Source organism: Homarus americanus, unplaced genomic scaffold, assembly GCF_018991925.1.
Source record: "Homarus americanus isolate GMGI-L3 unplaced genomic scaffold, GMGI_Hamer_2.0 scaffold27231, whole genome shotgun sequence".
Lineage (NCBI taxonomy): Eukaryota > Metazoa > Arthropoda > Malacostraca > Decapoda > Nephropidae > Homarus > Homarus americanus.
This window is the reverse complement of record NW_024718545.1, coordinates 2,551,848-2,696,026: the sequence shown is the minus strand read 5'-3', so window position 1 is coordinate 2,696,026 and position 144,179 is coordinate 2,551,848. Positions and strand designations below refer to the sequence as shown.

The 144,179-nt window shown below is 36.6% G+C and overlaps 8 protein-coding genes and 1 long non-coding RNA gene across 25 annotated transcripts in view; 2 read left to right on the top strand and 7 right to left on the bottom strand.

The window, feature by feature from the left end:
• LOC121859734 overlaps positions 1-652 on the top strand; it is a 93,804-nt gene extending 93,152 nt beyond the window's left edge. For all 3 annotated transcript variants that reach the window (XM_042356688.1, XM_042356687.1, XM_042356685.1), the window contains one exon: positions 1-652. This exon is cut by the window's left edge and continues 716 nt beyond it. The gene's annotated coding sequence lies outside the window, so the exon portion shown is untranslated.
• Positions 1-14,310, bottom strand: part of LOC121859735 — a 59,210-nt gene extending 44,900 nt beyond the window's left edge. Inside the window, exon 1 of the long non-coding RNA XR_006087706.1 lies at positions 13,834-14,310. This is a non-coding gene — a long non-coding RNA (uncharacterized LOC121859735). The remainder of the gene's footprint in view (positions 1-13,833) is intronic.
• A 13,905-nt stretch (positions 14,311-28,215) lies between these two features.
• LOC121859733 (GDNF-inducible zinc finger protein 1-like) lies at positions 28,216-33,967 on the bottom strand. The gene is made up of 2 exons (XM_042356684.1): positions 33,493-33,967; positions 28,216-30,712 (listed from the first exon to the last, which is right to left on the bottom strand). The coding sequence occupies exons 1-2, from the start codon at positions 33,965-33,967 to the stop codon at positions 29,175-29,177; spliced, it is 2,013 nt and encodes a 670-aa protein (XP_042212618.1). The 3' UTR covers positions 28,216-29,174.
• A 48-nt stretch (positions 33,968-34,015) lies between these two features.
• Positions 34,016-72,493, bottom strand: LOC121859731 (zinc finger protein 85-like). 5 transcript variants are annotated; one of them, XM_042356683.1, is made up of 5 exons: positions 48,077-48,365; positions 46,025-46,667; positions 45,028-45,447; positions 34,408-34,532; positions 34,016-34,154 (listed from the first exon to the last, which is right to left on the bottom strand). In XM_042356683.1, the coding sequence occupies exons 2-4, from the start codon at positions 46,584-46,586 to the stop codon at positions 34,441-34,443; spliced, it is 1,074 nt and encodes a 357-aa protein (XP_042212617.1). In that variant the 5' UTR covers positions 46,587-46,667; positions 48,077-48,365; the 3' UTR covers positions 34,016-34,154; positions 34,408-34,440. The 5 variants fall into 5 exon arrangements, with proteins under 5 accessions (XP_042212617.1, XP_042212614.1, XP_042212615.1 ...); XM_042356680.1 differs by lacking the exons at positions 34,016-34,154; positions 34,408-34,532; positions 48,077-48,365 and adding exons at positions 48,373-51,802; positions 71,924-72,493 and having other exon boundaries at positions 41,975-45,447; XM_042356681.1 differs by lacking the exons at positions 34,016-34,154; positions 34,408-34,532; positions 48,077-48,365 and adding an exon at positions 53,977-54,103 and having other exon boundaries at positions 41,975-45,447.
• LOC121859729 (zinc finger protein 37-like) lies at positions 52,412-66,215 on the bottom strand. 5 transcript variants are annotated; one of them, XM_042356675.1, is made up of 9 exons: positions 65,748-66,036; positions 60,652-61,012; positions 59,790-59,962; positions 59,502-59,573; positions 59,185-59,271; positions 58,862-58,975; positions 58,231-58,374; positions 54,960-55,012; positions 54,257-54,375 (listed from the first exon to the last, which is right to left on the bottom strand). In XM_042356675.1, the coding sequence occupies exons 2-8, from the start codon at positions 60,747-60,749 to the stop codon at positions 54,999-55,001; spliced, it is 702 nt and encodes a 233-aa protein (XP_042212609.1). In that variant the 5' UTR covers positions 60,750-61,012; positions 65,748-66,036; the 3' UTR covers positions 54,257-54,375; positions 54,960-54,998. The 5 variants fall into 5 exon arrangements, with proteins under 5 accessions (XP_042212605.1, XP_042212604.1, XP_042212607.1 ...); XM_042356671.1 differs by lacking the exons at positions 54,960-55,012; positions 65,748-66,036 and adding an exon at positions 66,045-66,215 and having other exon boundaries at positions 52,412-54,375; XM_042356670.1 differs by lacking the exon at positions 54,960-55,012 and having other exon boundaries at positions 52,412-54,375; positions 65,748-66,035.
• Positions 72,494-73,752: 1,259 nt separating the features above from the next.
• On the bottom strand, positions 73,753-80,902 carry LOC121859730 (zinc finger protein 62 homolog). 3 transcript variants are annotated; one of them, XM_042356677.1, is made up of 3 exons: positions 79,681-80,902; positions 76,327-76,969; positions 73,753-75,750 (listed from the first exon to the last, which is right to left on the bottom strand). In XM_042356677.1, the coding sequence occupies exons 2-3, from the start codon at positions 76,886-76,888 to the stop codon at positions 74,054-74,056; spliced, it is 2,259 nt and encodes a 752-aa protein (XP_042212611.1). In that variant the 5' UTR covers positions 76,889-76,969; positions 79,681-80,902; the 3' UTR covers positions 73,753-74,053. The 3 variants fall into 3 exon arrangements, with proteins under 3 accessions (XP_042212611.1, XP_042212610.1, XP_042212612.1); XM_042356676.1 differs by lacking the exon at positions 79,681-80,902 and adding an exon at positions 79,384-79,674; XM_042356678.1 differs by lacking the exon at positions 79,681-80,902 and adding an exon at positions 79,429-79,674.
• Positions 80,903-85,340: 4,438 nt separating this feature from the next.
• Positions 85,341-91,965, bottom strand: LOC121859726 (zinc finger protein 62 homolog). Of its 3 annotated transcripts, none has more exons than XM_042356665.1 (3): positions 91,777-91,965; positions 87,919-88,564; positions 85,341-87,338 (listed from the first exon to the last, which is right to left on the bottom strand). In XM_042356665.1, exons 2-3 carry the CDS (start codon positions 88,481-88,483, stop codon positions 85,642-85,644), a joined length of 2,262 nt encoding a protein of 753 aa, XP_042212599.1. In that variant the 5' UTR covers positions 88,484-88,564; positions 91,777-91,965; the 3' UTR covers positions 85,341-85,641. The 3 variants fall into 3 exon arrangements, with proteins under 3 accessions (XP_042212599.1, XP_042212600.1, XP_042212598.1); XM_042356666.1 differs by lacking the exon at positions 91,777-91,965 and adding an exon at positions 91,302-91,392; XM_042356664.1 differs by lacking the exon at positions 91,777-91,965 and adding an exon at positions 91,074-91,194.
• On the top strand, positions 91,432-105,882 carry LOC121859727 (sulfotransferase family cytosolic 1B member 1-like). Of its 3 annotated transcripts, XM_042356667.1 has the most exons (10): positions 91,432-91,566; positions 93,191-93,324; positions 93,670-93,839; positions 94,849-95,043; positions 95,300-95,412; positions 97,803-98,014; positions 101,371-101,497; positions 102,356-102,492; positions 103,514-103,655; positions 105,577-105,882. In XM_042356667.1, exons 3-10 carry the CDS (start codon positions 93,688-93,690, stop codon positions 105,708-105,710), a joined length of 1,212 nt encoding a protein of 403 aa, XP_042212601.1. In that variant the 5' UTR covers positions 91,432-91,566; positions 93,191-93,324; positions 93,670-93,687; the 3' UTR covers positions 105,711-105,882. The 3 variants fall into 3 exon arrangements, with proteins under 3 accessions (XP_042212601.1, XP_042212603.1, XP_042212602.1); XM_042356669.1 differs by lacking the exon at positions 94,849-95,043; XM_042356668.1 differs by lacking the exon at positions 93,191-93,324 and having other exon boundaries at positions 91,441-91,566.
• Positions 105,883-122,449: 16,567 nt separating this feature from the next.
• LOC121859725 (MAP kinase-activated protein kinase 2-like) lies at positions 122,450-142,553 on the bottom strand. The gene is made up of 7 exons (XM_042356663.1): positions 142,202-142,553; positions 133,770-133,909; positions 131,839-132,011; positions 129,612-129,710; positions 129,021-129,096; positions 124,465-124,675; positions 122,450-123,860 (listed from the first exon to the last, which is right to left on the bottom strand). The coding sequence occupies exons 1-7, from the start codon at positions 142,394-142,396 to the stop codon at positions 123,657-123,659; spliced, it is 1,098 nt and encodes a 365-aa protein (XP_042212597.1). The 5' UTR covers positions 142,397-142,553; the 3' UTR covers positions 122,450-123,656.
• Between the last annotated feature and the right edge of the window lie 1,626 nt (positions 142,554-144,179).

The window sequence follows — 144,179 nt, the reverse complement described above, 5'->3', positions numbered from 1 at the left end:
GTTTAGATTGGATATTAGTTGTTTTTAATACCATATCGGGTGGAATGAGTGGTGGTGGGCGCCGCCCCTCGACAGACAGTACACCATCACGGCGGCGAGTCAAGAAACAAGTGATGAGGACTATGTTAAGAAATGTCTGCATCTTGTATCCCCTTAAAATCGAATCAAGTGCCTTCTTATTGGCTAAGAGACCCAAGACGTCACTCGTGGGAAGGTTTCGGTTGTCTCAAATAGTTTAATTGCCGTAATAGTAACCACCCCACAATGCCAGCACTACCGACCAGTATCACCTGGCTGACGTTCGCCCCTCCTACCCATGATGATGTTCGCCCGCCCTCAGCCTGCACTGGTAACCCACTTGTTGTAAGCTTCAGCCACAAGGAAGAAGCTGACATGTCGTATAGCCAGGCCAGACCCTGAACTAAGACACCAATCAGGAGTTTTGGTATATTGGTCACTGTAATATTCCTTGGTGTCGGTACAGTGGTGGTGTTGGTACAGTGGTGGTGTCGGTACAGTGGTGGTGTTGGTACAGTGGTGAATGGAGACTAATTGAGGCGCTTATTGTGTTCCTGTCCTGATTGACGTGCGTATGTGTACAGTATGTGTGTGTGTGTGTGTGTTTGACCAGCTCACAGGAACAAGGAGAGGAGGGGAGTTGGGGGTGGGTGGGTGCCGTGATGGGTGGGGGGGGGTTGGAGGTGGGGGCGGCAAGAGAAGGGGGGTGAGGGGTGAAGGGTGGTTAAGTGTCAACAACCCTCAACACCTGACGTCGCCACAGCCTCATTAACCTGGGCAAAGTCCTATTTTTGTATCATTAACCATCTCGGTCATTTTACTCATTAGCCTTTTTTTATTGTGTTTTTTTTTCAACGTGTGCTAAAGTTTATTTGTGAAGATATATACACCGATTTGTATTATTCATCATATATAAATATAAATATATATAAACCAAATATATACAGTATACACAAAGACACATGTTATATACAAATTGTAGTGCTAGTCATTTTTTTTCGATTGTATCATTGTTAATTACTACAGACAAACTATTCAGTATTAATTTCTCTGTTTGATCATAAGTGAAGAAGATTATTGTAAGTGAGAAAAGTCCGTCACTGTCGACCTCAAGTCCGGCTCTCACGGTTTGTTCTGTTTCAGGGCCGGGAATATCATAGCCAGTGTCAGGGGCGGGTCCATGGAGGGTCCCGGGGGGTTCGGACTCCTCTTTTCATCAGAAAGTTCCAATACTTTTACTTTAATGCATTATTATACTCAGAATATCTCTTAATTTCAAGTGCACATGGCCTCAAAGTGGATGTTGCTCGCTGTGTTCGCCATGTTCCCCCACCTACAACTTCTCGGACCCCCTACCCCCTCCCCCCCTTTTAATATTCACGGATCCGCACCTGAATGTACACGACATTGAATGATAGCTTACATGAATCACCAGACCTAACTTAACTAAACCTAACCTAACCAAATCTAACCTAACCAAACTTAACCACAGCTAACTTAAAAAAGATTAAACTTAATCCAGACCTAGCTTAACCAGACCTACAGTATCTTATCTAGACTTAACCAAACCCAACTTAACTACAGCTAATTTAACAATCTTAGGGTTAAGTTATCAGATGACGAACTTGCCTGCTGCCATGTTACATCCGGCTCGTCACATAACTCACTGTCACGACACAGATGCACTGTACTGTATATATCCGGCTCTATAACAGGAATAAATCAAGAGCCGGACCAGAGCCTGTTGGAACACCTTCTTAAAGTGAGGGAAAACCTTTATTTTTCATCATGGAAACAAGACTCACCTTTGTATATAGCTACACATACATACATACATACACACATACATACACATACAAACACACCCGCCGCATGATGTGTGTGTGTGTGTGTGTGCGTATGTGTGTTTGTGTCTGTGTATGCTTATGTATGTTTTGTGTGTGGGCGGTGATGCAACAGTTATGTGGTCATGATTTATTTTAATTGTTTTTACAAATCTTGAGAAGATTTGATTTGTTTTACCCTCTTTAGTTTTATATCTAAATGATGAAGAGCAATAATAACAACGGTATTAGTGACTCTCTCTCTCTCTCTCTCTCTCTCTCTCTCTCTCAGGACGTTGTATTCGCTGTCCTCACCTGTTATAAGTTGTTTGCTCACGTGTTCAGTGTGTTTGCAAAACCCCTAGTTGTCTGTGTTTACAAGAATCCCAGGAGGAAGTTAGAACACCAAGACATGGGTTTCTGTGCACTGTACCCATTTCACCATGTCCGCTGTCCGTGTATGTCTAAAGTCGCGGTGGATATGACCGGAAAATAACTATGCATGACCCACTCCAAAAAAATAACTTTACGATTTTGTGTGAGACAATATGACACAACGGACGAAGGATTTGGACAACCCTACCGAGACAACAGGAGTCACAGTGTTCATTATGAAATTCATCGACCCTCCGTGAAGATATTTTTTTGGGGCGAGTTAAAAACGTGAAGATAATGACTTTCACAAGGAAATTCTGTATAAACACAAACATTAGGGAACTTTTGTAAATACTGTGCATATACTCTTGTTAAAGCCGACATGCCTCACCCCTATGTTAAATTCTGGAGGGATTAATATGAGGATTAAACACTCCAGCTTATTTCACCTTTACATTAAACAGCCTAACCTAGCGACAAATTAACATAACCAAACAGAACATAACCACATTTAACCTAACCCAACCAAATCTAATCTTACATAACTAAACCTAACCTAACCATACATAACCAAACCTAACCTAACAAAATCTTACACAAACAAACCTAACTTAACCTAATCTAACCTTACATAACCAAACCTAACCATACATAACCAAACCTAACTTAACCAAACCTAACCATACATAACCAAACCTAACTTAACCTAATCTAACCTTACATAACCAAACCTAACCATACATAACCAAACCTAACTTAACCAAACCTAACCATACATAACCAAACCTAACTTAACCTAATCTAACCTTACATAACCAAACTAAACCTAACCTATTCTAACCTTACATAACCAAACCTAACTTAACCTAATCTAACCTTACATAACCAAACCTAACCTAACACAATCTTACATAAACAAACCTAACCTAACCTAACCCAACATAACATAACCTACCTCAACCAAACATGACTCATTAGGGGGTTTATTCATCAGTTAGGTAAAATAAGGAGGAGTGTCTAATCTTCACGTCAGCCCCTATGTATCCTAATATTTCACTGGGCTTTGTTGTTGATATTACTGAAGTGTGCGTCACCAGCTAAGGTCTTCAAGCACGTTACTATGTTCACTTCCACAAGAAATATTAACGAGGTATATTATATGGTGTAACTCTATTATTGATTTATAATTTCGTCTAATGCAAACCTAACCTAACTTAACTTAATCTCACACAATATAACTTAACTTAACCTAACCTAACTTAACCTAACTTAACACAACATAACCTAACTTAACACAACATAACCTTACTTTATATAACCTAAAAACATTAACCTAACCTAAAGTCATTTGAGCGGTTGATGTGATCTTGTTATAAACTTTTTATTCTTATAATACATGAACGTGTTCCAGTGTGTTAGATGTATCAGCACACAACATAAGGTTAGGTTCAACTCAAAAAAGTTTTAATAATTTATAAAGTTACAGAGTATGTAGCAAGGATGGTACAGTAAACAGTGGTGACGGTGTAACTCGCTCAAAAAAATAAATAAATAAATACATAAATAAATAAATAAATAAATATATATATATATATATTGATTTTGTGTGAGACAATATGACATATATATATATTGATTTTGTGTGAGACAATATGACAACAGACGAAGGATTTTAACAACTCGACTGTGAAGATACTTTTTTGGAGCGTGTGCACCCGACCAACATGTATTGTACTGTACACGTGCATCATGTTATATAATCCCGTCTAATACTGATGTAAACTTTGTTAATATTTACCACTGTTCTTCCTGTTCATGATATACAGGCGTGTAAAATATAATCTTTAAGTTGTTTTACTGAACAATTGTTATACTCTACTTAAAATGACTTAAATGTGATAAATACTATGCCTTGGTGGTTGTTGAGTAGCTTTATCTAGTGTTGTTATTTTTATTATTATTATTATTATTATTATTATTATTATTATTATTATTATTATTACCTATCGTGCCTCTCAGTGGTTTCTCTAGACTCTAGAGTAACTATACTCTAAAGGGAGTTAGTTCTATCTCTCACAACTTGTAATGTTGATAATAATCCCCTTGAATTATTTTATTACGCGTTTAAAGACCTTAGTTGTTGAAGCGTAGTAACGTCAACGCTCAATAGCAGCTACTGATTGTTTCACTATAATATTTTTTTTATTTATTTTTTATCGTGACCAGAGCAATAGTCAAAAGAACAATACCGGGCAGATCTAGCGACCTACGGCAACCTACCCTCTTAGGACAGCCTCATACTCCTCTTTATCCGTTGTAGATAAAATTCTTCAACATCTATCTTTCTCGTTCATGTCCCTGTTCACAAGTCGTCTAATTTTTAAGTTCAACTATTCTAAAATTAATCTTTACCTAAAATGACGACAAAGGGATTGAATATAATTCGTTGTTTGTTCTTTAGAATTTTGTTTGTTATGAGAGTTTTTGTTCGTGAATACTTTAGTCTTGCTGAGCTGACTCATGTTAAACTGATTCCCTGCAGCAGAGACAACAGGTACTGTACACACCCGCACTGGCTGGTCCTCTAGTCTCCAGCCGCTAAAAAATATCGTGCTGGTTTATATTTTATTTCAGTTAACATGGAATAAACTTAAGCCTATACGCTCAATTATGGAAGCTTTATAGGTAATATAATTTATAATGTTATACGCTATTCTTAATCATGTAATGCGGGATAATGAACTGTACTGTACTGTACGTCAACCAGTAAGTAAAGCTGATCTACGGCAACGAGCTGCCTTCTAATAAAAATATTTCGTACAGTCGACGTTTTATGATTATTGAAGCTATAATATGATGTTATCATTTGTATTCTAGTGACTATACAGTAACTGTACTGGCTAAATCATAATGATTGAATCAGCCAACCAGAGCCTTCGTTCACAATTTAGTACCTGTTGTCTATGTAAATAATGTATGACAAAGGGGAAACAAGTATAAACTCATACTAGATAATGATATAATTTATCAACTACATTTGTCTCACACGAACTCATATCCCCGCGGGTCCTTTATCCCTGTGAAATGTCAGTATTAGATCCCGTACGCCAGGTGATCAGTGAACGACCCTAATAAAGCCTTATACTCTGCTGGCAGTCTTCGTGCCAATTTTGTCCCTGACCAATAAATATTATCTTAGATATCTGTTCTGGGCTCAAATCATGACCCTGAGGTGACCTCCAGAGTTTCCAGTAAAATTGTGTCTGTGATTTTTATATAATGTCAAATATAATTAATTTAACATAACACTAACCCACAATTCGGGTTAAAAAGCTATTGTTACTTTGCACATTGAATAATAAATAAGAAATGACTAACTTACACACAAGATTATACCTCAAAAAATTGTCCAAAGCATAAATGCGTTGTTACGAAATAGGTGAGCAAACAGCGCAGATAACAATAATAATAATACCCCGCGTGGAAACTCGTATTAGAAGAAACTTACATCACCGCTCAGACGCGGCGCCCTGCCCTGGCTCTCCTCTACTAACTGTATCTCTGTTTTTCGTCCGGCGCCACCTTCTTAGAAAAGGTGAATACGTATAAGACAATGTACCATCTGCACGAGGCGTCTTAAATAACATCTGAAGCAAGTGTGATAACAAATAAGTCTGTGATTCTTTGTCCATCTGAATTAATCACAAAACTTAACGTTGAAGTCATCGTTGACAAAGTGATAGGTACAGTAGCGTGGCGTCGCACGTCCTGTAATACGCCTGCGGGGATTCAGTAGAAAGTTTCAACTTGACCCTATGAACATCCCATATAATAAGTAATGTAAACCGTACACCTAAATAAATTGCGGTTTGTGAAATGATAAATTGAGGACCTTCCTTGAACTAATGAAAATAAACTCTACTTAGGCGAGCTTCAAGTATGAGGAGATTTTGATTCTGCCATGAAATTATAAATAAATAAATATTGGCATTACACGGAAACTTGAGTCACCTCAGGGGTCACCACAGACCATGGCAGATGTAGAACGTTTATAAGGGGCTGTGTAACCCCACATATAGAAATTTATAACCAACTTTAGATAAAACGTCGCCACAGTACAATCAGAAGCACTGTGTATGTGTGTGTGTGTTGGAATGTGTGTATTTATCAATGCCTGAGTGTGTGTATGAACGGAAATGCACTTAAAACCAAACAAACATGGACACTCTCAACCATACAACAAACACATAAGCCTTTCCAACAAACACTTGAGGTAAACAACAATAGCGATCATTTGATATACAGTATAAATAAATAAATATATATATATATATATATATATATATATATATATATATATATATATATATATATATATATATATATATATATATTTCATGTAGATCCACAATGAAAACGTGGATAAGATCAATCTTGATAAAATCACACAGGAAAAAGGGAAACAATGGAGCACCTCAGCTTTCGTCACCCTGTATACTTAAGCCTCTCTCGGTCCTTGTAATTCAGTTGCCACTGAAGATGTCTTGAATCAAGACGAAAGCTAAGGTGCTCCATTGTTTCCCTTTTTCCTGTGTGATTTTATTAATATATATATATATATATATATATATATATATATATATATATATATATATATATATATATATATATATATATATATATAAGTATACTGCCATGTTTACCTACAGTAACTACACCATTTACACCATCACAACTCCACCTACACCATCACAATACCACCAACACCATCACAATACCACCAACACCATCACAATACCACCTATACCATCACAATACCACCTACACCATCACAATACCACCTACATCACAATACCACCTATACCATCACAATACCACCTACACCATCACAATACCACCTACACCATCACAATACCACATACACCATCACAATACCACCTACACCATCACAATACCACCTATACCATCACAATACCACCTACACCATCACAATACCACCTACATCACACCACACACTACACCATCACAATACACACCATACCACCTACATCACACCACCTACACCCATACACATCACAATCACACCATACCACACACCACCTATACCATCACACCATCACAACATCACCCACCACCATCACACACCTACACCATCACACAATACCACCAACACCATCACAACACCACCCATACCATCACACACCACCTACACCATCACAATACCACCCACCATCACAATACCACCCACACATCACAATACCACCCACACCATCACAATACCACCATACACCATCACAATACCACCAGCACCATCACAATACCACCTATACCATCACAATACCACCTACACCATCACAATACCACCTACACCATCACAATACCACCTACACTATCACAATACCACCTACACCATCACAATACCACCTACACCATCACAATACCACCTACACCATCACAATACCACCTACACCATCACAATACCACCTACACCATCACAATACCACCTAAACCATCACAATACCACCTGACACCCCTCTCCACCCTACGGCCCTACGCATCCTCACCTGACCCCCCTCCACCCTACCCCGCCCCACCTTCCACCACCCTACCTCTCCTTCCACCCTACACCCCTCCACCCTACCCTTCCCCACCTGACACCCCCCACCACCCTACCTCTGCCACCATCCTACCCCTCTTCACCTGACCCTCTCCCTCTCATAATACTCAGTTGTGGATGTTGTACTGTAGAGTATATCCTATTTTTACCTATTTCTTCGTGTGTATAGCTAAATCTTAATCTGAAATTCCCCCATTTATAAGATTACAAGAATTTATCATTAACAACTATTATGTAAAACACAGTATTTGAATATGAAAAATAATAAAGTCATATTTACTAGAGTCGTTTTATTCCTACTACCTAGTGTTGCATTGTTAAATCCCATAATAATAAATAAATAAAGAAATTAAGGATGATAACAGTACTAATACAGGCTTACATTGAGGCAGAAGGGGGCAACTGAACATTTCCTTTAGGTTGTAACACAGGGGTCACACTGTACAGGTCTGTGAATAAATGATTACAAAAACCTACGGGGGTTTCACTTCAAATTCACACTCATTAATACAACATCTTAAATGTAGTGTAACATGGAAACTATGAAGAATCTGACATTTTACCATAGAGACGTGTATTTTTGTGTTTTGATTGGTTCTGCCCTTGATTTCCGTTGGAAATTGCCTGTTTTTTTAGTCATCAGGGGTTTTGGATGGGGCGTTCTCCGACAAAAATTATGGCCAATCGAATACAAAATACACAAAAAACACTAGAAAAACAGACATATAAACCTGACCTGACCTAACCTAACCTAACTCTCACCATGTGATGGAATCACCTATTTCTTACCTTATTGGCCTGGTTCTGGATCGTCGTTCGATTCTGAGATTAGTCTAGGTGAAAATGGCACTTTTCAAAAAATGTTCTTTTGTAATAACTGGCGGTGTACGAACACCAACGTCTCTTTTTTGTCTTGGGAATAAGAAACGAGTTACTACAATGCCACATGTGTTGGTCTTGACGATATTTACATTCGTTCTTGCACTTAGGACACTTTACTGGGGTCGGGAGAACACCATGAGATTTAAAAAATAATATACCTTGTTCGTTGTTTTCCCCAAAACGCGCAATGAACTACACATAATTGAAGTGACGCCCATCGCAGACTTCCATGGTCGGAAATGAATTTGAATTTCGAAATAGGAGACCCAAAATAAAAATCGAATATGATTGGGCCAAAAATACCGCGAATTAAACAACAAATCATTTTAATTAGTGGAAAAAAACGCTTTTGATTGGCCGCGTCCCGTGTACGGGAACACATGCACGTAACGATTTATGAAGGAAACACGCAGAGTGGGAGGTCAGGTAGGCTATAATGGCGGAAGATTAATGGAAGAAAATAGATAATATCTGGCATGCGCTATCTCCGTTATTATATGTTTGCGACAGTAATGTAAAAGAAGACAATCATCTTAAAATTAGACGACCTATTCGGATATGATAATAGATTTGGGGTAGGAAAGTTGTGTGCACTCACGCAAAAATACCATTTTATTTATTTAGATTTTATTTTTTCCTGTAATGTGTGTTTATAGCTACGATTTTGTTTGCGTTCCCATTAATAGCTGCAGTATTACTATTTCAATAGAATAAAGTTTGTGATATCCTAAAATGACTTCCCATCATCCGTTGTAATTATTTTTGGGGGGAATCTCCACATAATGTTATATTTTTCTTATAGAATACAATAACAGGGGTGGGGAGCAAGGTGGTACAGGTGTACCTTCCATGACTGTGCCCAGGGTTCGATCCCCGGTCCAGAAAGGTAAAAGAAGGGTGTTATCCTGTGGGACCCCTATGAGTTGATTTTATTTTAATTTATTGACTAAATATGCACACAGTACATCCATACATATATAAACATTCGATAGTACAGTACATGATAACCTACGGTAGTGAAAGTGCATCTTTCCAATAGCTATGTTACTTTGTCAGTTCACAAGAATATTCTGTATTTTGTTCCAATATATTATTGTTCACTTGGGGGGGGGGGGCGGTAATGTGGGATAATTAGATATGTTGGGAGGCAGACCGTGGCAGCGTCCGCGAGTCAGCGACACTGCGAGCGTTAGCGTCTAGTCAGTGTCTGATCTGTGTCTCCCAGAACTTGTGAAAAGTTTGTACGTTTAAGGCCACTAAACTCACAGACGGAATATTGGATTTCATCGCCACCCCTTTCAAAAGACCCTACAATACACGAGAAATAATTTTGGCGTAATACAAGTTTTATGATTGATTTATGATTTCCGTCTTCGCCCTACAGTTGCCAGATACTTAAAACAGTGACATCACTTCTTAGGCCGATTGTACAGTTGCCTTCATTTATAACGGGTACAGTGACTGACGTGTTTTGTGAGATGTGACACCACTGTTTGTTTACATCGCGGTAAAACTAGCAGAACTACCCTCGCCATAGTAACTAGACCAAAGATGCTTAATAAGCAGTCCGCAGTCCCCCTCTACCTGTGAATGCGCCCCATTTCTTGGAAAGTTATAGTTTTAATATAAATTATCAAGTGGAACTTCATTGGCTTCTTATCTGTTGTCTGGTGGGCGGTGGTGCCATATCTCAAAACATACCAGTCACTGTACCCGTTGTAAATGGAGGCAACTGGACATGGAGAGATAATTAATCTAGTTGGGTTGCAGTCGAAAACAATCATAATCACAGATCCAAACAAACACAAACTATACAACCTCTTATGATCGCTGCATGGACTGTCAGGACCCTTCTGGATACTTGCACAAACGAACATCCTGAAAAAAGAACCACCCTTGTAGCAAAAGAGCTGGTTAGGTATAACATCGACATAGCAACTTTCCTTCTTCTGGAAGGGTAAGCCTGCTGTGGAGAGAAGCCGCATTTATGGAGTTGGCTTTGCCATCCGCCAACGCATCCTACACAGGCTAACTGAAATGCCTATTGGGATCAATGAGCACCTCATGACGCTCAGAGTCCCACTGAATCACTCACGTCATGCCTTTTTCATCAGTGCATATGCCCCAACACGATGCAGAGGATGACATGAAGGAGGCCTTTTACACTGACCTTGACAGAGTGCTAACCTCTATCCCCAGAGAAAATAAGGTTGTGCTCCTTGGTGAATTCAATGCCAGAGTTGGCAGAGATGCTGACATTTGACAGGGAACCATAGGCAGGCCGATAAGTTCAAGGATTCGTGGCAACAACCACGATCCAAACACTGGCATCTCACTGACTACATCATTGTCAGAGGTCGCCGAGATGTCCTCATCACCCGTGCCATGCGTGGCTCAGACAGCTGGGACACTGATCATTGGCTCGCCAGAGCCAAGTTATCACTTCACGTCGTCCCAAAACGGCGAAGGCAGTAAGCCTCCAGAAGAAGTTTTAACACCAAGCATCTGGAGGATCCAGCGGTAGCACATGCTTTCAGAGAGCAGCTCGAACATGGGCTGATAAACAACCCAACAACAAACAACCCAAATCCCAGTGTCAAATAGGATATTCTCAATGTCATGACAAAAACCTGCAGAGAGACCCTCGGCTAGCTCGAAAGAATACACCAGGACTGGTTTGATGAAAATGACCCGGCAATCAATGTACTCGTCGATGATAAACATGCTGCCTTTACTGACTGGCAGAACAACCCTTAGTCTTGGACCAAAGCTGATACCTTCCACAAGAAGAAAGCGGCGGCCCAGCGTGTGTGGACGTGAGAACAGCCGCCCGATCAGTGCAGCTGCTAATGTGTACTGAGTGTAGGCCTCGATCGAAGTGTGGCACAGGGGAGTGTTTTGAAATACGTCAATATGGCTGGCTGTTTACATCCGGGAATGAGACATCACCGCTGCATTACCGACGAGAAGACAAAGTAGTGTGTGCCTAAGCGCCTAATTATAAACCAAATGAAAAATTTGCATAAGAAATTATTATCATATCAGAATTCACTGATGAAAATATATGAAGAAAATAAACATCAAAACAAATAACGCATTGGCGGGTCAGTCGTCAATATTAACTGTATATTGCTTTTAGTTTACATAAGAACATAAGAAAATAAGGAGTCTGCAATAGGCTGGTTGGCCTGTGCTTGGCAGCTCCTGTCGAGACTTACTACCACTCTCTATCATCCATGAATCTATCCAGTCTCCTTTTGAAACTTTCCAGCACCCACTACATAGTTGCTAAGCTTGTTCCACTCGTCCACCACCCTATTTGTGAACCAGTTCCTTCCTATCTCCCTCCTAAACTGACCAGGTACATTACTGGAAGACCTGAGATGCCTGTATCAGCTCCTCATTATCTTCCAGTACTGCTAAAAAGATTACGAAAAAACTCGGTATCTGTACATGGGAGATCAATGAATTTCAGAATAAACACTGCGACGTCTGTTATCTCGGTAGGGTTGCCAAAATCATTCAGCCGTTGTCATATTTTTCAACACAATTTTGTAAAGATAGTTTTTTGTATGACTGTACGTAAATCGAAACGGGGAACAAAACTCTCTCGCTCTCTCTCTAAACCAGATCTTCACAAATTGTGGACTGCCTGTCTATTTATACTTTTTATTTCTCATCAGTGATCTAAAATAATATAAAAAATTAACCTGCAGCTATACAATATTACCTGGCATATCATATTAAGTACCATTTGTAAATTTCAATTTCCCAGTATGTGGTCAATAGGGAACCAGGCTTGATCTTTATCCAATTGAATCTGTTAGGCATGGCGTAATGCACAGTGGTGCTGTAGTGGATTTCTCCCCTACAAACGCTGTTTGTCGCTGCATAGCCGACCACACGAATTCCAGTGTGTGCCTCGTGGTCTAGGTCAACCAGCGCCGCCATACATCACGGAGCGGGGGTCAACTACTAAGCCACGCCTACCCCCCGCTATTTAAGACCTGACCTCGTGGTGACCTGTCTCTTTCTACCTACACCAACCAGCCAGCAACGCCTCCTCCTCCGCCGCTGCCTGGCGGTCCTCGCTCCCGCCGGCGAGCATGGCGACCCACAAGCTGTCCTCTGAGCACCCTCACCAACCAGCTCTCTCTACATCACGCTTGTAACCATGCTCCTGAGTATGAACCAAACAACCCGTACCCCACAGTATCACCACTATTAACCAGCGTTTCAATCAGAAGAGCCAGATCGTCCAATAACTTTGTGGGATCACAGTCATTAGCTTCAAATATCTTGTTCACTCTTTGAACGTCACTGAAAACAGACTTCAAAAAGAGCATGTAGGCAAGGTTGAATTCATCACTGTACATGGCATGTAAAATTTCTGATGTATAGCACTTTCAGACGATTTTGCGATACCAAAATGTGTTTTCATCTCTAACCATTGGTTAGAATATTCGATAACTTTAGAGTTAGAGTATTCAATAGCTTTAAAACTGAAATGTAGAGAAATAAACAAATTCATATTAATATTTAATTTTAAAAGATGGCCAAACCTTGTGGGTTTTCGGCTATCGGCTAGATGTAATATTTTCTGGCTAGATATAGCAAAAATGGGCTAAATCTAGCCGAAAATGGCTAATCTGGCAACACTGCGAAGAGGACATAAGTAAAAAGTAAAATACAATAATGGAGGAAACTGCTGCAGGCCTATTTGCCCACACTAGGCAGTCCCGTTTACACCCAACCCCCTATCGCTCATATATCAGTCCAACCTATATTTGAAGTAACCCACTATGTCCGAGTTAATGATGAAGTTCGCTATCTTGTTCCACTCATCCACCTACCTCGCACCAAATTTGTCTGATTTAAAACCATTGCTACGAGTTCGCACCTGATTGGATAGTTTGGATGGTTAGGTCAGGTTCTGTGCATTATCGTATCGTTTTTATTACCAATATCATCCAGAGAACATCTATGGAAAAATTTAACGAGATAGTGGTAGTGCTGTTCTCGGACGTTACCATAAATTTAAATGCATGTTAAGGGGGAAATTTAATAATTAATATAACATGATATATATACACAAAAAAATTATTAAATTTTACTCACTAAAATTATGTTGATTAGTGTTGACCTTGATGGTGGCACAATTAAGCCACTTTCTTTTACCCTTCAACCAACCTTTGTCGTCCTGAAAAGGTTTGTCTTCATAAGTGATACCTTGCTTAGCCTGTAAATCACAATAAAAAAAAATGCCTTCTCTTTAATGTTCATCATATTTTTCTGCGCATTACGTTGATTTTGGTCTTCAATCCACACACTTAACAGTCGTTACATGCAATTCCTTTAAGGTCACTTATAGAACTAGTACTGCTTCCACGTAAACTTGATAGCCGTTCACAAGAACGGGTGACACACGGAACAATCCTGGCAAACCCGAGTGTAAAAAGTGCACGTTCCCGAGCACCGACCCTCACACTTGTCAACAAAACAGTCACTGGCAGTCTGGTAGCAAGAGTATACCGATTGCCGCGTGAAGTTGTGATCACAGTCGTGTACCCAACTGGAAAACAAAAGTATTACGAAATCCGCTTAATCCCGCCCCAGAAGTGAGTAATCTGTACAGTACAAAAAGGCACACCCAAATCTAAATTCCATTTCGCTTATTTTGCTTTTAACTATCTATGATAATACACATATTTTGGTTAATGGCAATTTTATTCACATATATATATATATATATATATATATATATATATATATATATATATATATATATATATATATATATATATATATATATATATATATGCTGATAACCACAAGGAAAGAAGAAAACACCAAGTTCCCGTGTGTGTTTAATAGAATCTAGTCTTATTAAGCATACCGAAGCAGTCAACATGAATTTGAGTAATGGCATGTTCAAACTGGACAATTTTGTAATTAAGAATATTTGTAACCAGGTGAGAAGGTTGGGTCACCTTGTAGTGGATTTCTCCCTACAAACGCTGTTTGTCGCTGAGCAGCCGACCCCGCGAATTCCCTAGTGTATGCCTCGTGGTCTAGGTCAACCAGCGCCGCCTTACATGACGGAGGTCAACTACTAAGCCACGCCTACCTCCGCTATTTAAGACCTGACCTCGTGGTGACCGCGCTCTTTTCTACCTACACCAACCAGCAAGCAACACTTCCTCCTCCTCCTGCCTGGCGGCCCTCGCTCCTGCCGGCGAGCTTGGCGACCCACAAGCTGGTCCTCCTTTGAGCACCCTCTCTACATCATGCTTGTAACCACGCTGCCACTTCCCAGCACCAAACTGCATTGTACATCCAATACAACATGTATACAGAGAGCACATTGCGAGTTTCCTTTCTCCATCCCATCCTGAGTGTTCACCAGTGGCGTAGCTAGTGTGTGTGCCGCCCGGGGCGGCCCTTGAGTTTGCCGCCCCCCCCCGTGACCCTACAAAAAATACATATTGCACAGTGACTCACTCTTTTATATATATATATATATATATATATATATATATATATATATATATATATATATATATATATATATATATATATATATATTAAATAGTTTGCCTTACTGTTGTCAGACAAAAGCCACCCCGATCAAAGTAGGGGGCTTTTGTCTGGGTGGCTTTCGTCTGGGGGGCTTTTGTCTGGGTGGCTTTTGTCGGGGGGGCTTTTGTCTGTACCCCAGTGAGGATAGTGTCTTAGTATAAAATCGCAATGCTGTGAAACAAAATCTTAATATTTAATCTCAGTACCGCAGCAAAAGTCACATCAATATTTTTTAACCAATACTTTAATATTTCTTACCTTATAGTATTATGTCTTCCAACGAAGTAAATAACTGGATCGAAAACACAAGAGAACTTAAAAGTCGTCTAGCCTCCCCTCGTCTTGTCACGATGGAGACTTGTGGAGAACTGAAGTGAATTGCTTGTAACTGGTGGATTGGTCGGCTGTACATGAACTGATATGACCCGAGACTGCATGGTTTTGCAGCTACTGGAGACGTTAATCCTTCCCTTTGTATCGGCGGCAAGTTAATCCTCGTCGTGTCTGACCTAACACCTGACCCACACCACATGAGCTCACTGGCGTACTTGTTTGAAGTTGTTTCCTTAATCCTCAACAGGTTACAGGTTGTGTGTGTGGGGGGGGCGCATAGCAAGGGGTACGTAGCTCATGACGTGGCCGTGATGATGTGGGTCAGGTGTTAGGTCAGACACGACAAGGATTAACTTGCCGCCGATACAAAGGGATGGATTAACGTCTCCAGTAGCTGCAGATATGGGTGATGAGCAGACCCAAAAGTGCCGCCCGGGGGATCTCTAGCTACGCTAGTGGTGTTAACCCAACAACCGTACCCCACAACCTTACCCTCTGACCTGACTACCAACCGTTGCGGTGCTTTTTAAAGATTAGTAGAGTCATTACCTAATACCTAACCATTGTGGACCTGATCTCACCCACCTCTGTATATATACACCTTGTTTTGTACTTCTCCTTAGTCTGTACTCACCCCTGAAGATGTGAATTACACAAAAGCGCTTGGGAACTTCGTGTTTTCTTCTTTCCTTGTGGTTATCAGCACACACATATATATATATATTTATATATACACTATATATATATAACAAAGAAGCATGTGTGTTTGTATCCGCATGAGAATCTCGGAACCTACTTTACCGATCTGTAGTGATGATGGATGGTGTTATATGTAGTGATGATGGATGATGGATGATGTTATGTGTAGTGATGATGGATGATGTTATGTGTAGTGATGATGGATGATGTTATATGTAGTGATGATGGATGATGTTATATGTAGTGATGATGGATGATGTTATATGTGGTGATGATGGATGATGTTATATGTGGTGATGATGGATGATGTTATATGTAGTGATGATGGATGATGTTATATGTGGTGATGATGGATGATGTTATGTGTAGTGATGATGGATGATGTTATATGTAGTGATGATGGATGTTGTTGTATGTAGTGATGATGGATGATGTTATATGCAGTGGCGGCTCGTGAAAAATAAAATGGAGGGACTGCAAGCCTCACACCGAGTCCCCACCAAACAATAAGCATGGAATTTCAGAACAGTACAAGCAGGAACAAAGAATATACACGCCAGTTTAACATCAGTGTTTATCAGAAATGTGAATGGCTCTGTGGTTGTGACGAGGCAAATACTTTATTCTGCTTTCATATACTGTACAGTAGTACAGTACAGGTACCTGTAAATATTTTCTTTAACACATCCTTGTAAGGTGGGCACATATCTTAAATCAAACCAGACACCGATAGATCAATTTTTGTTTGTTTTTAATTTCTAAAGATCTGGACACAACATGTAATCTGCATGCTAACATGAGTATTTTCGATGACTTGTTCCAGAATGTTTCCCATAGCTTTGAGTTTTTTCATACCTAAAGTATGCTAAGTGGGCATACTGTATTCATGAACTAGTTCTCTTGAAACCAGTCAGATATGCTAACTATCAGTAATGTACACTAGCTTCTTGTGAAAGTCTTAAAAAAAAGGGAAAATAATCTATCAATCCTTATACTGTACTGTATACGCAAAACATATTTTATTTTAAAATAATTATCTTAGTTTAAGTTTAGTTAATTTCATTAGAACTTCGCAGCAGTATAGTTCAGTATGTCTTTAACTTATCTCCGAGTCACAAAAATTTCCACCGTTAAACTTAATTCCCTAATTTTGTGTTTCAGCCGTAACTGGAAACAAGAGAATGCATCAAGTTCATGGTAGAGTCTGGATGCAACTTTGCTACCATTTTTTAGCTCTTACTCTGCTATAGAACAAGAATATCAATTACTCTAAAATGCACTCAGTTACAGGGCAGTATCAGAGTAAGGAGGAAAACTTATGAATCTCTGACAACATTTATAGTTAATTATGGAGCCATTTATAAGTAAATCACCTGCAGTACAAGTAGTTACTGCATGTTACTAAATTGGATACCCAGTAATCATGGTTATCGGACCAATTTTTCACTTTCACAGTTTATAAGTGCTACCAGTAATAATGGAGTTACAGCCAGTTACTTTTCCAGTTATAGTCATGAGTAGATACACTGTAATGCATGTTAAAAACATTTATTGATTATACAATTATTGCTGTCCAATACATACAAGTACTGGACCTAGTGTTTGAAAATATTACAAAATAACTATTTGTCATTTATAAGCAGTTTTAAAACTACAGTACTGTACTGTATCGTACTGTAATCACAGTACCATTACATATGATCACTGCACACTGGTTCATTTCTTCACTACCAATTAACCTTAAGTTAAAATTTGTGCTGTATTTATTTTGGGATCTTCTATGCTACTCAGCTCAATTTTGCATTATAACTTTACCCATGTTATGTATCATATTTGCCAAAACATTGATATCCTATCAGTTCTCCAGATTGTTAGGTGTAGAAGCACCCTACCCCTCCATCTTTTTATTTTAATTATATAAAATTTAGATTTTCAGTTTTAGTGCCTTTTGTTTAAGTTTTACTGTAGTTCAGATTTTAGTTTATTGAAGCAGTAGCACTTACTGTATCAGAAATAAAAAAAATGGATATCGACTGTCCACAATAGATTCAATTTCAACCAAATTTTCAGTTATAGCTTGTAAACTCATACTCATTAACTTTACTGAACTTAGTAATATGAAATTTAGAGCATTGCACTTTTTTGATAATGATTTATCAGTACGTAGTCTAAAAATAATTGGAGAATTGTTTCATCAGTTCAGTTGGGGATCCCCGGGTTACGAATGGATTCCATTCCTGAGGACGTACTTTTGTCAAAACTGTACGTAAGATGAAGCACATACTATGTGCATACTGTACTTACAGAACAGTGTCTAAAATCTGAATATATGCATCTAAAATCACTTAATTTAAGAGAAAAGAGTAAATAGAATGTCGAAATACAGTACAGTAAATGAAAGTAAAAAATAAGACGTCATGTAAATAAAATACTATAAATTTGAAAATTAACCTTGTTTGTATCGGCGGGCATTTTTAAGTCGGACGTTCGTAAGTTGGGGACCCCCTGTACAGTATTGTACCTAGCTCTTCTAAAGCATCAGCCTGCTGTTGACCTAGTATTCATGCAAAGTAAACAAAAATTATCATAGGTTCTGAAGTTGCAAGTACAGTACTGTGCTAACCATAGTTACCGGTGAAGCTGTACTGTTATTTCCCACATCTTCATACATACCAGAAATTAAAATAATTTCACCAACACTATGTCAGTTTTTTCTGGATTCTAACCACTCTCTCATTTGACAAAGGAAAAGAAGCTTTAAAAGTTCATTTTGTATAACAGTAGATTATACTTGAAAAAGGTAAAGATATTTTCTCCATAAAATCATCCTACAAATTCACACCAGTTCAATATGAACAGTCAACAGCATTAATTCATCCCAAGCCAACCTCCATTCTTAGATCCATACAGTATTCCAAAATATGACTCGCTTGTACCTTTATTAGACAATGTAATGCTTATCAGTAATCAAATTCAGTTTTCTTAAATATCAATCAATGCATCAGAATTTAAAACCTGCTGTTTTTTAACTTTACAAAAACATATACACCTACAGTATAATTAATATAACTAAATAATATGTTTTTCCAAACATTTTTTGTTGTTGTTACCTGCAGAACCAATAGGTAAAATTGAGCTTAACCAATAAAACTCTTTACTCAGTAGATAAATGGCACATGATTATTACTATTATTAAGTGTAATGTACATACTGTAAAATTTAAGGCACTAAAACCTAGCACAGCAACCAAGAAAACTTCAGAATCAGTACTATGCATGTGATGTAACCATACAGTATTTGGAGTGAGATGACCAGTATCACATCACTTATTGAGATAGAAGATAACCCCTTTAGCAAAACTTGCATAAAACTACAAAGCAATGATTGTGGTTCATCCATTATTGCATTGCAGAATTTTGAGTGTCTTGCAGATGCTTTATACATTGTTGCTTTACATAATCAGTCAAAAAGGCAATACTTACATCTTTTTAATAATACCTGTACTATACAGTATTTCAGTACCACCTCCAAGGGTTGGTTACAGAATGCAGCCTTCTAATGATGTTTAATGAAAAATAAATTATTAAAAATTGGTCATACAGTTGTACCTGCAAAGGCTGGTCAAAAAGCTTTGTCATTAAGTCCTTCAGCCAAGATTACTATAAATAGAACTGTCTGCACTTTGCTATAAAGTTACTGTACTAAATTTATATCTTCAACATCAACCTCGTTAGCCTTATTGTTGATTACATTGTTATACTTTGGTATTGATTCACAGTTATACCTTGGTGCTATAATACATACAATATACAGTACAGTAATATTTATCTTGTACACCTATTGGGTTCACTTAAATTTTTACAGAGTAGTTAAACAACTTTATCTATTTTATGCTGTGTAAGTTATGCATTCTAAGAACTCTGCTGTTCCTTTGATCAGATGTAAAATACATGTTCGCAATATTGTACACATGTGGAAACAGTTACAAATTTGCTTGGAGGCAAAAAAATGCCTCCATAACTTTTAGAATTTATTGATGCATTATTAATGTTTTTAACTATTATAGCAAGAACACAGTAAACCCTCGATAACTCAGAATTTGGTAACTCTGAAAGGCAATAAAATATTCAACTGCAAATTATTATTTTTTACATGATTTTTTTTTTTTTATAATTCACAATATTCCTAGATATGATGATGCAATTTCATAATGGTGTAACACAGGATGCATGGGAGGCTATGCCCGGTCAGCCGCTCGGTTACACAGTGGTAGCCTTAGCGAGTGAATACTCATCCGCAGTCACTCTCCTTTAATTATTTTCATGTACTGTATGCAAAGTGCTATTCCATCCACATTAAAAATTTAACCAATATACATGTACAGTAGTGTTTAAGTGAAAAATAACATTTAAAGTTGGTGCTGTAAGTGATTACAATAGAGAAGTGTATTGTGTACTGTAGTGCAGTGAGCCCTCCCTATTACCTCTGACATCCACCACATGGCAACCTTCGCCTGCAGTGCTGGTAAACGTTAATTTTTGTAAAAGTTTTCTGATTACGTGGTAAATTATTTTAGCCAAAAAGTTGGGTACTGGGGTGGGATGAAAGACCAGGAAGAAAGTACATAGACAACTTGGAATGGTTACAACCCCATATATTCCAAGCTATCAAGGGTTTACTACTCAAAGTTGTATTCGTCCAGATATATGAATAAAAGTTATTATTTAAAAGATATGTTTTAATGGTATCTGTTCATTGTGTGTTAATACTGAATTTTTGAAAAAGTAGCTGTTGAATTAAAGGATTTGGCAAAGAATGATGCACAGGTCAGAGGGACATCTGAACTGAGGAAGATAACAGTTGAAAAAAAAGAAAAAAAGTTCTTCTACAAAAACTATTCCACTCAGACTTACTCTCTTATTACACAAGATATCCATTGGCAGAATATTTAAAAAAAAAATTATGAAAATTGGAGAAAATGTCTATAACTATGATGACATAACAGGCAGTTGGTGACAGCAAAATATTTAGAACGGAATTTCCTTACAAAGACTTGGTGCTATCCTTACACAGCAGACACCCTAATTTCTGCACCTAACCATCAGGCCCCAGGTGATGTTCCAGAACGTCTGCCAATTTTTTTTTTAATTTAATGTTTTTTTTTTATTATTATTTTGGGAAAAGTTGATTTTTTCACGATTTAACCCGGCAGTGGGGGGGGGGGGTACTACCAGCAGCACCCTAACCCGGGGCTTAAGGGTTAAGCAACTGGATGATTCCACTACAGTACATTCATTTTTCTCGGATAAAGTAACCATAAAAGTTTCAACAAACAACAAGCAAAAGAACTGTACATCCAAAAGTTGCAATAAATAGTGCAAGAACAATTTTGGAAACACATATTTTCTTGACTACTCACCATATGTCCTGAGGTTTAGCAGCTATCCCCTCATATAGATTAAGATAGAACAATCCAGTGTAGTCATATACACACCATGTTATGTAACCAAGTCTTTCACATGGTAAGTACAGGGGTCCCTGTTATAAGTGTCGTTCATTTTTCTGGTTTCGCACTTAAGTGGTCAAATAATTGTGGAACTACATGTAAAAAGTCCCCAAAGTTAAGAGGATTCTAAAGCTGAAATCCGTCGATCATTGGGAGCACAAGCGTTTGAGCGATTGAGATTCCTGCCCACCTCCCATTCTCTTAAAGTTCATCCTTCTCACCTGTGCTATGAATGCTCAGAACCACCCACCAGCATTGTTTTGAAGTGCTCCAAGGACTATAATTTTCAACTTTGTTGTACCTTTGGTGATGCTGGTAGGCTATTTTTGTAACCATCTGTTCCAGACTGAAGCAAGGTGGTATAGTGGCTAAATGGAAGCATAGTAGCTAGGGGATGGACGTGAAATTAGAAGTTACATGTCGTAAGAAAAGTAGTGAGTGCGTCTCAATGAACCACTTTCACTGAAATGAGCATGTCAAACTCTGAAATTGTGCGTAGGTTACCTTAGTATAAAAAAGAGGTTATATGTATAATTATATAAAGGGAGAACCCGAATATATGCGAATTCACACCTTCAGGGGAATCACAAGGACATAACCCTAACGTACTCTGAGACCCTACTGTATTCTTTATAAATAGTAATATCCCACTTACCACAACATACTGTACATTGTTAGCCCCTTCACTAAGGGGATGCATCTTTTAATATTTTATTTGGTATTGCCAGACGATTTTATTTAGCTTAGAGACGACCCCCTTACACATGTTGTTCAATTAACGGGACCCATTTTCCCAAATGATATTAAAACCCGAGAAGTGTTACAGCCCAAAGAATTTTGAACCTAAAACATAACCTAACTACTATAAAACAAGTCCTTTAATCCGAACTCATTGGGACCAATGATGGTTAATACCTGGACATACCAACAAGAACACAATAATTTAACCTACGGTACCATACAAACACCTTGAATATACAAACAAACACAAATATTAAACTTACGGTACCATATGAACACTTTAAATATACAAACACAAATACTTTATTGAAGATAGTATGTACACTATTGTACTTAAACATGTACAGAAGTTCTGCTAAGGCTCTAGAAATACTATGTTCAAATGTTGTGGGTAGCTTAAGTCCTTATATACATCTAAAATCACTTAATTTAAGACAAAAGAAGAAATAAAATGACCAAATATAGTAAATGAAAGTAAAAAATGAGAAATCAGGTTAATAAAATAATAAAAAATTCAAGTTTAACCCCATTTATATGGGCGAGCGTTTGTAAGTCAGGGACCCTCTGTACTGCACTTAGAAGATTCGGAGTGCTGGAATTCAGATAAAAGGGCTTTTTGTACAGTATATTTTACTTAAATACTGATTTAAAAATGTAAACTGTAGTCTGTCACCTGAACTGAAGACTTTTTTCTAAATCATTCAAGTTTGAACCATCCAAGGTATTTGAAAACTTTTGGTGTTAATAAGTACAGTACAGGTATCCCAAAAATATGAAATAAGTTCACAAACAAGAAAAAACCCTTCCTAACTAATGATAAACAGTACACAACTACAACTGACCTTCACTTTATGCTATGGTTGCGTTCTGTGACAACACAGCATATTAGGAATCCACATAAAGTGAATACTTCATCTTATGGGGAAAATGAGGATAATGTTCCACAACTACTAAAAGTCAACAGTAATGCTATAAAAGTTGTGGAAAAATCATTACAATACTCTAATGTGGGTAAGAAACAAAGATAATATAATATAAAACTATAAAAATATAATATAAAACTACAGTGTAAGCTAAGACATATGATGAGCATGGGTGTTTGGGTAGAAAGCGAAAGTTGTAGAGTAGCTGACTCACCACTCCAGCTGCGTCCCGTGACGTCACATACAGCGCACGCATGCACACACACTACACTGTGCCACACTTCACAACCATTTTTAGAACATTAATGCTCTAAAAGTTGTAGAAAATCATTATAATACTCTAATGTAGAGTGCCATATCTTCTACAGAATGCATAATAGGGAATCTTTTCCACATAAAATGAATTGTGGGGAAAAAAAAAAGGTCGCCGCATAAATGCGAATTCTCATAAAGTAAATGCGTATAAAGCGAGGGTCCAGTATACAGTACAGTAGAACATCCATGTAACGCGAATAAATTTAAAATTAATGATTTAATGCGACACCCACAATTAAGGACAACGTATAAATTTAAAGCAAATATTTCCTATTTTACGCGAATCAAATCTGGCTCATCATATGGAAATACAGGTACCTAGCGCGTGCGACACACTCAAGGGTGACGCCGAACATTGTCCCACGTGGCCAAAGATTGACCCACGCAGGTGTGAGGTAACAGTTGTGTCTCAGCAGAATATAACTTGCACTGCTGGAATCCTTGCAAGACAGCGAATAATTTGATTAGAGACATCATATATTTTGCACAAGAGATAAAAATTTTAGTCCTATAGTGTGGAAGAATTAAGTATACGTTTTTCAACTCATATTTTTGGGTAGATATACATAACTTTCTTCATTTATTTTTACTCATTTACAGGCATACACCATCCTGAATACATACTGTGAAAAAAGTAAAAGAAATAAATGTTCTAAGGGCAAACCTGTACTGTACTAAAGAATTACTAAAATTTTTATGTCTAGTGCAAACTATGCAATATGCATGTTTCTATTCAAATTAATCACTAACTTACAAGGATTCCAGCAATGTAAGTTACATTCTGTCAAGTCAATTCAGTGACATTTTATAAGCTAAAAAATTAAACTCCCTCTATATGACTGATAACGAGGCACTGGGTTCAGTAATCTCCCCGCCGGCTGATCAATACCTCACCTCACCCCCTCTCCTCTCCCTTGCCCTCAACCACCGACACACTATTTTAAGTTTCGTGCTTAATGTTTCCCGCCAAACGCCACTCTGGGCACCCCCTCCCCCCACACCCTCCTGCATCCTCAGTTCTCGCGCCGATGCTCTAGTTACTCTAGTAAAAGTACCATCCAGCTCTCAACTCAACTGCAGGGAGTGCTTGCTGCAATATATCATTATGCCATTTATTTTTCTCATATTTATTAGTTAATAAAAATCTTTTTTAGTATTTTGTGTTTCCCTCAAGTACCAAACTAAATTATTACATTGAAACAACACTTCGACTTAGTGCGAATTCAATTTAAAGCGACCTCTCTTGGAACGTATCTCGCGTTAATCCACGTTCCACTACTATTATTTACTACCTAACATGTGAAATTTCTACCCAACACGTGATTTTTTTTTTTAAATACTGTTTTAAAGATACCACCATGTGGGAACACCTCCGAGGTACTGCGCTACGCCAAGCACCGAAAAGAGTGGATCTCCTGTTAGGTCTGGATGTACCACAAGCACTAGCACCATTTGAAGTAAGGACTGAGAAGGACGGAGTGCCGTTTACAACACGCACCCTTCTAGGCTGGACTATAAATGGGCCGCTTGGAACGGTGAGCCGTGATTGTGCTGTGATCAACCACTTCGTCAGAATGGCAACACTGAACTCTGAGACAAGTCTGGAAAAACAAGTCAGGCATTTCTGAGAATGCGACTCCATCTACAGTAACGATGATCCCGTCTCTGTCGAAGATAAGAGAGTCCTAATGCAGTAAGTAGTAGGCAGCTACCAAACAGGGAGGTACTACCACCTGGGAAGATATTGGAAGCATAATGTATTGTCTAATGGTATACCTTGCTGCCATATGGCATCACGAAAATTGTGACCCAGTCCCAGGTTGCTGATCTGACTTTCTGCCTCATTTACACACAATTACAGGGTCTCAATTGTTTCTCTTACTTTGACAACACAACATACATATATTGTTTCTCACTCTTGATTTTTATTTTCATTTTTGTATTTCTTTCATTATTATTATTATTATTATTATTATTATTATTATTATTATTAGACAATGAACGATTCAACACTTTGTTCTGCCTAACAGAGGAGATCGTCAATGGAAGGCCCAACACCCCAGTGTCTGACGACCCAAAAGATCTAGAAGCACTAAAGTCGCTTCACATACTATGGATGAACCCGAAGACACTGCCCACTGGAGGCGATTGGTCCATGGCAGAAGCGTACCGACGAAGATGGAAGCATGCCCAATTCATCGTGGACCAATTTTGGAAGAGGTGGGTATAGGAATATCTCCCGACAATACGTCAGCAAAAAAAATTCTTCAAAACTCGCCACAATCTCCGCACTGGGGATATTGCGATCATCTCTGGACAACCCCTCCCCAGGAATCAGTGGATGCTAGGGAGAGTACTGGAGGCACTACCGAACGAAGATGGCCTGGTGCAAAGTGTTAAAGTGAAGACAAAGGAATCGGTGTTATTACGCCCAGTGACGAGAGACTACCTGTTGGAAGGGGTTGGAGAGAGTGAATCTAATGGTATGCCGTGATTTCGAGCAAAGCCCAACAGGGGGTAGTGTTATCGCCACGCACAATTGTGCGTGCCGGCCACATGTTAAATGAAGAGACTATTGACAACTCGGATAGCTTACTAAGCGAGATGAAGCTGGTAGCAGCTGTGTGACTGTCTGAGGGGCAGACCATCGCCTTCTACTGTAGAGGCAACATCTTGATTCTCGTCAGCCAACATCTTCCTGCAGGACATTATATTTGTTCTCGTTGGTCTAACCCTAGACCCCAAAACCTGAGTGTGATTGTGAACTGTTGAATCCTCTGAGAACTCTAAATAACTTTAATAAGTGTATTTATTTATTGTATATTGATCATATTATTCAAATTGTGTGTCCTGATGTATCAGCAGTTATTATATGTGAAATGTATTCAACGAGGGTTTTATTGTCCTGCACAGCCACAATTGCTCCTATGGGCGATTACATAATTAATACCTCAATACATACACGAAAATTTCATTAAATCTACCAAAAATAACTGCTGTATGGGACAGAAAACACTCAAAACACCTAGTTTACAAGATTATAATACAAAATTATGCCTCGGCATAACAATATTTTTTTTTTACATTCTGTTTGAAGTATTGTGTGTGCATGTAATTGAATAAAAAAGATATGAAGAAAGTTATGTTCATATACACAAAATTATGAGTTGAGAAATAAACATAACATAACTCCTACCCCAGCCTGGTAGAGAGAGTGCTTGGGGAATGTGGTTGCCCCAGCCAACTCCCGGGGGCTCGCAATTTGAATTTTAGCCCAGACCCAAATTCGTATAAGTGGGGGGAGCTTTCATATCTTGAAATAATGGCGTCAATCTAGGAAATTCATATGAGCAAATTTTCATATCTCAAACATTTGTATCTCGAGGGATACCGGGTACCTGTAAATCATTCAGCTGTAAATTCAACATTGCAGAGACTGCATTTAAGAGGGATGATAGTATAAAAATATCAACTTTTTACAAATATAATATTTCTGTTAGCCGAAATCCCTCAAACACGGAACTCTCCAATACTCTGAATTTAAATTTCTCAGAAAATTGTTCCCAAAGCTGGAATTTTCCCAATACCTGAAAAAATTCTGGGGATGGGGGAGTTTATCCCGGGTTTGAGAAATGACAATCAAGCGCATTTTCCGTAAATTCTGAGAAAATTTTTTGTGTGTTTTGTATCATCACACTCATGAAGTAAGATACTGCGGTCATATTTAATGAGCCATGAATGAAAAATAATGTGTAATTTCCATGTGATGGTTTATTCTTAAATATTCTAAAATTGATATAAACATCATGAAACAATATACAGGTATATCTTGCATATAAAACAAGAGCAACAGTTTGTAAACATGCAAAAGAAGAAAATCGCAATATTAATTCTAATTACGAAAAATTTATTAATTTTCAGAAGATATGTTATTTCTGGTGTATTAAGTTGACGCTTTTTCAGTGAAAATTAATTACTAAAGATTGCAACTCTTGAAACTGTGTGACCAATACACACAACTATCAACAACACCTAATACTGTATACAGTGGTCCCTCCATTAACGAGGACAATTGGTTCCACAGAGTCACGCGTCAACTGAATCTTTTATTTCAGTGGGATATTGGGTAACTGGTTCCAACTCACAGAATTCCCTTTAAATTAATTAAAAAGTACATACAAAGTACTGTATATGAGTCATAGAATTAGCAAACCATTAAATACTGTATAAACAAAATTCAGTACAGTACTGTACTGTCCAGTATACTGTACAATAATAAATAAAAAACAATAAAATATTTTAACACTTACTTTGAGGTGAGTATGTAGAATGTTGCTGGTTGAGTTGAAATGAGGAGGAAGATGAAGGGAATTGGAAGTGGGGGTTCACAACAATTTATTTAACTAATTCTTGATTTTTTTATTTAAGCCAACACTGCAGTGTTTATTGTCAATATGTTTACTAAATTTCAGAGTGACCATTAATTTTAATGTAAAAATGCAAAAATATTCAAGAGCACAACTTTCTCGGTGTTTACTCCACTGGAAACAAAGCTAAAGAGAGAACAGATTATTGGTGGGCGAGTCGATCAGCAGATGCGCACACCAAAACGTGTTTCTCGTAAGGATGTCATTAATAGAATTTGTACTCATTAATAAAACTGAAAGACCTTACAGGAGGTAACTCGTTAACTGAAATCTCGTAAATTGAACCGCTCGTTAATGGAGGCTCCACTGTACTTGTACTGTACTGTATTTACTGTACTGTATATCAGAAATAATCTACATGAATAATAAACAGTAAAATACAGTACTACACTCCATATCTCATCACTACCTATATTAACATGTTTAATAAAAAAAAAATGTGTGCGTGTATGCTGCACAGGTAAAAAAAATATACAACAAATCAACATTTGCTTATTTCTCTACATACAAAAAATATTTGTGGCACTTATAAAAAGAAAAAGTCAACATAAGCATTTTAAATTTGTAAAGTAAAAGTGAGCAGAAAATTACAAACTTAATTCAAAAGCATTAAATTTATATTCAAAATGTCCATCATGTAGTATGTACTGTAGTGCACATTTGTTTAATTGCAACCTGTGCTTATAAAATAAAGCATTTCATATCCAGTAACTGGAAGACAGATACCATCCCAATGAGGTATATTTATATTGAGCAAATTGAGAAGATTGATAATGGTTACTTCTCAATGATGTACTGCACAAAAGGAATTCATAAATAAATATTTCATTAGCTTATTCTAATGGTTGCTTAGGATATGACACTGCACACCAGTAAGTCACAAGTACAATTTCTTTAATGTACACCATCAGTTCTTACACATTAAATTACTTTATTCTACTGGTTGCCTCTGATGACATGATACTGCACACCATCAATGTCCACTATATTAACATCTGGGGGAACAACATTGGCTGGCATTAACAAGGCTGATCTAGTTCCCTGATAACTGATACTTTCAGCAAAACTGAAAATGGTCTGTTCCTCTTTAGGTTCTTCTGACTGAAAGTCTTCATTATTTACATCAATCTGCATAACAGCGACTGCAGTTTCATCCATTTCTGCCAACTGGATAGATTCCTCTACAACTTCCTTTGGCTCTTGGGGTACATCAATCTCAATAGCATGAGTTTTCAAAAGGTGACGGTTGAGTTTTTTTCGGGTAGGAAACATTATATTACACATTTCACAAGGGTTAGACATCATAATTTTGCTATGTAACTGGTCAGTCAATGCCTGCTGCTCAACAATTATGCTGTCACTGGAGGACCCACCATGAGCAGTTCTCTTGTGTGTATACAGATCATTCTTTGATATAAAAGTTTGCATGCATATCTGACAAGTAAAACCATTTTCAGTATTATGAACATCCATATGCTTATCAAAAGAAATTTTAGTCCAAAATGGAGCAAGACATTTACTACATTTGTACATTTTAGGTACTTTATTGTGTATCCTTCTTTGGTGAATATTAAGAGCACCTTCTGTCCTTGCACTAAAATCACATTCACTACACTCATGTTGAGGTGGCGTTTCTGAATTGTGTGCCTTGTCAACATGCTTATTCATGAGAAATTTGAATGGGAACATTCTAGGGCACAATGGACAGGGAACTGTCTTTTCTGAGTGTTTAAGTTTCATATGCATATCTAGAGAACTTCTTGTTTGAAATACTTTGTCACAAACGTCACACTGTGAATCATGATTTCTTCTGTGGATCCAGAAAAGACCACTGCACCTCAGCATCACACCACAGATCTCACAAGGGCCCCTATGCTGCTGTTGGTGATATATTAGCTGTCGTTCACCACTGTACAGTCTCTTGCAGTGCTGGCAGCAGTATGGGTATTTCTTGGCCTGTTCATGTTCACTATGGTCTCTAACAATGTGTTCCCTCAAGTAATGATGCTTTGAGTATAATTTACCACATACCTCACATACAAAATTTTTCTCCTTACTGTTATAAGGATGACGTTTTTTCTTCCATTCTAACTTAAAAGCTAAATCTATATCCATTTCTTCTTCGGCATCCATTTCATCATCTGTTATCCAATCATCCATATTAACCTCAACTTCTTCCTTAATACTGATCATTTCTTTCACTGCCTCCTTACCTTCCTCAGTTTGCTCTGGCTGTTGCTCCACACACTGTTGTGGGAAGGATGACATCTTGCTAACAGAGGAATGGTTATCTTCATGTGGTATCTTGACACCATAATTACTAAAGTCTGCAGGATATTTCAGATACTTTTTTTTTTCAGAATAACCTGATTTTGTCTTGTATTTCCTCCTTTTTTTCGATTTTAGCTTCATTTTCTGCCAGAAGGCAACATCATTATCTGAGCTAAATTCACTGTCTTCAGGGTTTTTTTCATCTGGAAAAGATAAGGAAATTACCGTATTGTTTGTGTAACATGCATGTCCCTTCTGATGTAAAAAACAAATAAATGTTGACAATCTAATCAGATTGTTCAAGGAAACCATACCGAAGTCTACAAACTTTCCCAGCTCTATCCTGGATTCTTTTTTGTTTAATCCTCTCAAAAATCTGTTGGTAGGTTAGACATACAGACATATACTATACACTATATATAGTGAGGGCATCGAAACACTGTACAGTATAATGTAGTCAAGAAAGATAGAAATATTCCTCAACATGTTGATGAACCCAGGGTCAAAAACTTGTAGTAATGTCATCAGTTTTCACCTGTTCATTAGCTCCTAACTTTCTCTTCATTTTTCTATACCATTTTTTAGCATTCTACAATTAGAATCGAACTCACACATAAATTCCAACTTAAAGACAAACAATTCTTATAATTTACCTGACTTAATGTCTTAGCATTTCAACAATATTTTCCTGACAATTGACTTTTGGTTTTATAGATGTGACCAGTGCTATAACTTGGAAATGATTAGATTAAGTAGTTTTATGTACATTTCCCTCTACATCTAGGTTAAGGCACAAGTTTTTATTATACAGCTCCTCCCCGACTTACGGCCTACTCGACTTATGACCACCCGGACGTACGACATCCTCAGTCTTACCAGAATTTTGTCAAATTACGTATTTTCGAGTCCTGACGTCAGTGACTGCGCTGTGTACTCAAGAAAATTTTTGTTTGTAATTCACTTTAAAATGGCTGGCAAGCTTAAAAGTGAGAGTTTTGTGGTGCTGAGAAGAAAATGAGACACCCATTTTAGATTTTATATGTATTATTTAAGCATTTTCGACTTACGACCATTTCAACTTAACGACCTGGATTTGGGTCCCTAACCCAGGCGTAACTCGGGGAGGAGCTGTACTTTCACATTGGGAAATTACTATCTGGGTACTTTATGTTTAAATTCTTTACATAAACAACTGATTCTTAACACTCTTGAGTTTAGAGAGATACTCTCCAGCAAGACATTCAAGGTCTGGCTAGTCACTTACCTCACCACACTTGACTGCACCACACGAGAGATAATTGTACGTAATGAGTCATAACAAGCTTGCTATTTGAGATAAAAAGGTGGGGTTTGCTGCATTAGCCTTGTAAATAAATTATCTACTAACAGGTTTATACGATTATTCACGATAAAATAATTATTTCCTTATGTCAGAGCAAGTAGAACACAAAATTTTTTTTATGCTTAATGAAAATGTTTTTATCACTTTATACCTTCGTTTTTTCATGTGACTGCAGCATGAACTTTATTCCATTATAAAGTGTTACAAAGTGAACATGTTTAGCAAAAAATAGTTATAGAAGAAAAGTTGTAAAAAAATTAATATTTTGAGAAGTAACAGTGGTGTAAATTGTGTGTTCTGATTAGCACGCCCAGGCCGAGTACAGATTATAATTTTTTTTCCCTCTGAATTCAAAAGATAATTGTACTTATTGAGTCATAGCAAGCTTACTATTGGAGATAAAAAAGGTCGGGTTTGCTGCATTAGCACATTAAATACATTATCTACAAATAGTTTGATATAGGTCATCACAATAAAATTATTAAATCTATACGTAAGCACAAGTATAACACAAATTGTCGTGCATGACTGCCATTCTCGCTCCCAAATGTGAATGTTCCTCACTCAAAGATTCTATATTTCTTACATAAAAGATACATAATGTGTTTATCAATGCTTACTATTTTCGAAATTCATATGAAATAATAATTGTAAATTAATGGTAATATGTAATGCATAAAAGTCTTACCTTTTTTTTTAAGAAAATAAAATTAATTTCTTAACTTATATGTTGTTAGATGTTGGAGCACTTGGTGTTGTTCCTCCTCCCTCCCGCCCTTTCCCCTACTCTTTCGTGCCCCACAGTGCCATACTTAGCCTGAACAAGGCGACATAATCTAGTTTTAGTGGGATTACGGGTAGTGCTCACTTTGAGGGAGATGAGCGGCTACGAGGTAAGCCACGCTGCGATGACTGAGGAATCACATGTACAACACTTTTTATTTTTCCTTCTAGCTACAGTGACATGCTGGGCAGTTGTTTTTACACTAGGACTGCTTGTTGAATGGTCAGATAAACTATCACTTGCACTAGAAGGGCCAGGGACACTGGGAGAGACCTCAGGAGGCACCACACTATCACCATGTGGTACAATCTCTTTTTACGTTTTCCCACCCCTCCGCCCTCGCCAGCAACACGAAGCATGGTTCAAAACTATCACAAAACTGTTATCAATAAATAAAGTCACTGTGATGTACAAGAAATCAGCACAAGCCATGAGAAAATGGTGGGAAATGTAGGTCAAAGTTACGTCCTCTGCCGTTGAACCACAAAGGGCGACTGGTGTGGTCACGTAACCTTGGAGGTAGTCTACATAGATGCCACATCACACTGACATTACCAAATGTGTGTCTTGTGTATCTAGCATTCATAAGCAAACATGAAATTATTTTATTGTAATTCTTTAGTTAATATGCAAATTTGCATATGAAAACTCTAAAGCGATAATTTAGATCATACGCAAATTTGCGTATGAAAATCCCAAGAATGTGAATAGTTTATGTATCTGAAATGCATATGAGTAATACCTCTAGTGTGAGTAACAATGGTTTCTGTATACCATAACATATGAGGATGGTTGGATATAATTATATAACTACAGTATTGGAAATATATCCTTAACTGAAAGAAATAGGTACTGACCATCTTTCGAGTATAAAGAGAGGGCAGCTTCATCAGCAAGTCCATCACTGTCCATGTGGTCGCCAGGCAGGTCAACACGTTGGTTCTCTTTATTAGCAGAAAAACCAAGAATCACATCTTCAATTGTCTGTTCCAGGTGGACATCTTTATTGGTAATCGTAGCTGGATTTTCTGGTTGCTCTGTTTTTACTTTTATCTCACTGTTTGTGTATAAAGATGGGGTGGTATCCCTGCAATCTGTAGATATCCCAATACTAACTTTAACAGGAATGTCAGCCTGAGTGGAGGCTTCACCAATGGCAGGTAACAGGCTACAAAATATTAATGGGATGGAAGTCTTACTGGTGTATTCAAGGTCCGTCTGACATGAAACATTTTTAAATATAATTGTTCCAGTTTCAGTCGCCTCCAATATGGTCTCAGAATCTGACTCCAGCTCCCCAATGACTACTATCATCATGTCATTCTTATCCATGATTCAATTATCTTGACAAAAGGGCTATAGTACCAATAAACACCCACAAAGTTTTAATTACTTTGAGTAAATCCACCCAAAATGGTCATTCAAGTAATATTGTTCAAGATAAATCCAAAAGTACTGGTGGTTGTGGACCTCCATGCATCTTGAGCAATCCTCCTCCATCTTCAAGCCATTCCAAAATCTTTAAAACAAAAGATTCATAAAATAGAATAAACAAATACTTCTACAGTAATATTTATATATCGTGGTTGGGGAATAAAGATCCAGGAGTTGTTTTCCAAGGGACAAAATAAACCTATTTACTGCCATTTCACAAACATTTACAGTACTCTACAGTATCAATGTCAAACCTGTCAAATAAATAAATTAACATAACAAACACCAGAAAATATATATATTTTTAAAACTAATGTAATATACTGTACAGTATTTACACTGAGGCTGGGATGTACAGAGTGAAGAGGTGGCTACTCAGAGTGGCTGAAGAAGTTTTGAGGCAAATTAGATGGTACTACAGTACCAATCCACATCCTGGTCAGAATCCAGCAGAATTGATGCCCTGTGGGTAAAGAAAGAGGCTTCACTGGAGGCTAGTGTTATGGACCTGAGCATGAAACATAGGGACAAAAGAGGCTTGAAAAAGCTGTCTGCCTTGGACAACTGCAGCCCCTTATATTGTTGCCTCACCTAAGTAAATTTTATGTACAGTACAACAAAACCTCGTACAGTCATACCCCACAAAGAGGGTAAAATTATTCTTGGAAAGTTGTCCTTAGTGTGAAATTAAATAAAGAGAACCCAATTTTCCTATCTGGCTCTACTGTTACTACAGAGATGTATCCCGTGAAAAATTAGTCACCCTAAGATGTAATAAAATCACACTTAAATGTAACAATTTTAAACACAAGTTTAATGGAAAGTAATTACAGTATTTTATGGTGATACTTTATAAAAAATGCTGTACACAAAAATCTTAAATTCAACTGACTAAAAAGGATGATGACCAATGTGTGAGGTGGGAATGTATTATATTTGTCAGTAGATGGAATAGGAGTTACTGGGAGGAATAAGAAGCAGCAGTAAAGGCATCAGCCTCACCCCATGATCCTTTCAAACCAACATTCACAAACTTGAAAAGGTTTTGTTCCATAACTCCCATCTTGCTCATTCTGCAAATCATAACACAGTACTGTACAAGCTTCTTACCTTCTGAATTACTACAGTGGTCCCGCGGTTAACGAGCACAATTTGTTCTAGAAGGTTGCTCGTTAACCGAAAAATTTGTTAACCGAAACCATTGTTTAAATGGGTTTTGGGGTAATTGGTTCCAGCTCACCGAAAATTGCCTAAAGTCAACAAAAAAGGTAGTAAAGTACACTTACTTTGAGGTGTGTATATAGAAGGCTCCTGGATGATGATGATGTAAAATAAATTTCAAAATGACCAATAATTTGCTTGGAAACACAGAAAAAAATGCGTTTAGTTGAAGAGAGTCTCAAGCAAGATGTTACCAGAGACTGACGCCTGTTTGGTGTGTTGACAGGCTGTTTGGCGCGCATAAAACTAGTTTCCTGTACATGTACTTCAATTATGTTCAATAATTGTTAAAATGACTAAAAATTTTAATATAAAACTTTTAAAATAATTGAATAGTACAAACTTCTTGATATTTACTAAAATAGTAAGGAATTTAAGCCCTAGAACCGATTACTGTATTGGCGGACTAATACTACAGCTGGTGGGCAGCCAAATGCAAGCAAAAACATGTTGAGGTCGGCTCGTAAGAAATTCGTTAATCCAGGGATTGCTCGTTAACCGAAGTTAAGAATCCTATGGAAGGTAATTCGTTAACCGAAATCTCGTTAACCGAGGCGCTCGTTAACCGAGGGATCACTGTGTATGTACTGTACTGTATTACTGTACTTTACAGTAATTAAATTTATTGGCTCATTACACTGTTTCTGATCTTCAATCCACACACTTAGAAGTCATATTATACAGTACTGTACTGTACTCACATTACTTTTATAAAAGAAGAACATATAAGCACTTGAAGTTGTAGTTGCTCAAGCGCTTGCCATAATTTTGCCTCTATTACCATACAAATTGTACCCATTGCTGACATTACCAACCCTAATGATGACATACTTACAGCAAATCTGATTTTCTTTAATCCTACTCTGTACCCTGTATTGATGAAGCCCTCGCAGTGATTGGTGTTTACATAAAGTCTGAGAGTTACAGATACATTAAATATATAAACAACATGTGCCTGTTAAGGTGCACACAGGACAACCATAAGCTTACATAACATTTAATGATAATATTCATTTCCACAGCCACCTTAATTCATTGTTAAGGGGTTGGTTTTTAAGGAAACACCCCCCCTCCCCCCAAAAAAAAAATATATATACTGTATATATTTCACATGAGATTTTATTAGCAGTGGTTCTAATAGCCTATCCTTTAATCATAAATTACTTGTTAGTGGGCAGGGCATGAAAGAAGAGGGAAAAAATGAAGTAAAAACACTGCAAACACAGATCATCTGATAGTAATTCCATGTCTCTACATCCTTTATAGGCAAAGAAATAAAATATTTATTGTAATTAAGGCGCCATCGGATCTCCCGTGGCGACCATCTTTTGGTTCACATTGTCCGCTATATGGGAGCAACCGCAGTCTATGTTTACATGTCAATCAACCAACAACAATCACATCGGGCACGTTTATTATGATTTATATTAAATTGAATTTGTTAATTTTTTCTATGGATGCTGTTTGGATGAAAGTAAGTAAATTGAAATGACAATGCGCATGTTGAAGGTAGGTGAAGTTAGATAAGATTAAGTAAGTTTAGGTAAGGTTAGGTAGGATAGGTATGGTTAGGTCAGGTTCTAATAGGTTCTGTGCATGCTCACTTCCATTTTGTGTTCAGTATCAAGCAATAGTATCTCCGGAAATTTTGATCCAACATCATGAGTCATTTCCTGTGCTGTCTCCTGCACCATTAATAAAACTTAATTCTGAATCCATTTTCTTCTACGCTATTCCTTCTAAAAATTGCTATTAATGGAGATATAAGCAATATTTGAATCAATTAAAATGAGTGTTGACAAAATCAGCGTGTCAAATAGGATGCAAGGTTCAAACAAGGAACACAGCATTCAATAAGGTTAGGCTTTAAGGTTAGGTAGTGCTCCCCTGGCCTGTTCTCCCCCACAATTTCCCTCTAACTCACAGCCCTGCCCACTTTTGTAAACTTTAAAATTATTGTATGGAGGGGGCATATCTTCATAACAGCTCACCCGCACAAGAAATACCAGTAATTTATGAGGAACCCACTACCAGCAGAAGGAGCTGTTCAATTTCATTCATTTTTTCCAAAGATGTTCTTATCATTCTAGTAAGTATTTTAAAAAAGACTACTACTTTTTATTTTAATTATAGGTATGAATATTTGTTTAAGTTACTCTTAATCTACGATCATAAATCACCTGTAGTGTGCAGTGTCATTCCACTTGGAAGATTCCCATGTGGATGATCATCTGTTTTATGTGAATTTTAGCCTTTTTAGTTACATGATCAGGTTAGGTTAGGTCAGGTTAGGAAGTGGTTAGGGGCAAATATTTAGAGGTTACTACTACCTACAGTACTTAGATATTGAATCTTATATAGGGACAAAGAAAAATTAAATCAATACTTACTAGAATGATAAGAACATTGGTATACCAGAACAGGTGAAAAAAAAAATAAGATATGGTCAACGTGTAGATTAATGTTGCCAACGATTCTAGCAAGAACACATGGTTTTTCCACCATAATTTTCGTTGTTAATTGCTAGTGACAGTGTTCTCTTTTGGGGAAGTATTTCTTTTTTTATAATTTATACTATAATACCGTCGGCGAGCCATAGGAGGGGAAGTGCGTAGTGCGCTGGTCGTCTGAATTGCATTACCATGCTATATAATACAGGACCCAATTCTGAAAAAAAAATTGCGTTTCCTCAATAGGGGAATACGTTACGTTAGGTTAAATAAGGATATGTTAAATACAGTACTGACAACAATATATAACCACCGGGGTGGAGGGGGGGAAGACCCTCATCAGAAGGTGAGAAGCCCCCACTATGGGGTTAGGTCAGGTTAGGTTAGGTTAAATAGGGAAAGCATTGTTTTTTTGGTATTATTTTACTTTAGGACATAGCACGCCCAAAAGCTATAAACTACTGAAACATTTACAACTTCTTATTCTGAGCATTTTGAACCCCATTTATATCATTCTGAAATGGAAAATAGTGACACAATTGAATTTAATTGATTTTACGTACTTTTCAGTCTTTGTCTGTGAGATGTTATCGTCGTGAAAGCGAGCTAATTATTTGAGTGTTTACATAATGTATCGGTGACGTCTTCCAGTCGCGACCAATGATATAGCAATCTCATCACGCAATTTTCTTTCGACCATATCAAAATTTAAATTTTTCAACGGGAGGAGCCAAGGTATGGATTTGAAGAGACAATGACTGTGGGAGAGGCTGGGTGTGAATCGTGTTCCTACAATTATTTTAAGTTTATTGCCGAGTTTTACGAGAAAGACGGTGAAGCTATCCGATTCCTACGTAATCACGGTGTTCTCCCTACGTCTGATGAGTGCCCGTACAGTAAATTGTCTTGTAAATTTAGAAAGAACAAGCATCAGAGGTTGACCCTGAACCTGTCCCTGATCCTTCCATTTCTAACTAAGGTATTGTACATTCGGACATGGAGCGTCCCAAAGTTTAAAACTACTAAAACATTTAGATCTCATTATTGTGAATCTTTTGAACCCAATTTATATTAGTTGGAAATGAATAGGATAGGTCAGCTTAGGTTAGGTTAGTTTAAGCTAAGCCTACCGGGGTCCGAGAGCGGAGCCTCCTGCTAGGAGTTAGGTTAGGTTTAGTTTGGGTTGGGTTGGGTTAGACGACTCGTTTTCGTGTTTTTCTTCATCCAAAACCCTGATTACCCAAGCTGTTCCCCCATCATAGATGGGGGGGGAGTAGGGGGCAAAAACTAGCAATTTCCGCCAAAAATAAAGGTCAAATTCGTTTAAAACACACCAAAATACACTGGAAAAACATATTGGTCAACCCCTAGGGATTCATGTCCTAAGTAAAAATTTACCCTCAACTGTGCTATATGTTCTGTAGTGAACACCCGTGTCTCCAGGTCCTGTACTTCGGTTTGTTCCTGTTCTAACACTGGACCCATGGTTGAGAGGTAAACCCACTCACCGAATGTTACCTTAAATATGAACATAGCTTCACTTACTTGCATTTTAATTAATAATTGATCTTAATGTAGCCGTCATTGTACCTTAAATCACCTCCACGGGACTTATTTTAGTGACAAAATTAATAAAACTCGATGTTTTTCAGTGGAAGATTCACCGCTGTCACTCACATTGTTTACTAATACAAACGATATATTGAGCCACAGATGGAGCTGGTGTACCACCTTAAGCCAGCCACACATGACTACTACTACCATTAATGTACTTATTACATGACGGCTCTATAAACTACTACCATTAATAACATTATCTTTTTATTATTACAAGCACTTTACCGTTAATGATAACGCTGCATGGCTGTACAGTACAGAGTATAAGCAATGCACACTCCAAACTTCACGGTTTAGGGAAGGAGGAATTGTCTGTGAATGAGGAAAGTTCAAATGGGTGAAGTTTGAAGAAGTGCAAATGGCTGAAATAGGGAAGTAATAATGATGAGCCCTTTATACTTAGGGTCCATGGAGAACTCCTGGGCTCTTTACATTTGGGGCCCATTTTGCCCTCCTGGAACCTTTAACCTTTATATGTGGGGTCCATGGTGCCCGTCTGGGCCCTTAATATGAGCTCCAAGGTGCCCTCCTGGGCCCTTTATATGTGGGGTCCATGGTGTCTTCCTGGGCCCTTTATATGTGGGGTCCATGGTACCCTCCTGGGCCCTTCATACGGGGTTAAAGGTGCCATCTTGGGCCCTTTACATGTGGGGTCCATGGTGCCCTCATGGGCCGCTTATATCTGGGGTCCATGGTGCCCTTCTGGGCCCTTTGTGGGGTCCATGGTACCTGCCCTCCTGGGCCCTTTATATTTGGGGTACATATTGCCCTCCTTAGCCCTTTATATTTAAGGTACATGATGCCCTTGTGGGCCCTCTATGTTTGGGTCCATGGCGCCTTCTTGGGCCTTTCATATTTGGCGTCCATAGCATCCTCATGGGCCTTACGACGGGGTTAGGGACCCAAATCCAGGTCATAAGTCGAAAATTTTTAAATAATACATATAAAATCTAAAATGGGTGTCTCTTTTACTTCTCAGCACCACAAAACTCTCACTTTTAAGGTTGCCAGCCATTTTAAAGTGAATTACAAACGAAAATTGTCTGTGTACTGAAGTTAGGACTCGCAAATACGTAATTTGACAAAATTTTGGTACGACTGAGGCAGGTCGTAGGTGTGGGTGATCGTAAATCAGGGAGGAGCTTACATGTATATTATGGGAGTACTCTTATCTTTTATATACCACTATGTATTATGTTTGTAGTATGGTCAAAGGAATGGTTGCCAAGATTCAGTGTTATAAATGCAAGAGGATACACCTAGGTGGTACGTACAGTACCAATATTAAGGAGGCTTATTACATAACCCAATGTGATGAAGAAACTGAATTGAAACCATATGAAAAAAAAAGAAAAAAAAAGACCTGGATGTTTATATTGACAACTGGCTTTGGCGAAGATCATACTCATGCCTAGATGGTCCGTCCCTCATACAGCTCTTCATTGCCTTGGTGTTTCTCAACTAGCAGTACAGGTAGTTCTGCTATAACGCGATAATTGTGTTCTTGTAAAATATCGTGTTATAGAAAATAGCGTAATAGAAATAACAGGGCTTATGGAGAAAATAGGGTTAGGTGCAGATTACTCGAAATCGAAAAAATTTAGTAGTTAGCCATACACAAAGGATAGCACAGTCTAAATAAATGTTACATTCATATCTAATAATGAAATCATACAGTAAATGTAACACTTTACTTGATGGGGGAGAAGGGTGATTTTGAGGTTGATAAAATCGAGCTTCTCTTCAAGTGTTATATCCTTTCTTTTACGATCATCACCGGGAATTCTATCACCAGAACGCTTCTTGTTGATATTCTTCTTTACTATATTCACAGTTAATACCACAAAATTGGAGAAATAGTAAGAGAAAATCGCGTTATAGCAAACAAGCGTTCGCGTTATACAAATATCGCTCCTAATTCATAAATCGCGTTAGAGCAAATTCGCGTTATCAAAACACGCGTTATAGCAGAACTCACTGTACTGTACAGTGCTGTAATTTTGGTTTGGTCCCCGAGATAATCTAATCACCACAAAGAGTTCCACCAAACTAGTGCATGCAATTGAGCAGCTCATAAATTAAGAGAGTTTAGTATGCCTTCAAGGGGTGATTAATAAACACCTCAAAGGACATCTGGAGTTAGCATATGCCCATCTCACTTAAGGTCACAGTTTCACATTAAAGACACCACAGGAACAGAAAACTGTCAGGGCTAAATTATTTGAAGTATGAGTTGTGAACTCTTAAGAGTAACCTGCCAGGTAATGTTGTGCCAGCACCAAGTGTGAGCTTATATTAAACAAGACTTGACCAACACTGGTGTATGTACTGTACATGTAATACATTCAAGAACCTGTGTATGCCCAGTAAATACCAATAGTGCATAATGGATAAATGACTGAACACCCAAACAGCTAGCAAGCATACCAGTGGTGAAGAGGGAAAGAGATGTTTGATGTGTGCACTAATACATTGTCAATCTACAACAAATGAAGGTTGACATATGCTTTGTCTTGATTATTTGAGGTGGAAAATTTGACAGCAAAATCAGTGATGATTAGCACTTTCAAAATTAGGTTTGCTTAGATTAAGTATTTGTATTACATTGAAAATAGGATTCATAAGATAAAATAATTTTTTAATGTATTTCTCAACAGGTATTGTAGTCCTTCATAATCATAGGATAAGTTGCATATACAGTACCGTACTCTTTATCTTAACCAAACATAGAAAAAAAATATAGTAGAGTAATTACTATTCCTTTCTTACCCATGGCATTCTACAAAAAATCTATCACCTCTGAATGGGACTACATACTGTACATTACAGTACATGACAAACTTCAGTTATGAACTCAGTCCTAACACCAGATACTGTACAGTACTGGACGTGACAATAATAAGTTACTGATAACAAGTATTGAAGACATTTTGTGTTGGTATAAGGTGGGATTCCACTATGAAAGAATAGTTAACTAATTGTAGGAAATAAACAGTAGTCAGAGTCTGTGCACCCTAAATCCCAGTATAAACACAGATGTCAACTATTACTGATTTAAAAGCTGACCTCTTTACTCCGAGGCCTCAAAATTAATGGAGCCATATACGTATTTTTTAATTTCCGAAATAAAAAAATTAACAATTTGGATTATAAAGTTATAACTTAGTTTTGTACTGTACCAACTATGTATCAGAAATTATGACTTGGGTCCTCCTGAAATATGAACAATAATTAAATGAAATCTGCCAAAGGGAAGACACTAAAGTAACCAACCCTTAAACTGTGACATCCTTCATATGAGGCCACTTGACATCCCTCACATGAATAGCCATTTCTTTAAATTGCATGCCATTCATAAGGACTGTCACATGTCCCAATAGACCTGCTTACACTACTCACACCTTAATAAGCTTCTCAATTTTCTGTCAACAAGAGTTCTTCAGTTAGTGGCAGTCCCCCCACACCAACACTCAGCTCCTCCCTCCCCTCTAGTAGCTTGGCCCCAAACACTCACTTGAGCAATGCTGGAAAGCACCTCACTAAACCCAAGAGTGTTAATAGGAAATCAAATGCTTAACTTCGAAACAGTTTATATCAAACTAGTTTATTAATATTATTAGGGAGTACAGTACTCTACCGTACTCAATATCTACCACCCTGCTCTTTGATCCTGTTGTTCGCCGTACGTACTTTGCTGTAATCCCTCAATTGGAGATAATGTTGCTTAGCATTAGGTTTCCTGAACACAACAACAAACGTCAAATGAGGGATACCTGTACCTGTATAGGACACAGTACTGTCATCATATTTTGGCAATTACTGTAGTGTACCTGTACTTCATACTGCAATTACAGTATATCTATACTGATACAGTATTTAAGGTATGTATACTATACATTATTTCTTGATACATGATGTAGACAGAGTATGAAAACCTGAAGATCAAAATTATTTACAAAAATAATTTTCACCAATTCTACTCTTTAAATAAAATTAATATTTACATCATGGCAAAATCATTCACAACATTAAATTCTAATGAGTTCACTGAAGATGCCGACAACTTTAAATAAATTCCCTGGTAAATATAATGCTGAAATCTTACACAACCAGTAAGAGAATAAAGGAATAAATTGGAAAAACACTTACCTGTATAGGTACTGTAATTAATAAAATCAATACTGTACTGTATACATAGTCAGACTGATACTATGGGTGATGATTGAAAAGAACCTTAAAGGACAATACATGAGATATCAACAGCAGAAGGTGGATTTCCTTTTTAAAAAGGGCAAAACTGTCATTAAGTCTCTCTCATAATGCAGTATAGCCACAGGTATTATTTAAAAAAGAATAGCTACTTCTAAAACATATTTCTTGAATCAGTTAAAAAGAAGAGTAGCTAAATCAATATTCACAGTAATGGTAAAAAAGTACCTATAACATTTCACTGATTACTTCTTACAACATGGTACTCAACACCATCAATCTTTACAAAGTTAACATTTGGAGGTACAACATAAGCTGGCATGGGTAAGGTTACCCTACTCACAACTCCCTCATCACTTGGAGGAATGGCATTTATTGTGTCATTTTCCTTTACGGTTGGTTCAAAGTCTTCAGGCAAGAGATCTTTGGCATTTGCTTCCATTTGTACCGGCACCATCCCAGCTTCACTCATTTCTTCCACTCGTTCCTGTTCGACATTGTCCCCCTTTTTTGCATCATTATCTATTTTGTGATCTCTAAATAAATGATACTTGAGTTTCCTGAGTGTTGGAAATGTTGAATCGCAAAGATGACATTCGTAACAACTTGAAATCTTACGACGCATCATGGCTGCGTCTTGTCGACTTTCTGTATCTCTTGAACCATAATTTGTTAGTCTGTTATGAACAGACCTTTCATGAGCATAGAGGTTACCCTGAGTATAAAATGTTTTGCAGCATACAGGACATGAAAAAGGTCTCTCACCTGTGTGAATACGTGTATGTTCTACTAGACGAGAATTGCTCCTAAAATCTTTTTTACAGAAGCCACAAGAGTATAATTTCAGTGGAGGTTTATGCATTCTACTCTTATGAGATGTTAGGTAAGGCTTTGATCTAGTACAAAAACTACAATCAGGACATTTATATTGCAGGGAACCCTCTTTATGGGTATTTGCAAGGTGAGTATTCAAATAAGATTGAAAGGCAAATTTCTTTGGGCAGATTGGACACTTAATGGTTTTTTTTTTATGTGTTGGACTCTGAGAAAAATGGTCCCTCTTATGATGCCACAAAAGACCACTGCAATTTAACAAAACTCCACAAACTTCACAGGGGCCACTTTCTTGTTTTTGATGTCTGATCAAGTTTGCCTCACTGTGATAAAGTCTTTTGCAATGCTGACAGTTAAATGGGTATCTGTTTCCATGGTCATAATCACTATGTGCACGAGAAATATGATCCCTTAAATATTGCTTCTGCGAGTACTGTTTACCACAAATATCACACACAAATGCTCTTTCCTTTGAATGTTTCACCATATGCTTTTTTAATCCATGCTTAAATGGAGTTGTAAATCCACATATATTACAAACCTGGGCTGCATGATTACCTTCTAAATGTTCTAGAAGTAACAAGGGCGAGTTAAATGTCAACGTACAATGTGAACACGTGCGGTTACCTTGATTAAAAGCAGGTTTTCCAGAATCACTTTCATCGTCATCAACTTCATCATCAGTAATCCAATCACTATAACATTCTTCTGTCTGGTCCTCCTCCTTACTAACTATTACATCTCGTGTTCCCAGCTCACTGTTCTTACCCGTCTTCTCTCTACACTTAAAAGGTACGAAAGCCCGGTCAGAATTTTCAGTGGGGTAATTTTTATCACATGTTTCACGAATGTCCTTTTTTTTACTGCTGCCTTTTCTGGGGTCAAATACTACACCAGTAAATTTTTCCTCAGCCTTTGGCTTCTTTGTTCTCTTTCTTGGCTTCTTTTTTGCTTCATCACAAGAGCCAGTATCAATTCCCCAATTAAAATCATCATCTTTGTGAGGCTTCTTCTGTTTTCTTTGTTTCAGATGTGAATGTTGTGTATCTGAAATTGAAAAAAAAAACAAATATATATATGCTCTATATATATATAATATATATACTGGTATACTATATAATAACTGTACAGTATATGTAGTTCAACTTAACAATGAGAAATAATTCTATAAAATAACACAAAATAATGACCCTAATAATGAGATCAACATTCCTGAAATAAGGGCCAGCTGTATCTGCACTATCTTTCTATAGCCTTTACTCCAACATGTGTGCAATGGTTAAAAGGATATGGAAACCACATGACAAGGAAGGTATTGTAAGAGTGGCACAACACGAGTGCAGAAGTTGACAGGCAAGGGTTGGAAAAACAAGTACCGGTAGTAATATTTTACATACACTGTCTTACACATTCCAAATGGTACAAAGTGACAACAAAATATATTTTACAGTAATAACAAACAGAATTATGAAAATTAACTAAAATTGCCATGAAAACCAAAAAGTATTCCTAGATTCAGAAAGTTTATTAAAAAAATATTTGTTCCTGTACAAACACAGATTTAGGAAATCAATACAATACAGTGTTGTATAGGCACAATCTTTCAAACAATGACAACACTCACATTGTGTAGAAACTGCAGCAGCACATTCAGCCATCTCCTTTATATCAGTGTCACTGTTAAACAATATACACGTATCAGTGTCACTGTTAAACAATGAAATGTCGCTATCATTACCATCAACGGCTGGCACCTTACGTATCACTTCCTCAATAGTTTGTTGCTGAAGATCAGTTTTTTCCTTGACAGACTCTTTGGGTTCAACAGGACTAGCAAGGGGATATTTTCTTATTTTCTCAGTTGCACATCTTATTGCTGAATTAACCTTTTTACTACCATATGTACAAACAGAAACATTCACTTTCAGAGGAGGAATGTCACATTGTGTTTCAGCATCACAAGATGGAGAAAACAATCCACAGAAGAGAACAGGGATACTCGCTCCAATATGTGTTGTAAAATCTGTTTGACAAGAGAAATTTCTGTAAACGGTAGTTCCAGTTTCTGTGTGAACCATAACAGCTTCATCTTCAATTTCCATCCCCTCCACAACAACAACCACCTCACCATTAACACCATTATTGTCTATCATATCTAAGAGTCCATTCACTCCAGTATCCCCCATTATAGCAGATACTATATCATGCTTGCATGATAAGTGTAAAATTATTCCTTTCTTCTCTCCATTTGTGAAGAACTACATGATCTGGAAGAACAGAGAGCATTAGTCATTAGGTGAACTTCATATATAAGTAAAACTGCTTATAAATGATGTGTTAAGTCAATGGTTTCTCTTCTCACATTGTGATGGACTAAGGAAGGTTGGAGAATAAATATAATTCCTTTCACTATAAACTATTTCTAGATAATATTTATTTACATAGGAAAACAAATTTACATCCAATTATTATACAGTATATAGAAACTTAACACATCAAACACCAGTTACAGTATATAGCTACAGTAAAACCTCTTAATCTCCTTGAATGTTTCTTCACAAACTGGTTTAGTTACCATATGTCAACTTCACTTACAAACTGACTTGCATTAAGATCACCAAAAGAACTCCAATGGTTTGCATTAAAAAATTAAAGGAAAAAAGATGAACCAAACAAAACATGCCTAACCTACCAATCCTAATATGATGGAAGACGGTATTATTTTAGGTTAGGTTTAGTAGGTTAATTTAATTTGTTAGATTGTGTTTAATAGGTTATTCAACATTAGGTTTTTAAATATGGTTAAGGAAGGTATGGAAAGGTTTCGTTGGTTGCTGAGATGCATCTGTCAACAGGTGAAACACACATATGGTTTCCTCGGGTGGATGGAGGGGAAAACAAAAATACAAAAATTGCATTTCTTCCATCTGTTTTGGGATATATTTGAGGAAAGAAGTTAACTTCTATAGAATTTTTGTAATTGGCCAAGAAGGGTTGTAAAGAAGATAAAAACGAAAATTTGTAAATACGTGATCTCAGACTTCTAACTAAGGTATTGTACTTTAGGACATGGCGCGGCCCAAGGGTTAGGTTAGGTTAGATGACTCGTTTTCGTGTTCTTCCCCACCCAAAACCCCAATTTCCAGGTTTTCCCCCATTATTGTTGGGTGGGGTGGGGTGTTGGGGGGGTGGGGTGGGGACGGATATAAATTTCCGACAAAAATGATGGTCATGTTCGCTTAAAACACACAAAAATACGGTACATTATTAGTATCATACCGGTCTTTATCTCCGTATTAAAAATATGTATCTCGTAATGTCTACACAATTCTAAGACATTTTTCTTCAATGATATTTCCACCAGAAATTAAAGATAACAGAGATATTAATTTTTCAAGATTATTACTTTTGCTCAGTCAAAAGTGTGACCAAGATACGTTTGGTTGTGGCGGTGATGGTCTGACCCCCTGCTCACGCATCGCTCCAGGCCTCCGACAGGGGGCTGGTTAGGTTAAGTTTTTAATATCGAAATAAAGACCAGTGTGATACTATAACCTGACACATTCTAATACCCATAGACAGAACGGTGCCTAATATAAACTGACAACTTCGGTTTGTTCCTGTTCTAACACTGGACCCTGAGTGTTACCTTAAATATGAACAAAGCTTCACTTACTTGCATTTTAATTAATAATTGATCTTAATGTAGCCGTCATTCTACCTTAAATCACCTCCACGGGACTTATTTTAGTGACAAAATTAATAAAACTCGATGTTTTTCAGTGGAAGATCAACGCTGTCACTCACATTGTTTACTAATACAAACGATATATTGAGCCACAGATGGAGCTGGTGTACCACCTTAAGCCAGCCACACATGACTACTACTACCATTAATGTACTTATTACATGACGGCTCTATAAACTACTACCATTAATAACATTATCTTTTTATTATTACAAGCACTTTACCGTTAATGATAACGCTGCATGGCTGTACAGTACAGAGTATAAGCAATGCTAACTCCAAACTTCACGGTTTAGGGAAGGAGGAATTCTGTGAATGAGGAAAGTTCAAATGGGTGAAGTTTGAAGAAGTGCAAATGGCCTGAATAGGGAAGTAATAAGGATGAGGCTAGTGCCCTCCTAGGCCCTTTATACTTAGGGTCCATGGAGAACTCCTGGGCTCTTTATATTTGGGGCCCATTTTGCCCTCCTGGAACCTTTAACCTTTATATGTGGGGTCCATGGTGCCCGTCTGGGCCCTTTATATGAGCTCCAAGGTGCCCTCCTGGGCCCTTTATATGTGGGGTCCATGGTGTCTTCCTGGGCCCTTTATATGTGGGCTCCATGGTACCCTCCTGGGCCCTTCATGCGGGGTTAAAGGTGCCATCTTGGGCCCTTTACATGTGGGGTCCATGGTGTCCTCATGGGCCGCTTATATCTGGGGTCCATGGTGCCCTTCTGGGCCCTTTGTGGGGTCCATGGTACCTGCCCTCCTGGGCCCTTTATATTTGGGGTTTATGGTGGCCTCAAGGGCCCTTCTGAGCCCTACATGCCCCTTTCATCCTCCTGGCCTTTTATATTTAGAGCATAACCGTCTGTTATTCCTGTTCCCCAACACTCACTCTTTTCCTCCTTGGGGACCAGCAAGGCTTCTCATTCTCTCAGTGAATCATCACTTATGTAAACTCTGGTAGGCCTTCAGTCCTATAATCCTTCACTATCATAACTAGTATCCTCTTTACACCACATTTTATTCTCAAGCACACAATTTCCACTGTTTTCTACTCACTCATTCATCTTGCATCCAGAATCCCAAATGCTTCACATCCATCCAATATTGTTAACTTAAATAAGTAATCCATGTATATTCCCATCTTTGCCTCCTTTATTTTATAGTTTCACCAATTATTAACTTACTATCCATTTGGGCAGCTGGTCTGCCTTTTGTTATGACCTTCATTGTCCAGTGTTATTGCAGGAGAAAACCTGTGATTTTTGGTCGGGTCACACTGGATAACACCCTTCCCACACCTTCTTCAAGCCATTCTTTTACTGTAGTTCAACCCAGGACACAATAGTGAGAGTTATTCACATTACACAGCATTGTTACACCAATGTTTCAGGAATTAAAAGATGACTGCTCCACTGGAGGTCTCAATCTCAAGCAAAAGAAGCTACCAGCACTCAATACTATCAGAACAAACTTATTTTGGCTGAGAGTTTTGAAGTCATTGTATAAAGGTGGTGGTACAGTAGTAACGAGCAAATATATCACCACTGTATCCCGAGTTCAAATTTAAGGTCCTGACCCAGGACACAGACGGAAAAGATGTTATCCCCTGCAACCCCACCAAACATCTCAGGTTTCCTCGTGATATTCTGGTGCCCTCCTGTACTAAAACTGAACAATAAACTTCAAAACAAAGTACAGTACTGTACAATACATATAATAAAGAATACACCAACCACCTGAATGCCTAGTGAACTCATAACTGGTGAAATAATAAATCATAAACAATGAATGTTGACAGAAAACAATTTACAATCTCTTTAAAACCCAGGCTAGACCGGCATTGATTTAGATAAGTTCAAGGGCCTGTGCATACAAAGAAGTTGCTAGCTGCACAAAACAAAGATGTTTCCAACAAGCAACTTGTAAAAAGCCAACAAATGAAGAAAAGTTTAAGTCAGTGGTGGGGAAACTTTGATGAAGAAATTGAATTGAAACTATACGAAAAAAAAAAGTCCTGGGTGTTTATACGGATAACTGGCTTTGGCAAAGATCATACTCATCCCTTGATGGTCCGTCCCTCATACAGCTCTTCATTGCCTTGGTGTTTCTCAACTTGCAGTACTGTACAGTACTGTAATTTTGTTTGGTCCCCGAGATAATCTAAACATCAAAAAGAGTTCCACCAAACTAGTGCATGCAATTGAGCAGCTCATAAATTAAGAGAGTTTAGTATGCCTTCAAGGGGTGATTAATTAACACCTCAAAGGACATCTGGAGTTAGCATATGCCCATCTCACTTAAGGTCACAGTTTCACATTAAAGACACCACAGGAACAGAAAACTGTCAGGGCTAAATTATTTGAAGTAAAAGTTGTGAACTCTTTAAGAGTAACCTGCCAGGTAATGTTGTGCCAGCACCAAGTGTGAGCTTATATTAAACAAGACTTGACCAACACTGGTGTATGTACTGTACATGTAATACATTCAAGAACCTGTGTATGCCCAGTAAATACCAATAGTGCATAATGGATAAATGACTGAACACCCAAACAGCTAGCAACCATACCAGTGGTGAAGAGGGAAAGAGATGTTTGATGTGTGCACTAATACATTGTCAATCTACAACAAATGAAGGTTGACATATGCTTTGTCTTGATTATTTGTGGTGGAAAATTTGACACCAAAATCAGTGATGATTAGCACTTTCAAAATTAGGTTTGCTTAGATTAAGTATTTGTATTACATTGAAAATAGGATTCATAAGATAAAAAAAAAATTAATGTATTTCTCAACAGGTATTGTAGTTCTTCATAATTATAGGATAAGTTGCATATACAGTACCGTACTCTTTATCTTAACCAAACATAGAAAAAAAATATAGTAGAGTAATTACTATTCTTTTCTTACCCATGGCATTCTACAAAAAATCTATCACCTCTGAATGGGACTATATACATTACATGACAAACTTCAGTTATGAACTCAATCCTAACACCAGATACTGTACAGTACTGGACTTGACAATAATAAGTTACTGATAACAAGTATTGAAGACATTTTGTGTTGGTATAAGGTGGGATTCCACTATGAAAGAATAGTTAACTAATTGTAGGAAATAAACAGCAGTCAGAGTCTGTGCACCCTAAATCCCAGTATAAACACAGATGTCAACTATTACTGATTTAAAAGCTGACCTCTTTACTCCGAGGCCTCAAAATTAATGGAGCCATATACGTATTTTTTACTTTCAGAAATAAAAAACTGAACAATTTGGATTATAAAGTTATAACTTAGTTTTGTACTGTACCAACTTTGTATCAGAAATTATGACTTGGGTCCTCCTGAAATATGAACAAAAATTAAATGAAATCTGCCAAGGGGAAGAGACTAAAGTAACCAACCCTTAAACTGTGACATCCTTCATATGAGGCCACTTGACATCCCTCACATGAGTAGCCATTTCTTTAAATTGCATGCCATTCATAAGGACTGTCACATGTCCCAATAGACCTGCTTACACTAATCACACCTTAATAAGCTTCTCAATTTTCTGTCAACAAGAGTTCTTCAGTTAGTGGCAGTCCCCCCACACCAACACTCAGCTCCTCCCTCCCCTCTAGTAGCTTGGCCCCAAACACTCACTTGAGCAATGCTGGAGAGCACCTCACTAAACCCAAGAGTGTTAATAGGAAATCAAATGCTTAACTTTGAAACAGTTTATATCAAACTGGTTTATTAATATTATTAGGGAGTACAACACTCTACCGTACTCAACATCTACCACCCTGCTCTTTGATCCTGTTGTTCGCCGTACGTACTTTGCTGTAATCCCTCAATTGGAGATAATGTTGCTTAGCATTAGGTTTCCCGAAAACAACAACAAACGTCAAATGAGGGATACCTGTATCTGTATAGGACACAGTACTGTCATCATATTTTGGCAATTACTGTAGTGTACCTGTACTTTATACTGCAATTACAGTATATCTATACTGACACAGTATTTTAGGTACACTGTACAATATTTCTTAATACATGATGTAGACAGAGTATGAAAACCTGAAGATCAAAATTATTTACAAAAATAATTTTCACCAATTCTACCTTTTAAATAAAAGTAATATTTACGTCATGGCAAAATCATTCACAACATTAAATTCTAATGAGTTCACTGAAGATGCTGACAACTTTAAATAAATTCCCTGGTAAATATAATGCTGAAATCTTACACAACCAGTAAGAGAATAAAGGAATAAATTGGAAAAACACTTACCTGTATAGGTACTGTAATTAATAAAATCAATACTGTACTGTATACATAGTCAGACTGATACTATGGGTGATGATTGAAAAGAACCTTAAAGGACAATACATGAGATATCAACAGCAGAAGGTGGATTTCCTTTTTAAAAAGGGCAAAACTGTCATTAAGTCTCTCTCATAATGCAGTATAGCCACAGGTATTATTTAAAAAAAAATAGCTACTTCTAAAACATATTTCTTGAATCAGTTAAAAAGAAGAGTAGCTAAATCAATATTCAAAGTAATGGTAAAAAAGTGCCTATAACATTTCACTGATTACTTCTTACAACATGGTACTGAACACCATCAATCTTTAACAGTTGGAGGCACAACATAAGCTGGCATGGGTAAGGTTACCCTACTCACAACTTCATCACTTGGAGGAATGGCATATATTGTGTCATTTTCCTTTACGATTGGTTCAAAGTCTTCAGGCAAGAGATCTTTGGTACTTGTTTCCATTTGTACCGGCACCATCCCAGCTTCATTCATTTCTACCACTCGTTCCTGTTCGACATTGTCCCCCTTTTTTGCATCATTATCTATTTTGTGATCTCTAAATAAATGATACTTGAGTTTCCTGAATGTTGGAAATGTTGAATCGCAAAGATGACATTCGTAACAACTTGAAATCTTACGACGCATCGTGGCTGCGTCTTGTCGACTTTCTGTATCTCTTGAACCATAATTTGTTAGTCTGTTATGAACAGACCTTTCATGAGCATAGAGGTTACCCTGAGTATAAAATGTTTTGCAGCACACAGGACATGAAAAAGGTCTCTCACCTGTGTGAATACGTGTATGTTCTACTAGACGAGAATTGCTCCTAAAATCTTTTTTACAGAAGCCACAAGAGTAGAATTTCAGTGGAGGTTTATGCATTCTACTCTGATGAGATGTTAGGTAAGGCTTTGATCTAGTACAAAAACTACAATCAGGACATTTATATTGCAGGGAACCCTCTTTATGGGTATTTGCAAGGTGAGTATTCAAATAAGATTGAAAGGCAAATTTCTTTGGGCAGATTGGACACTTAATAGTTTTTTTTTTATGCGTTGTACTTTTATGCAACAGTAATGTATTCCTAGACTGAAATCCTTTTTTGCAATTCTCACCCTGAGAAAAATGGTCCCTCTTATGATGCCACAAAAGACCACTGCATTTTAACATAACTCCACAAACTTCACAGGGGCCACTTTCTTGTTTTTGATGTCTCATCAAGTTTGCCTCACTGTGATAAAGTCTTTTGCAATGCTGACAGTTAAATGGGTATCTGTTCCCATGGTCATAATCACTATGTGCACGAGAAATGTGCCCCTTTAAATATTGCTTGTGAGAGTACTGCTTACCACAAATATCACACACAAATGCTCTTTCCTTTGAATGTTTCACCATATGCTTCTTTAATCCATGCTTAAATGGAGTTGTAAACCCACATATACTACAAACATGGGCTGCATGATTACCTTCTAAATGTTCTAGAAGTAACAAGGGCGAGTTAAATGTCAACGTACAATGTGAACACGTGCGGTTACCTTGATTAAAAGCAGGTTTTCCAGAATCACTTTCATCATCATCAACTTCATCATCAGTAATCCAATCACTATAACATTCTTCTGTCTGGTCCTCCTCCTTACTAACTATTACATCTCGTGTTCCCAGCTCACTGTTCTTACCTGTCTTCTCTCTATATTTAAAAGGTACGAAAGCCCGGTCAGAATTTTCAGTGGGTGAATTTTTATCGCATGTTTCACTAATGTCCTTTATTTTAATGGTGCCTTTTCTGGGGTCAAATACTACACCAGTAAATTTTTCGTCAGCCTTTGGCTTCCTTGTCCTCTTCCTTGGCTTCTTTTTTGCTTCATCACAATTAAAATCATCAACTTTGCGTGGCTTCTTCTGTTTTCTTTGTTTCAGATGTGAATGTTGTGTATCTGAAATTGAAAAAACAAAAAATATATATATATGCTCTATATATATATATAATATATATACTGGTATACTGTATAATAACTGTATACTGTATGTACTAACTTCAACTTAACAATGAGAAATAATTCTATAAAATAACACAAAATAATGACCCTAATAATGAGATCAACATTCCTCAAATAAGGGCCAGCTGTATCTGCACTATCTTTCTATAGCCTTTACTCCAACATGTGTGCAATGGTTAAAAGGATATGGAAACCACATGACAAGGAAGGTATTGTAAGAGTGGCACAACACGAGTGCAGAAGTTGACAGGCAAGGGTTGGAAAAACAAGTACCGGTAGTAATATTTTACATACACTGTCTTACACATTCCAAATGGTACAAAGTGACAACAAAATATATTTTACAGTAATAACAAACAGAATTATGATAATTAACTAAAATTGCCATGAAAAAACAAAAAGTATTCCTAGATTCAGAAAGTTTTTGAAAAAATATTTGTTCCTGTACAAACACAGATTTAGGAAATCAATACAATACAGTGTTGTATAGGCACAATCTTTCAAACAATGACAACACTCACATTGTGTAGAAACTGCAGCAGCACATTCAGCCATCTCCTTTATATCAGTGTCACTGTTAAACAATATACACGTATCAGTGTCACTGTTAAACAATGAAATGTCGCTATCATTACCATCAACGGCTGGCACCTTACGTATCACTTCCTCAATAGTTTGTTGCTGAAGATCAGTTTTTTCCTTGACAGACTCTTTGGGTTCAACAGGACTAGCAAGGGAATATTTTCTTATTTTCTCAGTTGCACATCTTATTGCTGAATCAACCTTTTTACTACCATATGTACAAACAGAAACATTCACTTTCAGAGGAGGAATGTCACATTGTGTTTCAGCATCACAAGATGGAGAAAACAATCCACAGAAGAGAACAGGGATACTCGCTCCAATATGTGTTGTAAAATCTGTTTGACAAGAGAAATTTCTGTAAACGGTAGTTCCAGTTTCTGATGCGTCAACCATAACAGCTTCATCTTCCATTTCCATCCCCTCCACAACAACAACCACCTCACCATTAACACCAATATTGTCTCATATCGAAGAGTCCATTCACTCCCAAAGACTATTATAAGAAAGACGGGAAAGCGACTTCCTTTATCGATAAAAGAAACGTAAGCCACTGAGTTCCGATCAACGCCATCTGTTGGCAACGGGCTAACTTAAAGCCCACGGTGTGTAAGGATAGTGTGTCCATGGTAACCAGTGAAGTAAGCTGATAATACCTTGACGTCTTTGCCTTGACATTCTTAATGTGTACACATGCACACACACATACACACTTACACACACACATACAAAATCACACAGTAAATTCTATATGATCAATGATATATAGCAACATAATAATTTAATATTGAGTAGAATATTCATGTACCCGGTAATACAGTATACTGTAATTATAATTACATACTTACAAGATGTGCATAACATGAATATAGTGTACTTTTATGCATTCTATACATACACAAATAAATACATGTTAATGCACTGATTTTTCTGTTTGATAGATAGATTGATTGCTATTTAGAGAGAACATTTGGCAGGTAGGCTCACAAACGTCATTATTCAGGGTAACTTTACCTTTTGTATTAGCCCGTTTAATTCTATCACTGCCTGTAATTTTCCAAGAGCCGTGAGCTATCATGTGCAGCCCATGTGATGGGTATTTTCCACTCTCTGTAGACCTTAGATCAGCTAATGAGAGCATATCCGAGATGAGCTCCGTCCTCTTCTAACACTTACAGCTTACAGTGTTAATTTCGGATTATCCTTATTGACTGTTCATAATATATTTTCATAAATAAATAGAGAAAAGACTATTTGGGTTTTGCAAACTTAACCCATAAACATTTTACATGTAACAGTTGAGTTACCTCTCAAGAGTCAAGCTCAGGTAACCACAAACAGCTACATAAGATAACAGTGGTGTCAGCTACATAACTACACAGTTACATAATGTGACAGCTCCACAAGTGGCTGTTACAAGTGGTGACAGCTCTAAGGTTGTTACATATATGACAGCTTCACAAGTAGCTGTTATACAAAGGTAGCAGTCACATAGCCGTTACACTTTCATAATCTTCAATAAGTTGACTTAAATGTTATTTTTATCAATATTGTTATTAATGTGTTCTTGAAAAATACTTTCAAGCTGTGATACAATATCAATAATTGTCTGACTTGCATACTTAAGATACTTTGAATTTTCAGAATCTCTATGATGTAAATAAATATTTTTCACATATACATGGTCTTTTAATTTATGGCATATGTAACCTGATATATAGTATATGTTTTAGCATTTTGTTCAACCGTATCTCATCATATCATTCACAATTTAATAAAAATTGATTTAATCTATTAGTAAGCAAATATTTGAAAGCATAATTTGCACTTTTGTTCTCCCAAAAAGATCTCAAACTTGCAATACTTAGCTGCCACCCTGCAATAATGGAATGAAGCTGTTATTTCCTATTAATGTTATGGAGGCCATCCAATTCTTAAAAGTACTAAGATTTTCTATTTGGCCATTATCCAATGTTAATGCACATCTATTACTTTTATAATGATTTATAAGACTACTATTAAATGTATCAAAATGTTTATCCATTTCATTGATAAATTTTGCTGTTTCTTTTGCTTCAACAGGCACAGAGAACCTACGGTAGTTCAGCATACGTATTGATGCCAGCTGCCACATTTCTACTGAATACCTGCGCAGCTAAACATACTTGCATTTTTTCAAATGAAATGTAATATATGTGCTTAGCTGTCAGTTTTGGGGCTAATTTCAGGGACATGCTACTATCTCTATTAAAATTTTTCAATATAAGTAAATCCAATACCTAAGCATACGTGGTGTGGGAAGAATAAATAACCATGATAAAAATTTGTACAATTTTGAATTTACGAAATATAAGCTTAATGCTAGAGAGCGTTGGGCCTTAGCGTAACGTCGTCTCTTTTTTATATACTATATATAACTCCTCATTAATTGTGCTTTAAAAAATTCTAGTCCATATCCACCGCAATATTTTGAGGCATTTTTAATAATTCTGGATGTTATCAAACATATTAACAAATTTGGCCTACCCTTTTCAAGATCGGAACCTTATCTAATAATCTGTTGCACCTTGCTTTGTATTTTTGTACAAGGTGGTATTTTTTGGATCTAGTGCGAGATGTTTTCTTCATAGCAAAATTATTAGCTGAAAATTATGAATAATGTTATTATCATATACACTATCAAGTTCAAATATAGCACATATCAGAGCAGAACTGTAATGTTCATATCTGATGGTACCTTTAAAGGAATTTCTACACAACTCAATAAAATCAGTACATCACTGTACACAAAACGTTTGAAATCGTAAAATTATTTATGTTTTGTAAGATGAGATGAACTGCTGTTGTAAAAGAAATTCTGCACTGTATAGTACTGCATAATACTTTACAACATTCTTGTACCGTATTTACAGCATGTGTTGCACCAATGCCATATGGCCAAGGAAAGATCAATACAGTATCAGTATTGTATATGAGATGTTACAGTGCAGTACAGTATCAAATATTACTGCAATTTACACCATATGATTGGAACATTCAAGGTAAATAATATATATCAATACTGTAAGAAATCCATATTACACAGAAGTCTATGATTCAATAAACATGTTTATATATACAGTACTGCAACTGTAGACACAAGTATTGTACAGTTTAATGATAGTAATACCAGTATAAGCAATAAGCAAAATATTTTCAAGCAAAACCTACCACATTCTGAATGCCCAGCAATCCGTTCATCAACTGAAACAACTGGAGCAGGGAGAGCAGGGCACAGTGACTTAGTTCTGTAAGTTTCACTTTTGCCTGGTGTGACAGGTGGTGGTGGTGGTATGGTCCTAGCAGAATTGCCATCTGAAAATTTTGAATACAATTATAGTATTGCTGTACAGTATACCAATTTGTTGTTCTTCCCTTGTACAAAACATGTACATAAAGTACAATCGCATTACAATGTACATTTTTACATAACCTAAGTTATGCTTAACTTTATTTTGGTGGTTTCAGCTAAGAAATACTGTGCAGCACTATACAGCACATTTTTCTTGTATTACATGTACAGTATGCAATATACATGTACACCTTAGCAAGACAGCAAAAAGTCAGATATCATTAGGAAAAGGTCAATAACAAACCATACAACACAGTTTAACACCTATGACAATTCACACTTTATAATTATCACATTCAAGTTACACATAACCATAATTTGCAAATTTACAATAAACAGTAATGTAAGAATCAATTATTGCATCCCTTTGTAACAGTAAATATATGTTATATGCAGTAACCATCATAAGAGCATATCAAATAAACAAACAAACATTCAATTGTTTCTTACCAAGTTCTGATTGTCTAGTAACTACTTCTTTCCCTGAAAGAGCTGGGTCAGGAAATGCAGGATCCCAACTTTCTCGTGTCAAAATGACATCAAATTCCACCGTACTTGCCAGGTCTGTAGAGATTATTTAGTATATAAAAGGTCAAAATCCTACATTTTTTTTATGGAATTTTCCAGGTTCAAATACAGTACAGTACAGTACATCATAAACTTTACCATCTATAAGAATAATACTGTACTGTACTAACATTTAACATTATATGCATATGTGCATGAGAACTTAAGAATGGCGAGCAAACTATAAACAGGTGTACTACACATACCTAAATCATCAAAGTCATATTGAAGGTCCCTGGGTCTCACATCAGTTGTATAGTCTACACTGATTTCTTTTTCAATGTTACCTGAACCTGGAATAGATTTGATCATGTCCAGGAAATACAGCATGGAAAACGGTAAACAGTGTTTACAATATTTACATGTACAATAATAGTACAATTTAAAAATTTCATATCACTTAATACTGTAATCATCAAATCTAATGCACATTTATGAACAGATAATTCATTATAAGTACTGTACAGTAACTCTCAACAAATTCTATGTATATCGGTGACAAAAGCCTGATCTCATACTGCACCTTGAGTTGATCCATCAAAAGCACTTTCATAGCTGCAGTTTGCTGCAATAGAGGAACTATCCCTAGCATTATCTGAAAGTTTGAATGTTTGCATATCATTGGTATGCAGCTTATCTTTGTCCACAAATAACTCATAACAACACTATACAGTACTTTATATAAGTTATATAAAAAAGGAAATACAAAATCATATACCTGGTAGGTTATCTTCATATCTATTATTCTGGTATATATAAAACAGGAAATATAGTTTCTCTTCATATCTACTGTATTCATGCATGTTCTTACCTGTAAGGTTCTGATCTGGACATGCAAGTTTGGTGAGCCTAGAATGGGGTGTTCCATTAATATAATTCTTAGGTGAAAAGTGGAAGCTACAGATGTTACAGCTTCTGTTTAGTTGCTCATATGTCTTCTTGTGTAATATTGGTTGGTTAACAGCACTGAGCCATTGAAGGCATCTGAAATGTAAGCATAGAGAATAGTGAATATGTCCATTTATAATAATTTTCCCGCAAATGTGTAACCACATGATGAACTTGTACTGTCATTACCAAACACCAATCAAACTGAAGTAAGTGATGGGAAAGGTGAGAAGACATTACAGTAAAGGAGAGATTCAGTACCATGTTTGCACTCATATTTCATTAAACTGTATCATTAAATTCATAAAATGTTTTAATTGATCCAAGAAATATATTGGCTGACATCAAGAAGACTTTGAAGTAAATGTTTACAAGAGTTTTACCAGCCTCATCTTATAATTATAGTACCTGCCGACTACTCACATTCTATTCATGTACTGTACTACTCTATATTGGTATTTCGTGTGAAAATAAGGCACAATGGTGACATGTTTGGAGCTTTTTCTTGGTAACACTTGCTTTTATATGCTTTTATCTTTTATAACATAAAACACTTGCCAACAAGACAATACATTTAACTGATCATAATTATGCTAAAAAGAAAATATATTACTAAAAATGGGCTATCTCTGTTGATTAGGATTCGCACCACGACTTCAAATACATTGCTGCGAACACCAAACTTTCGTCATTGCTGTAATCACCAAACTTTTGATATGTTTAACATTTCATTATCTATTTCCCTTTATATAGGTACTATACATTGAAAACAATGGTGCTATTACCTTTTTCTGTCTTTGGGGAAAACGTGAAACACAAGCACAGGGTGATCCGTTTTTGTACGTGTGCATACGACACAAGGGTGATGGTGACGCCCACTCATGGTTAAATGTCCTGGTCTTCGTCTAAACAAACAGACGACGTACAGACGACCCGCGCCTTGCACACTAACGTCATCTATTGATCCCGCGGCCAACTATATGCTATGTGGCTTACGCAGTTTTCACCTTGCTTTCCCATCTTTCTTATACTGTATAGTCTTTGGTTCACTCCAGTATCCCCCATTATAGCAGATACTATATCATGCTTGCATGATAAGTGTAAAATTATTCCTTTCTTCTCTCCATTTGTGAAGAACTACATGATCTGGAAGAACAGAGAGCAATAGTCATCAGGTGAACTTCATATATAAGTAAAACTGCTTATAAATGATGTGTTAAGTCAATGGTTTCTCTTCTCACATTGTGATGGACTAAGGAAGGTTGGAGAATAAATATCATTCCTTTCGCTACAAACTATTTCTAGATAATATTTATTTACATAGGAAAACAAATTCACATCCAATTATTATACAATATATAGAAACTTAACACATCAAACACCAGTTACAGTGTATAGCTACAGTAAAACCTCTTAATCTCCTTGAATGTTTCTTCACAAACTGGTTTAGTTACCAGTATGTCAACTTCACTTACAAACTGACTTGCATTAAGATCACCAAAAGAACTCCAATGGTTTGCATTAAGAAATTAAAGGAATAAAAGATGAACCAAAAAAGAAATGCCTAACCGAACTATTATTTTAGGTTAGGTTTAGTAGGTTAATTTAGTTTGTTAGATTGTGTTTAATAGGTTATTCAACATTAGGTGTTTAAATATGGTTAAGGAAGGTATGGAAAGGTTTCGTTGGTTGCTGAGATGCATCTGTCAACAGGTGAAACACACATATGGTTTCCTCGGGTGGATGGAGGGGAAAACAAAATTTTAAAAATTGCATTTCTTCCATCTGTTTTGGGATATATTTGAGAAAAGAAGTTAACTTCTATAGAATTTTTGTCTAAAGTTACTTGTTAATGTGGCACAATGTCTTATAATATTACCCAAAAATTTGGCAAAGACTTGATTTATATAGTCTTTGTTGTTGTCAAGACTAAAAATAAACAAGTGGGAAAAAATCTATAACGAAATATGTAACAATTAATTTGAGGCAGCAACGTAAGGCAAACATCCACTCTAAATCTCCTGATTTATAAAATACAAGTACAAAAGTCCTCGTTTAGCGTCGGTCACATTCCTTAAAATGCAGTGTTATACGAAACAACGTAGCAGGTATTAGGCAGCTACCAAATAGGGAGGTACTACCGCCTGGGAAGATATTGGAAGCATAATGTCTTGTCTAATGGTAGACCCTGCTGCCATGGTGAACGGAAATAAAGTCACAGGAAAAAAAGTCACATGACTTGAACATATTGACAACACAATATACAGCTCCTCCCCGACTTACAGCAGGGTCAGGGACCCAAATCCAGGTCGTAAGTCGAGCAAGTCGTAAGTCGGGGAGGAGCAGTATATATAATGGCATTGCACGTAGGTTAGGTTAAGTTAGGATACGTTAGGTTATATTTTTCCGTGCCATTTTTTCTGTGACTTTTTTCTTGTGACTTTTTTTCCTAGATTCACTGCCATATGACAACGAAAATTGTGACCAAGTCCCAGGTTGCTGATCTGACCTTCTGCCTCATTTACACATAATTGCAGGGTCTCAACTGTTTCTCTTACCATTAACGACACAACATACATACCTGTAGTATATTGTTTCTCAACTTTTGATCTATTTTTTTTTCAGTTTTGTATTTCTGTATGGTTCTTTATTATTATTATTATTATTATTATTATTATTATTATTATTATTATTATTGTTATTATTATTATCATCATTAATATTTTATTAATTTGTTTCCAGTTTTGTATTTTTTATTACTATGAATTACGTATTATCATTATTATATCCCCCCCCCTCTAGGCCCCGATGTGGCTCGGTGACCTGTTCCCAGGTGGGCTAATTTTTACTTTAGGACAAGAGTCCCTAGGGGTTGACCAATATGTTTTTCCAGTGTAATTTGGTGTGTTTTAAACAAATCTGACCTTCATTTTTGATGGAAATTGCTCGTTTTTGCCCCCACCCCCCCAAAAAAAAATAATGAGGGAGAGCTGTGGAATTCTGGGTTTTTTTTGGGGGGGGGGGGAGAGAAAACGAAAACTAGTCATCTAACCTAACAAAACCTAACCTAACCCCTAAATGGGGGAGTGCCATGTCCGAAAGTACAATACCTTAGAAGTGGAAGGACCAGGGATACGTAAGAATTAGATAGAATGATTGTCTTTCAGGTAAGATTCAGCAATAAAATTAAATTAATCGTAAGAGCACAAATGACAACCAACCTCCACCACAGCCATTGTGAGACTGGTCAATGAAATTAAAATCGTACCCAGGCGCTTCCTTTGAAAAATTCCAATATGATTGGTCGAAAAAAATTTGCATGATGATATTGATACATCATTGGTCACTACTGGATGACGTCAGTCAATATTGCGCATGCGTGATGAGCCGATAACATCTCACAGAGGAAGACTGAAAACTATATAAAATCAATTAAATTAAATTGTGTCGCTATTATTCATTTCCGCCTGGTATATATGGGGTTGAAAATGCTCAGAATAGGGAGACCTAAATGCTTCAGTAGTTTGTAACCTTTGGGCGTGGTATGTCCTAAAGTAAAATAATACCAAGGTAAGTTGTTTAAGATTTTTGTTCTTATTGACAATAGTTAAGTACAGTGTTCTAGGTTCCTTTGCTTATAAGGTTAGGTTAGGTTAGGTTGAGTGAGGTTAGGGTTGAGTGAGGTGAGGTCAGGTAGGGTTTCCTAGGTTCTATGGCTTAGTGCGATTTGGTTTATGTTTTTTGTACACACTATAAGCATAATACTGCATTAAACACATAAATGCACACAAACTTCATCTAATGGGATGAGTTAGTTAGGTCAGGTTCTAGTAGGTTCTATGCATTATCATTTCCATTTCTGTGTTTAATATCATGCAAATAGAGTGTACAAAATATTTAAAGCAAATCGCACATTTCCTTCGTTTGATAACAGTTTCGTAAACCTTTACTGAAAAGTCTAATAATTGTATAAACTATTGATTACAAAGGTAAAATTCCTAAAATTCAATGGTTGTGTGAAAGTAAATCAATGAAAAAAAAACATAGGAAAAAAAAATCAGGGGGGCAACCCCCCCTGATTAGGTTAGTTTATATAGAATGGTGCACTAATATAAAATGACCAACCGAAGTACAGGACGTCGAGGCTACCAGTGTTTTCACCTGATCACACAGGTGTACAGTACAGAAAATATAGTACATCTGAGATTGGTAAAATCGGTTTATACACACAACTACAGTGATAGTTTATGAAGATTGCGTGCTTTAACTAGCAGCTTGAAGAAACTTAACCTGACTAAACTTACCCAACCAACCTAACCTGGGTTGGGTACTTTTATTTAATCACTGAAAGTGATAAGTCAGGTTAAAGTTTTTTTGAGTGATAATTTTAAGCAAAGTGGTTATTTGAACTGGATTTCAGGCAGGCCGAATAACCATAGGCTATTTGACCGTAACCCCATCTATGTACTAACACTGGACCCATTGTTGAGCATAATGTAAATCCGGTAAATTTTTCCTTTAGGACATGAGTCCCTAGGGGTTGACATATATGTTTTTCCAGTGCATTTTGGTGTGTTTTAAAGGAACCTGATCTTCATTTTTGGCAGGAATTGCTAGTTTTGTCCCCCCCATCCCCGCAGTAATGGGGGAAAGCCTGGGAAATCAGGGTTTTTAGGTGGGGAAGAAAACGAAAACAAGTCACCTGACCTGACCTGACCTGACCTGACCTAACCTAACCTAACCTAACCTAACCTAACCTAACCTAACCTAACCTAACCTAACCTAACCTAACCTAACCTTACTCTGGTATTATTTTACTTTCGGACAAAGCACCCCAGAAAGTTATAAAATAGTGAAACATTTAGATCTCCCTATTCTGAGTATTTTGAACCCTATTTATACGAGGCAGAAATGGATAATAGCGACACAATTGAATTGAATTGATTTCAAGTAATTTTCAGTCTTTGTCTGTGAGGAGATGTTATCTGCGCATCACGTATAAGCAATGTTGACTGACGTCATCTAGTCGTGACCAATGAGATATCGATATCATCACGTAAATTTTTTTCGACCAGTCACATTTGGTTTTTTCAAAGGAAGCAGCCTGGGTATGATTTTAATTTCATTGACCAATCTCACAATGTCTGTGGTGGAGGTTGGTTGTCATTTGTGCTCTTGCGATTATTTTAAGCTTACTGCAGAATTTTACGAGAAGACAATCATTCTATCCAATTCTTACGTGTCGCTGGTCCTTCCACTTCTAACTAAGGTATTGCACTTTCGGACATGGCACGCCGCCAAGGCTTTAACTACTGAAACATTTAGGTTAGTTTAAGCTCGGCCTACCAGGGGTCCAAGGGCTCTGGGTCAGGTTAGGCCTACCTTGTTCCGGGGACAGAAGCCCCGTCTAGGAGTTAGGAGTAAATTTTTACTTTAAGACACGAGTCCCTAGAGGTTGACCAATATGATTTTCCAGTGTATTTTGGTGTGTTTTAAACGAATTTGACCTTCATTTTTGGCGAAAATTGCTAGTTTTTGCCCAGTCAGTCAACATTGCGCATGCGTGATGTGCAGATAACATTTCCTCACAGAAACGAGGACTGAAAACTACTTAAAATCAATTAAATTCAATTGTGTCACTATTATCCATTTCCACCATGTATATATAGGGTTCAAAATGCTCAGAACAGGGAGATCTAAATGTTTCAGCAGTCTATAACTTCGGGGTCGCTATGTCCGAAAGTAAAATAATACCGTCAATTCACTCCCTGAGTGTTAACATTAGAACATAAGAATGGAGGAAACTGCAGCGGCCTATTGACCCACACTGGGCAGTCCCGTTTACACCCAACCCCTTAAATATGAACAAAGCTTCACTTACTTGCATTTTAATTAATAATTGATCTTAATGTAGCCGTCATTGTACCTTAAATCACCTCCACGGGACTTATTTTAGTGACAAAATTAATAAAACTCGATGTTTTTCAGTGGAAGATTCACCGCTGTCACTCACATTGTTTACTAATACAAACGATATATTGAGCCACAGATGGAGCTGGTGTACCACCTTAAGCCAGCCACACATGACTACTACTACCATTAATGTACTTATTACATGACGGCTCTATAAACTACTACCATTAATAACATTATCTTTTTATTATTACAAGCACTTTACCGTTAATGATAACGCTGCATGGCTGTACAGTACAGAGTATAAGCAATGCACACTCCAAACTTCACGGTTTAGGGAAGGAGGAATTGTCTGTGAATGAGGAAAGTTCAAATGGGTGAAGTTTGAAGAAGTGCAAATGGCCTGAATAGGGAAGTAATAAGGATGAGGCTAGTGCCCTCCTGGGCCCTTTATACTTACGGTCCATGGAGAACTCCTGGGCCCTTAAATTTAGGACCCATGATTCCCTCTTGCGCCCATTATAGTTAGGATCGATGTTGCACTGCTGGGCCCTTAAATTTTAGGTCTATGGTTCTCTCCCAAGCCCTTTATATTTAGGGTCCGAGATGCACACTTGGTCACTTATATTTAGGGTCCATGGTTTCCTCCTGGGCCCCATTATATTCGGAGTACATAGTGCCCTCCTCGGCCCTTTATATTTGGGGTCCATGGCGCCCTGGGCCTTTTATATCTGCGGCCAAGATGCCCTCCTTGGTGCTTTATATGTGGGTACATGGTATACTCCTAGGCCTTTAATATTTGGGGTGCATGCTGCCCCCTTGAACCCTTTATATGTGGGGTCCATGGTACCTTCCTGGGCCCTTTACATCAATATCCGTAGTGCCCTTCTGGGCCCTACATGCCCCCTTAATCCACCTGGCCTCTTTCATTTAGAGCATAACCGTCTGTAGTTCCTCTCTCCCCAACACTCACTCTTTTCCTCCTTGGGGACCAGAAAGGCTTCTCATTCTCTCGGTGTATCATCACTTATGCAAATTCTGGTAGGCCTTCAGTCCTAGAATCCTTCACTATCATAACTAGTATCCTCTTTACACCACATTTTATTCTCAAGCATACAATTTCCACTGTTTTCTAGTCACTCATTCATCTTACGTTTAATTTTATCCTCTACACCACTGATCGGCTCATTAGCCGCTTGGATGATCGGTCACGTCTCTGATTACTGTTCCTTTTCTTGTATCCTCTTCACCAAAAGATCGGCTCGTTAGCCGCTTGGCCGAACGGTCGCGTCTCTGTTACGCACTGTTGGCATACTGAGCATGCACCGGCTCCTCAATCTAACTGAATCTACCTGAACCCGCTCCAGTGTTGGTCAAGTCTTGTCTTGAAAGAGCTCACACTCGGTGCCGTCACAACACTCTCTGGTAGATTGTTCCAACAGTTTACAACCCTCACTCTGAAAAAGTTTGCCCTCACAGTTTTCTGGACTTGCGGCTTCTTCAATCTCGAGCTGTGACCCCTTGTGGGGCGAGCGTCCGCCAGCTCCAAGGAAGGACACTCAACTGAGTAGTACCCTCTTGAGATGCTTATACACCTCAACTAGGTCCCCCCTTGCCCGTCTGTAGTATAAGCTAGGCAAGTTCAGGCTCTCCAATCTCTCAGGGTAGCTGAGGTGCGAAAGTGCAGGCACCAGTCTGGTGGCCCTCCTTTGAACATTTTCAACCAACTGACAGTCCCTAGCATATCTCGGGGACCAGATGGGGTGACAGTACTCCAGATGGGGAAGCACTTCACTCCTGAAGATCGTTACGAGGGACGGACCATCTAGATATCTGAACGACCTTCTTATAAGACCCAATAATTTATTTGCCTGATTTACCTTCTTCTCGCAATGGCCCGATAACTTCAGCTCATTGTCAACATACACACCTAGGTCCTTCTCACATACAGTCTCAAGTAGTGCAGTTTCTTCATCCCATTCGGACATATGATACGCCTCCTTACCGTTGGTACGCCCCAGGTGCATCCTCTTACACTTCGTGACATTGAATCTCAGCAGCCATTCCTTCGACCATTCCTGGAGCCCACAGAGGTCCTTCTGCAGCTCTTCACAGTCAGCTTGGTTCTTAATTTCCCGAAATAATTTAGCGTCATCGGCAAACATTTGTATGGAGGAGTGTACAACGTCAGGCATGTCATTTATGAAACAAACAAACAACAGCGGGCCCAATACACTCCCCACTTGTGACAGGTACGGATGACGATTTCGTGCCATTAATCACCACACACTGCTTGCGGTCATGTAGAAAGTCTTCTATCCATGCTAGGACATTTCCCCGAATTCCGTACCCTTCCAGTTTGATTTTCAGCCTTTCATGGGGTACGCTGTCAAAAGCCTTGGCAAAATCTAGGTAAATATTGTCGGTATTACCACCCCGTTTCAGAATATGGGTCCAGATATCCAGTACCTTGAGCAATTGTGTTAACCAGATACTGTACAGTACTGGACGTGACAATAATAAGTTACTGATAACAAGTATTGAAGACATTTTGTGATGGTATAAGGTGGGATTCCACTATGAAAGAATAGTTAACTAATTGTAGGAAATAAACAGTAGTCAGAGTCTGTGCACCCTAAATCCCAGTATAAACACAGATGTCAACTATTACTGATTTAAAAGCTGACCTCTTTACTCCGAGGCCTCAAAATTAATGGAGCCATATACGTATTTTTTACTTTCAGAAATAAAAAACTGAACAATTTGGATTATAAAGTTATAACTTAGTTTTGTACTGTACCAACTTTGTATCAGACATTATGACTTGGGTCCTCCTGAAATATGAACAATAATTAAATGAAATCTGCCAAAGGGAAGAGACTAAAGTAACCAACCCTTAAACTGTGACATCCTTCATATGAGGCCACTTGACATCCCTCACATGAGTAGCCATTCATAAGGACTGTCACATGTCCCAATAGACCTGCTTACACTACTCACACCTTAATAGGCTTCTCAATTTTCTTTGTTAACATCAGTTCATCGCTGTTAGTGGCAGTCCCCCCACACCAACACTCAGCTCCTCCCTCCCCTCTAGTAGCTTGGCCCCAAACACTCACTAAAGCAATGCATCATGATGATGATGAATGATGATGATAATGATAATGATAATGATAATAATAATGATAATAATAATAATAATAATAATAATAATAATAATAATAATAATAATAATAATAATAATAATAATACCGTAATAATAAATTTATTCCATAAAATTATCATACAAGTTTAAAATGTAATTAAATGGTTTACAATTTCAATTTTGTTCTCCTGCATGGACACATGCTACAAAAAGTAACTAAATTTTTTGGGGGCTGAACAACATGACAAAACGGACGAAAGACTTTGACAACCGTACCGAGACAAGAGAAGTGCAGTGTTCATTTTGAAATTCATCAGACCCAACCTTGCAGATACTTTCTGGAGTGAATGTATACCTGAATATCTTTAATTTCATAACAAGTAATGTATTTTTAAGTGTTTTATTTTTCATGACTTGTAACATTAATCATATTTGCAATGAACATTGTTTCTATCTTTCTATTTCTACCAAGACTGCCATAAAAAATAATTCCTTTATAAGAAACATCAAATTATATAAACAATAATATTTTTAACCTTAAAACATGAAAGTTGACATTAATTAAGTCTCTTCATGCTGACATTTCAGCATTATGATTTACAATTCTTGGTGTACAGTAAATGGAAAGACTTACATTACTACAATACTCATACCTGGATTAGGATACCAACCACTGTACTGTACATGTATCCCTTGCTAGGTCAAAATTCCGTTTAGCGACAGCTTAACTCACTGGGGACTTTCCAGTGGGAAGGGACAAAAAAACTGGGGATGGCTTAGAAATAAAGAAAATACCTGTATAATATAAAATTATAAAAAAAAAAAATGAAGAGCATGGGTGTATAGAGTGTATGTGTGGAATCAGTGGGCTATGTATAAATTTTTGTGTTTATCATGGCAATTCTTCTTAATTTTTGACATATGCAATATGAAACTTATTCAAATTAGGCTTGCCCTGAAGTTTGGTGTTAACACTCTTAAGTGTTTTCATACGCAAATTTGTGTATGAACTAAAAAAATTACGATAAAATAATTTTGTTTGTATATGGAAGCTACATACGCAAGACACATATTTGGTAATGTCGGTGTGATGTGGCATCTATGTAGACTACCTCCAAGGTTACGTGACCACACCAGTCGCCCTTTGTGGTTCAACGGCAGAGGACGTAACTTTGACCTACATTTCCCACCATTTTCTCATGGCTTGTGCTGATTTCTTGTACATCACAATGACTTTATTTATTGATAACAGTGTTGTGATAGTTTTGAACCATGCTTCGTGTTGCTGGCGAGGGCGGAGGGGTGGGAAAATGTAAAAAGTAAAAGGAGATTGTACCACATGGTGATAGTGTGGTGCCTCCTGAGGCCTCTCCCAGTGTCCCTGGCCCTTCTAGTGCAAGTGATAGTTTATCTGACCATTCAACAAGCAGTCCTAGTGTAAAAACAACTGCCCAGCATGTCACTGTAGCTAAAAGGAAAAATAAAAAGTGTTGTACATGTGATTCCTCAGTCATCGCAGCGTGGCTTACCTCGTAGCCGCTCATCTCCCTCAAAGTGGCACTACCCGTAAACCCACTAAACTAGATTATGTCGCCTTGTTCAGGCTACGTAGGGCACTGTGAGGCATGGAAAAGGAACATCACCAAGTTCTCCACCATCTACACTACAGTAACAACATGTAAGTACAGAAATTCATTTATTTTCATAAAAAAAATATGTAATACATATCTCTATGCATTACATTTAACCAATTATTTACAATTATTATTTCACGTGAATTTAAGAAATATTATGCATTTATAAACACATCATGTATGATTTATGTAAAAGATATAGAAATTTGAGCAAGGAATATTCACATTTGGGAGCTTGATTGGCAGCCATGCACTACAATTTGTGTTATACAGTACTTGTACTTACGTATAGATTTAATAATTTTATTGTGATTACCTATATAAAACTATTTGTATATACAGTGGTTCCTCGGTTAGCGAACGCCTCGGTTAATGAAATTTCGGTTAATGAATTAACTTCCATAAAAATATTCAATTCGGTTACCGAACAAAAATTTGGTTAACGAAATTCTTACGAAAATGTTTCGACATGCTTTGGCTTGCTCACCAGCTGGAAGATTAGTCCGCCAATACAGAAATCGGTTCTAGGGCTTACATTCGTTAAAATTGGAGTAAATATCAAGAAGGTTGTACTATTCAAGAATTTTCCAAGTTTTATATTAAAATTTTTAGTAATTTTAATACTTATTTAACATAATTGCAGTACAAGTAACTAGTTTTTGGTGCACCCAACAGCCACTTCACTCACCCACCAAGGCATCAGTTTGCATCTCTGGTCAGTGGAGGTAACATCTTGCTTGTGGCTCTCTTAAACATAAACGATTTTTACGTTTTTATAGTACAATTATTGGTCATTCTAAAATTTATTTAACATATTGACAATATAAAGTGCAGTGCAGTGTTGATTTACAGAAAATAATCTTGAATTACACCTAGTGAACTTAAAATTTTATGGGTGAAATGACGGCATCAAGCATGGGGTGATTTCTCTTCCACCCCCACTTCCTTCTCTTCTCCCTTCTCCTCCACCCCCACTTCTAATTCCCATCATCATCATCATCAACGAGGAACCTTCTACATACACAACTCAAAGTAAGTGTACTTTACTGCATTTTTTTTACTTTATGTAATTTTCCGTGAGCTGGAACCAATTACCCAAAATCCCATTGAAACAATGGTTTCGGTTAACGAAATTTTCAGTTAACGAACAACCTTCTGGAACGAATTGTGTTCGTTAACCGAGGGACCACTGTAAAACTGTTTGCAGATAATTTATTTACAAGGCTAATGCAATAAACCCCACCTTTTTATCTCAAATAGCAAGCTTGTTATGACTCAATACGTACAATTATCTCTCGTGTGGTGCAGTCAAGTGTGGTGAGGTTAGTGACAGGGCCAGACCCCATGTGTCTCGCCGGAGAGCACCTCACTAAACCCAAGAGTGTTAATAGGAAATCAATCGCTTAACTTCGAAACAGTTTATATCAAACTAGTTTATTAATATTATTAGGGAGTACAGTACTCTACCGTACTCAATATCTACCACCCTGCTCTTTGATCCTGTTGTTTGCCGTACGTACTTTGCTGTAATCCCTCAATTGGAGATAATGTTGCTTAGCATTAGGTTTCCTGAACACAACAACAAACGTCAAATGAGGGATACCTGTACCTGTATAGGACACAGTACTGTCATCATATTTTGGCAATTACTGTAGTGTACCTGTACTTTATACTGCAATTACAGTATATCTATACTGACACAGTACTTAAGGAATACTGTACATTATTTCTTAATACATATGATGATCACACAACATTCTAATAATAATAAAATTAAAACCATGATGTAGACAGAGTATGAAAACCTGAAGATCAAAATTATTTACAAAAATAATTTACACCAATTCTACTCTTTAAATAAAATTAATATGTACTATCGTGCACAAAAGTCATGTCCACTACCCAGCCACAGTGAGGTTTCGAATAGTCTTAAATCTGAAGTTTCGAAACAGCTGGGCGAAATGCTAGGGTCGGCCAACAGATGTCGCCCACTGTAGTGTGTGTGTGTGTGTGTGGGGGGGGGGATAGAGGCGGTGGGGGCTGGATGAGAGGCAGGTTTATTTATACCACCATAATTTCAAGCTGCTTTTTTAACTACGTTTCGTCTTCCAGCTGTTTCTTTATGGTTACGAATTCATGGAACAGGTGCAGTGTCCTGGGTGCTTATTGCCGCTCAGGTCACAATGATACTTTAAAGAATGGAATATATTAAGGATAAAAGTGGGTGGTAGGTTGGGGTGACTGGGGCGATAGGAGGAAGGAAAGGATGTGGAGAAAAGAAGGCAAAAGGAAATGGAGGGCCCATACCTATTTGGGTGGGGTGCACCTCATCTTTAATTTGTTTGGAGGGCCCATTCATTATTTTTTCTGAGTAGGGTTACACTTTTTATTATAGATAGAGGGAAACGGATGGAGACAGAGACGTGGTGGCTCAACATCACATATTCTTTCACCTCTACAAATATCTGCTGTCACTCATGGGACACCCTGCAATAGTATAAGGACGACATGGGCTATGATGACAAATTAATGTGACTTACCTGTTGGTGACGACGATGGTAGGAATGAGACCTCGGCATGTTCCAGTGTTCGACATCATCTCCTTCCCCTGGTGTGGGTGGCGCCAACCTTAGTAACAACTTGTGTATTCTCCGTGACTACCAGTAATGGTAGTCACGGAGAATTAATTACTGGTGTGCCCATCAGTCTCACCGTCGTAGCCATGAACGGCAGAGATATGGTCGTTGTAGTGCTTTTATTTGCCCGTTACACATGTCTCACCATGCTTAATAATATTAACTATCTTCATGACATTCTTATTGTTATCAGTGATTGCGGAACTCACAGTGTTATGTTCCACCTACACACAGCCTGTTACTAGACTAACCCCACCTCCTGTATCCCCCCCCCCCACACACACTACAGTGGGTGACATCTGTTGGCCGACCATAGCATTTCCCCCAGTTGTTTCGAAACTTCAGACTCAAGGCTATTCGAATCCTCACTGTGGTTGGGTAGTGGACACGACTTTGGTGCACGATAGTACGTCATGGCAAAATCATTCACAACATAAAATTCTAATGAGTTCACTGAAGATGCCAACAACTTTAAATAAATTCCCTGGTAAATATAATGCTGAAATCTTACACAACCAGTAAGAGAATAAAGGAATAAATTGGAAAAACACTTACCTGTATACTGTAGGTACTGTAATTAATAAAATCAATACTGTACTGTATACATAGTCAGACTGATACTATGGGTGATGATTGAAAAGAACCTTAAAGGACAATACATGAGATATCAACAGCAGAAGGTGGATTTCCTTTTTAAAAAGGGCAAAACTGTCATTAAGTCTCTCTCATAATGCAGTATAGCCACAGGTTTTATTTAAAAAAGAATAGCTACTTCTAAAACATATTTCTTGAATCAGTTAAAAAGAAGAGTAGCTAAATCAATATTCACAGTAATGGTAAAAAAAGTGCCTATAACATTTCACTGATTACTTCTTACAACATGGTACTGAACACCATCAATCTCTACAAAGTTAACATTTGGAGGTACAACATAAGCTGGCATGGGTAAGGTTACCCTACTCACGACTCCCTCATCACTTGGAGGAATGACATTTATTGTGTCATTTTCCTTTACGGTTGGTTCAAAGTCTTCAGGCAAGAGATCTTTGGTATTTGCTTCCATTTGTACCGGCACCATCCCAGCTTCATTCATTTCTACCACTCGTTCCTGTTCGACATTGTCCCCCTTTTTTGCATCATTATCTATTTTGTGATCTCTAAATAAATGATACTTGAGTTTCTTGAGTGTTGGAAATGTTGAATCGCAAAGATGACATTCGTAACAACTTGAAATCTTACGACGCATCGTGGCTGCGTCTTGTCGACTTTCTGTATCTCTTGAACCATAATTTGTTAGTCTGTTATGAACAGACCTTTCATGTGCATAGAGATTACTCTGAGAATAAAATGTTTTGCAGCATACAGGACATGAAAAAGGTCTCTCACCTGTGTGAATACGGGTATGTTCTACGAGACGAGAATTGCTCCTAAAATCTTTTTTACAGAAGCCACAAGAGTAGAATTTCAGTGGATGCTTATGCATTCTACTCTGATGAGATGTTAGGTAAGACTTTGATCTAGTACAAAAACTACAATCAGGACATTTATATTGCAGGGAACCCTCTTTATGGGCATTTGCAAGGTGAGTATTCAAATAAGATTGAAAGGCAAATTTCTTTGGGCAGATTGGACACTGAATAGTTTTTTTTTTATGTGCTGGACTTTTATGCAACAGTAATGTATTCCTAGACTGAAATCCTTTTTTGCAATTCTCACCCTGAGAAAAATGGTCCCTCTTATGATGACAGAAAAGACCACTGCATTTTAACATAACTCCACAAACTTCACAGGGGCCACTTTCTTGTTTTTGATGTCTGATCAAGTTTGCCTCACTGTGATAAAGTCTTTTGCAATGCTGACAGCTAAATGGGTATCTGTTCCCATGGTCATAATCACTATGTGCACGAGAAATATGTCCCCTTAAATATTGCTTCTGCGAGTACTGCTTACCACAAATATCACACACAAATGCTCTTTCCTTTGAATGTTTCACCATATGCTTCTTTAATCTATGCTTAAATGTAGTTGTAAATCCACATATACTACAAACATGGGCTGCATGATTACCTTCTAAATGTTCTAGAAGTAACAAGGGCGAGTTAAATGTCAACGTACAATGTGAACACGTGCGGTTACCTTGATTAAAAGCAGGTTTTCCAGAATCACTTTCATCGTCATCAACTTCATCATCAGTAATCCAATCACTATAACATTCTTCTGTCTGGTCCTCCTCCTTGCTAACTATTACATCTCGTGTTCCCAGCTCACTGTTCTTACCTGTCTTCTCTCTATATTTAAAAGGTACGAGAGCCCGGTCAGAATTTTCAGTGGGGGAATTTTTATCACATGTTTCACTAATGTCCTTTTTTTTACTGCTACCTTTTCTGGGGTCAAATACTACACCAGTAAATTTTTCCTCAGCCTTTCGCTTCTTTGTTCTCTTTCTTGGCTTCTTTTTTGCTTCATCACAAGAGCCAGCATCAATTCCCCAATTAAAATCATCAACTTTGTGTGGCTTCTTCCGTTTTCTTTGTTTCAGATGTGAATGTTGTGTATCTGAAATTGAAAAAAAAACAAATATATATATGCTCTATATATATATAATATATATACTGGTATACTATATAATAACTGTACAGTATATGTAGTTCAACTTAACAATGAGAAATAATTCTACAAAATAACACAAAATAATGACCCTAATAATGAGATCAACATTCCTCAAATAAGGGCCAGCTGTATCTGCACTATCTTTCTATAGCCTTTACTCCAACATGTGTGCAATGGTTAAAAGGATATGGAAACCACATGACAAGGAAGGTATTGTAAGAGTGGCACAACACGAGTGCAGAAGTTGACAGGCAAGGGTTGGAAAAACAAGTACCGGTAGTAATATTTTACATACACTGTCTTACACATTCCAAATGGTACAAAGTGACAACAAAATATATTTTACAGTAATAACAAACAGAATTATGATAATTAACTAAAATTGCCATGAAAAAACAAAAAGTATTCCTAGATTCAGAAAGTTTATTAAAAAATATTTGTTCCTGTACAAACACAGATTTAGGAAATCAATACAATACAGTGTTGTATAGGCACAATCTTTCAAACAATGACAACACTCACATTGTGTAGAAACTGCAGCAGCACATTCAGCCATCTCCTTTATATCAGTGTCACTGTTAAACAATATACACGTATCAGTGTCACTGTTAAACAATGAAATGTCGCTATCATTACCATCAACGGCTGGCACCTTACGTATCACTTCCTCAATAGTTTGTTGCTGAAGATCAGTTTTTTCCTTGACAGACTCTTTGGGTTCAACAGGACTAGCAAGGGGATATTTTCTTATTTTCTCAGTTGCACATCTTATTGCTGAATCAACCTTTTTACTACCATATGTACAAACAGAAACATTCACTTTCAGAGGAGGAATGTCACATTGTGTTTCAGCATCACAAGATGGAGAAAACAATCCACAGAAGAGAACAGGGATACTCGCTCCAATATGTGTTGTAAAATCTGTTTGACAAGAGAAATTTCTGTAAACGGTAGTTCCAGTTTCTGTGTGAACCATAACAGCTTCATCTTCAATTTCCATCCCCTCCACAACAACAACCACCTCACCATTAACACCATTATTGTCTATCATATCTAAGAGTCCATTCACTCCAGTATCCCCCATTATAGCAGATACTATATCATGCTTGCATGATAAGTGTAAAATTATTCCTTTCTTCTCTCCATTTGTGAAGAACTACATGATCTGGAAGAACAGAGAGCATTAGTCATTAGGTGAACTTCATATATAAGTAAAACTGCTTATAAATGATGTGTTAAGTCAATGGTTTCTCTTCTCACATTGTGATGGACTAAGGAAGGTTGGAGAATAAATATCATTCCTTTCACTATAAACTATTTCTAGATAATATTTATTTACATAGGAAAACAAATTCACATCCAATTATTATACAGTACCTACATAGAAACTTAACACATCAAACACCAGTTACAGTATATAGCTACAGTAAAACCTCTTAATCTCCTTGAATGTTTCTTCACAAACTGGTTTAGTTACCAGTATGTCAACTTCACTTACAAACTGACTTGCATTAAGATCACCAAAAGAACTCCAATGGTTTGCATTAAGAAATTAAAGGAATAAAAGATGAACCAAAAAAGAAATGCCTAACCGAACTATTATTTTAGGTTAGGTTTAGTAGGTTAATTTAGTTTGTTAGATTGTGTTTAATAGGTTATTCAACATTAGGTGTTTAAATATGGTTAAGGAAGGTATGGAAAGGTTTCGTTGGTTGCTGAGATGCATCTGTCAACAGGTGAAACACACATATGGTTTCCTCGGGTGGATGGAGGGGAAAACAAAATTTTAAAAATTGCATTTCTTCCATCTGTTTTGGGATATATTTGAGGAAAGAAGTTAACTTCTATAGAATTTTTGTCTTAAGTTACTTGTTAATGTGGCACAATGTCTTATAATATTACCCAAAAATCTGGCAAAGACTTTATTTATATACCGTCGTCTTTGTTATCAAAAAATAAAAAAGTGGGAAAAAATCTAAAACGTCTTAAATAATTGTGTATATATTGATGGGAATGAACGCGTTGACGAAACGAGTAAAGCAGTAGTTCTGAAATGGATTAAAAATAGTGGTGACGAAACGGGTTGGAGACGATATGGGCAGACCCATATATACCAGGGGCCCAAGGGGGGACCCCTCGGTTATGAGGTTAGGTTAGGTTATTTTTAGGTCATTTGCAAGAGAAACGTCATAAAGAAAATTCTTAGATTTGTTTAAAATATTAATTGCAAAGGAAAAAAATCCATGGTTGTCCACTTGGAATATTTTTTTTTGTGAATTTATAGCATCACACCGGTCTTTATTTCTGTATTAAGAATAATAATAATAATAATAATAATAATAATAATAATAATAATAATAATATTAATAATAATAATAATAATAATAAACTGTTTATTAATAGAGTTGCAGCTGGTGGCTGAAAATATACAGACTTACATTTGATTTAGACATAATGATATAATATGCATTGAATATATTTACAGGGCTGTACAGTACATAAATCAGGAGTTGTTTATTATTTTAACAATAGATGGGATGGGGAGTGCTGGTGGTAGAGTGGTACCGCTCTTGCCTTCGCAAGTGAGATGTCACGGGTTCGATTCCCGGGCCGGTGGAAGTTGTTTGGACATACTTCCTAGCCCCCATTAGTCCCTGTTCACCTAGCAGTAAAGTAGGTACCTGGTGTAAATCGAAAGTTGCGAATTCGTATTCAGGGACAAGTTGTTGGAGCTTCCAATAACTTGATGACATAAACCATTGACTCTTCAGGCTTCTATGCCCTTGACTCTTCAGGCTTCTACGCCCTTAACTCATGAGACATAAAGGCAAGCATGAACTTAGCATGCTTCCCTGTTGAGCACTGTAAACGCTTCTGCGCTTCACCTTGCACAAGGCTGTAGGGGAGTGCCCAATAAATTAAAAAAAAAAAAAAAAAAGATGGGATGGTCCTATTCTTATAGCTATCGGTGCGGGCTCTTATGGGCATTTTTCTTCTATAATTTTTCCACCCGAAATTAAGGATAAACGAGATATTAATTTTTCATGATTATTACTTTCGCTCAGTCACAAATATTGCCATATGTTTACTTATGGCAGAGGTGGTATGACCCCCTGCTCATGCATCGCTCCAGGTCTCCGTCTTCACTCTTTAAGCCCCTGGGGCATGAAAAATGGGTTGGGTTGGGTTAGGTTAGGTTCGGTTAAGTTAAGATTAGGTTAGGTTAGGATTAGGTTAGGTTAGGTCTTCTCGGTTGGTAGGTAATATAATTATTTATTCTAATAAATAAATCCAACTTTTTCCATTATGATTGTTGGGCACGGGGGGTGGGGGGAGGATCTGAAAAAAACACCTGATTTCCGGTGGAAATTAATATAAAATTCGTTCTAAGCTCATCAAAATACATAGGAAAAACCTATTTTTAATATCGAAATAAAGACCAGTGTGATACTATAAACTGACACATTCTAATACCCATAGACAGAACGGTGCGCTAATATAAACTGACAACTTCGGTTTGTTCCTGTTCTAACACTGGACCCTGAGTGTTACCTTAAATATGAACATAGCTTCACTTACTTGCATTTTAATTAATAATTGATCTTAATATAGCCGTCATTCTACCTTAAATCACCTCCACGGGACTTATTTTAGTGACAAAATTAATAAAACTCGATGTTTTTCAGTGGAAGATTCACCGCTGTCACTCACATTGTTTACTAATACAAACGATATATTGAGCCACAGATGGAGCTGGTGTACCACCTTAAGCCAGCCACACATGACTACTACTACCATTAATGTACTTATTACATGACGGCTCTATAAACTACTACCATTAATAACATTATCTTTTTATTATTACAAGCACTTTACCGTTAATGATAACGCTGCATGGCTGTACAGTACAGAGTATAAGCAATGCACACTCCAAACTTCACGGTTTAGGGAAGGAGGAATTGTCTGTGAATGAGGAAAGTTCAAATGGGTGAAGTTTGAAGAAGTGCAAATGGCTTGAATAGGGAAGTAATAAGGATGAGGCTAGTGCCCTCCTGAGCCCTTTATACTTAGGGTCCATGCTGAAGATTTGTGGTACGCCAGGGCCCTTAAATTTAGTCTGTGGTTCCCTCCTGTGCCCTTCATATTTAGGGTCGATGATTCCCTCCTAGGCCCTTCATATTCGGGGTACATGGTGGCCTCCTGGGCCCTTTATATTTGGGGTCTATGGTACCCTCCTGGGCCCTTTATATTTGGGGTTTAAGGTGGCCTCAAGGGCCCTTCTGAGCCCTACATGCCCCTTTCATCCTCCTGGCCTTTTATATTTAGAGCATAACCGTCTGTTATTCCTGTTCCCCAACACTCACTCTTTTCCTCTTTGGGAATCAGAAAGGCTTCTCATTCTCTCAGTGAATCATCACTTATGTAAACTCTGGTAGGCCTTCAGTCCTATAATCCTTCACTATCACAACTAGTATCCTCTTTACACCACATTTTATTCTCAAGCACACAATTTCCACTGTTTTCTACTCACTCATTCATCTTGCATCCAGAATCCCAAATGCTTCACATCCATCCAATATTGTCAGCTTAAATAAGTAATCCATGTATATTCCCATCTTTGCCTCCTTTATTTTATCGTTTCACCAATTATTAACTTACTATCCATTTGGGCAGCTGGTCTGCCTTTTGTTATGACCTTCATTGTCCAGTGTTATTGCAGGAGAAAACCTGTGATTTTTGGTCGGGTCACACTGGATAACACCCTTCCCACACCTTCTTCAAGCCATTCTTTTACTGTACTTCAACCCAGGACACAATAGTGAGTTATTCACATTACACAGCATTGTTACACCAATGTTTCAGGAATTAAAAGATGACTGCTCCACTGGAGGTCTCAATCTCAAGCAAAAGAAGCTACCAGCACTCAATACTATCAGAACAAACTTATTTTGGCTGAGAGTTTTGAAGTCATTGTATAAAGGTGGTGGTACAGTAGTAACGAGCAAATATATCACCACTGTATCCTGAGTTCAAATTTAAAGTCCTGGCCCAGGACACAGACGGAAAAGATGTTACTATCCCCTGCAACCCCACCAAACATCTCAGGTTTCCTCGCGATATTCTGGTGCCCTCCTGTACTAAAACTAAACAATAAACTTCAAAACAAAGTACAGTACTGTACAATACATATAATAAAGAATACACCAACCACCTGAATGCCTAGTGAACTCATAACTGGTGAAATAATAAATCATTAACAATGAATGTTGTCAGAAAACAACTTACAATCTCTTTAAAACCCAGGCTAGACATGCATTGATTTAGATAAGTTCAAAGGCCTGTGCATACAAAGAAGTTGCTAGCTGCACAAAACAAAGATGTTTCCAACAAGCAACTTGTAATAAGCCAACAAATGAAGAAAAGTTTAAGTCAGTGGTGGGGAAACTTTGATGAAGAAATTGAATTGAAACTATACGAAAAAAAAAGTCCTGGGTGTTTATACGGATAACTGGCTTTGGCAAAGATCATACTCATACCTTGATGGTCCGTCCCTCAAACAGCTCTTCATTGCCTTGGTGTTTCTCAACTTGCAGTACCGTACTGTACTGTACAGTACTGTAATTTTGGTTTGGTCCCCGAGATAATCTAAACATCAAAAAGAGTTCCACCAAACTAGTGCATGCAATTGAGCAGCTCATAAATTAAGAGAGTTTAGTATGCCTTCAAGGGGTGATTAATAAACACCTCAAAGGACATCTGGAGTTAGCATATGCCCATCTCACTTAAGGTCACAGTTTCACATTAAAGACACCACAGGAACAGAAAACTGTCAGGGCTAAATTATTTGAAGTAAGAGTTGTGAACTCTTAAGAGTAACCTGCCAGGTAATGTTGTGCCAGCAGCAAGTGTGAGCTTATATTAAACAAGACTTGACCAACACTGGTGTATGTACTGTACATGTAATACATTCAAGAACCTGTGTATGCCCAGTAAATACCAATAGTGCATAATGGATAAATGACTGAACACCCAAACAGCTAGCAAGCATACCAGTGGTGAAGAGGGAAAGAGATGTTTGATGTGTGCACTAATACATTGTCAATCTACAACAAATGAAGGTTGACATATGCTTTGTCTTGATTATTTGAGGGGGAAAATTTGACACCAAAATCAGTGATGATTAGCACTTTCAAAATTAGGTTTCCTTAGATTAAGTATTTGTATTACATTGAAAATAGGATTCATAAGATAAAAAAAAAAATTTATGTATTTCTCAACAGGTATTGTAGTCCTTCATAATTATAGGATAAGTTGCATATACAGTACCGTACTCTTTATCTTAACCAAACATAGAGAAAAAATATAGTAGAGTAATTACTATTCTTTTCTTACCCATGGCATTCTACAAAAAATCTATCACCTCTGAATGGGACTACATACTGTACATTACATGACAAACTTCAGTTATGAACTCAATCCTAACACCAGATACTGTACAGTACTGGACGTGACAATAATAAGTTACTGATAACAAGTATTGAAGACATTTTGTGTTGGTATAAGGTGGGATTCCACTATGAAAGAATAGTTAACTAATTGTAGGAAATAAACAGTAGTCAGAGTCTGTGCACCCTAAATCCCAGTATAAACACAGATGTCAACTATTACTGATTTAAAAGCTGACCTCTTTACTCCGAGGCCTCAAAATTAATGGAGCCATATACGTATTTTTTACTTTCAGAAATAAAAAACTGAACAATTTGGATTATAAAGTTATAACTTAGTTTTGTACTGTACCAACTTTGTATCAGAAATTATGACTTGGGTCCTCCTGAAATATGAACAATAATTAAATGAAATCTGCCAAAGGGAAGAGACTAAAGTACCAACCCTTAAACTGTGACATCCTTCATATGAGGCCACTTGACATCCCTCACATGAGTAGCCATTTCTTTAAATTGCATGCCATTCATAAGGACTGTCACATGTCCCAATAGACCTGCTTACACTACTCACACCTTAATAAGCTTCTCAATTTTCTTTGTCAACATGACTCACTAGTTCAGTGATTAGTGGCAGTACCCCCCACACCAACTCCCTAGTAGCTTGGCTCCAGACACTCACTTAAGCATGCACCTTGACGATGATGAATGATGATGATAATGATGAAAGATGATATTGATGAATGATGATGATTAAAGGCGGTTATTGTAAGGTATTTTCGATGCACGGAATAGCTATTCTGCATGCGCAGACACTGCTTTTGATTTGTGCGCATGAAACTTGAGCTAACAACCTCAAGGAAGCGTTAGCCTTTCAAAGGGCCCAAGCGGCACAAATAGCTAACAACCAATCAGCGATTTCTCCCGGTGAAAACAACGCGGATCATGGCCGCTCATCGAGAATATTTTGATTAATATTTAAGAGTTGGAGGTATTAAGGCACTAAAAAACTGTGATATAATAATAAAAATACTGTAATTCTATATACAGTAGTATATTGGATAGGACCTAAAACAAAGCGTAAGGCATGAAAGAATTGAAAAGGTTTGCGCCTAGTTGAAACCTGTTTAGGCTCCGCCCATTTTACGTAGGCACTGTCCGATTTCATTAGCCGTTGGTGACTTTGGTGTAAAAATATTGATAATTACTCAAATATGATTAAAAATTTAATATCATTACTCATAAGATACTTTAAATAAGGGCAAAAAGTTTATTACAGTTCTGTAATTGCAAAAATTAATACATAAAGAACCTGTAATTCGTCATATTGCGGTTTATGTATGCGGACAGCTGTAAACAATGTAGCAGCGAGATGAGTGTGTGGTTTAAAGATCCCACCCCGGAGTCCGGACCACCAACCTTTACAACGGGCCGATTTACATATTTTCTTGACTATTTCTTTCCATATAGTGTCCAAATAATAGTTCTCCGAATTTTAATGTTTTCTGAAGATTGTGTTGTACAACAGTAATTCCCAAGACGCAGTACAGTGTCATATTTTTTAATGACAGTCCGGGAAAGCTAATGCGTTAGCTATTCCGTGCTTCTTAAAACGCCTTATGATAATAATAATAATAATAATAATAATAATAATAATAATAATATTAATAAATTTATACCATAAAATCATCATGAAAGTTTACAAATGTAATTAAATGGTTTATAAGTTCAATTTTGTTCTCCTACATGGACACATGCTACTAAATGTAACTGAAACTTTTTTGGGCTAAACAACATGACAAATCGAATGAAAGACTTTGACAACCGTACCTAGACGAGAGAAGTGCAGTGTTCATTTTGAAATTCATCAGACCCAACCTTGCAGATACTTTCTGGAGTGAATGTATACCTGAATATCTTTAATTTCATAACAAGTAATGTATTTTTAAGTGTTTTATTTTTCATGACTTGTAACATTAATCATATTTGCAATGAACATTGTTTCTATCTTTCTATTTCTACCAAGACTGCCATAAAAAATAATTCCTTAATAAGAAACATCAAATTATATAAACAATAATTGTTTTAACCTTAAAACATGAAAGTTGACATTAATTAAGTCTCTTCATGCTGACATTTCAGCATTATGATTTACAATTCTTGGTGTACAGTAAATGGAAAGACTTACATTACTACAATACTCATACCTGGGTTAGGATACCAACCACTGTACTGTACTGTACATGTATCCCTTGCTAGGTCAAAATTCCGTTTAGCGACAGCTTAACTCACTGGGGACTTTCCAGTGGGAAGGGACAAAAAAACTGGGGATGGCTTAGAAATAAAGAAAATACCTGTATAATATAAAATTATAAAATAAAAAAATGAAGAGCAATTATCTCGTGTGGTGCAGTCAAGTGTGGTGAGGTTAGTGACCAGCCAGATCCCGAGCATCTCACTAGAAAGCATCTCTCTAAATCCAAGTGTTAATAGGAAAATCAACGAAATTTATTTATTTTTTTTTTTTACAGGGATTAGCCCACCCGGGAACAGGTCACTGACCCACTTAGGGGCCTGGGGGAGAAAATGTAATAATAATAATAATAATTCATAGTAAATAAAATTTAAAATAAAAAGTAAAATAAAATATTAATGGTAATAATAATAATAATAATAACAACAGTGATAATAATAATAATAAATACAATGAAATACAAGAATGAAAAAAAATCAATAGTGAGAAATGCTTTATGTATGTTGTGTTGTCATGTAAGAGAAACAATTGAGACCCTACAATTGTGTGTAAATGAGGCAGAAAGTCAGATCAGCAACCTGGGACTTGGTCACAATTTTTGTGATGCCATATGGCAGCAGGGTTTACCATTAGACAACACATTACGCTGAACTTCGGAACACAGTGTCAAAACCTGAAGATCAAAATTATTTACAAAAATAATTTTCACCAATTCTACTCTTTAAATGAGTTCACTGAAGATGCTGACAACTTTAAATAAATTCCCTGGTAAATATAATGCTGAAATCTTACACAACCAGTAAGAGAATAAAGGAATAAATTGGAAAAACACTTCCCTGTATACTGTAGGTACTGTAATTAATAAAATCAATACTGTACTGTATACATAGTCAGACTGATACTATGGGTGATGATTGAAAAGAACCTTAAAGGACAATACATGAGATATCAACAGCAGAAGGTGGATTTCCTTTTTAAAAAGGGCAAAACTGTCATTAAGTCTCTCTCATAATGCAGTATAGCCACAGGTATTATTTAAAAAAGAATAGCTACTTCTAAAACATATTTCTTGAATCAGTTAAAAAGAAGAGTAGCTAAATCAATATTCACAGTAATGGTAAAAAAAGTGCCTATAACATTTCACTGATTACTTCTTACAACATGGTACTGAACACCATCAATCTCTACAAAGTTAACATTTGGAGGTACAACATAAGCTGGCATGGGTAAGGTTACCCTACTCACAACTCCCTCATCACTTGGAGGAATGGCATATAGTGTGTCATTTTCCTTTACGGTTGGTTCAAAGTCTTCAGGCAAGAGATCTTTGGTATTTGCTTCCATTTGTACCGGCACCATCCCAGCTTCATTCATTTCTACCACTCGTTCCTGTTCGACATTGTCCCCCTTTTGTGCATCATCATCTATTTTGTGATCTCTAAATAAATGATACTTGAGTTTCTTGAGTGTTGGAAATGTTGAATCGCAAAGATGACATTCGTAACAACTTGAAATCTTACGACGCATCGTGGCTGCGTCTTGTCGACTTTCTGCATCTCTTGAGCCATAATTTGTTAGTCTGTTATGAACAGACCTTTCATGTGCATAGAGGTTACTCTGAGAATAAAATGTTTTGCAGCACACAGGACATGAAAAAGGTCTCTCACCTGTGTGAATACGTGTATGTTCTACTAGACGAGAATTGCTCCTAAAATCTTTTTTACAGAAGCCACAAGAGTAGAATTTCAGTGGACGCTTATGCATTCTACTCTGATGAGATGTTAGGTAAGACTTTGATCTAGTACAAAAACTACAATCAGGACATTTATATTGCAGGGAACCCTCTTTATGGGCATTTGCAAGGTGAGTATTCAAATAAGATTGAAAGGCAAATTTCTTTGGGCAGATTGGACACTGAATAGTTTTTTTTTTATGCGTTGTACTTTTATGCAAGAGTAATGTATTCCTAGACTGAAATCCTTTTTTGCATATCTCACACTGAGAAAAATGGTCCCTCTTATGATGCCACAAAAGACCACTGCATTTTAACATAACTCCACAAACTTCACAGGGGCCACTTTCTTGTTTTTGATGTCTGATCAAGTTTGCCTCACTGTGATAAAGTCTTTTGCAATGCCGACAGTTAAATGGGTATCTGTTCCCATGGTCATAATCACTATGTGCACGAGAAATATGTCCCCTTAAATATTGCTTGTGAGAGTACTGCTTACCACAAATATCACACACAAATGCTCTTTCCTTTGAATGTTTCACTATATGCCTTTTTAATCTATGCTTAAGTGTAGTTGTAAACCCACATATACTACAAACATGGGCTGCATGATTACCTTCTAAATGTTCTAGAAGTAACAAGGGCGAGTTAAATGTCAACGTACAATGTGAACACGTGCGGTTACCTTGATTAAACGCAGGTTTTCCAGAATCACTTTCATCATCATCAACTTCATCATCAGTAATCCAATCACTATAACATTCTTCTGTCTGGTCCTCCTCCTTACTAACTATTACATCTCGTGTTCCCAGCTCACTGTTCTTACCCGTCTTCTCTCTATATTTAAAAGGTACGAGAGCCCGGTCAAAATTTTCAGTGGGGGAATTTTTATCACATGTTTCACGAATGTCCTTTTTTTTACTGCTACCTTTTCTGGGGTCAAATATTACACCATTAAAATTTTCGTCAGCCTTTGGCTTCTTTGTTCTCTTTCTTGGCTTCTTTTTTGCTTCACCACAAGAGCCAGTATCAATTCCCCAATTAAAATCATCATCTTTGCGTGGCTTCTTCTGTTTTCTTTGTTTCAGATGTGAATGTTGTGTATCTGAAATTGAAAAAACAAAAAATATATATATGCTCTATATATATATATATAATATATATACTGGTATACTATATAATAACTGTACAGTATATGTAGTTCAACTTAACAATGAGAAATAATTCTATAAAATAACACAAAATAATGACCCTAATAATGAGATCAACATTCCTCAAATAAGGGCCAGCTGTATCTGCACTATCTTTCTATAGCCTTTACTCCAACATGTGTGCAATGGTTAAAAGGATATGGAAACCACATGACAAGGAAGGTATTGTAAGAGTGGCACAACACGAGTGCAGAAGTTGACAGGCAAGGGTTGGAAAAACAAGTACCGGTAGTAATATTTTACATACACTGTCTTACACATTCCAAATGGTACAAAGTGACAACAAAATATATTTTACAGTAATAACAAACAGAATTATGAAAATTAACTAAAATTGCCATGGAAAACCAAAAAGTATTCCTAGATTCAGAAAGTTTTTGAAAAAATATTTGTTCCTGTACAAACACAGATTTAGGAAATCAATACAATACAGTGTTGTATAGGCACAATCTTTCAAACAATGACAACACTCACATTGTGTAGAAACTGCAGCAGCACATTCAGCCATCTCCTTTATATCAGTGTCACTGTTAAACAATATACACGTATCAGTGTCACTGTTAAACAATGAAATGTCGCTATCATTACCATCAACGGCTGGCACCTTACGTATCACTTCCTCAATAGTTTGTTGCTGAAGATCAGTTTTTTCCTTGACAGACTCTTTGGGTTCAACAGGACTAGCAAGGGGATATTTTCTTATTTTCTCAGTTGCACATCTTATTGCTGAATTAACCTTTTTACTACCATATGTACAAACAGAAACATTCACTTTCAGAGGAGGAATGTCACATTGTGTTTCAGCATCACAAGATGGAGAAAACAATCCACAGAAGAGAACAGGGATACTCGCTCCAATATGTGTTGTAAAATCTGTTTGACAAGAGAAATTTCTGTAAACGGTAGTTCCAGTTTCTGATGTGTAAACCATAACAGCTTCATCTTCCATTTCCATCCCCTCCACAACAACAACCACCTCACCATTAACACCATTATTGTCTATCATATCTAAGAGTCCGTTCACTCCAGTATCCCCCATTATAGCAGATACTATATCATGCTTGCATGATAAGTGTAAAATTATTCCTTTCTTCTCTCCATTTGTGAAGAACTACATGATCTGGAAGAACAGAGAGCATTAGTCATTAGGTGAACTTCATATATAAGTAAAACTGCTTATAAATGATGTGTTAAGTCAATGGTTTCTCTTCTCACATTGTGATGGACTAAGGAAGGTTGGAGAATAAATATCATTCCTTTCACTATAAACTATTTCTAGATAATATTTATTTACATAGGAAAACAAATTCACATCCAATTATTATACAGTACCTACATAGAAACTTAACACATCAAACACCAGTTACAGTATATAGCTACAGTAAAACCTCTTAATCTCCTTGAATGTTTCTTCACAAACTGGTTTAGTTACCAGTATGTCAACTTCACTTACAAACTGACTTGCATTAAGATCACCAAAAGAACTCCAATGGTTTGCATTACAAAAAATAAAAGAATAAAAGATGAACCAAAAAAAATGCCTAACCTAAGTATTATTTTAGGTTAGGTTTAGTAGGTTAATTTAGTTTGTTAGATTGTGTTTAATAGGTTATTCAACATTAGGTTTTTAAATACGGTTAAGGAAGTATGGAAAGGTTTCGTTGGTTGCTGAGATGCATCTGTCAACAGGTGAAACACACATATGGTTTCCTCGGGTGGATGGAGGGGAAAACAAAAATACAAAAATTGCATTTCTTCCATCTGTTTTGGGATATATTTGAGGAAAGAAGCTAACTTCGGTTAATATTGACAACTGACATGTCGACGAGTGATCTGTTTTGGTGTTTATTGTCTTACTCTATTTTCATCAGTGAATACTGTTATGATGAATCATTTCTTGTGCAAATGCTTCGTTTAGTAGATATTTCGGCGCCTAAGGAGCGCAGTGCTTTGTTTTCTTGGCAGTAATGCGGCGGTGATGTCTCATCCCCATTTGTAAACAGTCAATTATATTGAAGTATTTCAAAACATGCTGCTGCGCTCCTTGCCGCGCTTGCCTCACTTTCCCGCGCCAGTTTCATTTTCACCATGGCATGTGAAGAGTATCGCTGGTCTTATATGGATGCAATTTTCAAAGATCACAGCATCCTTCCTTCATAAAGAGACTGTCCAGACTGCGGGAATCCCTGTGTTTTACGACCAAAGAGTAATTTGTTCCAGTGTAACAAGAAAGTAATGAATAAGAAAAACAAGTGGCCACATTCACCGAGACTACGGAACAATCCTTCATCTCTTCCTCAACGCCGTGTCTCGCCACTTCTCCGTTTCAGTAACAGTAAGTTTGCCCACGGCAGGTGTTAAGTTAAGCTAGATTTTATGTCAAGGTTAGGTTAGGTTAGGTTGGGTTGGATTTAAAAAAAAATACTAAATAAATAAATAAATAAATAAATATATATATATATATATATATATATATATATATATATATATATATATATATATATATATATATATATATATATATATATATATATATATATATATATATATATATATATATATATAATATTATATATTATATTATATACATATATATATATATATATATATATATATATATATATATATATATATATATATATATATATATATATATATATATATATATATATATATATATATATATATATATATATATATATATATATATATATATATATACTACGAGTGTCCACAATAAAACAGTTAAATTACGGCATTTTTATAATCGTTATTATGCTAAATCGCGAGCGTGTCAGTCATCAATAATTACCGTTTTCTATAGAATTTTTGTCTAAAGTTGCTTGTTAATGTGGAACCACGTCCCATAATATTACCCCAAAATATTTGTAAACACTAGATTTATATAGTTTTTTCTGTTGTCAAAAATAAAATTAAAAAATTGTGGCAAAAAATCTAAAACTAAAATACTTAACAATTAATTTGAGGCAGCAATGTAAGGCAGACGGGTATTTTTTTCTAGTAGACAACCAACAAACCTCATGAATTTTTTCTTACCAATCAATGTAACTGACCATTTTAAACTTTTTTTTCTATATAATATGCTCGCAAATGTTTAATAACGGCAATAAAATAGCCGTTAATATAACTTTTTCCAATACTGTACAACAAATCTCCCGCATCAGTCACGACCATCACTCAGGTTTCTACGTTACGCTAGGTTATGAAAACATTACGTTGTTAGGTTAGGTTTGTTAGGTTAGGTTAGTTTTGGTTGTTGAGCAATGTGTTTTCCCATGTTTTTTGTTGTGATTAGAAGAAATTTAACCCATGATTTTTGCCACCAATTCGCCGTGTGTGCTCCCCCCACCCAAAAACCCTGAATTCCCTCGGGTCCCCCATATTGGAAGGAAGGGGGGGGGCATAACTCAAAAACGGCTAATTTGCGACAAAAATCATGGTCAAATTCGTTCAAATCACAAAAAAATCATAAAAACCCATTGCTCAACAAAAAATCCATTGTTGCCCACTTATAGAAATTTACCGACAGTCATCCTCTCTAAATCTCATGATGTATAAAATACAAGTACTCTACTATACTGTATATGCATGAGTGACTTAATTCTCACCTCATTTTAACATCCAGATCATCTGTTTTATCACAGCAGCGCGTCAATTCCTTCTTTGTACAGTGAGTGATTGTTTTAAAAGTTGTGTGTGTGTACAGTATTTACCAACCTTCTTTCATATAATAACCCAACCACCTTAGGGTAAATTTCGTTTGGGCAGAAACCAGGAAGGTCTGGTTAATTAAAAAAAAATAATAACTACTGTAACATGAATTTATAATACAGTACTTTGCTTTCGTCCCGACCAGTGAGTGGCTTGGGCTCATCTTATTCCCTGCGCCACACTCTTGCCTGGCCACAGTGTATCTGTATAAAGATACTACAGTACATGTAAAGACTTCTTGAAATAGTATCTTAGCTAATACTGCACCAAGGAGCACTGTACAAGGCACAGTAAAGTTCATAACAGTCTGAAGCCTGAATGGCTACTAAGTACTGTAAGCTGTTGTTATTACTCCGCTTCAACAACGAAGGTCTTTAAGCGCATTGCAAGGTTAGTAATACATTGGTAATGGAATTAGCAAAAAAAATAACTATGGAATATACAATAATAATCTATATTGACATGGCCGAGCCAACTGAGAGACTGGAACTAGTCCATCAACGATAATTTTTTAAGATAGTACTCTGTAAATTGATATGAGGTGAAATGGTAAATGTAGTTAATATTAAACAGAAATATGAAGCAGTTCATAAGACTTACTTTACTTTTATCCTCTTCACCACTGGTCGACTCTTTAACCGCTTGATCATTGTATTGGTCTTATCCACATTTTTCTCAAGTCCTGTTGAATTTGCTATTTCCTTAAAGGGGTGGCCGGTAATAAAGTTACAGGAAAAAAAGTCACAGAAAAAAAGTCACGAAAAAAAGTCACAATTAATTTATGGTGGCCGGTAATAAAGGCTAGGTTAGGTTAGGTTGACATATTAACCTTAAAAAATGTGAGAATCCGATAGTTAACTTTTCTTTTTTTCCTGTGACTTTTTTACCTGGATTCCTTAAAGGTTGTTGCCATCGTATCTACTTCTTGGATGTTGTTGCTTACTCCGCGTTATGCCCATTTCGTCACCACTGTTTTACCCGATTCGTCACCGCGTTCATTCCCATCAATATATACACGAAAATAACTGTTGCTTGGGGGCAGAAAATAATAAAAAAGCACGAAGACAATTATTAAAGACGAAAATAATAAAATAAAAACGTTATTACTCATGCAAGTATCTCAGTTAAACAATTTATTAAATACTAAAACGAAAATTAATAAATAAATAAATAAACGCTTGCAATCATCTCACTTAAATAATATGTGAAAGACTAAAATTTGCTCATGCAAGCTTGGCAGAAGACTAACATTTTTCTTTTCTTTTTCTTTATCCTCTTCGCCACTATATAATTGTAATTGCAAATCAACCATTCAGGCTTTTCTGTTAAGAGGGAAGAGCGAAATGGTTCTTAGATGCTGGGTGGTTTATGCACTGGTGCCAATCATCTTCACATGTTCTGAACTTCTGTATTTCGTTTATTTATCAATGTTGAATCGTTTTCTTTATTAAACAATTAATATTCATGTATAGCAATAATTCTTCATTTGTTCTGTATTTTCTTTGTTTACCATTGTTTTAATCGTTTTCTTTATTAAATAATTAATTTCCGTGTATAATAATAATAATAATACGATAAAATAATTAATTTCCGTGTATAATAATAATAATAATACGATACTTTGTAGCGTACGGATTGTAGTGAACCCCATCCCCTACAACTTCTCGTATTACATGTGTAATTTCGGTAAATTTTTACTTTCGGACATGAATCCCTAGGGGTTGACCAATATGTTTTGCCAGTGTATTTTGGTGTGCTTTAAACTAATCTGGTTTTTTTGGGCGGAAATTGCTCGCCCCCCCCTCCATCAATAATTGGGGAGAGCTTGAAATTGGGGTTTTGGGTGAAAACGAAAACTAGTCATCTGACCTAACAAAACCTAACCTAACCTAACCTAACTCCTAGCCGGGGCTTCGGGACCCTCTACCTGACCCCTAGCTGGGGGCAGTAGGCCTAGCTTAAATTAATCTAAATGTTTCTGTAGTTAACACTTATGCCCCGGGTGACGTTCCAGAATGCCCGACTAGCGTGCCCCGGGTGACGTACCAGAACGCACGCCTGTTCCCGCTACTGTTTAAATGCTTAGCGTGGGTTATCAGGTTCCCGTGTGACTATTTGCCTGTCACACCACCGGGAAGTTTCCTGAATGTAATTACCTACTTTTGTTTGTTACATTTCATTGTTTGTCCATTTTATCATGTATGAAAGTAATATTGCTTAAAGTAGTGTAGTTGTATTGTAATGATATGTCTAAAATCATAGTAACATTGTAAGATTTCCAAGATAAGCCAGTAGGCCTATGAACTATCATGAAGAGTAAGATCATAGTGAAATTTTGAGATTTTCCAGATTTAATAACGAGTAGGGCTATGAACTATAATAAAGTGGCTAAAAGCATGGTACGGTATAATTACAAGATTTCCCAGATTGGACTTATGAACAGTCTAATTTAAAGCATAGTATAATATCAGACCACTGTATGTTTATTCACAGAAACTACTTTGATATAAAATGCTGCAACGGTTGATTCCCATGCTGACTACCACAGGAAGACCTCATGGGGTGGAAAGACTATATTCTGTGAGACAATGTGTTCAAAAGTCATCCTTGGCTGAAACGCAACTCCGTATTGGTATTGGGTCACATAGACTCTTTAGTAACAGGTAAGTCTGTTGGTTTGGTTGTTCAATACATGTTTATACAATATATAATACATGTACAAACATTGGCTGTGCACTTCAGAATGTTGATATTCTTTGATAAGGAAGACCCCCAATAGCCCACAAAACAGGATGATGACTCGTCAGAATATATGACTGTGCACAGTAAAAATTTAACAAGGCTCAGTATATACAGCAACCATGGTGACTGTATGAAGGTTGGAGTTATTTTGTTTTTCAGATGATGCAAGAGAATTTTTGGTGTCTGTAGATTACTGAATTCTTTGGCCTTTTTTGTTTTTTTATGAGGGAGGCACTTGTTATAAGAAAGTTTCCTTTGTTAAATCAGAAGGGTCCCAACCAACTCTGATATTTATCACTTAATAGTACTCGGAATCTCTTAATTGTCTTTCTCCAACAGTAAAATTACTGCATAACGGGTAATTTTTCCTTTCAACTTTCCAAAAAACTAAATGTCCAACTCTGAACCTTTTGTCTTGTGTACAAATATCTTAGTTAAGCCTAGCCTAACTGCATTTGTTTCCTCATGTTCTTGCCACTTCCATTTTCTCATAGCACTGTATCAACTCTACCTGCTTTCCATTTTCTCTTATTGCACTTACTTTATTTTCTTTTATTACAGGTATAACCACATTCGATTTCTTTTAATATACAGGTATTCACCACTGCTCATCTTCTGTGGTATACTGTACACTGTTTTCTTTTGTTGAACTGGCTGTCAAATTGTTTCACCTCTGTAGCTTTTATTGCCTTTGCCAATAAAGGTGTAAAGTCTTTATTTGACTTAAATGCATTATTTGTAAACTGAAATACCATGTACACCTCTTTAATTCATTTAGGTTGATACAACTCCTTCATTTCTTCATTTGAGTTGCTTCACATTTCTCTATGTGTTGGATTAAGGTAAATTCACATGTCTGTGTCTTGTTAGACTCAGATTTTTGTGCCTACAGTTCATTAATATTTATTAAATTTTTGTTTTTCTAAACAGCAGTACTGAAGATCCTACCCTGAGAAGATTCCTTTTATATAAGCGACTGTTTGCAGTTTCTCTTTTCACGGGAACTTTAACATTTGCATGGTACATGAAGAAGCAGAAGGGATCAAAACTCAAAGATCTCTTAGAAGGTTTTACAAGGCTTCCTATTGATGAGTCACTCTTTGGGTGTAATGTATCAATGTATAGGTAAGATACAAAAATCATGCTATGAACATTATAGTACAGTATAGTACTGTACTTGTAAAGCATACTTGACATTTTTTATGAATGAAAAATAATGATCAGCAGTATTATAATACAGGTAGTAGAGATATTGAGAAATATTCTTGAGGTGTTGACCATGTGTGAAACTTGATCCAGTATATACAGGTAGTGTATAAAGTAGATTGAAACATGACAAACTTAATATCTGAATTTTACATAACTCTATCTCTTTTTTCAGATACAAGGGTTATGTATTTCCAGGTCAAATTGTCATGTCTGGCATATTCAAAGAGCTGCCAAACTTTCAGTTCAAACCAGAGGATGTTATTGTTGCAAGTTACCCCAAAACTGGCAAGTAAATGTAATGATTTTTGGCATTGATGTACAGTAACTCAATTTTGAATTGTAAAGTACATTGGTGTTTTTTTATCTTGTGTCTTCAATAAGAATATTATGTACCGGGTAGTACTGTACCGTAAAAAATATTTCGGATATGCAAAGATTCATGAATCTTTGCATATACCGTAGTACAGTATAACTACAGTACTGGTGAATTCAGACTTTTTTGAACAATAAGTGGAGCAATAAATTTTCCATAATAATTTTTCTATATGAATATGGAATAATTAGTTTCTGTTAACCCTTCGAATACATCATAATTTTTTAAGAGTACAGTACTGTACAATATAGTACAGCGTAATACGCCTGTATTAGCTAAAAATTCAATTTCCCACCAAAAATTAAAATGCTCTTTTGAAGTTTTTTTATTGCTTCTTCATAAACAAACCATCAAGTTTATATACGTACCTGATATTTGAATCCCTTGGAAATCCAATTATGTACTGAACTTGAAATTCATGTTTAAAAAAAAAATGGTTAAAGTGTTTTTGTGTAAAGTGCATAATACTGTATTTTCCCAATTTCTTTATTAGGGGCCAGAACTAATCCAGAAACATGAACATTGTATAATAAATCATAAGTTATAGTATAATTTAATTTTTCACTAAAAATTTGGGTGAAAATCACTAAAATATGACAAAAGTGATTTCCAAAAGAATATTAGACAGCATATTTGCTTCCATTATACTGAGAGGTTAAAACTTATCCATAAACATGTACAACATAATGTATAATAAAAAAAAAAATTTAATTCTAAATATAAATCATACTAAAATTTTGTTAAATACTGTACCGTGCTGTGTGTGTCTACACACACATATATATGATACAAGTAAAGGAAATTCCTGTTTCTAGAACGAATGGCTCCCTGTCCCGGCCGCAAAAATGGCAACAACTTTAAAATTACCCACAGACATTCTTTTTGTACATCCAGGGTGTCATCCGCGAATAATAGAGGACCGCGAATTATCCGGGCGTATTGTACAGTGATGATCTTGCTTGAATTTCAGTGGAACCACATTTGAGAAGAGGTGGTCAGGAATCAGTTAGAAAGAAATGCTCAGTCAGACTTAAATCATGATGAAAAGACCCCCAAAAGAGCTCATAGCATAAATTTTATGAAAATTTTCTTGAAGTATAAATCTGTGTATACACAGTAGAAAAATAATGTCCAGATGGGTGTGACGAATTTCAACATGATCATTATGACTCATGTTATCTCAGTAGGGTTGTCAAAATCCTTTGTCTGTGGAGTCATATTGCGTCACAGTGTGGATAGATAATTCTTTTACCGTTTTTATTGTACAGTATATACTGTATGTGAAAAGGAAGGTAAGGTGAACCAAACAATAAATCCTGAAGTACAAGTTCCATGAGGGGTACCATACCTGTACAAGGTAGAAGATGTAAAATGAAAGCCCTGGCCAAATTCATAGTGGAAGCAGCTTTTTCTAGCGGGTAGAGGTCAGATTACCCATACAAGTACTGCACCGTACAGTCTGTGGTGCAGTATTAATAAGTCCAAGAGAATACTGTATGCAGTTTCAAGTACAGTACAGCTCCTCCCCGACTTACGACAGGGTTAGGGACCCAAATCCAGGTCGTAAGTCGAAATGGTTGTAAGTTGAAAATGCTTAAATATTACATAGAAAATCTAAAATGGGTGTCTCTTTTTCTTCTCGGCACCACAAAACTCTCACTTTTAAGCTTGCCAGCCATTTTAAAGTGAATTACAAACAAAAATTTTGTCTGTGTACAGAAGTTGGGACTCGAAAATACGTAATTTGAAAAAATTTGGGTACGACTGAGGTAGGTCGTAAGTGCGGGTGGTCGTAAGTCGAGGAGGTCGTAAGTCGGGAAGGAGCTGTAATGTAGAAAATTGTCTGTGGGTATAATTGTTCTGAAAGATTCTTAATCAAGCCTAAGGTTACCCAGATATTTTACAGAACTAAAATAATTTAGAAATTTTATTGCTGAATCCTCCTAAATCACTGCTTAAAAAACTCTCCTTGCAATAAGATTCTACAGATGCAATATTCAGACCGAGTCTCATTATAAAAATTGGTTGAGTTTATTAGCGTCCCTAACCTAACCAAGCATAATTCAACTTATTCTCACCTAAAATAACTCAACCCAACTTAACTGGCTATTGGAATTTCATGCTTATTGTTTTTTTGTAAAATTTCTGGAGTCTGGAACTAAATATGCATAATGAAGAGGTACTGTACAGATAGAGGCATAATACTTGGAATTAATTCTCAGTGATGACAGTTATGAAATGTAATACTTTTCAGTTAAAAGTTAAAAAGGCTGTGTTTTGAAAATTAATATTGGTTTAACAGGAACAACTTGGGTGCAGGAGATTGTATATATGCTGACACACAGCTTGGAGAAGAGCGATGATAGCTCTGAAGTTTTAGAAACAAGATTTCCATACCTTGAATATCCGTATCCAGGAATAAAGTCAATAGGAGCCAAAACAGGGCCACGTTATGTTAAAACCCATTTGCCCATCACTCTGTTGCCATCGTCGTTTGAGAACAGCAATGCTAAGGTGAGATTTATGAACCTTGATTGTTAGGTTATCATGTACAATATCATTTTCTCCTTAATTAAGGATGTAAGAATATACATCTAACTGGCTAACTATGACAGTGAATGTGTATAAAGACCATATCAAAAGTGATATTAGATGCACTCTTGTTCTCCTAGTATGAGGTCAGTAATTTATATACTGTACAGGTTGGACCTCGCTAATCCGGGAAGCTTGGGACCAGACCGGTTCCGGATTAGCGAAAATAATGAACCATTGAAGCTGAGGTTAAAAAAAAGGCAAAATAATGCATAACTGCACTATTACTGGTACCAATACAACTTACATTAGTATACATATAGCCCAGGCTTACTGGACCTCTTTATGACAGAGTGTTAGTGCTATAGCACATGTTTACTGTACACTGCACCCTCGCTTTAGGCCATTCACTATATGGGAATTCGCATATACTCTGTATGTACAGAAGTAAACAAAGAATTTATTTGAACTACTCTGTAGCATTCACTGTCATAATATCCTGACCACTGGGGTTAGTTATACAGACTTTTCCCTGTGAAAAAGCCATTATTTTGAGCAACATATTACTGTATTGTACAGTTGAGTCTGGATTTACGCGGTTTTTGTTTACGCGTTTGGTCATTTACGCAGTGCCTTGCTAGAATTAAAATGCTTTAATTACGCGGTAAATTTGGTCATTTACGCGAGAAGCGTGCGCACAAGGTCGCCCAGTCATCAAAACATTACCGAGTTCTTCATCCGCCACCCACCACAGCCGGCCCAAGTCAGTGATAGTGAGGATATGGACTTTGAGGGGTTTGACAAAGAAGCCCTGCAAGCCTATGTGGTGGATAGTGATACAATTGATACAAGCGATACAGGTGAGGGCCAATAATCTGCCCTCTGCCTCGGAACCAACCTCCCATCCCCGTGTGCCCAGCCATCTTTTCTATTAACGTAAGTGTTATAAAACTTAATATTATTGATATTTCTCTTAATTATTAATTGTTTGTGCATACCATCATAAAATTAAGATGTTATTTTGACTACAAGGTACGTATTGTGTCGGAAAAAGTGGAGTTTGGGGGTCAGCCCAGTCTCTATTTCAATTAATCCCATATGTTCTGTTATTTCATTTATGCGTTTCTCGTTTTACGCGGTACTCCACGGGTTCAATTGACCGCGTAAATGAAGACCCAACTGTACTCAATTTATGCTCAAATGTACAGTACAGTACTGTACTAAGCTAAAGACTAAAATTTTTATCTCTTGTGCAAACTATGAGATGTGTGTACTTAAATTAATCGCCATCGTGCAAGAATTCCAGCAATGCAAGTTATATTCTGCTAAGTCAAGTCTGTAACATTTTATAAGAGAAAAACTTTAAGCCTAAAATCACTTTCAACCCATAAATCTTTTCCACCCACCTTCATCTGCCTCCTCTGCTGACTAGGAGGGGTGAGGGGAGAGAGGTTGGGCATTGACAGCCAGGATGGGTGCATAGTTATTAGTTGAGAGGTCAGGAGGGATGTGGGATAAAATACAGGGAGTTTGTTTTTCACTTATAAAATGTCACCGACTTAACTTAGCAGAATAAAACTTTCATTGCTGGAATTCTTGCACGATGGCAATTAATTTGAGTACAAACATCCCATAGTTTGTACTCGACATAAAATTTTTAGTAATTAATGTAGTACATTTGAGTACAGGTTGTGATAATTGTAATGATTTTTCCACAACTTTTATAGCATTACTGTTGACTTTTAGTAGTTGTGGAACATTATCCTCATTTTCCCCATAAGATTACGTATTCATTATTTGCATCCTGAACCATCGAAGCTGCCAGACTATCGGTCCTGGATTACTGTTGTCCAATCTGTACTATGAATGTTTGAGAATCTAGATTTTGATTATTACAAAAAACTACAGTACAGCTGCTCCTTTACTTAAGAACGTTCAACTTACAAACTTTCAGAGATACAAACATCATCACTGAGGGGGGGATACCTGCCAGAACAGGTGTTTAATATGGATGAGACTGGATTATTTTGAAGAAAATTCCAGATAGAACAAACATTACCAAAAAGTAGAAGAGTGAGCCAGGTTTTAAGGCTGTATTAAAGGGTATAGCTGTACTAAATATCTATAATCTTTTCATTTTTTACAATATGTTTGGTATCTACAAGAGTAAAGTTGGACTTACAAACAAGCCTCAGGAACGTTAGTCGTTCGTAAGTAGAGGAGCACCTGTACAGTACTGTATTAGTAAATTCAGACTGAAGATAAAATAATTTTTCACATTTGCACTCTCACATCATAACGTACCAACTAACGAATTAAAGATAAATTATTGTATTTGCCGGTGTATAAGACTCGTTTTTCTGTGTTTTTTAAATGTCACAAATTACCCTGCGTCTAATGCGCCCGTATTACGGATGGGATGGCCAAGCGCCATTGGCGGAGGTGCCTAGCTAGGGAGTCTGGGACGAGCAGTAGTCCACTAAGCACAACAATTGTGTTACTAATAATATTATAAATAATAAAATACTGAAAAAAAAGCCAAATTATCACAAGCTATTATCACAAACTTACGAGAAATTTGTCAAAGACATAAATAATGGCTTCCATTGGCTTAATGGCAGAGGGAAGCTCACAACATCTCACTGTACCTCCTTCCCCAGCATACGTAACCCACGCCAGATACATGTCTTACATTATTTAATGACTGTATTGCCTTTAAGAAACATTTGTTCATTATCTAAATGAAAAATGCCCCTAGAAAGATTAAAGAAATGTTAACAGAAAGTTCTTCCGCCAGTCAGCCATTTGCAATAAGTCGATGACGCCAAAATAGTTGCGATGGTGCTACATCCTGGTGGCAGATCGTGGCAACACAAAACATCACAGCCAAAAATACGAGTCACATCCTGTCGGTAATTCTCTTGACCAAAATATAAACAAGCCACACAGCTGCTCTGATCAGAGGTAGAGTTGGGTTAGTATAATGTTACTATACAGTATATGATTTCCTACTTGATTCCAGTATATATTGTATTTACATGCACAAAATCATATGTTTTCCCCCTACAAAACCACTTTAAAATCATTTTCAATAATTGTATGATGAAAAGTATTAAAAAAAAATATTCCACAAAATATCCAATAAAATAGGGGTGCGTCTTATGCGGTGGTGCGTCTTATATGCCGGCTAATACGGTAAATTATCTCATCTGCAAACAAGATGTACTGTATGTTGTATTTGGTAATTTGATCTACTGTATTATTATTTTTAGTTACATATTTTGACTTGCATATTTTAATTGTAACATCATTTACTAGTTCTTCTCATTACTTTTCAGCTGATATATATTGCCCGGAATCCACGAGATACTGCAGTATCATACTTCTACTTCCTGCGGCTTTTGACACAGTGTAGCTATGAAGGAACACTCTCCAGTTTTATCAAGATGTTTCTCTCTGATATGGGTAATATATGTTTCGATTAAGGGGTAAAATATTTCAGAGGTTCACAATTTAACAGACATAATTTTTATGGTATATATATATATATATATATATATATATATATATATATATATATATATATATATATATATATATATATATATATATATATATATATATATATATATATATATATATATATATATAGGGATTAGCCCACCCAGGCAAAGGTCACTGACCCACATCGGGGCCTGGGGTGTGAAAATGTAATAATAATAATAATAATAATAATAATAATAATAATAATAATAATAATAATAGTAATAATAGTACTGTAATAATAGTATAATAATAATAATAGTAATAGTAATAATAATAATAATAATAATAATAATAATAATAATAATAATAATAATAATAATAAAGAAATACAAAATGAAAAAAAAATCAAAAGTGAGGAACAATATACTGTATGTATGTTGTGTTGTCAATAGTAAGAGAAACAATTGAGATCCTGCAATTGTGTGTAAATGAGGCAGAAAGTCAGATCATCAACCTGGGACTTGTTCACAATTTTCGTGATGCTATATGGCAGCAGGGTCTACCATTAGACAACACATTATGCTTCCAATATCTTCCCAGGTGGTAGTACCTCCCTGTTTGGTAGCTGCCTAATACCTATAAATGTCTTAAGTACATGGATATACACACAGGTTTTAAAAGTACAGTAAATCATACCAACTTTAAACCCCTAATATGACCCTTCTCATTAACATTTTGTGATTTTGTTCCCAAAGTCCATTGCAGCCATATTATGTCACTTTTTTTATCAGTCCCAAAGGTATGCACACTAAAGATGTCTTGTCTTACATGTTTCAGCTGTGTACAGTCCATTTTTTGACCATGTGCTTGGATACTGGAAATCACGGGAAGACCCAAGTATCTTGTTCATAACCTATGAAGAACTGCATCAAGACTCCATAAAAGTTATAAAGAAAATTGCAGAATTTCTTGAAGTAAGTTATCCAGATTGAGTTTATGTCTTTGGAACTAATCCAAAAAATAAAGATAGCTCTGTATTTTATTATTGCCTACCAAAATACAGTACAGTATAGTAATCCCCCCTTTAGCCAGAATAATTGGTGCAGAGCAGTTCTTGGTTTGAGATATTTCCGGGTACTGAAGAAAAAAATTTTCACCCCCAGAAAAAATCACAGAGTGGGTACAGAGCGGTTTAACTGTAGTTGGACAAACACAGTTGTATTTATTTATGCAAACACAACTGTACATGAACAATAGTACAGTATATTGTAAATAAACAAAATATACTACTACTACTGTACTACTGTGTATAATGTACTCACCAGCAAATGCTGTCATCTTGAGCTTGTGATGAAGGCAGGCCAAATGGTGATAGGATGATACAGGATGGCCTGTTTTGTCCTGTACCATCTAATGTGACAGCTGGTACTTTCCCTCCATGAAGGAGAGGGGCACCTCAGGAGTGATACGAAGGATTTCCACTGCTGACAAAGTGTTGGTTCGTGGTCATGGACAGAATGATGATGAGGTATTAGGTGGTAGGTATGCAATTTCTGACGTTCAAGGCTGTGGGCTGGCACCAGAAACACTGTCACCACTGGTACTAGGCAAGCTGCCATAGGAGACAGCACTGGGACACCTGGGTACTGGAGTGGGGACCTTGGGGAAGTACAGTAGTCTCCAATCTTATGCTGTGTCATCTTGGTCTTCTTTTGCAGTTCATTAATAGCAACTGAAGGTTCTGGTAAAGGGGTTGGAAGTGGTGAATATCAATGGTGACCTCTCTGAGACTGGTGGTGGGAACTTCCTCTGTTATCATCTTCCTCTTCCCTCTCATGTCTGTGCTTCATATTGATGTCTGAAAATGAGAAAGGAATTTTTAAATATGTACAGTACTTTAATTAAAAAATTCATATGTGCTTTGCTCTCAAAAAATATATATAATGGGGGATGGTTATTTAGACATTACAATATAGAATTTTTCCCACTCCTCAGGTTGAAGTAAGTGATTATGCTGTGAATTATATAGCAGCATGCACCTCTTTTTCTGCTATGGCAGCAAATCCCAGTGTTAATTATGAACACTGGAAAGATCTTGGTTTTGCCCATAAGGATAAAGGACAATTCATGCGGAAAGGTAAGAACAGGCATTCCCTGATTTACGAGAGGGTTTCATTTCTGATAAAGCTTTTGTAAATTGGAGTATATTTTCTCATAGACTCCCATTATAAAATCTGAGATATATTCCTGCAAAAAAAGAAGGAATAAATCAATAAAAATCCTAAAATATTTTAAAATATCACATATGTTTGACAATTTTAGGTGTACAAAATGATTATAACCTAGTAATAAGCATCATCTGTGAGATACATGTAGTACAGTACAACTCTACACCTTTATTGTACATAATTAGCATATGAAATTTAAGAATACAGAATAAATTTACTTTACATGTACAAGTACAATAAATCCTCGATAACTAGGCACATATTGGACTCTGGCTTTGCCGAGTTATCCCAAATTCCAACTTATTGAGGCACTTTCCCCCTCCTACAAAAAAGACAACGATAAAAAATTATTAACTCATATGCTGTATGTGTACATGTAATTACTAAATGTAAAAATGTAACACTTACCAGTACAGTAGGTGACACAGATGCATGGTAGGAGACACAGAGGTATGGTAGGTGACACAGAGGCACAGATAATTTTATATATCTCGGCTGAGTTATGTGAAATTCTGAGTTATTGAGGGTTTACTGTACATAATTTACCACCTATTACAAGAGAATATTTGACGTGAAATTAGACAGTTAAGCAACTGGCCGAGTAACTGCTGGTGGAGAGAAGTACCTCAGTGAGTTTGAGGAGTAAGTTATATGATGATTGTAGGAGAATGATGATACATTGAAACATTATTTGTATAGACATTTTTCTTATAGCTTGTTCTGTGTTAACTCTAGTTAGCTCCGAGAATGAGTTATGTAAGATCTGCATTTATGGGTGAGAAAAAGTGAAGTGTACAATATTTGATGTTCGGAATGACAAAGAGCTGAGGTCGTGAACTGTGGTTTGAAAGAATAAGTGAAGAGGGTTCTCCAAAATAGTATGGACATGTGAGAAGCATATCAGAGAGGACAGTAATCTAAACAGAGTTTTTAAAGATAATGTTGAAGGTTTGTTGGGTAAAGTGAGATAAAACATCAAGGAGAGAATTGGAAGAGAATACAGTAGAGGATTTTAATGAGATACGGTATGAAGAATTTGGATGGCATGGAGAAATCATTTGTCTTGGCCATCTTTTCAGAAAGGAGTTAGTTATTGCAGATATTTTTTAAATGTTGGCAAGATATTGTTTTGGTGGAATTCAGGTGTGACACACACACACACACACACACACACAACATGGAATATGAAATAACATGAGTTATACATATACAGTACAAGGTGAGTCAAATGTCTCCACACATAGGCAATATGATCACTTTATTATACAATCACTTGTAAGTCACAAAATATGGTCTATATGAGCACCATTACACTGAATGCACATAGGGATGCATTCCTCCCACTCATGGTGAACATGCGTTAACAAGTCTGGTGTTATGCGCACACACGCATCACGAATGTGTTCCTTTAGGTGGTCCGTGTTTTGTATATTCACCTGGTACACCATGGCCTTCAAGTGCCCCCACAAGTAAAAATCAAGGGAGGGGGAGGGAGGTTGAGGTCTGGGGACCTCAGAGGCCACTCCATGGGACCACGGCGGCCAATCCAGTGAGCCAGAAACTGCTGATCCAGCCACTGGCGCACACGGATATTGTAATGGGGTGGTGCCCCATCTTGCTGAAATGTAATGGTGCTCACATAGAGCATAATTTGTGACTTACAAGTGATTGTATAATAATGTGATAATTTTGCCTTTGTATGGAGACTTTTGACTCACCCTGTATATATATATTTTTATTTCAACAAAAGTTGATGACATAGCTAACAGTTTAGTTGTCCAGTTTGGAAATTGCACATGTTATAATGTTCACCATTGTTATTTTGTGCAGGTCAAGTGGGAAGCTGGGAAGTACACCTTAATAAGGAAGAAGTGGCAGCATTTGAAGAATGGGAAAATAGACATCTAAAAGACTCTGATCTCAGGTTTATTTTCACACTCCCTGCCAAGCAAGTTGAAGGTTGACAATTAAATAATTTATATTATGAACATAAACAAAAGAAATTGTATCATGGATGGTCTTTCATAGTTTGTATTAATATTATTAACTTATTTATACCCAGTACTGTATATATGAACAGTTGGTAGTTATGTGAATATGCAAATGCAATTAAACATTACAGTATTTTGAAATTTCTATATTGTATAGTTTCTCCATCATGCCTGTTTCCCTATTATAAATATTTTTGTGTTCTGAGGTCTTTCAAATGCTTCATCTGGCACGCCAATACAAAGTACAGCATGCCCTTAAAATTCACGGGAGTTAGGTTCTCAAAATGGCTGCGAATAGCCAAATCCGCAAATAACATTTGCTGACCGGGGGGGTGGGGGGGGGTACATTTTTACTTGTGTGCAAAGAAATGTATATTTCCTTTATGTGTTTTCCCTTAGGACAATTATTTTTTTTTACCTGTAATGTAGTATACTGTATGTATGTATGTGTGTGTGTGTGTGTGTGTGCTGACACACACAAAACACATACAAATAAATAATAATAGGAAAATTCTCTCACAAATAATCAGTAAGAAGACAACAAAATTTAGAAAAAAATGTTCCGTTGACTTGGGGGTAGACACATTTTTTCTTAATATTGTTGTCTTGTTTCTTATTACTTGTGAGAGGATTTTCCCATTATTATTTATTTGTATGTGTTTTGTGTGTGCGTGTCTACACACACACACACACAGTACAGGTCAAAGAAATTACTGTCTCTAGAACGAATGGCTCCCTCTCCTGGCCGCAAAAATGGCAGCAACTTTAGAACTACCCTGAGACATTTTGGGTAATTCCAGGGTGTCAGTGAATTGCCAGGGTATCATGTTGTACAGTACAGTACAGTCGCTGCAAAAAGTAATCATCGACTCCACCACCTAATCCCTGCACCTGGCTGGGTCCTTTCTGGATGGTAAGTTACATGGGGTGGAGACTGGGAATGGTTGTCTTTAGGGAGGGCCGTTTATGGGGGGGGGGGTGCGATGCAAGTTCCTCATCAGAGAGGGAGGGATTGAAGAAAGGAAAGATGATTGTAATTTTTTTTTCACTGTATTATCTTAGGTTTGCATACTTCATAGAGTAATAGATGCAGACCCTTATTTTATGATTATTATAATGTGCCATCCATTTCCATATTTATAATTTTTTTTCAGGTTATTGTCTAGGTTTTAAACAATGGTATTTAGATATTTGTACTGTAATAACATTAATATGAGAAGTATTGAAAATATGAGGGTGGAGATCACATTTAATTCTAATATTTACCAACACAGGTCATACAAAATCTCAATTACCTGTCCAATGGCCTCCCTTTTTCATAACCTCCTGGAGCCTTCTTGGGACTGAGGACACAAGGTTGGGGCCCCAGATATTGTTCCCACTCGTCCCAGGTGTGTTGGAATAGCTGGGTTGTTGTGCGGATGTCTTCAGGCTCCCACGCATTCACTATCTGGGCCCAAATGGTTTTTATAGGGTTGAGGTCTAGGGGTACAGTAGAACATTGATATAACATGAGATAGGTTCCAAGAGAGGTCGCTTTAAACCGAATTCGCACTAAATCGAAGTGTTGTTTCAATGGAATAATTTAGTTTGATACTTGAGAGAAACACAAAATACTAAAAAGACTGAGAGTCTACCCAGATGCACCTCAGCCCATCTCCTAGAATAATTTTTGTTTTTGTTTTTAGTATAATGTTAAAGCATACACTCATAAATCAACACAGCTAAAATTATGGGACGTGAAATGGTCTGTTTACTAGCGATCAGCTGATGGGAAGAGGGGGGGGGGGTGAGGTGGTATGTTTGACAGTTGATGCCAAGGTCTAGTGCTTATTTATTTATCTGTCCTTAAGAGTGACTTTAAGTTTTTCTCTTATAAAATGTCACTGAACTGACATGTTCTAATTAGTTTTATTACAAAGTGCTAAAATTTTTATCTCTTGTGCAAAATATATGACGTTTATATTCAAATTATTCGCTATCTTGCAAGGATTCTAGCAATGCAAATTATATTCTCCTAACTTTACTCTGTGATATTGTATAAGATGAAAACTTAAAGCATAAAACCACCAAACCCTGGCTGGGAAGATTGGGGAAAGGGAGGAATGGGAGGTGACATGTTTGACAGTTGCACCGAAGGTCTAGTGAAGTATTTGTTTGTTTATTTATGTCCTTTAGATTGATTTTGTTTTTTGTTTATAAAATATCACAGATGTGACCAGGGAGAATATAATTTACATTGCTGGAATTCTTGTAAGATAGTGATTAATTTGAATATAATCATGCTAGCTTTGGCTTAGGACAGTGTAGCGTGCCCAGAGAAACATTAGGCGCGAATTTTAAAATATGATGCACCAGATTGACTCGTGCAAAATAGGAAAGATTCCCTTTAAATTAAAACATTGTCCTTAATTGTGGGTGTCACTTTAAATCAATAATCTTAAACTGAATCGCTTTAAATCAACGCTCTACTGTATTCACAAACATTTATAATAATCTTTTAACACAAGTAATAGCCCTATACAATTTTATATTTTTGTGATATTAAATGTTTCATTAAAAATACAACATAATAACTGTATTCCATTGGGTAAAGGAAAAGTTTATATGAATTAATTTGATCTTCACAGGTCTAAATGGTTGTAGTGAAAGAAACTGAAAGAAACTTAATGAATACAAACCTGGAGATTTGACTGGCCAGTCCAAAAGCTCAATTTCGTTCAACTTTTCCTTGAACCAGCACTTCACCACTCTTGCCGTGTGAACAGGGCAGTTATCCTAAGAGATGAAAAATATTCACCAAACACGATTTGTTAACAATGTTTACAATATCATGAAATGGCGGCTTCATACATGTGAAATTCGCGGCTTTGAAAAATAATATACTGTATTGTATATGAAAATAAATTTCTTACTTGCATATACGTAGGTTATTTTTTTCTGGATAGGGGGGTGTGTACTGTAGGTGTGGATGGTGGGCAGCATCACCTTTTCCAGGAGCTGGAGGTAAACGTTGGAGGTGAACCAACCATTTGTGTCTGCCAACTCCCAACTCCCAACTCCTCCAAAGTGTTGAGGTTCACCCAATCCCACACATTTATAGTTGTTCTCCCACTCCTGGCCTCTGTGGTAAATATTTTGACGCTTGTAGCAGCAGTTATTGGTGTACCAGCAGTGATGGGCCTTGTAATTTGTTGATGAAAAAGATTTTTCTTCCCCCAAAAATAACTCTAGACCAATAATCCTAAATTTTCTTGATATATTCGTTGGCAATCACAAGGTGTTTCATCACATGTCTCTCGTGCAGCTTGTCTCTCTGAGCTGGGACATAGTGGTGGACACCTGCCTCGTGTAGATGCCGCCAGATTGTCCTGACAGACACGCCCAGGTGGAGCAGTTCCCTCACAGCTACAGCATTCATGAACGGGTGATGTTCGGCCTTTGCTAGAATTTGAGCGTTGTCCTCCTCACTTGTCAATCATGGGCTCCCCGACCTAAAATTATATAATTTATACAGAATTAAGACTTCAAATATGATTTGTTTCTATTACACACCCAAAATTAGTTATTTTAATATATCAGATGCCAGCAAACCATGAATATTACTAACTGTGGCCAGTTTGCCAAGTTCCCAGACTCCTTCCAGTAGGTTAACCAATCTTTCACAGTCTGCCAGGTGACACCAACTACCTTTGCAATTTCTGACACGAGGTAACGAGCAGCATGAAACCAGTAATTTGCCCGTGAGTCGCCAATCGACATTCTGTAGTGTCCATCCTGGGCTGGGTGTGTAGTAGTGGTCAAACACTATTGCCTCAACCACCTCACATTGAATTTTACAACTCTAATACTTTAATAAACATATTACAGGGTAGACAAGTCACATTCTATTCAACATTTAATTTTTATTCTTTTTCTATCAAATAAAAGTAATTTTTTTTTTCACGAATGGTAGTGGCAAGAGGTAACAACCTACTTTAGTGTTACTGGTGGTGAGCAAGCCAAGCCCCCCTACTTTCTTATGGTGTCATATCAGGGGCTTTCCTTCACAGAAGGCAGATGCCGTATCAACCCTAATGACACATTACCTGCCAAAAGCCTAAGTAAAGGCATAGATAACTAAAGGAGAGTTAAGTCCACATGACACCTAACCTCCCTGGACACCCGCCCTCCTGGTTGGTTGGTTGTTTGGGTTTTAGGCCTATCAACTGCTAGGGTCATTAAGGCTGTGAATGTCAAGCTACATCCACCAAACTTAACATGTTCAGGTGTTAAGGACAATTCTAATACCACATACACTCTCAGCAAGTATTGTGGCCCTTGACTCGCACTCTCCTATCCTACCCAGGTCTGCCACCCCAACCCTCTTGTGACCAGTTGTGTAGAAAGGCCTTGAGCTCAGCGGTATAATAGTAAGAGGGGTCGATGATTACTGTACCTTTGTCCGCGACTATACTTCATCATATCTATGTAAAAAAAATTGACCAGCCTCTATTATTCTTTAACGTAAACTATGTACTACTTGCTTCGGCAGTACATTTATGTACTAAAAAAATCCGCTTCTCATATATTCTAAAATACTGTATAAGGTATAATAAAAAGGTTGTGTATACTTATATGAAGCTTTACTAGAGTACCCTACTGTTTAGGTTATGTAACAGGTGTATTAACAAGTAAGGGTATTATCTACAAGCTTGTACACCAAGGCTTGAAACTAAATACTGTATGTTTTAAATGCATTTTTGGAAACTATTGAATCCCAGTTTCAAGTAGTGTGCACATAGGGTTAACCAATTACACTTAACATTAAGAAAATCAACACAGATGTCAAAATCTAAAATTTTAGTTAAAATAAGAATTGCAAGTATGTATTGTCTTTTCATTAAATTAACACAATATACATATGGACACTAAGATGAAAGCCTTTTGGGGATTATCACATCATTGTAAAAAAAAACATGGATATGCTAACTGAATGTTTACGTAAACAATAAAAACCAGTGCTCTCGTACCAATGTCATTTTGAATTTTATTTCTATATACTGTACTGCATCTATCGGTGATACCCTATAAAACAGGACTATCATATATAATTTCAACAGATCATTTTTTTTTACAAATTCTTGTTATTACAACCCTGAAAACAGACAGCCCCTCGTTTTCCTTGCACCCTATCATTTTGAATTATAATTTATCTCATTTAAGTACACTATCTGTTCATTCTCTCCACATTCATTCTTGCTCTTTGTATGTAACAACAGCTGTAATTGTTTTTTATACAGTACAATACCGGACTGAAAGAAACCCAGTTTATAACATTGTCTAAAACCACTATGTACAGTACTGGTAAAAAACTATACTATTGTCAACAGAAATATAAACACAAGTACAGTAGTGTGACTGGATGTAAACATTTGTGTTCAAGACTACCAAGCTAAAACTAAAACTTCAACAAAACAACAATAAAGCTTTGCATATTTTCTATATTAAAAAAAAAAAAAAAAAAAAAAAAAATATATATATATATATATATATATATATATACACAATCAACCCATAGGATTCGAACCCACGGCCCACGAGCCCATGACTGTGACCGGGGAACGCTAACCGCTGGACCATCAGGATACTAAAAGCAGTCCTAGACTCTGTTATATTTCACACAGCCTGTTCAATGAGCTTATGGCACCGTGAACCTCTAATGGGGACTACCCGTATCACGTAGGTGGTCAGAGTAACGTTTTACCAAATCCGGCGGGTTGAGATGTTGATTGTATGTAGAAGTCACCGTGTTTATTGGGCTAATGAAATATATATATATATATATATATATATATATATATATATATATATATATATATATATATATATATATATATATATATATATATATATATATATATATATATATATATATATATATATACGTACATACTCCTCGACTTACGACAACCTGGACATACGACCGCCCCAGTTGTACCAAAAAATTTTCAAATTACGTATTTTCGAGTCCCGACGTTAGTGATTGCGCTGTGTACCTACAAAATTTTCGTTTGTAATTCCCTTTAAAATGGCTGGCTTGCTTAAAAGTGAGAGTTTTGTGGTGCCGAGAAGAAAAGAGACACCCACTTTTAGATTTTTCATGTATTATCTTCGCATTTTCGACTTTAGACCAATTGGACTTACGGCCCGGATTTGGGTCCCTAACCCCGTCGTAAGTCGAGGAGTGGATATATATATATATATATATATATATATATATATATATATATATATATATATATATATATATATATATATATATATATATATATATATATATATATATATATATATATAAAGAAATTTACCTGCACCTTCTCACTTTTTTATGTACTGGTAAGTCATATGTTCATCAAGCACCTTGTTACTTAATCAAAATATTGACAAATCAATTGAATATTATAAAGCTATAAATATTTACCTAAGAGCAACATTCAAGAAGGCAAAGCTATAATAACTATATTTTCTATATTAAGTGCACCTATTCTTCCATTCACAGCAATGATCCATGCAAAATCTCTGAATGTCACAACTTACAAATTTGACATTCTCAAATAACCCAACAGCAATCAGATCATTGCTGGTTTAGCTATCAAATAAATGCCATATATGTATCACTAGTTTGCACTATGAACTATTAAATGGCAATGGCTGGCCCACATAGAAAAGTATACACATGGGAAAAAAATTATGGCTGTATGAACTTTAATGAATGTACAGTTTCCAGCAAAAGTCCTCCCACAGCCCTGCTACAGAGAGCTGTGGGAGAACTTTTGCTGGCAACTGTACATAAATGGGGAAATAATTACATGTAAAAAACCTGTGTTTGCTAAATTATTTTGTTGCATGTGAACTGATGTACAAAGAACTATAAATTTTTTTTGTTGATTGTGTGTGCACATGTAGCACTGTACTATGAACGTGACTGAAGACGGCAACTATTAAGAGGAAAAAACATCATTTCTTAGTCCCTCCCTCAATTTGGTCACCTTGAAATGCAAAAACGAACTGAATACACTAAATCAAAAGGAAGAGTAACAATTAACAATAATTTATTTTGAAGATAAATTTATAATTTGTGTATGGAGCTTTCACTTTAACAAACAATGAACTGTTGTTCATGTTGTCTTCAATATTTTTTTATTTATATTTCTACAATGAAAAGATAAAAGTAATATGAAACATCACATTGTACAGTACAATACATGTACAGTATACTCATCAAACAGGAAATTTATCCTTAAAATATGAATGTTCTTCTGGTAAGGTTAGTTCATTTACCTCGTTTTCACATTATAGGAGGACCAACAACTAAGAAACATTAAAATTCTTAGTAAATGATCTCAATCTAAATATTCCAATTTTAAAGAAATTTAAAACAAAACTAAATTACAATTGATACAGACCACAATGCTTGCAAGTCTGTTTACATAACCGTAAAATTAAATTTGCATTATACAGTATTGAACTTTTATTAATGCATTTATTTTTCTTCTTTATCCACTTTTTAATGCACCCACAATTACAACTCACTGTCTATTTTTCTGTTACCCTGCACTACAGTACTTTATCATCTAAACATGGGAACAAATTTTACTTTTATGCATTTCAGTCTGACTTTTAACTTTAATTCCTACCTATATTATAAGTTGAGGTCCCTCAACATTTCCCAAGTGTTCACATGAAACTTTGAAGACTTGTATATACCAGCACTTGTCTTAGTAAATATGTAGTCAACTGGAAGGTAAAAGAAAAAAAAAACATGTGCTTAAATTTCCCCAATTTGATATAGAGAGAATTGGACATGTTGACTTAATTACTGTAAATTCTCCCTCCAGCTGAGACACTGATCCTCCAGCATTGGAGGCTACAAAAGGTGGACTCCCCTCTTAGTACCACCCCAAGCCACACTTATGCAGTTCACCTCCATTATGTCAATTTTCTGTCCAAGATAACACCCCAATTTTTTTAACTTTACAAAACTATTCATATCTCTCGAAAATTTGATCAATCAACTCCTCTGACAAATTTAACACGAGATAGGTTCCAAGAGAGGTCGCTTTAAATCGAATTCGAACTAAATCGAAGTGTTGTTTCAATGGAATAATTTAGTTTGGTAATTAAATAGAAACACAAAATACTAAAAAGACCGAGAGTCTACCCAGATGCACCTCAGCCCATCTCCTAGAATAAACAAAACATTGTTTTTTTGTAGTATTATGTTAAAACACACTCATAAATCAACACAACTAAAATTAAGGGATGCAAAATGGTCTGCTTACTGGCTGGGAAGATGGGAGGGAGGTGATGTGTTTGACAGTTGATGCCAAGGTCTAGTGCTTATTGCTTATTTATTTATCTGTACTTAAGAGTGACTTTAAGTTTTTCTTTTATAAAATGTCACTGAACTGATATGGGAGAATATAATTAACATTGCTGGAATTCTTATGAGATAGTGATTAATTTGAATATAAACATGCTATAGCTCGCATTAGACATACAAATTTTAGTTCTAATTTAAGAATTTAATTACAAAGAGCAAAATTTTTTATCTCTTGCGCAAAATATATGACGTTTATATTCAAAATATTTGCTGTTTTGCAAGGATTCCAGTAATATAAACTATATTCTCCTAACTTTACTCTGTGATATTATATAAGATAAAAACTTTTAAGCATAAAACACCAAACCCTAGCTAGGAAGATGGGGGGGGGGGGATGACAGTGACATGTTTTACAGTTGGGGCGGAAGGTCTAGTTTAGTATTTATTTGTTTATTTATGTCCTTTAGCTTGAGTTTAAGTTTTTTGCTTATAAAATGTCACAGAAGTGACCGGGGAGAATATAATTTACATTGCTGGAATTCTTGTAAGATAGTCATTAATTTGAATATAAACATGTTACAGTTTGCACAAGACCAAAATTTTATTAATCATTTAGTACATGTACAATACAGCTTTGCCCTTAGGACAGTGTGGCTTGCCCAGAGAAACATTAGGCACAAAATTTTATATATGATGCGCCAGATTGACTCGCACAAAATAGGAAAGATTCGCTTGATATTAAAACATTGCCCTTAATATTGTGGGTTTCGCTTTAAATCAATAATCTTAAATTGAATCGCTTTAAATCGACGTTCTATATATATATATATATATATATATATATATTTTTTTTTTTTTTTTATATATATATATATATATATATATATATATATATATATATATATATATATATTATATATATATATATATATATATATATATATATATATATATATATATATATATATATATATATATATATATATATATATATATATATATATATATATATATATATATATATATATATATATATATATATATATATACACATGGTCCTCGGTTACTTGACACAATTTGTTCTAGAGTGGTTCGTTAACCAAATCAATGGGATATTGGAGTGATGGTTCCAGCTCACAGAAAAGTACATACAAAGTATAAACAAAATGCAGTAAAGTACACTTACTTTGGGGTGTGTATGTAGAAGGTTCCTGGTTGATGATGATGATGGGAATTAAGTGGGGGTGGAGGAGAAGGAGAAGAGAAGGAAGTGGGGATGGAGGAGAAATTCGTCTTTGGACCCATGCTTGATGCAGTAATTTCACCAATAAAATTTTATGTTCACTAGCTGTAATTACAGATTATATTATTTAAATCAACAGTGCATTAATATATATTATCAATATGTTAACTAAATTTCAGAATGACCAATAATTTTAATGTAAAAGCATAAAATACTCTGTATTCAAGAGCAACAAACACGATGTTTCTTCCACTGTAAACAAAAGTTAAACCGGCGCTTTGGGTGAGTCAAGCGACTGATGGGCGCAAAAAACTAGTTCGTGTACTGCATAAATTATCAATATATTAACTAAATTTTAAAACTAATAATTTAAATAAAAAATGCAAAAAATATTAAAGAGCACAACCTTCTTGATATTTACTCCACTGGAAACGAATGTAAACATAGAACCGATTACTGTATTGGCAGACTAGCTGATCAGCTGATCGCTCTCGCGTGTTTGTCGTGGAATTTAGTTAATCAAGTTTTGTTTGTTAACCGAATTGAAGATCCTTATGGGAGCTAATTCTTTAACGAAATTTTGTTAATGAACGTTAGTTAACCGAGGACCAATATATATATATATATATATATATATATATATATATATATATATATATATATATATATATATATATATATATATATATATATATATATATATATATATATATATATATATATATATATATATATATATATATATATATATATATATATATATATATATATATATATATATATATATATATATATATATATATATATTATAGTTAACCCTCACTTTACACGGTTAATGTAACCCGGAGGGTCCCGTGTAAAGTGAGAAACGCGTAAAGTGAATAACATAACATATGGGATTAATTGAAATGGAGTCCGGGCCGATCCCCAAACTCCACTTTTTGACGACACACAACTATGTTGTAGTAAAAATATTATCTTAACTTTATGATGGTATGCACACACAATTAATAATTAATAGAAATATCAATAATATTAGGTTTTTTAACACTTACATTAGTAGAAAAAATGGCTGGGCACACGGGGATGGGCGGTTGGTTCCGAGGCAGAGGGCAGATTATTGGCCCTCACCTGTGTCACTTGTATCAATTGTATCACTATCCACCACAGAGGCTTTCAGGGCCTCTTTGTCAAACTCCCCAAAGTCCATATAAGTCCATATCCTCACCATAATTATCACTATCACTGACTTGGGCCGGCTGTGGTGGGTGGCGGGTGAAGAACTCGGTAATGTTTTGATGACTGGGCGACCTTGTGCGCACCATGTTCGCGCAGCTTACACAACTTGGCGAATGGCGGGAGGTTTGGATCAAAAAATGGCGCGGCTCGCCAGCCGCTCTCCGCGTAAAGGGGTACATGCACCGCGGAATGTGAGCATCCTGGGTTCCGGCAGGGCACCGCGTAAACGTGGAAACGCGGAATGTGGGACCGCATAAAGTGAGGGTTAGCTGTATATATATATATGTATATATATATATATATATATATATATATATATATATATATATATATATATATATATATATATATATATATATATATATATATATATATATATATATATATATATATATACAGTGGGGTATGCTATTACGAATCTAATTGGTTCTAGGACCTTGTTCGTTATAGCATTCGTTCGTTATAGGATTAATCTGTTCCAGGCCCCCAATTACAACCACTTAACACTGAAAATATAATATAAAATTGTAAAAATTGTAAAAAAGTGCATAAATATGCTTCTAAACCCCTGAAATAAAGAATATCATTAATACTTGTAATAAAAAAAAATAAATTAGTAAAAAAAAAAAAAAATAATAATAATTAAATAATGTTCGTTCTAGGAGTTTCGTTCGTTATAGCATACCCCACTGTATATATATACAGGTAGTTCTGCTATAACGCGATAATTGTGTTCTTGTAAAATATCATGTTATAGAAAATCGCGTAATAGAAATAACAGGGCTTATGGAGAAAATAGGGTTAGGTGCAGAGTACTCGAAATCGAAAAAATTTAGTAGTTAGCCTAACACAAAGGATAGCACCGTCTAAATAAATGTTACATTCATATCTAATAATGAAATCATACAGTAAATGTAATACTTTACCTTGACAAAATATGAATGTAACTTGATGGGGGAGAAGGGTGATTTTGAGGTTGATAACATCGAGCTTCTCTTCAAGTGTTATATCCTTTCTTTTACGATCATCACCGGGAATTCTATCACCAGAACGCTTCTTGGAGATATTCTTCTTTACCATATTCACAATTAATACCACAAAATTGGAGAAATAGTAAGCAAAAATCGCGTTATAGCAAACAAGCGTTCGCGTTATACAAATGTCGTTCCTAATTCATAAATCGCTATCAAAACACGCCTAGCACATTACACTGCTGCCATGTGTACTGTCACTTACAATATGCATTCCCTTCAACACCACCTTCAATATTTTATAATTTGAAGAGTTCGTTTGTCAACTTTCCTCCATATTTTTAATTTTACACTCAACTGCATCACCCGTCTTACCTCAAACCATAGCGGTAGGTTTTATGAAATTATAAATAAATAATTTGTTGTAAACTGCATAAATAAGTAGATTACTCACTCGTAATCAAGTATATGCGGGTCTCGTCTGGATGCAGGCACCCTCCTGGTAGGTGTGTTGCATAATTACATGCATTCTGGCACGGGGCATTGCTCAAACCACAATGTCAGATTCATAATGGACCCATGTGTTTCTCCTCTTCTATGTTTTATATTCTTCCATAAATTCATCAGTGGCTTTGTATGTATACTGTTTTTTATACAACATTAATTTTCATGTGAAAATTTTTTTTTTATTACAATGTCAATTGTGGTAATTTGTAGTGTCTTACCCCACTGATATGGTTGAGGCGGTGGTAACGTAAGCATATCACACTCGCTGCTTTGATGTGATAAAGCACACTCGTTCCTGTAGAAAAATCTTTCCATACTGTATGGGAACACATAAGGGATTGTCACTTCACTCTACCATAACTAATATTTGCCTGTCAAATCTGAAGGCAGAAACCCTATACGTTGCAGCCACAGTGAACCCCAAAATATGAAGACCATAAATGTACTCACCACAGTGAACCCCCTTAATGCGGAGACCATAAGTAAGAGGCCATATTCATTATTGCAAATTATTGCTTAAATGCTTATAGTAAATGCTGTAAACCTTACAATGTTTACATACTTTAGGGATTTAGTCAAGTGCCAAAGTTTATGAAGAATAAAAAACAAAATTCTTTCTAATCATTAGCTCTAATAATTAATTCCATGATAATGTACATATTCTATATACTTAGTTAAGTGCATAACTATGAAAGATATACTTAGAATGAATGTGTTTGGAAGTAAAAGTTTGGTTTGGTTGTTTGTATGAATGGAAGACAAAGAAGGAATGTATAAGGCTTTGAACGGAAATTTAAAGAAAAACAGTGAGATTGAGTTCGAGAGAGATAGATAAGGATTTTGCATTCATGTTAATCTTAAAAGTGTCCATCATACTAAAGCTGCCTCTTCCAATACTGTATCATTCTAAATATTTTTTTCTTAAACTTTTACACAAGATGTATTAACACTAAACTAACTCTAAGTATAGGTACTTGTATATCCCTGTGACTTCCTCTGAAGATAAAGCTAAGCCAAACAAAACAGTTTATGCTTGGGCAGGATTTAGTTACGGCCATGTTATTAGGCCTAGAAAATTAATAAAACTACCAGATAGTTCTGGTTTTAAATATAGTACGTTTGCAGCTACTTCCTGAAGATACTGCAAGTACAGGCAGTCCCCGAGTTACGAATGGGTTACGTTCCTGGACCCTGTTCGTAAGTTGAAAATGTTAATTCCATAGATTAGGTTAAAGCACAACTCTGCCCATACAAAACACCATTAACATTCCATACATAGCAAATAATGAAATAAAGTGATGTTAAACAATATAAAGTAATGTATAAAAGGTGATTTTAGTTACAAACCTGCTCATACAAAACAACCATAATATCCTATACATAACAAATTATGTAAATAAAGTGATGTAAAAAATGGGATTCTAGTTACAGATTTTTTTCATGAATATAGTATATTGGGGATCTCATTCCCAAGTCGAGGACTGCCTGTACAGTAAATAGGTGACAGGTTAGCTGGGCCTAGGTCCTAACAGGCCACTTAACAACTTATACATCAGGAGCGAGACATTCCTAATGCTTTGGACTATTGGAACTGAACACCATTTTACCAACAATCTATTGAATGTGGATAGGTGTCATTGCCAATGCACATGAAGTTATTTATTTGACACCTTTATACATATTATTAACCCTGGTATGATCACAGCCCCTGAGTTAGATTTTCTGTTCTTCACTAGTCTGATGCTAAAACAAAGAGAAGGCAAGAAGTAGAAACAAAATAAGAGGTGAAACAGTACAGTAAGTACTTAGGAAATGTGCAAAGGTGTTACAAGTTAGGCTTTGTTAGGTTAGGTATTGTATTGGGGTATGCCTAAGTGATATGAATACAGAAATTTTGCTTGGGCATATACTTTGAGAAAGTCTTCTCTCTTATATATGACAAAATTGAAATATTCTTCAACTCATATAAGTTTGCAGATACATAAATATGAATGAGGTTGGCATGGATATTCATATACTGTACATTCAACATTATCACATTCAATAAAATGAATTTACTTTATAAGTCGCACAGTAATAAGAGAGATAATATATGACTGGAGAGTTACAGTACAGTATATGCAAGAGTGGACAGGTTTGCAACATCAAATCCCTCCAAGTGGAAGTTGAAACACATAACAGAGACTGCAGTAATCCATCCACAAAGTGTTTTCAGGTAGTCCACAATAAGTAACACCATCTTTACTGTTTTTCCAATAACTTCAAATTTTCTTGCCTTACATCACACTTGCAGGTTTAAATGAATGACAATCTACATTCTACTTCACTACCTCAAAAAATTTTTACGATGTGTTTACAATACCTTCACTAAATTTTGCAATTCTTCTGGGTGTCCATGGTTGTCATTCATTCTTATACAGAGAACAATAAGTGTTGCAGGAGAAAAAGCAATAAAATTTGATAAACAAGTGAAAGCCAAACACACACGATCAAGATATTAAACTAAGTCAAGAACTCAAACAAATATAAATTTTTTTTATGAAGAATGAATGTACTGTAATTCAATTTTGTGAAGGTCAAGTTTTCAATAACCTATTTGTCCAACAGAGGTACTGTACTGTACTGTACTGTACTTGAATATTACTTTCTGTTGATATGTGAAACAGTCAACTGTTACAGTGATGCTTGTTAATATAACAACACATACATACATACAATACAATGTACACATGATAGATTTTAATTGATATATTTTAGTTCAAAATAAACATACTGTAAGATCTAACAGTTTTTAATAGCATTTAATAATACTTAGGCATATAATGCACTGTAAGTACAGTTGGGACCTGTACATACTGCACATGATTGTATTACCAGTAATATACACATCAATATACTGTACTGTATTAATCATAATTACAGTAAATTATAAAGAGAAGTTTTATTATTTGTTCAGTAACAAACAGTGGAACTTATAGTTATTCATACCATGTAAACAGGTATACAGTCATTGTTCACTCCAGAAACATTGATATACAATCAGAACTTCAGTAACCACATAGAGGTAGTGTTACTTATATTTATATTGCAAAGTAATAATTAAAGTCATTGAATTTTCTAAAAATAAAAAAACATGTTTTTTACTACATACTGTACGTACATGCAACACATAACTCCAACTCCATTATTATTCCACCTTCTAACTTTCCATTTCAATGTTATTATTGTCAGGACTGAATTTACTCCTCCTCAAATTTATTATTAAAAAAGAAATGCTATGTTTATCCTTTGTGTAAATTAAGTATTAAAAAGCATAACAACCTTACATGCTAACAATCACACATTTAGACACACATTCGCTACCCTTCCCAGGGTTTTCAAAATCAACCAGTACCCAACATTTTCACCTACCTAAAATCACCACCGGTACTGCCTGAAATGAGAGCTTTATATATATATATATATATATATATATATGCTGATAACCACAAGGAAAGAAGAAAACACGAAGTTCCCAAGCGCTTTCGTGTAGTTCACATCTTCAGGGGTGAGTACAGACTGTACTCACCCCTGAAGATGTGAATTACACGAAAGCGCTTGGGAACTTCGTGTTTTCTTCTTTCCTTGTGGTTATCAGCATATACCTAGATCACGCCAAGCACTACAGTGATTTTACTTTTGCATATATATATATTAGGCAGGCATATATATATATGGCAGGCAGGCAGGAGCAGCAGTATATATATATATATATAGCAGCAAATATATATATATATATATATATATATATATATTATATATATATATATATATATATATATATATATATATATATATATATATATATATATATATATATATATATATGCAAGTAAATCACCGAAAGCACTTGGGAACTTTGTGTTTTCTTCTTTCCTTGTGGTTGTCAGCATATATATATATATATATATATATATATATATATATATATATATATATATATATATATATATATATATATATATATATATATATATATATATATATATATATATATATATATATATATATATATATATATATATATATATATATATATATATATATAATATATATATATATATATATATATATATATATATATATAAAATATTATCTTTTTTATGGAACCGCAAGCAGGAAATGTTAATCCATATGGCAGAGCTTACTGCGGTACAGCTGTCAGTTAAAATCATCCAAAGGCCTCATTTACCCCCACTCCAAACAATTTTTTAGAAGTACATCCTGGTTTAAACCAAGTACGCAACCTCCTGAGATAAGATTCTAAATTCCCCGTATTTCTTATAAGCAGGATCCTGGGCAGGTTACCTAATTTAGCTATAACACTTCCCCACAAGTAAAGCAGTGGCAGTTACAAGTTATTTATTAACAGCTACAATATTTTGTTTCTAATTAAGAAAATTTACTTCCCTTACACTTAAATTATTATTTGTACCACAATGTACATCTGTTAAAATACAGTTAGGCTTTGCTGAGTGTTGTCATACAGAAGATAAATATCTACCATATATTTTAGATGAAGTATTACCTGTATTTATTGATATTTTAACACTGTGAAGAAACACTTGTAAAGCTGAAACAATAAAGATGTCAATTTGTTTCAGTAAAAATTAAAAAAATTTCAAATAAAGATCTGGGTACAAGCACAAAGCCTTGTTGAAAAGTCTCTTAGTATATTTTCAGGTTAAATTTTTTCTGAAACTACTTAAAATTTGCACTATTTTTTGTCTTTACTGTACAAGTGGCTTGTTAAATGATGGCAGTGTTTTTTGTTAAGTCAATACTCTATCATCAGATCACCATGAAATTTAAATAAAAAAGCCCTCATTCTTTACATGTGTGGTCATTTATAACTACAGTACTGTAATAATATTTTTACCATTTTGTTGAGCATTAGTCTTAAAGCAGTACTTAACATTCTTAATCAAACAGCATGAGTGGGAGAGGTATTCTTCAAACATAAGCATCACAGGAAATAGCAAGGCTTTAAAATAACTATTACGCTCCTGGTTGTTTGTCCTCATTCAAACTCTTGGAATATTTCATGAAAAGGTGAAAACATACAAACCTGAGTAGAATACCACACCAATATATTAAATAAGATCATCTTTGTTATGCTAATGTAACAATAAATAATTTTTCATCATCACACTCATTACCTCAGTCTAGACCATCATTATCATCTTCCTTCTTGACCAGTGTTATATTTTGACCCACTTGTATCATAATCAAATCACTATGTAAATATAATTTTCTATTAACGACCATATATATATATTTTTTAACAGTTTCACACCATCAGTCCTATTTCATCAGTACTGTAGTCACAAGCACTGTTGAAACACCTTTCCATCGTGGTTGGTTTTGGTTTACACTTTAATCTAATCAAATATATTCCCATACTATATCTTTCACAAAGTTCTAATGATAGCTTTTCAGTTATCTATATTCCCTAATTTTACCAATGTTACCTATAATTTGTGATGGTTAATGTGACCTGAATTTTAATCTATATCTCCAGAGTTTTTCAAGTACTCTTATTACAGCCTACACTTTTAATTGTCAGTAGCCCTCTTACGGCGTTTACTAAGAAGAGAATTGTTAGCATGATCTAAGGTTTTGATCTGCAGTGTATCATAGTCTACACGCATAGTTGCGAGGGAGCGAGTCATCTCATCTTGTACCTCCTGCCATAAGTCCCCTTCTTCACGCAGTATCCTTGAGGTGTGGAGTGGTGTCTGTGGCACTTCTGAGTATTGCTATGTGCAGAGAGACAGAAATTAGTAAGTGTACACTAACAAATCAGACAAATCATGAAAGAAATATAATCCAGGTGTTAATGAGTTAGACACAGGAGACATGAAAGGTAAAGATGCAGACAATGAATTAAAACCCTGAGTCCTAGAGCCATCAACAGAATAACTTAACTCCCTATGACCTGACACCAATCAATATCTGAAGAGTTATTATTGTATCTTTTAAGGTTCTGTGTAGAAAGTTTTCTTTAAATGCCCAGAGTAGAACTGAAGTTATTATTAATTCAAGGCTGTATCTACAGGTGAATACCACAATTATCCTCCTAAACTTTTAGATAAGGAGGTATAAAGTCATAAACAATCATTTCAAGAATAATACTGTAAACATGATTTAGAAGCAATACTTGCAAAAAGAAAAAGGCACAACTGAATAGCAGAATGTAGCATCCTTCTTCAGATCAAGTAATAATTTAATACAAGTTTAAACACAATTGTTAAAATTAATAAAGACAAATGGTCAATTTATCATCATCGTTTTATGACCATTTTCCAAGCTTGTATGGGTTATATTGACATCATATGTCAAACTAACAGTATAAAAACTCACCACAATCCACTTGTTCTTCATAACATCAAATATTGTAAGACGTTCCTCTGGATCGGTGCGTAGCATTCCCTTAATCAAGTCTTTGGCATCTTGGCTTACATTGGCCCACTCTGGATTGGGAAAAGTGTATTGGCCCGTGCGAATCCTCTTTTTCATTCCCGGGGATATTGCATGGCCATGATTACTGTAGAATGGTGGGAAGCCACAAAGCCTAAAAAAAGATAGGGTAAAGTAGCTTTATTAATTTGGGAAAAAATGGCTTATAAAGAAAAAGCATCATAATATACAAAAGAATATCACATAAAACAAATATTTTTTAAAACAATTACTCATACATTACATTAAACCTTAATAAATGTATGAGATTTTCTGCTCCCACACAAAACATCACATCTTTGCAAGTGTAAGGGGAAAGGCAGCTTCATCTGCAACACATCTGTGTGATTATGTTATGTGACAGTTGTACAGAAAACATAAGTGGAAACCATGACAAAGATGTACCGATTTCAGTAGTCCTTATCATCATCATTTTACAGCCATAGAAAATGAGGTATTTCTTTAAAGTTTGTTTGAAACTGTATAATCATTAAAGTATTTTACTCAAAGTATACAAATTTCACAAACTACAATTCCTAAATTTATGAATGCCGGTGTAAATGAACTAATATTATTCACTATTACAACATCTACACAGCTATGTATATGAGAGAAATAGAGAAGAGCATCAGATATTAGGGAGTCTGTTATGAAACCCATACTGTACTGTATAACCTTACTAGGGAGACCATCGGGTACTGTAAGCTAATTGAACTTTCTATGAATTATCTGAAGATTAGACACCCCAGCTTATTTTATCTAATGTTTAAACACCACACCATAAATTTTACCCCCCCAGGCAGTATTAGGGCCCGCTCACACTGAGGCCGTAATGGACATATTCTGATGCAAATTGTCAGAACAAGTGAGTCAAGTTAACAACACATATGAGGCATATAGAGCACAAAGAATGAACTCGCCATTTCCCGATTTTCCATTATCTGTGGATTTCCCAGGAATAAGATAGAGACTACCAGATTGTGAGAGCTTCCAAGATAAAAGCAACCTTGAAATAAGTTTGGTGAGAGGTGGAAGTTGCATATTTTGACGTGTGATGCCGCCACACCCATTTTAAGGATGCCTTTATCTTGGAAGCTCTCACCATCTGGTAGTCTCTATCGTATCCTTGTAGAATTCACAGAAAATAGAAAACCGGGAAAGTGGCGAGTTCGCCTTTTGTGCATTACGTGTATACTCCTCATATCTCACACTATGTTCAAATTACATCTACAGGAAACCCCGCATAACTCGCATAACTCGGCATTTGATAATTCAGAATTTTAATAACTTAGGACAGCTACATTCTCGGAATTTGTTTCAATGTAATTCGCAAAAACCTTGTTATATAAAATAATCTAAAAAATCTCGGAATAGGTCCCTCGGTTAACATTACGACAAACACGTTTTGTTGTGCGCATCAGCTGATCAGCTAGTCCGCCAATAAAGTAATCGGTTCTATGTTTACATTCGTTTCAGCGGAGTAAATATCAAGAAGGTTGTGCTCTTTTAATATTTTTGCATTTTTTATATTAAAATTATTAGTCATTTGAAAATTTAGTTAACATATTGATAATACAGTACCTGTATATGCAGTACAGGGAACTAGTTTTTTGTGCGGCCATCAGCCGCTCGACTCACCCGCCAAAGCGTCTCTGTTTAACTTTGTTTACAGTGGAGGAAACATCGTGTTTGTTGGTCTCTTGAATACAGAGTATTTTTATGTTTTTACATTAAAATTATTGGTCATTCTGAAATTTAGTTAACATAATGATAATATATAGCGCAGTGCAGTATTGATTTAAATAAAATAATCTTTAATTACAGCTAGTGAACTTAAATTTTTGGGGGCAAAATTACTGCATCAAGCATGGGTGAGAAAGATGATTCCCCCTCAGTGATCCTCTCCAAAAAGGAGAAAGGATTTTCATGTTAGAGAATCTGTCAGTCCAGAGGTTCATGACATATTATGGAAGGTGACTCGCCTTCCAAGAAGCATTAAAATGCTTCTCTTTTCCCTTCTCCTCCATCCCCACTTCCTTCTCTTCTCCCTTCTCCTCCACCCCCACTTGTAATTCCCATCATCATCATCAACCAGGAACCTTCTACATACACACCTCAAAGTAAGTGTACTTTACTGCAGTTTGTTTATACTTTGTATGTACTTTTCTGTGAGTAGGAACCAATTACCCAATATCCCATTGAAATAATAGATTCGGTTAACGAACGACTCTGTGGAACGAATTGTGTTCGTTAACCGAGGGACCACTGTACTGTAAACTTATCCCCCCTGTATTTGCGAACCTCATATTTACAAATTCACTTAATCACAAAAAAATTATTAGTGATCCTTTATTCAAGATTTGTGATCGCAATTCAACTATCTGAATTGGCACATGTTCATCTCCCACACACACACTCCGTGGTTAGTCAGCTCTCTTGTGTGTGCTGCACTGTCCTCCCCCTCTCACTCAACCCAGTACATGGATGCGGGTAAAGGAGGCACCCTAATATTTTTGGTTTGAGGTGCTATACATTGCACTATAGAGTATCTAGGGTACCAGAATTAATATTCAGCACCCCCTGGTAAAAAAAAATTTCTGCAGTACTGACCCAGTACTGTAACAATCAACAGCCTCCCCAATTCATGTCTGACCATTCTATGGAGAACGCCTCCACTTTTATGATAAATCTAATGTCGTAGACATTATTTAGTCAACAGTGCATTAAATTTTATCCAACTATCTGAATCTTCCAGGTATCTGAACTTTGTCCCCTTTGGTCCTATTCAATAAAAATTCTAATTTAGTCCAACAATCTGAATGCAACTGAAGTCATTCACTCGTGTCTGCCACCAGTAGAGCTATAACTGCTTTGTTTAAAAAAATGCTCTGATAAACAATAAAAACAATAAAACTGATACATAGCAAATCAAAAAATACAATAACACATATTTTATGCACAAAATATAGTTCCTTCCATACTCACACCACCTAAGAGAGGCCACACAGTTCAGCCAGGCAGTACACCCAACCACCCACACACCTATGCGTGTGTGTGTTGGCGTTCCATTTATTAACATTAAATAGCATTACTTAAAACATGCATATTCATTTTTTTTACATTAATTTTACTACAGCTACAACCAGGTTCTTATTTTCTTGAGTTTCTGATGTAGAACCATTGACACTGGTGCTATAAACATTAACGAAAACAATGCCGTCTCATCACCTCTAGTATGTTTTAATATTCTACGTATTATTAATGAATTGTATTGTTCATTTTGCATATATATACATTAATTCAAGCAAATACATATTCAGTAATAAACAATAATGAATCTTTTGTACAGATTCTTAATAAGATAAATGACCCGGTTTCCTTGAGGGCGCACGTCTATGTTGGCGTTCCACTTTCTGTCTCACCTTTTTCTTTAACATCAGTGGTTACTTTTACTGTACATTAAATAACATTAATTAAAACATACATAATTTTTTTCATTAATTTTACTACAGCAACAACCAGGATCTTATTTTCTTCAGTTTAAGATGGATAATTGACATTAGGGTATAAACACTTAACAACAATGGCATCCCATCTTCTCTTGTGTGACCTTATTATTATTGATTTATATTGTATAAGGTGCATTCATAAACATTATTTAAAGAATATAGTTTTGATTTTTCATTAATGTTATTGTTTGGGGGGAAAGAGGGTAAAAAGTCACACAAAAGTTATGAAAAGGTCACACTTGGGAACGCATATCATTATTATTGTTTTTTTAATGGTAATTAGTGATTCACGATACCATGATTCACCTTACACTGCAAAATTGGAGGACACATTACAGTCGTTATTCGAGGCTTTACTGTAGTATACATAAATGCCACACTGTTTACTGTTTACATCGTGTACCCCCTCCATCACATACCATGCCTCTGTCACCTAATATGATGCTTCATTCTTCACCTGCAGTGCTGGTGTTACTTTTTAAAAATTAGTAATTACATGAACATGTACATTGGCAGATGTTTTATTGTTGTTTTATTGGAGGGGGGGGGGGAGGTGAAGGGAATGCCTTAATAATTCAGAATTTGGGATAATTTGGTAAGATCAGAGCCCCATAGGTGGCGAGTTATCAGGGATTTACTGTATATAATTCCAATCTTTCAAATTTTATCCTAAAGTGAAAACAGTTTTCTTCTCCCTAGAAAGACAGTGAGCCATGATACAGGTATTAGCTAAGCTGAGGAAATCATAATATCCACCACAGCGTCACATATCGTTTGTCTCTGGAGATCTTGCATCAGAAAAGTCTGGTTCCAGCCTTGGTGCGAGCAGGCCCTTAGAGTGTTTAATCATCAGGCAAAATCAATTGGGTTGACTAATCTTACAATGATCCCCTTTTCTTCCCCCTCTCCTTCTTGCTTTACTCTGTTGTAATAGGGTGTAAAAATACTCACAAAATGTACATAATAACACCCAAAGACCAGATGTCACAGCTCTTGTCATACTTCTCTGGTCCCAACACCTCAGGGGCTGAAATAAAAAATCCTGTGAGTTGAAACATAAACAAGCTTGTGAATTATACAGAAATAAGCCTGCAAGTTGTTACATGGACAAGCCGATACACCCCCTCCCCTTCCCTTCCCAAAAACAACAAAAAAACAGTAAATCAAACAAAAAGAAACACATGACTTAATTCATACATTAGCATTAGTGTTCAATAATTAGGTGAAATACATGAGGGTTCCCAATCTTCATGAGATCCCAAATTTGGTAAAAAAGAAGGACAAACAGAAAGGAAACCTAGAATTTTTGGACACTGTCACATTATCAATCTCATCCACAGTTATTTGCTGTTTAACATATTTGACTTGATGTAATTTTTTAATTTTCAAATACTTGTACTCGAAAAAAAAAAAAAAAAGACTGGTAAGTCCAGTGATCAAGGCTAAATTATCCACAACTCAATAGGTAGATACACAAGTACAGATAAACAAATAAAGATATTGAAGGTGATAAGCTACCAATAGATAAGGCTCAAGACTCACCAACGTAGTATGGAGTGTAACATGGTGTCTGCAGGGATTCTTTAGAAAACGTTTCTTTGGCAAACCCAAAATCAGTCAATTTCAGCAATGCATCATCACCTGAAGGGTAGAAATACCTGTCATAATCTGTATTTATTAGAGGTTAAAACACAGCACAAAGAAAACAACCAAATGTTTTAAACAGGAACCTTTCGATTTACATGATAATTATGTTCTCGAAAATGGTTGTGTAATTAAAAAAACATGTAAATTAAACAATGTAAATACAGTAGTGGAGATAAGGGGGTTTTGTTATTAATAAAACAATGCCCAATATTATACCAGTCAAAAACTAAAGTACTGTATACATGTACCAGGAAATATAAAATACTCCGGGCCCTTGCTTGTATCACAAGCATGCTGACGGGAACATTTTCATGAGTTTGGTATTCGATCCATGTGCTCAACATTCATTCCATTCTCTCCATAATCAAACTTTGGGAATACGAAGTCTTGGATGCACTGATTAATGTTCCACTCTTTGCACTTTCCTCGACCTTCTCTGCATTATCAAGAATAGTCCGTAAAGTAGATTCACTAAGTTCAAGGGCACGCTTAATATCAAATGTTTGTTCATATCTCTCATAATGTTTGAGCACATCCACCCTAACCTCAATGGTGGTGGCTTTATGCTTCTTAACACCAGTGATACCAGAGGAATTTAAAGGATGCTTTAGTGGCATGATGCATGAGGCAAACATGTGCAGTATACTGTACAGTACAAAATACTGTAGCCCTCCGTGACTATAAACTGTATCCACGTACTGAGAACTGCAAGGTGGGAAGCTGCATGCCTACGCCACGCATACTTCTAGTATACAACAATGGCAACACGACACCACCACGCTGCCAGCCCTATGATGATGTTTGTCAAAGGTCGCATTACTCCAAGCTTAAGCATATGTAAATTATAAAAGAAGTAAATAAACCATGTGTGTTATTAAAAAAATTATGTAAATCGAATATGTGTAAATCAAGAGGTACCTGTAGTATGGGCAAAGTGAACTATACTTTAGAATTTCTTCCCCTATAATTTAAATGGAAAAATAGGTTTACACCAGTCACGCATTATCATAATATCAAATGTTCATGATTTTCCATCGACTTAACGCTATTTCCCATGAAGAGATATCTTTTAAGTTTGGCAATAAGTTTGGTTGATAAGGGTGATAATTAGATTGATTCATAATGGTGGCACTAAGATTAATTCACAAGGACCTATCTTAGTACAGCACCGCCATTATGAAATTGTCTTATTGCCAGCCTTATGGACCAATCTTAAGCATGGTAATTTTATTCTTAAAATTAAAACAAAATTATAAATGAAACTAACAATTAATTACTTCAATTCAATATTTGTATCAATTAAATGAATTGTTTACATACAGTACTGTAATCACACTGTCCACTGATTTGTTTCTTGTCTTACTTATTGGTCATTTTATGTTTTCATAACTTTCAATGACTATATTAGTAAAACTCCATAAGTTTCCAGACCTGCAATTTGTAAAATTAATTTCTAAAATTTCCAAGTGTGTGTGAGCAAATGTAAATGGGTCCCAGACACACAACTATCCATTAAGTACAATGTGGATACAGCACATGCACTGAACTGTAAAGTTAGGTACCCATTTATGCTAAGGGAGTGCCCCAGTAGCCCATAGGGTAGGAGGCATGTGCTGTTTCCACTCAGCTGCTGCACTCCACAAGTGTGTATGAACTATTTATTTAGTTTCCAAGACCATCCCACAGACCATGTTCAGTTATCATTGTTGGTGTAGAGACATGCCTTTCTCACTAAAATGCACAATACAATGTGTGTGATATAAATTTTTAATACCGTACAAGACAAATGTGTGCAGAACCTGTTAGGAGAGGGGGTTTTCAGCACCCCCATTATAATATATGGCACTGTACTGTACTACAAAGTTATATTCTTGGACTAATGAGCAGCAGATCAAATTCAAGTAAGAGTAAACAAGAAAAAAGTTCCCTCAAATAACAAATTATACCAAGATGATGGACTCAGTGAGCTACTTATTTTATCTTTGTACTATTCAAAAGACATTAGGCCTGTACAGTACACTTACTTTACTAAAAAAAAAAAAGTAGCTACTGCAATATCAAGTAGACTTTGTTTACAGTTCAACCAACATACAGTACTAGTATTAGGCCATAGAGTGCCTACCCAATCTGGTATAAAGGAGATTTTCTGGTTTCAGATCTCTGTGAGCTATATTAAGAAGATGAAGATGTTGTACTGCCACACAAATTTCCCTCATGATGCAGGCCGCCTCACGTTCAGTAAATGCACCATCAGCTCGATCTTGAATACGCTGAAATAATTCTCCGCCCTCCATACTGAAAAAAAAAATTATTCAGTTCTGATCAATATATATGTAGATACAGTACTATATATTTTCATGCACTTTGACTGTTTCCTTGTATGTATCAATCCAGTTTCATTGTTTCAAACATTACAACTTATTCCACATAAAATGAGTCTCAAAATTACTGAATACAGTACTTTAATATTCAATATCCTTAGAGTAACAAGTTCTTTGCATTTGTCAAAAATCTGAAAAAAGTTCCCATAATATACAGTAATATCTCCCTTAGCTGGAATCCCTCATACCCGGAACTCTCCGATAGCCGGAATAGAAATTTTCTCGGAAACCCAAAGCTGGAATTTTCTGGAAAATTCTGGGGATGAGGGATATTTTTCTGGGTTTTAGAGATGAAAATCAGGTGCATTTTCTGGAAACTCCGAGAAAACTTTTCTGTTACTCGGAAAATTCCTGGGATGAGGGATATTTTTCCGGGTTCGAGAGATGATGTAATGGGCAATTTCTGGAACTTCCGAGAAAATTTTTCCGTTATCCGGAAAATTCTGGGGATGAGAGATTTTTTCCGGCTTTGAGGAGAGTCGTCTCGTTACCCGAAAAACTCTCATTCCTGAAAGTGCTTTGCACCAATTGTTCCGGCTAACGGGGATATCACTGTACTCGTATACTGGTACGTACTGTACTTTATCACAGCCAAATTTTTCAGCAAAAAAGTTTTCGCTATTTTGAATTTATCTTCTAAACCTCCACATAAAAAAAAAAGACAATGACAGGACTTCATGAAATATATCTGCCAACATAACCCTAATTGTAATATAGAAAATATAACAACGGATATAAACTGAAAAGAATAAATAAATACTGCAGTCTATAATCTTAAATGAATTTATAAAGAAATTGATTAAATATGGTCATTCTTTTCATGCCTTGCAGAAGTTTACAGTTTATATACAACATGTACTCTCAATATTTTTATCAAAGAAAATAGGAGAATAACAGTACCCTTACAAACATGATAACTACAGACCAAATCTTTCAAGAAATATTAAAAATAAATTAAAAATACAGTAATCATCCTAAAAAGACAAGTTGAACTAAAAGGGAATGTAAAACTACTACTGCCGTGATAATATTCCCACAATACTTTTTTACACAAATTCATGAAAGTGAGAAATGAAAACCAAATGAATATCTTCAGTCTATGAGCAACAAGTCTGCCAGATTTCAGAAAAAAAGATTTCTAACAAATAAAGGAGGGGATTACACAAACCCTAATATGTAACAGAGGGGCAGAACAGTACAGCCCTGAAAATGCTCACTGGCAAGGACATAAATACATGACAATTCAGCATGGTTCATAATCTTATAATAATAATAATGGTTGCCTGGAATGCCCTTCATATTTGAGGCTGGCTGGCACAAAGGCCGCTTAGGCATAAATTTGTTTACGGCATAAAAACTGTCACCATCACAACAACCACACCATTAGTTAATAAGCTGTATGACCTAGTGTCAAGAAATTACCCAAAAGAACCAGACAATTTGCCAACTCTACTGGCTAGCCTTTACCCCAGAACACAATCCATCAATCAATTAACATCTAGGTTCCTAACTGCCACTGGGCAAGTAAAAGTAAATGAAGGAAAGAAACTTGCTCTTACCATAGTTTCAGTCTGAATAGGGATCGAACCCAGGGCCATTCACCAAATGGGCAAGTATGCTAACCACTATATCACAGGTCAAAATCAAATACACACACCCTATGAGCACCTACCATTCCATGACAACTAATAAGCACTTCTGGTTGTTGTAAACATTCTCATACACGTCAATTATTGCTACAACATGTGGGCAAGCTGATCCCCTACAGTGCAGATCCACCTCTCGTCTAGACTTTGGGCTGTCACGCAGTACCTGTAGAATTAACAGTGGAAAAACAATGGGCATTATGACACTCTTCGTTAAATGAGACAATTATCCTGAAATCTATCTTATGGCTGAGTGCAAAACTAGAGCAACTTGAGTGCCTACCGCCCTTTCAATGGAAGGCATGAAAGTCAAATGAAATTAAAAGCTCTGATGCCCACTGCTTCAAAAGATCCCTTTCAGAAATTTGTTGTGACAGGGAGGTATAACTAATCCTTAATTAGTCCCTGACAGTCAGATGCGTAAGGGTTAACAACATAGGTCTCTGGGCTAAAAATCAAAATTTTCCCAGTTCCCGACTCACCCATAAAATGGTATTTCAAGATCAATCCCTTTTTTTTTACTTGTTTAAGGGTACCATAAAGCATTTTAGTTTTCTTAGTCACACATCTTTTAAAGCTATAGCTACAGCAGGCTTATGAAGGATATGAGGTATGGGGGCAGGATGTAAGACTATAAATACTAAACTGGTGGGAAAGATCCACTACTTTCATATACAGTACAGCACTTTACATAAATCAGTGACTGCAAAATTTTCCTCTCCATTAAAAGATTTTCCAGGAGAAGTCTACATTACTCCAAGTTCCCTTAACACAAATGAGATAGTGATTTACAATATGAACCAGTATGTACACTTTGGCAGATAGTAAGACAAATCCCTTTCATTATGGCATAAATCAAATCCTTTGATGAATAAATCTGAGGGAATATCTTTAAGAAAAATTAGCATGATGTTCAGTACAGGAGCTCCTCTACTTACCAATGAGTTATATTCCTGAAGCTTGTTCTTAAGTCCAGCTTTACTCATGTAGATACCAACATATTGTATAAAAATTTAAATAAAGGATGTACAGTACTGTACAGCTATGCCCCACAGGACAGCCTTAATATCAGGCATACTCTTCTCCCCATAAGCAAGGTATGTTCTATCAGGCATTTTTCTTCCAATATAATCCAGTCAACCACATTAAACACCTGCTCTGGCAGGTAACCCACCTCAATGATATTGTTCATATCTCTGAAAGTTTGTACTTCATAAGTCAAATGTTCATCAGTAGAGGAGGACCTGTATTGTTTTTCTTAATAAATTTCTTTATAAATTTTTGTCTGCTTTTCACAAAGAGTGCCGTGACACATAAGTCCAAAACATCCTGTCTGGAAAAGTGTGAATGAACTTAGCACAACACACACACACACACACACACACACACACACACACACACACACACACACACACACACACACACACACACACACACACACACACACACACACACACACACACACACACACACACACACACACACACACACACACACACACACACACACACACACACACACACACACACACACACACACACACACACACACACACACACACACACACACACACACACACACACACACACACACACACACACACACACACACACACACACACACACACACACACACACACACACACACACACACACACACACACACACACACACACACACACACACACACACACACACACACACACACACACACACACACACACACACACACACACACACACACACACACACACACACACACACACACACACACACACACACACACACACACACACACACACACACACACACACACACACACACACACACACACACACACACACACACACACACACACACACACACACACACACACACACACACACACACACACACACACACACACACACACACACACACACACACACACACACACACACACACACACACACACACACACACACACACACACACACACACACACACACACACACACACACACACACACACACACACACACACACACACACACACACACACACACACACACACACACACACACACACACACACACACACACACACACACACACACACACACACACACACACACACACACACACACACACACACACACACACACACACACACACACACACACACACACACACACACACACACACACACACACACACACACACACACACACACACACACACACACACACACACACACACACACACACACACACACACACACACACACACACACACACACACACACACACACACACACACACACACACACACACACACACACACACACACACACACACACACACACACACACACACACACACACACACACACACACACACACACACACACACACACACACACACACACACACACACACACACACACACACACACACACACACACACACACACACACACACACACACACACACACACACACACACACACACACACACACACACACACACACACACACACACACACACACACACACACACACACACACACACACACACACACACACACACACACACACACACACACACACACACACACACACACACACACACACACACACACACACACACACACACACACACACACACACACACACACACACACACACACACACACACACACACACACACACACACACACACTCCCAGTAAACACTGCTCCACACTGTCACTATGTTGAAATGAACTGTAGTTTGTTTTGATCTCATCTAGTTATTATATGTCTTATTTGTGTCACTTATGTCAACTTGTATATTATTTGTAATTGCAAACTCCATTCCCCCAAACATGTAATTGTATATTTTCAGCCTTCTGGCTGCCAAGCCTTTCAATAAACCGTTAATTATTATTATTATTATTATTACACACACAGATAGTCTATTTACGATATTTTATAATGCGAATTGCCATTTACGCACCGTCCACGATAATTATTATTTACGGTAATGCCATCATATACGCCAAGCGGCGGGCAAGGTGCTGCGCTGACGTCAGACTCGGCAACAATGACGTCGCGGACTGTGATTGGGCCACGTATCCTTACCATCCACGCACTCCTTCCGCCACACGCTGTGATTGGTCTATTTAACCTTGCTCGCCCTGCCACCAGCGCTCATGACCTTGGCCGCGCCAGTCTCACTCGTGCCCAGGAACCAGTTTTGTTTTTTCTTTCTACACAATGGCTACTGCTGGATCCCCACCATCCCTGAGAAACCCTGAACTACCTGGCCCAAGCAGCCCCAAGCCCAAGAAGGTGCAACGCGCCTTAAGCTATGAGGTTAAGTATAAGATCGTAGAGGAGTTAGAAAAAGGCACAAGGCAGGTGGATCAGACCAGACAATATGGAGTGAATGAATCGACGATCTGCACGATCAAGAAGGATGCTGGCAAAATCCATGAACACATGAACATTACCAAGTCTGTAGGTGCCTCGCTGGTGAAATATTGCCACAATAAGGTGCTGCTGAAGACCGAGAGTTGTTTGGTAAGCAACATTATTCGTCAATCAAGAAGAAACATGGCGGTCGACACTCGGGCCCTGCAGGACTACGCCCGAGAACTCTACAAAGCAGTGGCAAGAAAAATGGGAGTTGCAGAGCCCAAGCCCTTCAGTGCTTCCGCTGGGTGGCTGCAAGGTTTTAAACGACGCAACAAGATCACGAATATTGAGATAGTCGGAGAGGGAGCAAGTGCTGACCGGGCTGCCGCCATGAATTTTCCCCCATTTTTACGAAAAATTATGGAGGAAGGACAGTAAACCGACGACCAAGTTTACAATATGGATGAATCAGGGTTGTAATGGAAGAAATTGCCATCCAAGACCTTCGTAGTCAAGTCTGCGAGCAAGTGTCGGGGATGCAAAATGCAGAAGGAGCGCATCACCGTACTGTTCACCACCAATGCCTCCGGCACTGCTAAGCTGAAGTTGTCTGTGATCCACAAAGCCCGCAAGCCGCATGCCTACAAGAATATGGACATGAGCAAGTTAAATGTCCACTGGCTAACCTCAGGGAAGGCATGAATGTTCTCTGGTCTGTCCCTCTCCTGGTTTGACAACTGTCTCGTTCCTGATATCAAGAAATTCTGCGTGGAAAATAATGTGCCATTCAACATTTTGTTGCTCCTCGACAACGCACCAGGACACTTGCCCCTTTTGCTGGATCGTCACCCCAACGTAAAAGTGGTCTTCCTTCCCGCTAACACTACGTCGTCAATCCAGCCCATTGATCAGGAGTTGATTTGCAAAGTGAAGGCTGCTTTCTCCGCCAAGAAGTTTCGGCCCCTGAACGACTTCACCAACACCAAGGATGAACTGCAGAACCTAGAGAGTAGCACCGATAGCGAGGACGAGGAACATGAACAAGATTTGGCGGACCATGAAGTGCGGGTCAAGCTGTTTAACGTGAAGAAGGCTGTTGATTTCTTGGTGGAGGAATGGGGGCAGCTATCTGTGGCAACGATTCGGCATTCATTGGTAGGTACCAGATATCAAAGTAAGTTCTTTCTACTTTACTATATGCCAGGGGAGGGGAGGAGAACCCCTGTTAGAAAGTTAGGTTAGTTAGGTCAGGTTCAGTAAGGTACTGTGCATAGTTGTTTCCAGTTTTGTGATAAGTATCATGCAAATACTATCTCCAGAAATTTTGTTCCATTCCATAAGTTATTTCTACTGTTAACCGTGTTCTTTTCCAAGTTTAATAAGGTTAGTTAAGTTAGGTTGAGTTTATTTATTTTGGTTACAGTCCAACTCGGCCCATTGCCAACTCGGACCACTTAGTTTAACGAACTCGGACTAAAAAGTAAAAGTTTACACATTTTTGCATGAATGATAAAAGTACTATGATCAAAAGCAGCATAGAATATAAGGGGGGGAGGGGATTGATTTGTTAATATTTATCTTTTCATTCTATCTTATTAATACAGTATATTAATGTACATATGTGGAAGAGGTGATCTTTTTTCTATTACAGGTTGTACCTCTCTAGTCCGGCAACCTCGGGACCTGACCGGTGCCGGACCATGGAAATTCACCCTTTTCCTGGATAGATAGTGACTTGTGCTTATGCTTGGAAGCACTAGCACCACTTTCTCTGCTTCATGGTCTCTTTGAAGACATATTGAAGGGATAAATGTCGTACAGTAGCTTCTCAAATTTCGCGAGTTTTTAATTCGACCTTTTTTTGAACACAAAAAAAAACAATTGAAAATTTTGACGGCGGAAACTCGAATTTCGATGGGATTGAACGGTCCACCAACGTTCAGACGACGTGCACAATCGTGTACACAGCGTCATTTCTCTTATGTACAAAAGATTCATTATTCTTTATTGCTGAGTCTTTTTGATTGAATTAATGTTTATGTGTGCAAAATGAGCAATACAATTCATTAATAATACGTAGAATATTAAAACACGAGAAAATGAGACAGCATTGTTTTCGTTGATTAAAAACCAGTGACTGACTGGTTCTACATATAAAACTGAAGAAAATAAGACCCTGGTTGTAGCTGTAGTAAAATTAATATGGTTGTTTTAAGTGATGTTATTTAATGTTAATAAATGGAACAAAAGAAGTAGCTAACGATAATGGTAAAGAAAAAAAAGAAAGATCGCGTATGTAAGTGTGCACACGTGAAAACGTATCGTCATTACTTTAAAATAAGAATATGAAAGCAACACTTCTTTACTGTTCATTTTAATTAATGTTTCTGAATTTGTTTTTATTGAATTAATGTTTGTGTGTGCAAAATGAACAATACAATTTATTAATAATACGTGGAATATTAAAACACACGAGGGGACAAGACGGCTACCGGCATTGTTTATGTTAAAGCTTACAAAACCAGTGACTGATTGGTTCTACATATAAAACTGAAGAAAATAAGACCCTGATTGTAGCTGTAGTAAAATTAATGTAAAAAAAATTAATATGGTGGTTTGAAGTAATGTTATTTAATGTTAATAAATGGAACAATATAAGTAGCTAACCACTAATGGAAAAAAAAAGTGAGACTGCGCATATGTAAGTGCGCACATGTGAAAACATATCGTCATTACTCTACATACGAATATGAAAGCAACACTTATTTACTGCTCATATATATTGAAGGGTTAAATGTTGTACTCTGTATAGACAAGCAGAGAGAGAGAGAGCAGCCGAACTGCCGGATGTAAACAAACCTTAATTTCCCGCGGCTTTGTTGTTGTTTTTTTACGGGGATTAGCCCACCCGGGCATAGGTCACTGACCCACATTGGGGCCTGAGGGGCAAAAATTTAATACTCCTGTAATAATAATAATAATTCAGAAAAAAAAAAAAAGCTGCCTATCTACCTATTGGGCAAACTAAAATCATTCCGGACCACGGGAGTTTCCGGACCACAGAATGCCAGACTAGAGAGGTACAACCTGTATATACAGGTACAGTATACTGTATAATTTTATATTGTATATTTAGTTCACAATTAAGATCACTTTACCTGAAGACCTGACAACGACACCCTCACAAAATATGACGGTTGAGGATGACCTGATCACGAGATCTGAGGTTAACGAGTTCCACAACAATTTAAATAATGAGTTACTGGTACTTAGTGCACAAAGGCAGAACATATCAAACAGAAAACTCGGATCAAATAACAATGACCCCAAATGGATAAATATATTATTATTTAAAGATATCATTGGCCAAAGGAAGGCTATAGGTTGGAGAATAAATCGTGAAGTTTACCTCCGAGATTAAACATGATATTGGAGGCACCGACTATACAGAGATAGAAGTGACTTGTAACGATGTTAGTAAGCAAATAGACAAGCTAAAGTCTAATAAGTCACCAGGTCCCGATGAAATAGTTGCCAGAGTATTAAAGCAATGTAAAGAAGAGCTTAGTATGCCCTTAGCAAAGTTGTTTAACATGTCCTTAAAAACGGGTGTAGTACCAGAATCCTGGAGGATAGCGAATGTGATACCGATTTTCATGAAGGGAGATAGATCACTATCCTCTAACTACTGTCCCATCAGTTTAACATCAATTGTAGGCAAATTGCTGGAAGCAATAATTTCAAATCCTATTAAATCACCTGGAGAAGCACAAGTTACGAATAACTTCAAACCGACTGAACCCTCTGTATTCACTCTTCGTATTTCAGTGAACCAAAAGAGACATAAAACATATCTCAAACTCATTCTTGAACCTCTAGTCAGCTACTTGTTTGACGTGTGCAAGGTGGGACGAGCTGGTTATTTAAGATGGGCCGAGTTGGAGGTACACCTTTATTTTACCTGTCTTAGAAAAGAAGTTGTCTTTGAATTCTTGTGGAAGAAAAGCACAGAAAAGCAAAATGCATTAACTTCAAATCCTGGGTGGATATGACCTATTATCAATACAAGTAACAACTTATTTTGGTAATTACAGAGAACAACACTACTACCAGAAGGAGTTGCTCAATGTCGTTCATTTTATCCACAGGTGTTTTTATCATTACAGTAAGTATTTTAAGAGGCAACAACTTTTTATTTTAATTAAAGTTATTTATTTATTTTTCTCTATCTTAATCATAAATCACCTGTAGTGGACAGGGCATGATAGATGAGGGAAATTGCAGGGTAAAACACGGTGTAAAACTGATCCCATGATACTAAAAGAATGTCTCTACGTGCTTTGTCCATGAGAGACTAATATGAGGACATGACAAGTTATTTGTTTTGATGTTTATATTCTTACAGTACTTTCATCATTGAGTTCTGATATAATACAGTAATCACTCTTATGGAAATTGATGTGTTTGGTATATAATTTGGTGACTAGGCACGCACTACTTTGTCTTTCTAGGCATGATGTGACGGTAGACAGCCAGTCATCTCCAATTGATGCCAGTCGTCAGTGTATGTTTATAAGCCACACGTCAACAAAAAAGTAAAATTACATCATATAATACATTAGTAAGTTCTTTCTGTCTAATATGCCGGGGGGGGTTGGAGGGTTGAGCCATGTTAGGTAAGGAGAGGAAGGTTTCTTTGGTTAGGTTGGTAAGTCTTCTAACAACCTTTCTGCCGCTTGTTTTTCTTATCAACTAAGGTTAGGTTAGGTTAAATTTAGAAATAACCTATTTTTAAGACATTCGCCATAACTACGAAAGTGTCCACTATAAAACACACTGAAATTAAGGCGTTCTTAAATGTTTTCTATGAAAAATCAGCGGCTGTGAAGTCGAAAGTAATTGCCGAAACTATAAATTAACCCATAAAAGACATATAAAATATAGTAGCTAATTTAGGTGCACTAGAAGAAGTAGGAAGATTATTTTCCCACACAAACTATCAAACTGTCTAAATATGGCCAAAACTACATGTGTGGTATAAGCAGAACTCCAGCACTGGGGAGTGGGGAAGCAGCTAAGAAGATTACCTTAAGGGCATACTTCTTCTGGTCCTTCTTGCTGAAGCACTCGACCACCTTGCCGTTGATGCCCAGACCCAACACGTTGTTTGAGATAACATAGTCTTCTATTAAAGGTTTGGACTTGGTGTTGAGGACACACACCCCAGCGCGACTCCTGCTGGCCTCCTCCACCTGATCCACCATCATTGGCTCCTCCATCATGGCCGGACGAGAACCACTATAACTCCTGAGGTTATTCACGTGTCACACAACATGTCAGTGAGGGAAGACAACAACTGGCAGGTAATAACAGCCACTCCACCACAACATCCACTGGCCGGAAGCTACACGGGGAGATCCACCACACTATTCAGGAAGATTAATATGATGCCCTTGACTTTTTTCTCAAGTAGTGGAGCTACATCTAATTATTAAGTGGTATTCTGATATGTTATTAATACTATATTATTAATTTTAACACAGTCTGAGGTTAAAGATAGACCCGTATTTCTAAGATAAACAAAAACATCATTTCCTAATATGGTTGTCATTAATTCTAAACTTAGAAATTAAAGTTCTCCGAGACGATTCAGCTATGATGACTATGCTGCATTAAAATATAAAACTAAAGGAGTTTCAAGTTGAAAGATAAACTTTTATAGATCAACAATTCCTACTAATTTAACTTTTTTCATGAATATCCAACAGGAGGCTTCGTCTTCACATTCACTTCATTGTTCATGAGAGGAATAAAAAACACAATTATAAAAAAAAAAATTTCTAATCCCCCGAAACATTTCTTAGGTCATAAGTTATAGAAAACGACTATACTATAAATAGATAGCATTGTTAACCCCGGATAATACACCTTTAAGTTCTGTTACATACACTATTCACAAATTAGTTTTCTCATTTAGTAGTCTAAAATCTTTATGATCATGGAGAGAATATTATAGATTACACAATATTACATAATTGTGATCCATACACAAAGGCGGACCCCTTTTTTCATCATAAAATTCCAATACATTTTCTTTGATGCAGTATTTTACTCGGGCAATTTTGTATAGTAAAAAGTAATTACTACTGGTCTCAGAATATCTCCTAATATCAATTGCACATGGCTACAAAATGCCCATGACATTGGTAAAAAAAAAATCTGGGTGGCTTACAGCGCCTACCCCCAGCTTTGCTACTATAGGCATGTTCCTCCCCTCTTTTGATATTCCTGGATCCGCCTCTCATACATGCTACCATAATCGTTTGAAAGATTTTTGCATAAATATATATCACAAAGTGCCGAAATTTCTAGCAATGCAGTTGCATTACTTATTATTTGAACCACATTTACAGGGTGATTCAGCAAAGAGTACATTAAATTGGAGGATGAAATCCTTGGTTAATTCTAAACCACAACGTCTCTATGGTAAAATGTCAGATTCTTCATAGTTTCCATGTTACACTACATTTAAGATGTTGTATTAATGAGTGTGAATTTGAAGTGAAATCCCCGTAGGTTTTTGTAATCATTTATTCACAGACCTCTACAGTGTGACCCCTGTGTTACAACCTAAAGGAAATGTTCAAAGTTGCCCCCTTCTGCCTCAATGTAGGCCTGTACACGTCGTACCATTGATTGTGTTGTAGTGGATACCTCCCCTACAAACGCTGTTTGTCCCTGAGTAGCCGACCCCGCGAATTCCCCAGTGTATGCTTCATGGTCTGGGTCAACCAGCGCCGCCATACATCACGGAGATCAACTACTAAGCCACGCCGACCCCCGCTATTTAAGACCTGACCTCGTGGTGACCTCCCTCTTCTTCTAGCTACAGCCGCAGCAAGCTACACCTCCTCCTCCGCCGCTGCCTGGCGGCCCTCGCTCCCGCCGGCGAGCATGGCGACCCACAAGCTGTCCTCCTCTGAGCATCCTCACCAACCAGCTCTCTCTACATCACGCTTGTAACCACGCTGCCACTTCCCAGCACCAAGCTGCATTGTACATCCA

Bases quoted from the DNA above. Each gene is read 5' to 3' on its own strand.
- LOC121859729 (XM_042356671.1), bottom strand. From the start codon at position 60,749: ATGAGTGGGCGTCACCATCACCCTTGTGTCGTATGCACACGTACAAAA. The intron at 58,976-59,184 runs GTATGTGTAGTA...TAATCTCTACAG, and splicing joins ATATGACTTTGATGATTTAG to ACCTGGCAAGTACGGTGGAA. The intron at 54,376-58,230 runs GTAGGTTTTGCT...TTTCAATTTCAG, and splicing joins TGCTGGGCATTCAGAATGTG to ATACACAACATTCACATCTG.
- LOC121859731 (XM_042356680.1), bottom strand. From the start codon at position 46,586: ATGGGGGATACTGGAGTGAATGGACTCTTAGATATGATAGACAATAAT. The intron at 45,448-46,024 runs GTGAGTGTTGTC...TTTCAATTTCAG, and splicing joins TGCTGCAGTTTCTACACAAT to ATACACAACATTCACATCTG.
- LOC121859727 (XM_042356667.1), top strand. From the start codon at position 93,688: ATGCTGCAACGGTTGATTCCCATGCTGACTACCACAGGAAGACCTCAT. The intron at 95,413-97,802 runs GCAAGTAAATGT...TTGGTTTAACAG, and splicing joins TGCAAGTTACCCCAAAACTG to GAACAACTTGGGTGCAGGAG. The intron at 103,656-105,576 runs GTAAGAACAGGC...TATTTTGTGCAG, and splicing joins AGGACAATTCATGCGGAAAG to GTCAAGTGGGAAGCTGGGAA.
- LOC121859725 (XM_042356663.1), bottom strand. From the start codon at position 142,396: ATGATGGAGGAGCCAATGATGGTGGATCAGGTGGAGGAGGCCAGCAGG. The intron at 133,910-142,201 runs GTAATCTTCTTA...TTAATTCTACAG, and splicing joins AGAAGAAGTATGCCCTTAAG to GTACTGCGTGACAGCCCAAA. The intron at 132,012-133,769 runs GTAGGTGCTCAT...TTTTTTTTTCAG, and splicing joins TTATTAGTTGTCATGGAATG to TATGGAGGGCGGAGAATTAT.
- LOC121859730 (XM_042356677.1), bottom strand. From the start codon at position 76,888: ATGGGGGATACTGGAGTGAATGGACTCTTAGATATGATAGACAATAAT. The intron at 75,751-76,326 runs GTGAGTGTTGTC...TTTCAATTTCAG, and splicing joins TGCTGCAGTTTCTACACAAT to ATACACAACATTCACATCTG.
- LOC121859726 (XM_042356665.1), bottom strand. From the start codon at position 88,483: ATGGGGGATACTGGAGTGAACGGACTCTTAGATATGATAGACAATAAT. The intron at 87,339-87,918 runs GTGAGTGTTGTC...TTTCAATTTCAG, and splicing joins TGCTGCAGTTTCTACACAAT to ATACACAACATTCACATCTG.
- LOC121859733 (XM_042356684.1), bottom strand. From the start codon at position 33,967: ATGGATAAGAATGACATGATGATAGTAGTCATTGGGGAGCTGGAGTCA. The intron at 30,713-33,492 runs GTCAGTACCTAT...TATCTTTTCCAG, and splicing joins CTCTTTATACTCGAAAGATG to ATGAAAAAAACCCTGAAGAC.